The following is a 142,685-nucleotide window of genomic DNA, read 5'->3' on the forward strand; positions in this document are numbered from 1 at the left end:
AGGTAAAGAGGTTGACTCTAGGTAAAATGTGGATTTCTAGTAGTGACACGTACACGCCCGGCGTACAATAGTACACGGGCCGGCGCGGGCTCATACAGGGCTCTACGACTGCTCTACGCGCGCTCTACACCCACCTGAAATGACCATCGTGCCCCTCATTACGAACTGCCATCGACGCATCTGGACCGTCCTTGTGTTTTTCCCACTCGCGTTCAGCCCAGGGGGGAGTACCAGAGCAGAAACGAGTATATATATATCTACACAGCACACCTATCAGGACAACACAAAAGAAAGAACCTTACTGCTCATCTTATAACCTAGTAAATCATCCAAGTCATTTAATCCTATTGCTCTCAAAGTTAGGCGACCTGTTGCTGGCATCGCAGTACTTGCTCCTCCTCCTTGAGCCATTTAACCCTTCTACTTTGGATGAAATCCTCAAACTTCCTGTTGAGCTCGTCGATCTCTAGCTTCTCTAGCTCCTCCTCAGCTACTCCGCCGCCACTGGTTTGCTCTGTCTCCAAGGCGACGATGTTGGCATCGTCTTCCTCGAGCCCAGCTGACATGAACTGCGACCACACCGGCACCTCCTCTCGTTTAATCCCTTGCTCTCCCGAACTACTCGCCGATGCAGCTTTGGTGTTGCTGCTGTAGCAAAGGCTCCATTGATAAGAACCACATGCTTGAGCTTGAACGGCACATGGCGGCAGTTCAGAAGCCATGACGATTCCGTCACTAGTGGACGGGGTGGCCATGCTGGAGGCGCCGGAGAAGAAGCAGCGGCAATCGGCGGCGAGGAAGAGGAAGATGGCATTGGAGAGGACGAAGAGAGCCTTCTTGGTGGTGACAAAGCCGCACAAGGCCGCAAGGCGAGCTGATAGGGCGGCGCCGGAAGGGAGAGAGGAGGAAGAAGAAGCCCTTATAGCGGCGGCCCCGAAGGATGACGACGAGAACAGGGAGAGGAAAGCAACGGCGGAGAGCACGAAGGCGACCTGCGAGACACTGACACTGGCACTGCTGCGCGTGCTCGTGGCCATTGCGGCGTCTCTTTGGTCGCCGCATTGCTGGTGCTGGTGTAGATGCATCATGTGATCCATATGCTCGCTTCTTTCCTTGCTCTGAGAGCACGCAGGATCACTCAGTCAGAAGGGAAGACGAAGGCTGTGTGTGCGTACGTGTTTGTGAGGGGGCAGATGCTCCTGAGGGGAATCAGGTGTACGTATGGTATTTATACCAGCTCACACCGTAGTGGATCGGAGGAGTATTATTGGTACAAGTGGTGAAGCAATGATACTCCTACATACATGTTTGTTGGGTGGTTTCCTTGCTGGGATCCAAACACAAACAGAGAGCAGTTTCTCAGATGCCTTGTAGGTGTACTTTCCTTGCAGTTATTTGGATCCGGCTTGCCTGCTCCCTCCCCATGCTCTCATCCGTGCTTCTACTTCATAGCTGTCTTTTTTTCCTTTTTCTTTCTTATCTAATCATCTCCCCCAGTTGTTTAAGCAGGGGTGCCAACTAATTAATTAAAGCCTCGTCATCTCCTTACATGGAGTATATGCCAGGAAGTGACATGGAACTTGCTCAACCTTAGCTAGGCACGTAGCGGATGCCTCCTGTACGAGGCAAAGTAATGATTAGTACTAGTGCTGACCATACGTCCAGTAGATGCACAATTGACAGCGACATTGTGAAACTCAATCAGTAACTCTTTTGCTAACACGGTTACTCTTGTCAGCTCAACGCAGAACTTGCAAGCCACCCACGCAGGTCTCGCACATCTGCACAGTTGACAGTGATGTTCCTGCGATCTACTCTCCTGCCTTGAGGCTTGGAGTAATTAATGACGGGGCAGAGCCAGGAAAGTGCCGGGAACATTCGGACCAAATACTACTGTATGAATTCACTAAAAGGCATTGCACGGCCGTCCTCGCCACCGACATCATGCAGCCAATGGCGGGAACCAGCGCATGTGCAGGCAGGTAGTAGTACGTAATATATTACCTTAATTAATCCCTTTGGGTCGCCCAACAACTCACTAAAAGGCATTGCACTTCCTGAGTTCTGATGGCTTCAGGTTGCGTTGGATCTTGGCAGCGAGATCGGCGCGGCGCGTTGTGGTGGTGGTGGTGTTGGATCGGCCGCGTGTGTAGGAGGGGGACAAGCAGCGGTATCTGAAAGAAGAACAAGTTTGTATGCAGGAGGAGGATGTCTGGAATCTATCTGGGTGTGTGCAGGGGAGGGGAGGGGAGGGGAGGGAAGGCAGCACGACAACCGACGACTCGTGTCTTGTCCCGTTCATCCGCCAGCTGTTTTCAAAGGACGCAAATCTTTTCAGGGAGAGTGCGAGCATGGGTTGGTAGAGATCACATTTCACAGCTATAAACGGTTCAGGCCACGCCAAGTGGACCACTCTTGTCTTGGATTCCAAGGGCCAAACTGGTCCGGATTCCAATCAAGGTTGCATAAATCCATGTTAGAAAAGCATTTCCTAGTGGGGCAGCACGGTTTCAGTCCCTCCGTCCTATAATAATATAAGTAAGAGCTCTTATATTATGGGACGGAGGAAGTACTTGCGACTGGATCATGAGTTAACTATATATACTCCTAGCTCATTTTACTCATCAATTGCAAGAGAAGAATGAACATGTACATGAAACGTTTGTCTGTTTTTTGCGAGCTGAAGAGCACCCAAAATACCATGAAACTTGACCAATGACCGACATGATAAAAGTAGGGACATATGTTTCGATGCCGTGTGTTTCGCCCAATATCGTATAATAACCAAATTATCTTGTTTGTTTGATACACCACTGTTGGTAGCAATGATCGATACTACTCCTTGGATGATGAGAGGTGAGAAAGATGCAACAAGACGCATCCCTTCGATCCCCTTGGTTCACCTCCTATCCACGCGGCTGGCCAGCCTCGAGGGCACCCACGCGGAACGGGACGCACCGAGACAGAGCGTCGCCCCTCCTCCGCCGCCCTCTCCTCCACTTCTCCATCCCCTCCCCTGCAAACCCTAGGGCCACGGCCGTCGGCCTTCTTGCTCCTCGTCCGACACCCTGCGGCCATGGCTCCGGCCGTTCTGCAGCAGTTTGATGGGTCCATCGATGAGACAGGCTGCCTCCATGGCCATCCTTCTCCTGTCCTACATGGCAGCAGTTTGATGCGTCCATCGATGAGTCTGTCTGTCTCTTCTCATTTGCAGAACACGGCAGTTAGCTTCAGTAGCCTTCTGGCCTGGTCTGCTAGAAGCAAGCTGAGAGTGTGGATTGAATCCATCCATCTGGAGCACTCATTGTTGTTATTGTTCCATAGTGTCATGGGCATTTTGGTTCTAGTTTAATTTATGGCCTCCCACAGGCAGATTGATGTATTTTTGGACAAGAACAACAAACAATGATAACCTCTGCATCCCCACATTTTTATTCATCTTATGTTCATTTGTATGCATTAACATTATCTGTTCGCTATTCTTTTTTATCAAATACAACAGTGTAGTATCTGTAACTGAATCTTAGTTGATTTTGTTTCGTGGCATCACACCTTCTTCTTGAAGCGACTAGAGAGAAGAGATGACAGATGCACTTGCAAATTGGACGTTCCATTCTTCTAGATTCATAGCAATCCAACAATGGATACCGATTGTCGGTCCCTTCTTCAGTATGCTTCATTTTGGTCCCCATCCATAAATTTGCAACTCATGCAGCACTCATGCACACTTGTAACTTGGTTACTTTATTACTAACTTAATCCTAAAACAAAGGCAGAATGATGATACATATAACAAAGCCTTTGTATCTAGTTGCTACTATTTCTTTTTCTCTAAATAAAATTCTCTAAAATAGTTGCTACTGTTTGTTAGGTCGAGGGCCTCATTTTTTAATCGGCACCGGGCCTCCGTTTTCTCGGATACGATCCTGATCATGAAGCTAGCTAATCTTTCGATTCACAAGATTCCCACATCTCACTTTTGTGCAACTCTCATACTCTAACATATATTTGTCCTGTTTATCCATCTGTACACATGAACTGTTTTTTTTTCTTGGTGCATAATCCGGGTGAGCAACATTGGTTCTCCAATATCAGAGTATATGTGGCCATCTAGCCTAGTCTGCTAGTACTATCTTCCATGCATTCATTATTTAATTCTCCACTCTCAGATTATATAACACAGTATGATTTTTTTTTTTTTGAGGGAAGGCAATACAGTATGAAAATTTGATGAACAACTAAGCAAGGAAATTCTGTTTGTAGTTTCAAGCCATTCAAAGTTGTTGTTGTGATAAGACATTGATTTCAAGTCATGCAAAATTATGTTGCTGCTGGAAAAAAACAGCTACTAAATTATTCCCATGTAGCAACTTTGTCTCATTTTTATTAGGTGATCTTTATAATTCTGTAGCAAGGATATAAGGGGAGTTAGTTACATTGTAAATTTGGATTTTTAAATGTTCTACACCATGTTATGTCAATATGACAAAACTTGCCTACCAAACAGAAAATTTAAACAAAGAGGATTGTGGATGGAGGGGTTTTGTGAATTCAAGGGGTTTTGAGGGGATTGGGTGGAAGGAAGGGATTCACCCTATCCCCTGAAATCCCCCCCTCCCCAAACCTCCCCAATCCACTTCTACTAAACAAAGCCTTATTGATAACACAGCCAAAGGTGCAATTGCAAGTTTACAGCGAGTTTACAGGCACAGGTCTCTCGAACATATAAGGGCGACGGCTTATGGACAGTTCTATTGAGGTAAGTGTTTAGTGTCCAACACAGCAACAGGAATCCAGACATCCTAAGACACATACATCGCTCATCAAACATGGCTCAAATTATGCACATCTAAATCTTCCCAAGAGTACACGAATGCCTAATTACATACAGTGAAATTTTGCAAAACTAAAACTTTAGAGTGGGGAACTGCCCTCAAACTTCAGAATGGATTACCACATTGGCGCGGCGGAGAACTTCTGCTACCAACAGATCCTTCAGAGAGATCAGAACACGCCGAAAAGCGTGGCGGCGGCGAATAACAAAAACAATACTCCTCCCAGCAGGCCAACCTGGCGAGAAAGGCACTTTCTTGTAAGTCATATGAACCAGAGCCAAGCTATCAAAGTAATGCAAAAACATGAGCCGGAGGTTACTAGCAATACGCTCTTTGTTATCTTACCAGCTTCTCGGATAGGTAGTTGGCTAGGAATGCTCCCCCGATGATCGCAAGCAAAGTTGCAACCAAGTGTCCAGCTATGGCCCCGCTAGCAACGCCCAAAGGAGACTGCAAAAAAAAAGGCCCGGTTTACACTTACGCAAGAGCTAAACCAAATCAACAAGCAAGTGATGTTACTGCGTATTCAACAGACCTGTGCGGCACCCAAAGCAATTGTAGCCAGCATAGAGCGATCCCCCCACTCCTGCATGTACACAAAGTTTGGCAGGCGATAAACCACTTGTTCATGAATTGACAAGATTTGAGCATCCAACCTTCTACGGCAGTGATTGTTTGACAGACAGTATTTCTGAACATGAGAGGCAACTTACCGCAAAGAAAACAAGACTGAAGGATTTCCAGAGAATCGCAAGAGGACTGGTGATTTTCAGTGAAGCCTACAAACCAAAACAACCTCCAGTAAACAAAAGATGGAAGGCAGGGATGGAACTTTCATTAACTTCAATTTTTTTTTGTCTGAGACATAACATAAGGAAATCCAAAATGCGCCACGTTCTAAGGATACAAATCTTTGCTAGTAAAGCAAAAGATTACGCTATATCTCTTTGGAAATAGGTGATGCTTTAGAAAGTGTGTAGCCAAAGTCAGACCTCCCAAATTTATCTTGCACTGCATAACAAAATATTAAGATTGGAAATGTGAAAAAAGTACCATAAGATTTGTCATGAAAAATATTTTCACAATACTACAACGCTGCAATGCTTCACTAACTTATTCATATGCAAAATAACGGTCAAAGTTGGATATTGGAGAGCAAGCTAATGTCTGAAACGTCAGAATCAAAAACTCTCGACAGAATCAAAATATCTGGAAAGCACAACCTTTTCCTTAACAAGCTCCTCAGCTTCAGCCAGTTCACCAGATTCAGAGCTTTCTTGAAGATCCCCATTCACTTTATCTGGAAGTGCCCATGCATCTTTAATTGATTTGAAACCAAAAAATGCAAGGAGCGCAACCGCTGCATATTCTCCTATGGGTAATGCTGCAGAAAAAACATGTTTGTGCTTATGTCTTAGTATATCTTAGCACAAAGATAACAAATACGGAGTATATGCTACAAACTACTCCCTCCGTCCCAAAATAACTGTCTTAAGCTTAGTACAACTTTGTACTAGAGCTAGTACAAAGTTGAGACACTTATTTTGAGACGGAGGGAGTATTTTATAGACAGTAACAGAGGAAGCACTGAAAATTTAATTTTAAAGCACGAACTAACTGACTTATTTAAGGTCTGTAGCGTTACTAACTTGTTTGAAATTGTGCTGGTACAGACTGAAAGATCCGTCCAATCACGACACTCACGATAGTCATCAGGGAAAGAGCAGCCATTGACCCAAGTAAAACCTGCTCATCAATGCACACGACGATATCACTAATTCACCATTAACGTAGTTAGCTAAGGAACTTTCTCTACAAACAACAAAACTGAAAGCAATGCTATCATCATCAGGTGAAAAATATATGTATCACTATCATTAATATCTTGAACTCTAGCTAAAAAAACAGTCTTTCTGCTCTTGGATGGATCCAACATATGTCTTGTGTTTACAAGAGGTTGTTCTCTGCTAAACTTTCAACACAACATGTAAGAGCACTGACCATTAGACGCCTCAACAGAATCCAGTTAAAGGTCATATATGTCTTTTGCATACACAAAACGGCATAAATAATTAAATACACTATTCTCTCAATCAATATGAGACTGACAGGAAAGGAAAAAATAGGTAAGAGCAGAATTGGAATAACTAGGCAATAAAGTGAGGCAGATATAAAACGTCAAGGTCCACAACATACCAATGCCTTTTGATACTGCATCGCGAGTAGTGCAGCAATGAAAAATGTCTGCAATGACCAAAAGGAACAGCCTGGTCAAATTTCTTGGTTTAATTGAATGTATTAAAAATATCAAATAAGCATCAAACTAAAGCATAGGATGTTGGCTGAAGAGAGGTCTAAATGCAGAGAACATTTTAGAAGAACATATAGCTACAACTGATGGTCTAAATTACATCACAATTATTCACTGTCAATGCAATATAACCCCTATATTGCAGAATTGGCAAGCACATTCTCTGATTCGCAAAATAGCATAAGCCACAATCAGAACTGTAGATGAAGCTGCATGCTGCTAGTGCTATGTGCCATGTTTCATACAATACATTAAACACCAATGGCTCATCATGTGTCACTCCACAAGAGGGGTTGGCAACATTAAAATAAGGTCAACTCTGAACATTAATGATGGAGCATGAGAATTATAACCTCTAAAAGGGGTTTACAAGGCAAGAGTGTAGGTGAAACCTAGACTTCTGAGTGAAACAAAAGTTCAGTTTGTTTAGTGAAATCAGTAACGCCAATTGTGTCATGAAGATCTTCCTTACACCACAAGGTTACCAAAGTACAAATTTGTCTTTTAAGAAAAAGTGAAAAACTCTTACTAAAGGCGGATAAGGAACATGCCAAAATGTACATAAAGGAAATATGAAGAGAAAAAGGCGAACTGAAATGGTTTATATACCTTATCCCCGATCTCGGATACAAAAATCAGCATAAATGCTGCCGTGAAACCTGACTTTGCTAGTGCAGCTACAACTGCAGATGGCTGTCCTTTAAAGAAAACGATAAAAGCAGATGCCAGGGCACACAGAAGTAGCACGGCAGCAATAGCTTGCATGTAACGAGATCCCGAAACTGGTTTTGCTCTGCCATGCATTGTCAATGATATGAGCTCAATGTTTTCTGTATCAGGACAGGACGAAAGCTGGATGAAAACCAGTTGAGGGGCGAGAACTCACGGTTCATTTGAACTTTTGGTACCAGAACTATCCAACTGTTCCCTGCGGCCACCTGCTTCATCTCCTCCATAGCTCCCAGCTCCAAGGTCTATGTTAGATGTTTGCACTCTGACATCATACCTTATTGGCTTCAACCATGACAACAACCTACATCTTACTGTTAAAATGAAAACATGTAACTAAAGATATATTTGCCTCACCAAAACTGAACAAGAGACTTTATAAAATGAAAAGGTCTTTATTCTGGCAGATTGCAATAAAGGCGATTTTAGGTGGTGTTATGCAACTATGCAAGAGTCCTTTGCCATAAAAATAGAGAATGCAAGTGCACGCCATTTAGAAGTTGGTGTGCATATGGGCAAGTGCGCCCATCATACAGATACGATGCTTCCCGAAAACATGGGTAGGGTGGCTGATGAGTAAAATCCCCAAAGATGCAGAGTGACCCTGAGAGAGCACAAACTGAGATTATCATGACGAAAATTATACATTCCTGGCCTCCTTGGTGTTGCTACGACCACAACTGAACTTATATATTTTCTAGTCCGTTCCGTCGCGTACACCAAGGATAATGACGGCGAACAATGTGACAGATTTTGTTTGGGCATTTCACCGAGCATGTCATGGGCACCAGCAGCCACCACTCATGTACATTGAACATGGGGTCACTGGGGTTGAGTTGGGACAAATCGGCTAGGCACAGAGTAAACTAGGATCAACCTTGAGCAGCTAAACAGAGCCATGGACGAGGATGGATCATATTTGGATATGGTTAGCCGCAGCAGAGGAAGACCCAAGCAAAGCAAGCAAGCTAGTGATCCTTCCTTACCGAGGCAAGACGAGACAGCCCGAGCCCCCACGCCAGCGGTCCAGCAGTGGCGGGGAGGAGGACGGTGACCGAATTCCAGGCCGGAGGCGTGTTGGCCGGCGCCAGCGCAGGCGAGCCGAGCGTGGCTCCTCCGGCGGGCGGCGCGCTGCGAGAGGCACGGGGGAGCGGCCGGCGCCGGGAGGAGGAGGGCGTGGCGGCGAGGCGCCGCGAGGCCGGAGTGGCCGCACGCTCCGGATGCCATGCGGGTTCGGGATAGGGTGGTCAGTCAGCTGTCCGTATCGCCTGAGGCGGAAGCAGCCTGTCAGTGTGCAGAGAAGTGAGACTGAGAGCGCGTGGTCCCCGTGACAGAAAAGCGGAGGGGATAGAAGAGAGCGTCTCGGTCAGCGCCGGCCTGGCGCGCGGTGGTGCGGAAGCCGGCCGCCGCTGCCGGCCGGATCCGGGCCGGCGGTGGGGGCACGAGGAGCTGAGACGAACCGAGAGAGGCCAACTGGCCAAGCCTACCTCCGCCGAGCCACTGGCTGGGGTCGTCGCGCCACACGCTAGTGCACTGTGGAAGCCGACGGATCTGGAAGCTCTGCTCCATGAGACGACCATTGGAAGCATTAACGTACGCGGAAGGGGCGAGCGAGGAGGTAATCCACGTGTCCCTTATTACTGCGCGGAGGTGAAAAGGAAAGAAGCGTGCTTTTAGCAACGGAAAGAAGCGGTTGGGTTCAAGGGGAATTAAAGAGGAGAGAAAAGCGGTGGAGGCCGATCGAGAGAGGGGCTCGTTCTTCCCACCCCGAGTGAACTGCGCCCGCCTCGTCTCGCCTCACATAGGAGGAAGAGTTTCTCTTCCATGGCTGGCAGAGGAGCCGTCGCCCCCACCGACACCCGCTCCCTCAGCCTCGTCCTCGGCACCCACACCTCCGATGACTCCCCCAACCACCTCATGCTCGTCGACGCCGTGCTCCAGCTCCCGCCGCACCTGGCTGCGGCAACTGTCGCCGAGGGCCGCACCCCCCGGCCCCGTCCGTGACCATCGGTCACTCAGCGCCGCATCAGGGCGAGGCCAACCGCGCCGGGCGTCTCCCGGAGCTGCTCCGCCCATCTTCGCCCGCCCAGCAGCCCCTCCACGCCGGCTGTCCGGAGCTGCGCCGCACATCGCAGCAAGGTAGCCTCCCTCCTTGGCCCTTACTCATCATTTCTTCCTCATCTTCCAACCCCCTTCTCCCTTATCCCTTCTACAACGAACTGCTATGGTTAGCACAGATTAGTACTTTTGCGTGTTCTGATTTTTTTTTGGATTCCCTATGGATACACTCTTGCGTGATTAGTAAAAGTTTGTACAAATGATGTTGATTCATGAAGTACGTTACAACAAATTGCAATCATGTGTGTTCTAATTTTTGGCCACGCCGTGTCACGTCAAGGCTCATCTGCAGAAATTTAAGGATATGGATGAAATGTGCTCCATTAAGCATGGCACTTTTAAGTTGCTTTCTATAGGACGATCATTCCCAATATTTAGTCTTCACCGCTCTGTTCCAATGCAGAACGAATTTGTTTGCTTGGCACAGTGGGAAAAACGTTGCTTAGCTCAAGTTTAAATATGTTCCTCAATATAAGGAATCTAACTTCTAGATTGGGCTATATGCAGCAGTCAGTTGTCGTTCGTTGCTGGTTATGAACGATGAGTTCTTTGCCATGGGCACCCAGGGCAGGCACGCCAAGACTATTACCATCGCCACCCGCTGTCCACATCGATGCCGGTGAGGGAGAAATACACGGAGCTAGGCAACCAACTTCGATCCCCATCAACATCAGGTACAACCTTGGACTAGGCAATACCATGAACGGATCTCAGTCAAATGATTTATGAGTGACTGCTACTGTTTACTTGATGTTTGGATCAGAAAATAGGATCTAGCTTCACTTAAGTTAACCATCAATTTGTTTTAGGGTTAGTCTATTCTTATCCCATGTTAAGAGGAAACTTGTACTATAAATTAAGTGACACCATGAAATAATCTGGATCCATATAACAAAGAAGAATTACAAGTTTGACAAAGCATGGGGGATTAGAAGTACAAATGTTGTAAATGAATGATTGCTTGGTCATGTGGGTTATACTGTAATCGATTCCAGTGTGTGAGACAACAACCAGGAGCATACCTATCTTCATACTGGTTTATTCTTTGATCCCTTAACTCTAGATAACTGATGTGGATTATTGAGGAAATAAACATTTCAACAGTTTAGTTAATATTGAATTCATTTCGGTGGCTTTGTTTGTAAAGAAGCCATTACCGATTCTACTTCTGTCTAAGCTGAGTATATGCTTTAATATATTTCTTTAATGAAAAGCACCAGAATGTTTCTTAGAAGTTATCCTATTTATATTATGACATATGACATATTTTATTCTCAAGTAAACCACAAAGTCTAGATGTATATTGCAAAGGAAGTGCGCATATCTAATGTACATCAAATACTTAGGCCAGTCGGTGGCTGTTTTTTGTTGCTCTTGGTGTGTTCTATTTATGTTGATTTTGCAATCACACCAACTTGTGTGACAATCTGAAGTTCCTCTGTTTTCTTGTACTACAAGAGTTCTGACGATTTGTACTGCTTGGCTGCAAATTTATGCTGTTTGCATCACCATACGGATAGTGGTAAGAATGCAGCAGCAAATCTGACAGTATTTCACCAATGGTAATCTTGCTTTCTTTTATGGTTGCAGGTTGGGTTTGTTCTTCTGGCATCACTCATGGTTCTCATCATAGCCTTACGGAATGATGGCAAGTGGCATCTCTAAATTTATCATATGAATTATGACTTGCTTCGCTACTGACCTGTTGTGTGGGAAGGGTATCCTTTTACCAGAGATATAGATTTTAAATATGCTCCATTTCGTTCAGGTCTTTGTTCTCTCTATCCTTTTACCAGAGCTATAGATTTTAAATATGCTCCATTTCCTTAGGTCTTTGTTCTCCATCCTTGATTTATCTGAGTCCACTGGGGCTTCCCATGAATTACAGAATTTAGGCTTACAGTAGGATGAACTTCCTTCAGAATCAACAATAGAAAAGTTTTGGTTAATAGCAATTTTCAACAGTCAACACCCTATATATATTTTTTCATATGTTTGGGTTTTGGCCTGTATGCTTTGTTTGCCTATATTCTCTGTTTGGAACCTTCTATTCTCTTTTTGTCATGGTCTGAATTAATGGATAATCTTTTTGTCTCTTTAGCATGTAGTCCTCATGTTACAAGGTGTGTGGGCAAACACTGCACTGTAGGCGATCAAGTCTTTGCAAGATAGAATGTGTTCTTTTATTTTGGGCTTACAATGGCGAGTAATCAACAGTGAGGAGCATGCAAGTATGGACTTCGTATGAGAGGCTAAGATGGGCATGGCTACATGGATCATGGTAGTTGGTTTTGCTAGATTTCATGCTTCTATCTATCCATGCTATCTCCAGCAATGCGTACTTTTTTCATGTATCTTCCAATTGGCTAGAGACTTGGAATAACCAAGGGAACTTTCTCCGTTTTGTGTTTTCACTCTTCTCAGAATTTATGCTAGGTGTATAGACATGTATGCCATCAAACCCATTAACCATCGCGCAAGGGGCGGATGCTGGGCTATGCCACGTAGCGATATTTACTGTCATAGATATTGCTTGTTTACTCGAGATAACACCTCCCCTTACTGTGCAATGTTGACAGATAGAAAGAACAGGGAAAACGCGTGGATTAGCTAGGGCCCCTTCCATCTCTCACAGGCAGCCTGCTCTCCTCAGTCCCCACCTAGGGTTGCCGCCGTTGCCGCCCCATCGCTCCTCCGGTTCCCCGGTACCAAGGTGCGGCTCTGCGCCTCCCCACGACCCTGGCGGCAAGAGGTCGGCAAGAGGTAGAAGGTAGCCGGTGCCGCGAGCTCTCGTCCCGAGCAAGCCACGGGAGGACGAGGTCGATGTGGTCGTCGGTGCCTCCTCGCCACGGGAGGCCATGAGCGAGAGGAATGAGGCGTCGTCAGCTCCGCGCCCTCGCCCATGACACCTGGTCCCGCTTCGCCTCCAGTCCAGTCACACTACCCCCGCCCCACGACGCCGTTTGCGTCGATCTGAAGCCCCTCGACGGCAACGAACCTCGCACCGTCGGGCTCCACGGCCTACTCACCCTCCCCTGCCCCAGGCTCAGCCTTTGATTGTGTTTTCGCTGGATGTCGTGGAGCGCGCGTGAGGTGCTCCACTGATTGATTGTGTCCTGCAAGAGTCATGGACCACGATGGTGGGTCAGGTGACGGGGTTGTCGCTTTGCACGGGTACGCTCGGGACGGTGCTCCTGCTGTTCATGTTTCGCTCGGATTGATCTTTCCCATGGAGGTAGTACCGGAGCTGTTGCTTCTCTTTGTGTTTTTTTAGGGTAAGCTTCTCTTCGTGTTTTGATTCATGGTGCTGCCGCCTGTGTGTTTGCTGATGTGCGTTTTGTGTTGCCCAGGTTCCTGTGAGTTGAGCTGGTTGTTTGTTCTCATTCCCGGATCGAGCAATGGGTGTTCCTTTTAGTTTCATCCAAGTTGAACTTCGTCTGCCATTGAGGTGCGGTTCATTCTCTACATGTATGCATGTGCTGCTCCAGTGTTGTTTTATTAGTTATTTTTGTGGTGGGTTTGTGCTCGTCACCTATTCCTTCTTATTTCTCATGGTCGTGTGGATCTGTTCGTGATGTAGAGCAGTAGTGTAGGATTGATTCTGGCATAGCGTGTTGATTGCTCAGTGCTCTGAAATTTTGCATTTTTCTCAGGATTTCTGTGATTCGCGGCGGTGTTCATGTTCAGATTGTGGCATGATGATGACTATGGCACAGGTGGTCAAGGGCATGGTTATGTCCTGGGAGCTCATTTCGATGACGGCGACCGTTTGCTTGCCTACTATGGCGGCCAGCACGATTTGGAGGTTAGAAGGTTGTAGGTCATAACACCCAGGAGACAACAGTTATTCATCACACATTTGGTGGTCGTCAGCAATCTTGGGTCCCCTTTGTTTTCATGTTTGATTTAATATTTCAAATTATAATCAATGAGTCTGCCTTTCTGATCGCTCTATTTTTAATCAGCTCTAAATTCTTAAGGGATCTGTCTTCCAGTATGCATATGTTACAATTCATCAAATGCCTTAGTTTTGAATGGGATGTGCAGGTTCAATGTACTGCATGTGGAATGGTCTCAAATCGCTATGAGAATATGACGGATGGACTTGACTGTTGAAATTTAGTTCATTGATGTAGAGTGGCTTTATGGGGACAATAAGTCCAAATGTGATTTACCGCATCTATACACTTCTGTTACTTAGCAACAAATGTTACTGGTTCATATTTTGATATAATATTTAGAGATTATCTTTCTTTGCCATACATGTTATGCTTAAGTTCTTAGAAACAAAATAAAAAATATTTTCATAAAGCCATTAAGGAACAAAAAAAACTGAAATCCTTATTAATAGCAACATAATGACATCTAAATCTGTACATATAGTTTTGGTAATCTCTTCTAGAAACAATCTGTAGATTGTTACATCAGGTTAAAACTCTATGTACTTATTGCTGCTGTACACAAGCTGTTGACCTTGCTCTGTTTTCTTTCTTGGTTGAATTTGCAGACTAGGACACACATCCTGCTACATCCCAAAGTTTTTTTTTTCGGACATAGTGATGCTGAAAGAATCAGAAAATTCAGTGTTAATCCTAATATAGGACAATTTTTTGAATTTTTGCTGTTGTTGGTCGTCGTCACCGCTCCTTCCCTCCACGTCAAAGACCTTATGGTCGAGCTCGTCTCATGGTAGTCGCCGAGCTCATCTGGATTGAAGATCTATGTGTGCAATTTGGTTTGAATATCGCCCTTCCTTGATGTACCCTCTCTCTCCTACCCACCATGGGAATTTTTGGCACATATTCGATCCAGATGCATGAGTATTGCTGAGATCTTTCGATGATTCTGCTAGCACTTTAATATGGACCTCTGGAATATTGTTTTGATTTTGTTAGCACTACCATGCACTGATTAGGTCACTTGTTGAGTTATTCCAGAATCTATTATTCTTTTTTGCATTGAGTTTCTTTGGTTGAAACTGTCACCTGTGCCTATGTCTAATAATTCTTAAATATATCAATATATCTGCTCCGTCTACAGAGAATAGGGGGCTGCTCGGGCATGGAGCAGCCGGGCATGTCAATATAGTTTGGAGTCTGGGAAAGGGAGTGTTCTGCACCTAGGTAAATTAGCAACACAGTACACCTACTTCTCAAAATATGCATGTTTGGAGATTAGTTTTTATTTTCTTCGGATCTCTATAGAATTTTTGTCTGAATAACTAAAAGTATTTATTCACACTACTTTGATTTCTGAAAATTTCGGTCTTTAAAGATATATTCCATTTTCTTTCAGAATAGGATGCACTTTCCTTACAGGACAGACAACATGGATAAGAATGTGTACATAGCATCTTTTTATGCATAGATTCAAGCTTAAGGCTTTGGACAGGTTTGAGGATACATCTGGTCCCTTTGATTGTGGCTTCATATTTTTCAGCAAGTCTAGCATGGTGTGCACAGGTTTTTGCAGAAACATAGTACAGATGGAAATGTGACAAGAGTGAAGCTGCCAGTTAGGTTTATAACCTGCTTTTGATCTTGTGTAATTACAATCTGTCCAGTCCCACTTACAAATTAAATATATTTTTGCAGAAAATTGACTATAAGTTGGCTGCCATGGACATGCAAATTCAGACATGCTCTGACAGAACTCTGTTTCATGCAAATTCAGATATGCTTTGCATTTTTTTGTAGGAATTTTAAGCTCTAAAGAAATAATTATTCAGACTGCAAGTTTTTTGTTTTGGGTTTCACAAAACTGGACAGGCCTGTTTGCAGGACAACAACATCTATAATGTAGAAAGTCGATCCATCGTGCAAAGATTTGGTTCGTTTGCAAAGAGCAGTTAATCTGCATCAGGTAAAGAACTTTTGAAGTCGTTGCTTTGTAAACAAAATTGGTGACTAATAAAAAATGAAGCTTCAAAATCATTTAGCCAGTGTTTTTAGCAATCTATTCTAGGAAACTGACTCATTTCCATTGTAGGGACACAGAGTTTATATTGCATCATCTGTTGTTACTGCATCGTTGCTCCCTAATCCAAGCAATGAAATTATTCATCTGTCATCTCACCAGGAAGAGGTTAGTCAGATGATTCAATAACATCTTCTGATTTATCAAATATTTAAGCCTGTTCCATATACCACTTCATTTGGTTATCGACTGATTCGGTTAAAGGTTTCATTTTTCATTACATTTTTATGCTTGGAGCCTTTTTATTTTCTGTTGTTGGCATTTGAGTTAACTTGATTATTGTCCCAAACTGTGTTAGATGTTCCACGAGATGGTCCAATGATCCTGTTAGTTTTGTTTCATGTTCCTGTTTCATGTAGAAGTGTACTTTGTTAGTTATGTTCCATATTCTTGTTTACACGTATATTCATTAATTTCCCCATTTGAATCCCCTTAATTAGTAAGGTGGTCAGCTCACAAACTTGGGTCCTCCACAAGAACTCGAGAAAGGCATCATACATTCCATGTTCTTGTTTACATGTATATTCATTAATTTCCCCATTTGAATCCCCTTAATTAGTAAGGTGGTCAGTTCACAAGCTTGGGTCCTCCACAAGAACTCGAGAAAGGCATCATACATTCTGTCTGCAAGACACTCACAACTTCGGATACGAGTGCCCATGGTGGTTTCTCTGTTCTTAGGAGACATGCTGAAGAGTGTCTTCCTCTGTCAGTTAGCATTGAAAGCAGTTTTTGACTCCAGTTGATGTCTACACAATTTATGGCTTATTGAGTGGTATGGTTGCTTTGCAGGACATGTCTTAGAATCCACCATGTCAAGAACTGGTAGCCAAAGATCTCCATGGAACAGGGTGGCATTTTCGTCTCATATTTCGTGGTGATTTTATTTTACAATTAGAGCATTCAACTTGAATACCCTTTAAACTTTCCGCCGATATGCTCGTATTGTTTTGGTGTAGCACTTCATGTCACAATTGAATGTTGAATTCTTACCGCAGAAACTTGCAGCATATACTAATTCATTAGTTCATGAGTATGTGTGAGCTCTCTCTTTTTCTGGTTCTATCTCATGTCTTCCGGTGTTCCATGTTTTAGATGCCCTAATCTCTTTGTATTTGAGTGTCATTTATTTAGCTCTTTCTAAATTTGTAGTGCAACTTCTTATATTACATGTCATGTCCATGTGTTACCAAGATAGCAAGAAAGCAAGCGTAATGGGCGCTTGCCAACCTAGCACCGCCCAGCTTCCTCTCAAGAGGCGCCACCAGGTGGCGCCCCAACCCCTAGTGACCACCATTGTCAGCTGACTGGGGCCACAGGTGAGCGATGGTCTAAGATGTAAAACACCCAACAGTGTTGACACATGTATCATCATCATACCCACCTATGTTTTTTACTAGTCCTAGAAAGAGACGTGGATCCTCTGACTTATAAATCCCTGCCATACTCTGCGTTTGAGTCACTGACAGGTGAACCCCATGCTCTATGGGACCCGTGTGTCAGTGACTCAAAGGTAGGCTAGCCCACGGCAGGGGATCCCCGGTCAGCTGGTGTCTTGCATGTCCTTAGACTCCTAGTCACAGAGGACGCATCAGTTGGCATGAGGAATCTTCTTACGTGTGAGGCAGTTTGGCGTCCAACATTTGTTCTGAAGGGGTGAGCTTGATAAAAAAAACCTTATACTCATAGCGGCCCAGGATGTTCTATATGAGCCGCCAATGAGGAGGGTGTCGAGCCAAGGAGAAGCGTAGCATAACCAGGCTTGGACGAATACTTCTCGGTGGAGGTCCAACTCCACCGAAGCTCGTCCAGGGTGGTATGACGTTGTCGACGTGGAAGCTCGATGTACTGAACCATCATGGTGGGGCCAAGCATGCCCCTGAACCAAGAAGTGAAGACCTGAACCAAGAAGTGAAGATGTAAACCTTGTGAATTGTGTGGGCCTTTCGATCGACAGTGGTGTGGGAACACTGGCATAGACTAAGGGAGTCAACTTCGAGATGGACTTCCCATCGATATAGCGATCTATCCAGAAGAGGTCAGAGCTGCCATCTTCTAGAGCCTAAGAAATGGGGGTGCGGAGTATTGCCTGGATTTCAGGGTCACAGGGGAGGTGCAAACTATGGCTTGGATATCACAGTCAAAGGGGAGGTGCAGAATATGTCATGGATCTCGAGGTCGCAGGGTAGATGCAGATGCCTCGAAGGATGGACCGGGTTCGTCTTTTGGAGATAAAGCTAGTGATCTCGCAGGGTGATTCCTGAGCACTGGAGATGTCAGGTCCCGAGCCCATCAAGTAGGGCTGGGTGGCAACAATATATTGCTAGTTGATGAGACACTGGACCTCGTGTGCGTTCTTGCGACCAACCTAGAGGAAGTCCTGAATGACATGGTTCACCTGCTTTAGGATCGTGTTTTTTAAGGCGATGGGATGAGGTAGTGGACCAAGATGGCACTAAGGACATGTCGAGCAAGAGAGTGCATGTCGCCACGAGAAAGCACTAAAGCCCACAAGGTGGAGAGCTTCTTCTCGAGCTTGTGAACAAGTGGATGGAGACGGAAAGTCGACACCCTATAGATAGAGAGAAAAAGGCCAAGATATTGCAACGGAAAGGTGGAAATGGGTCACAACCTCTCCTCGAAGATGACAGTGAGATGTTCGTCAGAACACTCAACAAGCATAGGGGAGCACTAGTTGTCGGACCATCGAGATATCATGGCTATTGGGGCGAAAGATAACCACATCATCGACATAAAGGGACACGCTAGTTGTCGCATGATGGGTAGTGAGCCTTGAATAAAATGGGAATCGGTCGCACGCTGGATCATGGAATCGAGGACGTTGATGAAGAGCGTGAAGAGCATGAGCAATAGAGGGTCACCCCGTCAAAGACCCTGGGTATCAGTTCTTCAGCAAATTTGCCAATGGAGGGGTAAATAGCCTAAAACACCACAGTTCATCTCATGGTTTCCAAAAGCTACCACTTTTTTTGACAAAACACTACCACCCCGAAGGTAATACGATGCAAAGAACTACCACTTTCTGTTAGAGACTGGTTGGGCTCAAACTAAGCACACTTATGACAGTTATGGCCCACCCATCAGGGCTGATGTGGCACAAAAATCAATTCGGTTAGATTGAACCATTAAGTTGGGAGTTATGACAGAGATGCCCTACATGTCTGTTTCTATTAAAAAAATCCCAAACCCTTTTTTTCCCAAATCCCTCTTCTCCGTCTCTCCCCTAGCACCTCCACGCGTAGGATCCGACGCAGGCCCGTGTAGGGCGTAGATCGGGCCTGCTGTGCACCACCTGCGCCCCTGCGGTAGACCGTCTGCTCCGTCTTGACCTTGGGGGGGGGGGGGGGGGGGGGAGTGCGGGCACGAGGCCACGGCGGCAAACCCAAATATGTCTCGTGTTCTTGGTGACGCGGGCCGAGGAGACCATGACGACCAGACCCAGCCCTGAGGGGGGCAAGGGGCGACCGCCGCGAGCCACCAAAACCAAGGGGCCCGACATGTTCTCCTTAGTCCAACCATTCTTCTAAAGCTGAAGTAGGAGTACCAGCACATAGGCGCAAGAGACGCGCGGCTGCTAAAAGAAGGCCCGACAGTTGTGCCTATGCGTACAAAGATCGCTCTATTCTGGTGAGTGCAATGAACTTCTTATCCCCACAAAACCCTGAGATCCACCACAACTCATCACGGCGACCTCTCTCGCGTCGACAAGTTACGTGGCGACCCCATCTTTCCTTCCTTATCCTCCCTCGTCCACCCATCTATTCCTCGTACCCTCAGCTTGGCTCAAGCACACCATGGCACCGGCCCTCCACCACTCGGCTCAAGGATGGCAACCACCATGGTCCACGACTCTCCCTCCTAGGCGTGGCGACACGGTCTCGACCACAGGGGCGACAAGAGCACGTGGCAAGATCACCGTGATGCCCTGTGCTCTGGCGGCACACTCGTTGGCTCAGGAGAAGACGACAACCACCCATGATAGGGCCAATATGAGGCGATGGCGGTGCCTGGCTTTAACGAGGTGGCATCCCCGCTGCGGCGAGAGGCAGATGCGTGATCCATGGAGGAGGTGGATCCGCGTGGAGAGAGGTGGATTCCGTCCATGGGATGGGGAGGTGGATGCTGGAGTGGATGAAAGAAGAGATACCTTCCTCCCGTGCGTTGGCCTGGTGTTGTTTTCCAAAAGCAGCAGGGCCACATGTCATAACGGTTCAGTCTAATGGAGAACTCTAATCTGAATTGTGATGGTTTTATGTTCCATCCACGTCCATTTAATTACACATCACTTACTGAATCCCAATATGCACAAAACGTGCTACCTCTAGCAAGCCATTTAATTGAGCACCACTTAATTAGATCGCACATGACATCATTTTCCTTCCTTCCTATGTACTCATTCTCTTCTTCTCACGTCATCATTCTCATGCCCCGCTTATTGATTCCCAAGCCGACTTATTGAGTTGATCGATGACAGGTAACTCCAACACGTATATAAATTGATGGTTTTGATTCTAAGGAGGTGAGGTGGTACTATATTTTTGGGTGATGCGGTGATCCGTTTGGCCCTTGGAACCCAGAAACATAGTGACTTGGTCTGAACCGTGGACTGTGTGTGGTCTTGCGATTTTACCAGACCCGCACGGGGACAGGAAAGACACTGCCGGATCATGGACTGTCGGACTACCCTCCGTTGCACACACCCTAATTCCAGACATCCTCTTCCTACACCCCAACGATCATCAGACGAGACCATCGACCATAGACAAGATAAACTCGATCTTCCGAGATACTGATGCCTGCACTAAAAAAAAAGAGAAGTACTGATGCGTGTGTCGCGCGGCGATCTAACACCACGACCACGCGTCGTCTGCCAAGATCAAACACGACCTGAACCCTCGAAAAGTATAATGCCTTGTAGTGAGTCGTTGGGCGACCCAATGGATTAATCTAGTACAAACACTCCTGGCTCCTGTCCAGGGATCCGGATCGTGACGACGCACATGCGCTGGTTCCGGCCAGCGGCTGCATCCATGATTCCGATCATGATCAGACGGCGTTTGTCCCCAGCAATCTATTACTACTATTTGCTCTTCTGCTGCTGCTGCCGGTTGGTCTAACTGAATGTTCCGTGTACTTTCCTGGCCCTGCCCCTGCCTGTCATCACTCTCGCTCGGAACTCTGAAGAATGACATCACCGTCGCCGACGAAACTCTGATGGGGCCGCATTTGTGTACACATCCGGCCGTCCTGCGTGGTCTGCAATTTCTGCGTTGAGCTGAAAGAAGTAACTTCTGGTAAGTGGTAACGACTGAAGAGTTGATTGAGTCTCAGAATGTCGCTGTCAACCGTGAACTCCACTGCATCTACTGGACCTATAGTCAGCAGCAGTATTAACTAATCAGTTATTACTTTACTTCGTAATATAAGAGGCATGAGCAAGTTCCATGAGACTTCCTGGTTGGTATACTCTTTCCAAGGAGATGACAAGGCTTTAGTTAGCTATAGGTGGCAACGCTGCTTAAACAACTGCAAGGAAAGTACACCTACAATACAAGCATCCCTGTTTGTTTACACTTTAGATCCCAGCAAAGAAACCAGCCAACAAACATGTATCACTCATTGCTTCACGACTTGTACGATAATAGTCCCCGGCACGGCAGTGAAAACTGGTATAAATACCGTACATACTCCTGATTCCCCTCAGGAGCACCAACACCCTCACACACAGTCTTTCTCTTCCCTTCTGATCAGAGCAACTGAGCAAGTAAAGAAGCGAGCATATGGATCGCATGATGCATCTAGACCAGCACCAGCAATGCGGCGACCAACGAGACGCCGCAATGGCTACTACTGGCACGCGCAGCAGTGCTGGTGTCGGTGTCTCGCAGGTCGCCTTCGTGCTCGCCGCCGTTGCTTTCCTCTCATTCATCTCATCGTCCTTGGGCGGCGCCGCCGCTGCCGGGGCTTCTTCTTCCTCTCTCCTTTCCGGCGCCGCCCTATCAGCTCGCCTTGCGGCCTTGTGCGGCTTTGTCACCACCAAGAAGGCGCTGTTCGTCCTCTCCAATGCCATCTTCCTCTTCCTCGCCGCCGACTGCCGCTGCTTCTTCCCTGGCGTCTCCAGCATGGCCATCCCATCCACGAGTGATAACGATGTCGTCACGGCTTCTGAATTACCGCCATGTGCCGTTCAAGCTCGGCCGTGTGGTTCTTATTCAGGGAACCTTTACTACTGCTATAGCAACACCAAGAGTGCATCGGCGGATTGCTCGGCGGCAGAGCAAGGGATTAAACGAGAAGAGGCACCGGTGTCGTCGCGGCTCGAAACAGCTGGGCTCGACGGAGACGAAGCCAACATCGTTGCCTTGGAGACGGAGCAAACCTGCGGTGGAGTAGCTGAGGAGGAGCTAGAGAGGCTAGAGATCGACGAGCTCAACAGGAAGTTTGAAGATTTCATCCAAAGCAGAAGAATCAAATGGCTCAAGGAGGAGGAGGAGCAAGTATTGCAATCCAGCAGCAACAAGTAGTCTAACTTGTAGCACTTGTGAGAGCCATATATAGGATTAAAATGACTTGGATGATTTACGCTGAGAAGAGATGAGCAGTAATTAAGGTTCTCTCTTTCTGTACTGTCATGTTCTGAACTATAGGTGTGCTGTGTGGTGTAGATAGATATACCCAGAACCTCTATTACGGTGTGAGGCTGTTTGTGGTGTGAATGGTGTCAGCGGTTTGAATTCTATTGCAGAATCGTGTGCACATTTCGGAGCTGTATCACGCACATTTTTGCAATTGATCTCTGTCTAACTGAAAAGACTGAAGTTTACTCTGTGCAAGTGCAAAAATTCAGTTTTTGTAAGTGCAAAACCTTAAATTTGGAAACTGAATATTTAGTATTCGTAAGTGCAAAAGCTTTTTCCATCAGAACTGTGTGTGTGAGCAATGGACAATGGTTGGAATGCCAAACATTCAGGCTGAAGACGTTCTGAGATGTGATGTTCCATGGTTCTTGTGCACGAGGATTATGCATATTCGTTGCCAAGTGGTCTAGAACACGACGCATGTGGGCGTTTGTCTGTGTTCGGCATTGTCAAGGATTGAAGGAATGAAGGGGGTGGTCCAGTGGTTGCAACAACACTTCAGTACCGAGACTGGAGTTTCAGGGTGAAAACCCATGGTGTATCCTTCGCCGGTCATACCTGGCAATGGCGGTATTTTGATATCGTTACCTTATTGAAGACATTGCATGATGTTGCTCAGTTCTTCTCTCAGGGTGAAAACTCAGGATTTAATATTTGACTGAATCCGGCAATGGTGATACTTGTGTGTCCTTATCTTCTTGAAGACGTTGCTTTTGGAGAACCTACTCGCAGCCCGTGTGTTGTCACGGTAGTGCTTGGTATCGTTGTTGGTTACGGCATGCCTTAGATCTCTTTTTTGCTTTTGTTAATTTTTCTTTCTTTTGGCTGTGTGCATCCTTGATGCCTCGAGTTGCTCGTGGCATTGAGTTGTTGCAGATGCCGGGTGTACTTGATATCATCTTGATATTAATATATTACCCTTTGTCAAAAAAAAAAGTGCAAAAGCTTTACATTTGCTGCATGGAAGTACAAGAACTGAATTAGTATGCTCTGTGTATGTGCAATAAATGAATATATATGCAATGTTTATTCAGCAAGACGAACCTTTACTTTGTTTAACTAGATAAACTGAAAGTATGCTCTGTTTTAGTGTAGAAACTGATTGTTTGCTTTCTTTCAGTGCAGAAATTGAAGTGCACAAACTGAATGTTTGCTTTATTTATTTATTTATTTTGCATTGTAGGTCTGGATGACCGAGTGTTCACTATTGAGCTCCATCATAGTGGATTTTTCTGTGGTTTGGGACGTAAAAGAACATATATCGATACAGTGGCAGATCCAGGAGCTTACTTTGGGTGTTCAAATTTTTTTTTTGCACTACAGCGTTTTTTTTTCCAGTATCAGCCTAGTGTTATTCTCCAAATTTTCATTTCTTAGTTTTTTTTACTAACGAACACAAACAGATCAGGACAGTGACATGTACTACGTATATCTCTCTAAATAAAAATGATACATCTTTTTTGTTGAGAAAAGCTTGCTAGGCTTTTATTGATTAGCTAAAATGTACAAGTATTGATATGCCATATATGTACTCTAATGTACATGTATTGCATAAATATTGTGTGTACTTGATGGGAGAAGGGGGGGGGGGGGGGGGGGGGGGGGGGGCTAGTGCCCCCCTCCGCTAATGTACAAGTGTTGAATAAATGTTGGCGTAAAACACAAGAAGCAAGAACACAAGGCACCAAACACGCTCGCAACAGGAACATGTCGCTCATCATTTTATTGCTGGTTCCCAGGCCGGATCAAGTACGCTAGCGGTGGATAAACACGCACACGGACAACCTATGCGAACACATAGGCCAGAGAGGTTTTTGTGACGTGTAAAACTTGCGTCTTTTCTACCCCTTCCTTTTATTCTCTGGTGCATGATTACTTAGCTTGCGACCGATTCCTACGCCTACCGTGATCCTCTAATGTCATGCCATCCCACGACTCTGGATCACACCAGGCTTTCAACAATAAAAGGCTCTAGTAATTGTTATGAGGCTTTTATATTTAATTTAATATCAATGGGCCTTAAAAGGTCATGAGGTACTCACGGTGGCCACCAGCTGCTGAGACGGATGCCGGAGGCGCTCGTTGTCCGATCATCGGCGCATCGGTGGCTACTTTGCTGGTACGGCATGGTACGACATGTTGTACTGTTCAACGAACGAAGATTTCGATAGCCTTAGGGCATGGCCAATGGGCCACGCTAGACGGACGCCCCATGTGCCACCTCCTCATTTAGTAGTTTAGTAGTTTTATAAGTTCCATTATGTCATACCGTAGGCCTACATGGAGTACACACGCCAGAAGACCATGGCGTGGCACGAGAGCCTTTTTGCATTCCATGAGTAGAACAATAGCATGATGCAGCACGCTCTTCAGGAAATGGCGGCCAGCAGGGTTCCTCAATTGCAACCAGCACCATCTCCTCCACCACAACCAAGGCTGCTTACCTTTGAGGAGTTTCTGGCACAGAACGCTGGCCCCTCGCCGGTTAGTTCATCCCCAATCTATTCACCCAAAGCATATCGTTTATTCAACACAGTCATATATCCCATTAACATGTCTTTTCAACATCCAGGGAACTGGTAGATCCACCGTTGGTGGTGGTCTTCGCAGCACTCCCGAGTCACGGAGCCCGATCACTCTGATCTACGGAGGCGGAGGCGGTCTTGGCGGTAGCGCTGCCGCTAGCAGTGACGACTTGGGCTTCGGCGGACTTGGCGGTGACGACCTCCGCGGTGCTCGACGCACTGGCGCTTAAGCCTTTGGGTGACTTGTGGCGGTCTTGGTGGTGATGATACTTATATGCTTGTGATGTTACTTATTGTTGTTTGTGAGATTCTTATATGCTTGGTGGTGATGATACTTATATGTTTATGCTTTGCGACGCTTCTTATGTTGTGTGATGATGCATATATTGTTGTATGATTCTTATATATGCTGTATATATTCAAATGAATTGAGCTGAAAAGAAACAGAAAAAAAAACACACACACACAAACTATGCCGACGGCATAGGGCTAGCGCAAGCTACAGGTGCTTGACACGTGGCACCTATGCCAACGGTTAGGCCATCGGCATAGGTGCCACGTGTCAAGCACCTATAGCTCCTGGGGCAGGGCTATGCCGACGGTCTGGCCGTCGGCGTAGGTTTGAAACTATGCCGACGGTGGGCCGTCGGCTAGGCCGTCGGTATACATGTGTCACGTGTCAAACAGCTGTTGGGTAGCACTTGACGGCGGCCACCGTTAGGCGGGAACGTTGCCGACAGCCGAGGTACGGACAGCGTCGGGATAGGATCTATGCCGACGGCCTCCCAGGCTACGCCGACAGATATGTTGCCGGCGGCCCTATGCCGACGGGGGCCGTCGGCATAGGCCTGTCCCGGCGGGGATCAGGGCTATGCCGACAGCCAAGGCCGTCGGCATAGGGGGCGATTCTGGTTGTGCTGAAGCGCACGAACAATCAATCAATCAATCTGGCGCCTCAGTTGATCACTGTTCCTGTTCGGTCCGACTCCTTGGCCTGCAAAACAGACCAAGAAGACATGCTACTAGTTTCAGATGCACTAGAGGTCAAACCAAAACAAGATCTTCTACACGGGGACAATGCAAGACACGGATCAACGGCTGTCGGACTGCCCACATCCAGATTCCAGACACCCACCTGCATGCATGCCCACGATTAATTATCAGATAGTAGATAAACTTGTTCTTGTCAGATCCTGCCTGTCTCGGCCGATCTAACATTAACATAGCACCGCCACGCGTCCCTCGCCGCGAGGATCAAACGAGTACTGTCCTGAGGGATCCGGATCGTGATGCACATGCGCTGGCTCCGGCCAGTGGCTGCATGCCTGATTCGGATCAGGATCAGACGGTCATTTGTCCCCAGCAATCAGTACTAGTAGTACTATTTGCTCTGCCCTGCTGTCGCTTATTGGTCTAACTGAATGTTCCCTGCGCTTTCCTGCCCCATCATCACTGAACGTCACTGTCAATCGAGCAATTGTACAGACATTTATTTACTCCCTCCGTTTCAAAATATAGTGCTTCCTCTATCCCCGTGCTTCAACTTTGACCAAAAATTTAACAAACAAGACCGATTGCGGCGGAGCAAAAGTTATACCAGTGAATTCGTATTCAAAAGAAGTTTTCAATTATATAACTTTTTCTCCCGCCGCAATCTGTCTTGTTGGCTAAATTTATGGTCAAAGTTAGACCTCGGAAAGCGTGGGCGCACTATATTTTGGAATGGAGGGAGTACTAAATAGGCCTTTCGGCCCGCTACATATATAAAGCAATGATCAATACACATTTCCTGTAATTTTTAATTCACAAGTTAATCACTCGGGAAAAAATGTTGTTGCACTAAAGCGTTCCGCATACCAAGTTGTTGTATTATCATGTAGTTGCCTTGTCTAAAAAAAGAGTGCAATTGCCTTCTTATTTTCTTTTGCGAAACACAGTATAGACGTAGACGCTCAGGCCAATTCCACCGCACGACCCCAAACGGACGTCCGTTTTGTCCGGATTCTGTCCGTTTGGGATGGCAATCGGTGGCAAAACGGACATGCATGTCCGGATTAAGTTGGAGGCGCCCAACGCGCTGACCGACCCCAAAATATCCGCCTCGTCCTCGTGCCTCAACCGCACGCGAGCTTGCGCTCTAGCTCCGCCGGTGCAGCCGCCGCTGCCGAGCTCGCCCGCTCCGCCCCGCACCTGCCCGTGCCCCCGCCGTGCCCCCGCCGCGGCTTGCCAACTGCCGCGCCCGCTCGCGGCCGCCCGCACCCGCTGCTCCGCGCCCCGCACCAGCCCGTGCTCGTGCCCTCGCAGCAGCCTGCATGCCGGCGCGCGCCGCGCCGAGCCCGCCCGTCCCGTGCCACGCCGCGCCGCGCCCCGCGCCCGCCCGCACCCCACGCCCCCGCCGCGCCGCGCTCCGCCGGCAGGACCACCTCGGGGAAGAGAAAAGGAGGAGAGAGAGGGGATGGGTGGGTGGGTGGGCCCTTTGTTTCAATGACTAGCAGGCCAGGCCTCGCATGCAAAAGGACAGGGGCGGACGAGGACCACGCAAAAAACGTCCGGGCGTGTCCGTTTCAGACGCAAAACCAGACCAAGTTTGCGCCTAGGATGGGGCGAGCCGGACCAGAAACGGACGTTTTTTGCAGATGGGGTAGCGCGTTGGGACGTCTTGTATGTCCGTTTAACCCCAAACGGACAGCCCTGGACAATTTGGGGTCGTGCGGTGGAGTTGGCCTCACAAACACGTTCGTGCACTCACCCTTAGAGCATCTCCAACAGCCGCCCAACGCGCGGCGAGCGAAAAACCAGTTTGCAGCGCGCCCATCGCCTGGTTTGGCGCGGCGGGCAGCGCTGGCTCCAGCAGCCGCGGTAAAATACAGCGCGCGCAAAAATGCAGCGCGAGCGAGCAACCGGCGCATGCCATATGTTGCATTTTGGACACAAAATGAATTTCAAACATCACAAAACAAAGACATGGCATAATTTAAATCACACAAACAAGTTGATGACTAAAAGTTCATGCCCACAAGTTCAAATTCATGCCCACAACATCATCCAACCAAGTTCAAAATGCAAACCAAGTTCATGACACAAACGAAAGGCACATCAACAATCAAGCCTCGTCCTCGTCTTCATCCTCATCTTCCTCCGATTCATCTGACTCCTCCGAAGACGATTCTTCCTCCTCCTCTTCATTGCCGCGCGCCGCATCCTCATCACGTGAAGCTCTGAAGATGTTGGCAAGATGTTCAACGGCATCTTCATGCGAAGGTGTGTGAGGCACACCGGAAGACATTCTGCCCATGGCACCCGGAGGTGCACCCATGCCTCCCATGAGAGACGCAAAACTCATGCCTCCCATGCCGGCCATGCCTCCCGGAGGTGCTCCGAAGCCACCCATGCCTCCCATGGTCTCCATGGTAGCTCCAAAGCCACCCATGGCAGCCATGCCGCCCATGGTAGCTCCGAAGCCACCCATGCCTCCCATGCCGCCAAGGCCACCGCCACCCATGGCGCGAATCATTGCTCTTTTTTGGATCTAGACTTCTTCACGGGCAAGATTGACATACTCCTTTTGCGCCTCATTGAGGATAGATGTGTCCAAGAAGAACAAGTGCTTCTCTCAATCCAATAATCTAGATCGCTTCTCCATGCCCACCTTCCTCTCCTCCAATGTCACCTTCCTCTCCTCGGCCGCCACCCTCCTCTCCTCAGCCGCGGCATCTCAGCCGCGGCATCTTGGTTCCTTGCCATCTTCCTCACCTCGTTGGCTTCTTTTCTTGCCTTCACAATAGCTTCCATAGCATTTTTTAGCTCATCATCTCCTTTCTTCTTCTTCTTTTCTTTTGCGTATTTCTTGGTCCCATCCGGTCGTTTTGGCTTCGAGTATGAAACCGAGTTTGGTGTGGGGCTTCTCTTGCCATCATCACTTGATGCCTCCTCCTCATCATCATCCAAATCAATTGTTCGCTTGCGTTTGTTGCTTAAATCCAAATCATCCATATCATCACGCTTCTTCCATTTCTCATCATCCTTCAATGCTTCATAGCAATGAGGCAAGGTAAATGGCCTTCCTTTCTTGATCTTCTCCTTCTTGGTCCTCTTCTCCTCTCCTTTGAACAAGTTTTGTGCAATATTTAACTACATGAAAACAAAACAAGTTAGCACTACAAACACCAACAACAAGCATGATGAACATGGATGAAATGGCACTTACCCTATCTTCATCATTAGTGCCACTTGAGTTCAACTTGTCAACCGCCTTTTGTGCGGCCGCCCACTTTTGACAATCCTTGTTGATTGTCGACCACCGGGAGCGAAGAGATCGATCGGAGCGGTCAATTCCACTCTCATTGCGTAGATCAAAGTGTTCCTTCATCCGGTTCCAATAAGCATCTCTACTTTGATCACCTCCAACGGACGGATCCCTCGACACTTGCAACCAAGTTTTGCATAGCAAGACGTCTTCTTCGTTGGTGTAGTTGCCTCCTCTTCCTTTCGGTGCGTCGACAATGCCCTCACCATCCTCGTCCACTTCGAAATGCATGTCATTGGTTTGAGACCAATGCGAATTGTTGGAGCCAACACCCATAGTTGACATGTATGCCTCATCGTTGACACTACAAAGTATATAGAACAATGCAAATAAGCTATCTATATGTATGCATTCAAAAAATAACAAAAACAAAAAAGTTGGCGGAATTTTATACCTTTGGGGCCTTTCCTCGAACACATTGTGCTCGCCGACGCTTCGGTAGCCGCCGCGCCCGTCGCACACCCTGCAAGCTTCTTCCTCGACGTCTTCGAGGAGCCGGAGCCGTCCGCCGCCTTGTTCTTCTTCGCGGATGTCTTGCCCTTCTTCGGTCGCGCCGCATTTGGGAGCTTCGACAGGGGGCACGTGGCTTCACGGTGGGCGCCGGCGCGACGCCACCCGCCGTCGAGGTCATCCGCGGCGGCATGAAGAGGCCGCGCGCGATGCCGGTGCTCGGAGGAGCTCCGGCGGAGGTGAAGCCAAAGCTCCCCGTGCTAGGGTTTGCAGCGGCGGCGGCTGCGGCGGTGGACGGCTCGCGACTGTAGGAAGGGTGAGGGGGGGTGCCGGCGCGGGCGTCCATCGGGTCAATTTGCCGGCGGCAGCGCGTGCGGGGCGAAGGTGGCGCGGCGGAGAGAGTGCGGCGTGAGCGCTCGAGTGTGCCGCGCGCGGAAGCGGGCGCACCAAATACACAGCACGTGATGGCGATTCGGACCGCACGCCCAACTCTATATGCCGCGCGCGCTTATTGCGCGTCCGCTGGAGCCCCTCTACTGATTGCGCGCACGCTAAAAAGGGCAAATTTGCGGCGCGGCACTTATTTAGCACGGCTGTTGGACATACTCTTAGAAACGCACACCATTTTCTTATGTGGACCTTTGAGAGACTGGCCGACATGTTTTGAAATGAGTAAAATGCATCATAGGTCCTATAACTATCCAAGGTGTGTCACTTTAGTCCTATAACTATCAAAGTGCAGATTTGGGTCCCAAAACTATTTTGAGTCGTTCACTGCAGGTCCTATGGTCGCCCCAGCAGTGTTGACCGTCCGACGTGTCACCTGGACCGGTGCCACATCGACCAGAGGGGCCCACCAGGCTAAACAATGAAGCGTTTATTTGCAGGAAAGCCCTTGAAATCTCAGCTCGTCTCATTCTCAGACCCTCCACCTCTCTTCTACGAACGAACTCTCTGAGGCGGCGATATGATGGCGACCGGCGGCGTTCGCGATTGATGTCCAGCGATTGGAGGCGCAGGACGGGAGTCGGGGCTGCTAATCCGACCGCGGCGCTGGTCCGATGGCTCCATCACGGCGGCTTCCCAACACCCCTCCTCCGGAGTATGGTAAGAACCCTAACCCCAGTCCCTGCTGCACCCCCTTTTGGCTTAGAGATTTCAATAGAGTAGCAAGATTTGGCACGATTTGGGCATTACAGCTTAGATATTGTGTCGATTCAGTCTGAATGTACATATGGCTTCTCTTCCCGTACTGAAATCTTCTGTCTGTACTGAAATCTATTTCAAAAGAGTTGGGCATCTTCCTGTACGTATGGAGATTTGGGCATCTTCTTGTGCGTATGGTGATTTGGGCAATATTTTTCCTGCAGTATATAATCTCTGTTGTAACTGAAGCCTTGTTATGTACTGCTGATGTATATATGTACTAGTGGTGATGCAAAAGAAATTGTACTGCTGATGTATATATGTACTCTGTTTTTTTTCATGTAATAGGACCCAAGGAGGAGCTGTTCTCAGTAGAGATTAATCATGGTGGGGTTTTTCTCGGCTTTGGAGCAAACAAGAAATACATGGATTGCAAAACAGATTTCTTTGATCATTGTGAGGTTGAAACCTGGTCGCCGCTGTGGATTAAAGATTTTGTGCAGCAGCTTGGCTATGATCCAAGTAAAGTGCAGTGTTTCTGGTTACTTCCTGGAATGAATTTGGATAATGGACTGAGAATTATTGATAGAGATGCAGACTGTCTTAGTATGACTGCTGTTGTGCCAAAGTTCAAGCATTTCAAGTTGTACATGGATCATGGTGATATTTATAGCGAGCTGAATATGGATGACATATGCATAATTGGCTCACCTACAATGCCTGATATCATGAGTCTTGTGAAGCCACAAGAAAGAGGTACAAAGAGTTATATTAGGAGTAGTCCTAGGATCAAGAGCAAGGCACAAAAAGGGAGAACTAAAGAACAAGTGCAGAAAAACAATGACAGTGATAGTGATGATAGTGATAGTGATTGTAGTTATGAAGATTGGGCTGACTCAGACAATGACTTTAAGAATGGCGATGATAATCTGTTTGAGGAGTGGGTTGATGACTTCAATAAGGATCTCAGAGCAAAGAAAAATAAAGCAGTACAGTACGAGAGGGATAGTGACTATGACACTGATGAGCTAGAACTGCCAGCTTCAGAGAATGAGGGAAATGAATCAGAACATGAGGTTGTTATGGAAAAAGGGAAGAAAAAGAAAAAGAAGAAGGTGAAGCTCAGGTCTTTCAAGCCAGAGGACATGAAAGCACAAATATTCAAATTGGGTATGAAGTTCCCTACTGCAGCTGATCTTAGAAGGGCAATTCGAGAGTACGCTATTCAGAATAGAGTTGCAATCAAGTATGCAAAGAATGATAAACAAAGAATTAGGGCACACTGCTCGGATGACTGTCCATGGTATTTATTCGCAGCACCTGACAGCAGAACCACAAGTTTTGTGGTGAAAACTTATGTGGGGGATCACACCTGCAGTAAAGAATGGGAGGTCAATGGATTCACATCAAGATATCTAGCTGGCAAGTATTTGGAGAACTTCAGGGCAGACGAAAAGATGACATTGATGAATTTTGCAAGGTTGGTGCAGAAGGACTACAACATGATCCCTACAAGGAGCAAGCTAGCAAGAGCAAGAAGGATAGCAATAAAGAAGATTCATGGAGATGAGGAGAAACAATACTCGATGATGTGGGACTATGCACAAGAGATCAGAATGTCAAACCCTGGAAGTAGCATGTTTATCAAACTCAAAGATGGCAGATTCCACCAATGTTACATGTCATTAGATGCTTGTAAAAGAGGCTTTTTGGCTGGATGCAGGCCTGTTATTTGTGTTGATGGGTGCCATCTTAAAACAAAATATGGTGGACAATTGTTGACTGCTGTAGGGATTGATCTAAACAACTGTATTTTCCCCATTGCTATGGCTGTAGTTGAAGTGGAGGACACACCAACATGGAAGTGGTTTCTACAGACTTTGAAAGATGATCTGCACATAGTGAACACAGCACCTTGGACAGTGATGAGTGATAGGCAAAAAGGACTAATAAATGCCGTTACTGCTTTGTTCCCTCATGGACAACACAGGTTTTGTGTGAGGCACCTTTACCAAAATTTTGCAAAGAAGTGGAAGGGCGAGAACCTGAAGAACAAGTTATGGGCAATTGCAAGGTCGTACAATAAAATTGACTGGAGAAAAAACATGGATGACATGAAGGAATTAAATCTGGAAGCTTATGAGTACTTAGAAGCAATTGAACCAAGTTCCTGGTGCAGGGCCTTTTTCCAAGAATTACCAAAGTGTGACGTGCTACTAAACAATAATTGTGAGGTCTTTAATAAGTAAGTTTCCTATCGCTTTTTCCATTCTAATATATTTTGGTATATATTTTTCCATTGTAGTTCTACATAGTGCACTATCTCGCTGCTATGTCGGGGATATATCTGGTTTGAATTTACATTCTGAACTGATTTGTTTCTTCTCAATGAAGGTGGATACTTGATGCTAGAGAGCTGCCTGTCATGAGCATGTTCAAAAAAATCAAAAATCAATTGTCGACAAGGTTTTATAGCAAGAACAAGGAAAGTGAAGAGTGGTGTGGAACAATTTGTCCCAAGATCAAAAAGATACTTGATAAGAATGCAGAAATGGCTAATAATTGTCAGGCATTGCCTTCTGGCAAAGGCATCTTTACTGTCTTGGGACTCAGAGGCGAGTACAAGGTTGACATAAACAAATACACATGTTCATGCAAAGCTTGGCAGCTAACAGGCATACCATGAGACATGGCATCTCTTGTCTCAGAGGTGAAAGAATCAAACCAGAGAATGTTGTCTCTCCATGCTATAGTATTGCAGCATTCAAGAAAGTATATGGTGAAGTTATTATGCCTTGCAGAGACCCAAGAGAGTGGGAAAAGGTGAATGCTGCTCCAATCTTGCCACCCCTATACGAAAAGCATGTTGGGAGGCCTAGCAATAAAAGAAAGAAGAACCCTGTAGAGACTGATGAAGGAAAGTTGAGCAAGCATGGTGCGGTTTCTCACTGCAGTATTTGTAGGTCAGTTGATCATAATAAAAGAACTTGCCCTGAAAAAGGTAGACAGGAGCAACAAGATGAGGCAAGGCAAGGGGAGCAGCAAGAGGCAGGACAAGTGCAGCAAGGTGAGGCAGTTCAAGGACAAAACTCAATTCCAAGGCATATTGCCAAAAAGGCAAAAATACCAGTGAAGAGAAGGATTAGTTCAACTGATCAGGTAACAATTACTAGATAATTTCCTTTATGTTACTTCTAGTTAGTTAGTTGCTAACTTAAATCCAAAACTACTCTGGAATTGTAGACCACATCTTCTGCAAGTGTGGTTGGATCTAGTGTAATACAAGTGTGGGAGCAGAACATGTCTGTGTTCGACATACTGATGCAATCCGTAAGTTCTTTTCAACTTTTGTAAATCTCATGGAAACTCTCCTATTCCAAAACTGATGTAACACATGTTTTCACATTTGCAGTCACAGCCGTCCCAAGAATCCCAGGCACCAAGACCTCTTCCTGACAATCAATTTCTTGCAAGCCAAATAGAGGATCTACAAATGACAAAACAGACCACAACTATAATCCATGTAGCAGCAAAGAAGAAGAAAAGGAAGGAGAAGATCACGGAGAAGGAGAATGTTATTCCTAGGAAGAAGAAATAGAAGATGAAGTGGACATGCCTTCTATTGGACAGAACCTGGTTTCTTTTTGAACAGAGTTTGGTTTCTTTTGGATAGATAGAGATGGTTAGGGCCTTCACAAATTGTTAGGGCCTTCACAAATTGAAGGCTTTATTTTGGACGGAGGTACTACTTATGTAATGTGGTACTGCATCATGCAGAGTGCAACCCAGTACCACATTACATAGTTGCAAGCTTTAGTGTGTATCTATGTTTATGTAAGAGCACTCTTTATGTAATGACAATATGATGTGCTACTTCCTGGAATTGTGGCAATTCTCATCTATATATTTGCCTGTTAAGTTGCAACATCATTTCTCTCTTCTATGATTGTCCAGACCAAGTATCATTTATCATTTGTAATCTTAGAGAGAGGGTGTGAAATATATATTCATTTGTCATTTGCATGATCATTTGCCGCGCTGGCTTGTTCCTGCTACATCTTGCTGCCGTCGAGCTTGTTCCAAACATGGCAGAACTGATGAAAGAGAGATGAGATTGCAGAGAGGAGGGCTGCGGCTGGAGAGCAAACAGTTTGATGGACCAAATTGCAAAATGTATCAACCACCAATGGCGGGAAATCTTCCACCACGCGCCCTGGGTCGTTGTGGCACTGGTCCAGGTGACACGTCAGCCAACAATCATGGCTGGGGCGACCATATGACCTAGTTTTGGGACCCAAATCTGCACTTTGATAGTTATAGGACTAAAGTGACACACCTTGGATAGTTATAGGACCTATGATGCATTTTACTCTTTTGAAATTAACAAAGTCACCACAAACAGGTCGTTGTCGACGAGTCCCTCGCTTACCACCGAGAAAATAAAGATGTTTTATTCTGAAATAAATCCAGAAAAAATACAAGCACCATACAAAGTCTAGAACATTTCTCTTTTTTTAACTCCGCCCTCCGGCATTTTATTCATTGAGCAGAAGCATGTCTGCGTGCAAAGCGAACGTCAGAAAGCCAGGGGCTACAAAGTCATAAACTTTGAAACCGGGGTGGGCAGGTTCAATCACAAAGAACCTGCCTAACTGAGTGTACTTGGCTCTTTTTTCTCCTTCGAAAACAATGCAAATGCCTCTGTAAAATAGGGGTTAATACCACTGTACCTAGCTATAATAAAGTAGACGATTTCCTCAAGGTGATGTACGTTTATACCAAGACAAGGCATGGATGGAATCAAACCATGCTACCAACAAGGCACAACGTGGTAGACACTACATATATAATTGGCAATTCTTGTCTCCATCCTGATGAGATCGATGAGACCTCGGCCGGCATGGTGGAGAAACACGTGGTTGTGATATGCGCCGCCGTGGGCGCCCTGGCTCTCGCAGCAGCCGTGCTGGGTATCATCGGCGAGGCGACCAAGTCCAGGTCCTTCGTCAGGTACGACGGGGTGAACTGCGTCTACCGGAGGACGCCGGCGTTCGACTGCGGGATCGCGGCGGCCGCGTCGCTGCTCACCGGCCAGGCCATCCTCACGGCGGCCGCCGGCTGCTGGGACGGATGCAGGCAGAGGCGATCGTCGTCCAATCATCGGCGCGTCGGTGGCTACTTCGCTTCGATACTCTCATGGTACGGCATGTTGTACTGTTCAACGAACGGAGATTTCAAATTTTCAGTTGCATTATTTGTTCGGTGGTACTGAAAAAGGTCAGGCGCGCTGCATGCAGGTTTCTCACGATCCTGTCGACGTGCGCCTTCCTCGCCGGAGCTCTCAGGAATGATAGCACGGAACGGCGACCCAAGGAGGGCGTCGCCTCTTACTACCAGTGCACCGTCCTCGTGGCCGGGGTGTTCGCCGGCGCCTCGTTCCTGTCGCTCGCCGCAGCAGTCGTCGGGATCGCCTCCTACGTCGCCATTGAAGGAGCGGCGAGCACTGTGGTGTCACCGTCGGCGGAGCTCCGGGTAGTGCTGGGGCAGCCACAGCAGCTGTAACTTCGTTAATGATAACCCGCCGGCGACTGTCCTACGTGTGGGTAAACAACCGCACACCAGCGTACCAGGTCGATTGTTATTGATTTTGATTTGTTTGCTCTATGTATAAGAACAGTTTAGAAGTTGATCGGGTGGTTCAATTTAGGTCCACTCGTCTTTTATCTCGATTCAAGATCGACTCAGAAAACAAATATGTTGAGTATCAACTTTTTATGTAGCTCGATCAAGAAACAAATTGATCTTAAGCCAACACTGCTCACGTGATTTTAACTCGATGTAATATGGTTATACTACCTGAAAATGCTAAATGGAGGGCGAGCTTTATGGAGCCCTTTATTTTGAAAATTTTAAAAATTATAATTTGATGTTCCAAAATATTCTAAAAAACCATACACTACATCTGTGTAAAATTTGAAGATGGTATAAATTGCAGTGAGAGCTACAGGAAAAAGACAAAACAATGATTTTGAAAATTGTGAACAATAATGCACTGTTTACTACTCCCTTCATTCCATAACGTAGTGCATATAAATACGGAGTACTAAAACGTGACTTGATACATCCGTATCTAGACAAATATAAGACAAGAATTTTGGGACGGAGGGAGTACATATTAAAAGGAAATAGGACAATTTATTACCATATATGTTGTGTATGATTTTTATTCATTTTATCTACTAGCAAATATGGAAGCTTAAAGCGCGGAGAAAATTTAAACCTCAAAATGGTACATGATCAGCCGTCTTTTAAATATGTTGTTATTGATTGCCAAAGTTTTGAGAGCTGGCACACCTTTGTCTCTTCTCTTGCTAGTTGTTAATTACTCCCAATGACGCATCCAGATTGACCATGAGCTTCACTTAATTTGAGCTCGTCCAAACTTTGATATAAGTTGAGATGAGCCCAAGCCAACTTGCTCGAATTCGGTTCATTTGCAGACTCATTTGCAGCCCTAGTTTAATTAGGCGTACAATTATATAGCATTAAAACAACACAAAAGTTACATTTAGAAAGGAAAAAAAAAGAGCTGGGCTACAGGCCTACAGCCCAGGGGAGGGGAGGCCCACGAGTAGCACCAGGACGACGCCTCCACACGAACGAATCAATCTCTGCGCCACTCGTCCTCTACAGCCGCCGCCGCCGCCGCAGGCTCCCATTCCCAACACGATCAACTTCCAAGCCCTGAGACGCGATGTCTTCCGCCGCCGGACAGCCGTCGGCGAAGGCAAAGCCACCGCGGCGGCATCCCCAGGCAGCCGTTCAAGGTCGACGACGTCGCCTCATACACCTTGCACGCTGACAAGCGCAGCTTCCTGATCAGCACCAAGACGGATGCCGCCGCTGCGGCCACCTTCGCCTTCGACACGAAGGCGCTTTCGTGGAAACTACTCGGCAATTGGGCGCTGCCCTTTGCCGGCCGCGGGCACTTTGTCCCACACCTCAGGGCCTTTGTCGGGCTCTCCAGAGACCCGGACACGCTCGGCCAACTCTACTCTTGCCATGTGCCTAGCTTTGATCATGCCGGTGACGGGCGGTGCCCTGCCCCTGCGTCGAGGGTCTGCGATGAGAAGCTGCTCAGCCGGGACCCAGCCGAGAGGCATGTAAGCGCTACCCTTGTCGACATGCGATGCGATGGTGAATTCTGCCTTTGTAGAGTGCGTCTCCATTGCTGCTGATCAGGCCCTCGTTGAGGAGGGAGATGTGCGCCTACCTGGTCGTTGTTTCTATCGCGTGGCTACATTCTTTCTCACGTATGGAATGAATGGAGACCTGATGACTCGCAAGAGCCGACAAGCGCAATACTACCAAGTGCCTGAAGCAACCTCTAAGTCGTTCCTCGCTGAAGATCCCGTGGCATTTTGGATGTAAAAGGCTAAATTCATTTCATGATTATCATCAGTTCCTATGTTCAGTTTGTCACTCTGTTAGACTCATGTCATGGAGCGCCTGTGTCTATTTGGATTCTTTTTCAATATAGAAAGACATGAATCATAAATCTTAATTGAATTTGCATCTATGACTCGGTACATTTTTTAGCAACAGAAGAGAGGTGAATTTTAACCAGACACACAAACATGTACCAACAGAAGAGAAGTTGGATTGCGATCAGTTTCGCAAAGTCTAATGACCCCAGAAGGTCCTGATCCTAGCCAAACAGATTCAACTTTCCTCGGTTCTTCTTTAATTTCCTTCGGGGACCCCTTGTGGGCAACCTCTTCTTCTCCATGGTGCTCCAACAAGTTCAAGGTGGTTGGATCTCTCGGATTGGTGACCCCACAGAGCTCAGGTTGGAGGTGATAGAACATTGCGCATCTAGGCAACAACCAAGTTTTTTATGTAAACCTGCACAAGAGTTTAAGGATAAATAAAGTTGTTTTGTTCCATGGTAAGGAATTAAGGTTGTGTGTACACAGATTTCTGTTAAAAAGCTTGGCATATGCTACTCAGCCGGTTAACTACCCAAGCAACATTCCTAGACTGTATCGGATCACTTGACTCGAAGATGCTAAGAAACTACTAGAGATTATATGTGTCTAAAATCAAATGCTAGTTCTTGAGTTAATAGTCCCTAGTGCACATTCGTTGCTTTGTGTATTCTGATGCACCACCTAGTTGAACTTGCTATTTTAGTGATTTATAAGTACCAGTGCAATTTTGTTTATCACAAGTAGATCAATTTTATACTTTTTACTGCACCATTTTCTCCGAACCATTTTGATCATTGTTAGGTCTTCAAGCCTCAAGCATTGTTAAGTTCTGACCGTGAGAATACCTTTTACTCTGTAAAAGTAGGTAACCACATGCCATTCACTAGCTGAATGCCCCGTGCGTTGCCACACAATAATAAATTATGACATGAAGACATTAACAAAACATTAAACATCATTGTAATTCATAATGTGTCACATGGCTTAAGACGGAGTTGTGAGAAAATATTGCTTTATGATAAACTGTGGCAAAGCTGAATTGGGAAACTCAACAAATTTAAATGCTGCGTGACAAAATGGAAGCAGCTTCCGGATTGTAAAGCTTGAACTTGCAGGAAGACCAAGGATCGGATTAGCCATATCATATACTCCCTCCGTTTTTATGTACTCCGCGTATTCGAGTTGACTGAAGTCAAACTTTGTAAAGTTTGACCAAATTTATAAAAAAGAATATAAATATTTAGCATAACAAATCTATATGATGTGGAAGTACATTCAACGAATGAATCTAATGGTATTGATTTGTTATTGTATATGTTAATATTTTTGTCTATAAACTTTGTCAAAGTTTGTAAAGCTTGACTTTGACCAAAACTAATATGCGGAGTAAATAAAAACGGAGAGAGTATATATATTGATTTAAATAGTTGTATTGATAAGCATGACGGTCCACAGTAATTGCACATCCGCTGGTTCATCACAGCGCAACCCTCTTGAGGAGATCATCGAAGTTCAGTTCAACTAGCATCAGCTGAACATCACGGTAACCGAATGACATAACTGGCAGGTCAAGTATTTCTGAATAATCAGAGAAGCTACTTCCAGGATAATCTAATTCTGCTCTCAGACTAAGCAAAACAAGGTATGCACCCACACAGTAATTCTGTTTAGCTTCAGAAATACTTGCAAAACATTAACTGAATTTAGGATTCTGGTGTCCACGGCATGGTGTTGTTTAGTAGTTTCCTAGATACTTGCAAACCATTAACAAAATTTAGGATTCTTTTGTCAACGGCCATGGTTTATCAGCACGAAACGGCCGTTTCACTGCTGGGGGGATCACCGAGCGGCTCAAAAAGATCAGCCCAGTCAGCCTGCTTCATCTCGATTTCCTGCATTAAAAAGCAAAGATCACGACACGGTCAGAACAGTGATGGTGCTGCTTTGCTACGAGAGCACCAGTGACTCTTGTACGGTGGCTTTGGAAAAGAAGGTTTACCTGGCAGACTTCATTCCCAATCTGGAACTGCTCCTTCATGACCCCCAGCGTGGTTGCCGAAACATGCACGGTCGAGTTTCTGCACGGGTACGCCGGGGTAATGATGGGCATGACATGCGACCGGTCTTCACCGTTGAAGCGTGCATCCCAACGGGAAAACCAAGCTCCCAATCTTCATGAATGGAGCAGAGCATCACCGGGTTCGGCCAGTACCACTCGCCGAAGATGCTAAAGAACATCGTGACCAGCGTGCTCGGCGCAGCATTAGGGTAGGCCTGGCAGATACGCGCAACCATCACAGCGCAATCGACCTCTCTGAGATAACCAGGGGCCTAGCAAAGCACACAATTAGCTCAGCGTAACAGCTCAAGCAGGCGTTGCCAACATGGTGATTAAACCTGACTTACATTAACGCAAACACCTCTTCTTTTCGCCCAGTACTTCACACACCTTAAAGTTGTTCGGAAGTTCTACAGTCAAGTGCGTGTATATCATTGTGGTGCCATCTTTGAAGAAGAAATAAAGGGGGGAAATGGAGTGGAAAACAAGAGCCAACCTCGATATTTGGAACAAGATCAAGAATTTGGTCTGCCACTCTGCACTCGCTAAGACTGAGGAGATTTACTTCATCAACGCCATAAAGCACTGAATTTTGAGAGATATCCAGATCCTTCAGCAGTACATTAAGAGCAAAATTTATCGCTTGAGATATTCGATGTAAAACAGGGCAGAGGGCAGGAAGTTGGCTTCAAGATAAATAATTTTCTTTCATTATTTAAGACAGAATGGCACAAGCAGCTAAGACTGAGGGCCACAGGGGAGGTGCTGCATTGTAAATACCCAAGACTGTGTTGGAGAAGAACTGTCAGTTAGACACGTGTATCCAAATATGATGGAAGATAAGGAATGAACACTCTGTTATACGCATCTCCCTAGCACAAAACATCAGAAGGTATCCATAAACACCCAATGGCCACAACTAAATGTGATGATTCTGCCAAAAAAACGTGAAACCCGTAAATCATGATGAATGGAAGATTCAAGTTTTTCACTACTGAATGTTAAACGGCAAGAAAGTTAGATTGCCATCCAAGATACTATCAATGCTGCAATAACTGACCTACACCAAAAAAACAGGTATGTGATTGGGAAATTCTACAGCAATGTATGCATATCATTATATTGCCGTCCTAGGAAAAGAAATAAGGAAATTTTTGGGGCACAAAACAGAAGGCATGTATAGGAAACAAAGTCAGAACACCAGGACAGTGGTAACTGATAAGCATCCCCATCTAATACTCCCTCTCCCCCAAAATATAAGGCATGCTTGACTTCTTTCGGTCTTCATCACACAACTTTGACTATGATTTTTATTTATTGTATGTCTATAAAATTACTATAAAGACATGAAATAAAACTGTTTTCCAAAACAAATACGACAATACCATTTATACAAAGATAGTGCAAATTCAAGCGTACTTATATTTTGGGAAGGAGGAAGTACATCACATCATACAATGGATGGCCAGATACAACTACTCTACATACCTAACTAAGCTACAACATTAGCAGTCTAGCTCGTAACTTGGACTTCTGTTTTTACCATAAAATAAATACACGTATAATAGACAGTAATGCATAGCTATGTTTAAATTAAGATAGTAGGTGCTAGAACAAAATTTGCTTACATATTTTCTTACTAAAATATGCTTAATGGATAAAAGTTAAAAACATCACACAATCACATATACCATGACACACATAAATAAGAACTTAAGGTATGTATAGGAAAGCAAACAAGTGCATGTAAACTTATTAAAAACTTACCGATGGCACTACTGCAAGAGAAACATTGGCATAAAGAAGGTTAATTGATATTCCGTGGAGCTTAAATTTCATAGCAGGGAAATGTGCATCAGGGAGAGGTTGCAGTTCAGACACTTCTTCCATTTGTGCCAGTATTCCACATAGTATAGTAAAGAAATCCTGCTGAAGTAAGAGCAGTATGTCAGGAAATAAAAATGATTAAAGTTAGTATAAAGTTGGGTCATCTATTTTGGAACGGAGGGAGTATATCTTAAGTATAAACAACACTTATTGCACATGATGAAAGGAAAAAAGATACCTCACGGTTCACATACTTTGGTCCAACACATAAAGTATCTATGTCAGCCCCAGGTTCATCAACCTATCAATGCAGGAATACCAAATTATGCACATGTGAATAATTTCATGAGTAGGGCAAACACTCAATTCTATGCAACAACGTAGACAAAAAAAAAATAGCTGATGCATTTGAGGTCATATGCTCTTGAAGTGGTCATACAATGTGTTTGGCATTCCCATATCATGGTGTCCTTTTTTCCTTCTAAGGAACACATACTGTCTGTGGTATTGTGTGGTTATACTAACTTACTAACTCACCGGCAAGCAATCTCAAAAAAGTATCAGCAAAAAAAGGGTTACTTACTAACTCAAAGCCTGTTCTTTAACGCAGCTAAACAAACATATGCTGAGATAGGTAAAACACCCTTTAAAACAGGACTGATTCCAGAGTCTATGCTGTTCACGAATCAACGTGGTGCTCTATATCTGTGACTGAGAACTGAAAACAGAGTATACTGAAAAAGCAGAACACTCAGTTCTAAGCAGCGACATAGACGGAAAACAGGAATAGTTCAGACAGATGCAGTTGATCCTGTTGGCATACAATTGTTAAGAACCAAATTATGGGTGTGTGGCATTTCCATATCCTGGTCTCTTTATCTCTAAAGAACACTGATACTCTGTTTGGTAATATTAAGTTACTAACCGGAAGCCTCTTCTAGTGCAGCTAAACAAATATATATATGCTCAAATACGTTACTACCTATTCTCTAGAACAGTGCTGATTCCAAAATAACCAAAGCAAAGCATGTGCATTACCCCTAGATGGTATGACCCGAAGGTGAAAAGCACGGCATTTGCGTCGATTTGGCCTCTCTGAATAGCCAACTCCTTCACCCACTCTTTCACAATCTGCATTTCAAACATGGATATTGTTCACCAGACGATAAATTACCAGAGGTAACGCCAACTCGCATGTGGCAGGAGGAAACAGCTACCTTGTCAAGCTTCCCCAACACCTCTTCTTGCCTAGCGGCCTTCTAAGTAACAGAATCTTAGCGTCGGAGCGAACAAGCTGAAACAATAATCGAATCAGAGCGGCAGATCGGTTCGAACCTGCTCCAATTCCTGCGTGCTGTGGAGGTCCGTCGAAGGACCTCGCGGGCGTCACCCCCAGCTTCCTCTTGGGGAAGCTCGTTGGGGCAGAGCTCCTCATCGGGCCTCACGGGAACCGCGCGCGGAGCCCTGGGCCGATCCTCCGCCGTCGGAGGCCTAGCTAGGGTTGGCGGTCCGGCGATGCAGCAGGTGGGGAGAGACCGAGAGAGAGATGGGTGGGGATTGAGGAGGGGAGGAGGGGGTTAAGGTGATTCAGCGCGAGAATTCCCTCCGGAAGGAGGTTTTTGGCAACCCGGCCACCAAACCGGACACACTATCTGTGTGTGGATTCGTCCGGCGTCCGGACACATCCGTGAACACATCCAATTCTGTTCTAAGGGCATCTCTAACGACGACCCGTAAATTTTCTCTTCCGTCTGTCTATGGTCAAGGGATCAATCCACGTTCATGGATGCCGGAGGCCGTTGCAATCGTAGCCGCATACATTCAAACTCTTTTTCAACAAACCGGATGAAATTCATGCAAACACGATCGAATTTCATATGACGGATTTCATTACATTTACATCAACTAAGTGACGCTCATCCGGCTCTGGAGGTATGATTAACACCTAATCTAGATGATCCGTTTCCCGTGTCCGGCCATGAGCCCCGAGAACTGAAACTTTGCCTTCTTCAATTCCACCTCAGCGCTCTCCAGCTCCGCCTCCGGAGACCCAGGAAGTGAAGTTGTCCGCCTTCACGTTGCCATCAAGTGACTAATCCGCCGACGATGCTCAGCCCACCAAATTTGGCGTCGACAGGAGGGAAGGAGCGGTGGCCTTCTTGGAACCCGAGCAGCGGTGACCTACAGTGCACTACTCTTCCTTGCTGTCGGCGGCGCCCGCGGACGTGCCTGGTTCGTGGTCGTGGTGGCGGGGCGGGGCCTCGGCGGAGCCGGCGATGTCGTCCTCGTCGTCGATCTCGCCGAACACCGCCTCGCGGAAGAAAAAAAGAAAACACGTTTTTTTTCATTTCCGAGCGGCACGGTCATGCCTTTCGCGGAAGGAAAAAAAAGCAAACACATTTTTTTCCGTTTCCGAGAGGCACAACCATGCTGCTCGCGAAAGTAAATTCGTGTTTCTCGTGGAAGCAAAACAAATACGTTTTTTCGCGCAAATATTTTTTTTATTTTTTCCCCAAAAGCTAAGAAAAACCGGTGAAAAGCGAAAACCCGAAAACCCAAAAAAACCCATCTAAAAAGTCAAAAACGCATGTGAAAAAATAAAAAAAAATCCAGAGGAAGCGTCCAAAGCATGGCACATTACGACGGCTGAGAGCCCACCCCAAATGACCCATGAAGAGGCTTCCGAAGAAGCGCTCGTCAATTAGTTGCCCCTAGCTTTCCGGACGAAATACGAATCAAATGTTGGCTCGGGCTTGAGGTTTCTACCTCGGGCTTTTGTAAGCCCAACCAGAAATCTGGCCCGGCCTAAGTGATGCCCAGGTTTACACACAAGAACGGCCTTGTTATCCCAAGAGGTAGAAACAAAGTAGAGATCCAAGCACAGGAAGACGACTTCAATCAAGAATTCACAAAGGGGACTATGTAGTATATAGTGCCCAATCTTGCAGCTTAGCACATCAGCACATATCCTCCAATATCCTAACGTACAGGAACATTTCTAGCACTAAAAACATAATGAGACTTGAGCAGTGCTAAAGAAAATTCAGTTAAAAAAGTGTCAAAGAAATGGCTATGCAGAACCAACGGTCCTCCCAAAATGTCAACTTCACACCACCATTTTGCACCTTGATCGAGCTTACAGAAAAGCAGTAAAAACATCCACCCCTCCATGATCAAGGCAGGAGGCATCTTACCTCCCAAACCAATGGCCTTCCAGAGAATTTATTACTCGCCTTAGTAAATTAAGCATGACAAATCAGAATACTCGTGTTGGGAGTTGGGACACAACTTTTCAAAAGCAACAAAAGGTAGCATAGTTTACAAATACTCGCACAATCGGAAAAGCAGATTACTAAAGTGATCTGCCAATGTTGCTTCACATCATCACTATTAATCAGTAGTCTCTCTCTTTTTACTTATTACAGTTTCAGAATAACACGCTGCCCAAATGGATGGCAGAATACGAATGTGATAGTGGCCCAAAACGCCAAGACGAATGAAACAGCAGTGACCACGTAGATGATCGGATCAGAATCGCCACGCGCATTTCCTCCCGTGCCATTCCGTGCAACGGGATATGAACTGGAAGTGCATGACCTAAGGTTGCCGTTCCCTCTGTAACTGTCCACATCAAATGTGCCGAGCTGACCAGTGGCTGGTAGACATCCAGATAAGTTGTTGTACGCCACAGAGAACACTTCCAATGATGATAACCGAGTTAACTGCCATGGTATGGTTCCATCCAGCTTGTTTCCTGAAAGGTCTAAGCTTTCGATTTCACTCATGTTACCGAAGGTTGTAGGAATCAGTCCGGTCAAGAAATTGTTTGACAAATTGAGAGACTTTATATGGCTCAAATTCCCCATCTCCTTCGGAATATCACCTGATAGCATGTTCGAAGAGAAGTCAATGCCAGACATCCACATGAAGAAGTTTTGTCCATATGTGTATGAGTTCCCTTTAGTCGTGAAGGTGAAGCCTTGGGGTTCATAATGACTGCTGTACATGCCCACGGCATAATCTCCTGTAGAGTAAGTTATCCCAATTGAGGGCCAACCGTACTCGTAATCATCAGGGTCTTCAAGTGCAATGCCACCAATACATGGTGGTATGGAACCCGAAAGTATGTTGTGGGAGATGTCAATTATACTCAAGCGTTGGAGACGACACAGATTTGAAGAGATCTGTCCCACAAACTTGTTCCTGCTTAACAAAAGTACACTGATTTGAGAAAGATATTGTGCCCACTCAAGGTTGCCTGTGAACTGATTATGGCTGAGATCCAGAGCTGTAATGGACGAGCTGAAGAAAAACGCACTCGGGAAGCCTGACAGTGAATTCCCAGATACACTCAGAAACTCGAGAGGTAATACAGTGCTGCAGTTTGGAATATGCCCCGTAAAGTAGTTTTCTGACAGATCTAATATCCGAAGTTTTGTTAATGTGCAAATTCCTGGATGAATGGCACCAGTTAAACCATTACAAGAAAGGCTCAAAGCTTCCAGTGAAGGAAGAAACCATAATGAAGTGCTCAGTTCTCCTGACATCTTGTTACCATGTAAATCCATGAGGGCTATATCACCAGACAGATTTCTAGGGAGAGTTCCTTCAAATTTGTTGTTGTCGAGGTATATTGCCCACAGGTGACCAGAGAAGCTACTAACCCCATCAAGTATCTTACCCCCGAGACTATTGTTTGAGAGCTTCAATACATTCAGTGCGTAAAAATCAGTGAACAAGCAGGATGGCACTTCTCCTGTAAATCTGTTATTTGATAGGTCCATAAGTTGTATGCTGCTGTTGCAGAGCGATGGTGGTATCGTTCCAGATATAATATTGTGGGAAACATCAAGAATTGTAAGATTAGGAAACATCAAACTGATGTTGGCTGGCAGCTGTCCTTCAACTAGGTTCAGAGATATGTTAACTTGTTTAAGGTAAGTTTGGTGTTGCCATACCCGATCTAGCGATCCAACTAGTGAGTTGTTTGCAAGATTCAGGTAAACCAGTGTGGCTTCATTTGTGAACAACCAGTCAGGCATGTTTCCCGGCAAATTATTGTTGGACAAATCGAGAAAACGTAGATGATGCTGTGTGCGGAGGAAATTTGGCTCAGTAATCATGCTCTTATCAAGGTTACACCAAGAGAGCCTTAGTGTATTCAATTGAAATTTTGGTACCCAACCATGCAGTTCCACTTGAACGACCAAATCAGTATTCCGGGACAGATCTATCTGTTTGAGCTTCACACAGTTTCTTAACCAGAAAAAAGAAAATTTACCGCTTAGCTTGTTTTTGGATAACCTGATAGTTTGAAGCAATGAGGAACACTTTGAAGATAAGTTTATGGGTACATATCCTTGCAAGAGGTTGTCTGAAAGATCCAAGTACTCCAGGCATGGAAGTGCAAACACTGATGCTGGGATGCTACCACTCAATTTATTGGATCTCAGACGCAATTCTCGCAGGTTCCAAGATGAATTTATAGGTATATGTCCATGCAAGAGGTTGTCTGAAAGATCCAAGTACTCAAGGCGTGGAAGTGCAAATAAGGATGCTGGGAGGCTACCACTCAATTCATTGGATCCCAAATGCAATTCACGCAGGTTATGGAGATTTCTGAGACCTGAGACGAATACATGACTTATAGCAAGTAAAAAGTAACTGTACCAACTGAAAGAGAATGTTAAATTTATTTGTTTCAGTACCTGTACTATGAAGAGTCCCACCCATGACGTTTCCATTGAGATTTATGACTTCTAGAGAAACCAGCTTACCAACAGATCCTGGGATGCCCCCTAGTAAACTGTTGAAACTGAGGTCGAGATACTTGAGCTTACTCAATCCTTGGAGACCTGATGAATCATTTGCTTCAGAATGATGAATCGTAATCAAAAAATTTGGATGAATAAAAGTGGAGTTTCATGGATGCAACAGGAGTTACATACCCTCAAAATTATGTAAACAAGCGAACAGTCCTGAGATATTTAGTAGCTGAAGCTCTGGAAATAAAGAAAAGATCGTCAAGCTAAGGTGCCAGATGCATTCACCTTCCATTTCTTCCATATGGTCCATATCTTGGTCGATTGGGGAAAGGTCGAGATGCGATATTAGCCCTGTGCTATTGTCGCATGTGATCCCTTTCCACGAACAGCAGTCATCACCGACTCCCCAAGAACTGTGCATCTGATTCTCATAGTCATGCCCAAAGATTATGAGGCGAGAGCTAATATCCATGAGGGACGCTCTCTGCTCCAAGAAGCAGCCCGAACAACTCAGAAACATGGAGTTCAGAGTGCAGAGGACCAGCAATAGACATCTCCATGACAAGTAGTAGTCCATTTGGAAGAAAAATGTTTCTACATTATCATGTGAATTCTACGCTGTAGGTTTGGGAGCAGGATGCGTGCCTCTATTTCTTCTTCTCCTTGCTTGTTGTGGTATTTATGTTTAGCCATCCCTAGGCTATAAAGTAGCTTAGTAAACACAGTTTAGTCCATGGTCAAGGAGAAATGCTTGATCAGCAAAGCAACTTTACTATTGGCACTATTGACTTGTTGACGAACATTTTGTTCAAGTCCTCTTTGGAGAATTGACCACAACATTCACTGATGGCCAAACATGGACTATGACTTCACGGCTAAGCACTAATCTTGAGGATAGATAATATATTGATCTTGGGTCCAAGCACCTTGTGGACTTGACTACCGAAGCTCCTGCACTGGATATCGAGGCCAAGAATGGCAGAAATACACATGAATTTGGAGTTGCCCTTTTTTTCAGTTTGAGCATCTTATAAGTTTCAGCACATATAATAATTGAGTGCCTGGGTTTGAACAGATTTAAACAAAGAACCATATTATGTTTTGATTTTAATGTAGTTTAATGTATCTTCCTCCCTTTTGGTCTGAATCGACCAAAGGGTTTCCTTCATCATGACATGCTCTTCCATGTTGGGCTTATTTAGGGTCTGATTCTTGGATTTTCTTTTATCATAAGTAATGCTATCAGCTCTGCATGGTCTAATCCAGTTGGTTCATTTGATTGCTTGATCTCTTCATTGCTGTAGAAATATTAATTTGCAGGCAATATTTCCTCACTACTGAAGCAGACGATTTCAAGGAAAGGGTCGCATGAGTTCTGGGATGTAATTTGAGAACATGCTGCCTGCTTATTTGTTCTGCTCCTTGTGGTGTTCATAACTGACTATCCCCAAGATTATAAACAAAGTTTAGTCCATGGTCATGGAACGTATGCTTGGGTTTGACAACAAGTTTAGCTAATGGAACTGTTATATTAGCTTATTGAGCAACATTTTGTTCATTCAAGTCTCTGCAAAAAGACATCGCACTACTGATCAGGACCGAACTTGGAGCATGACTGCACCATTAAGCACTAATCTTGGGCATATATAATATTATCTTCCAGACACTTTGTGGACTTGACTGCCAAAGCTCTTGCACTAGATATGGAGGCCAAAAAGGCCAGAAATTTTGGTGATTTTGGAGTTAACCATAAAGCAGAACGCCTGTCTTACTACAGTCTTAGTTCTGGGTGCAGAACCACTAGTCAATGCTACAGACTTCAGATTGCATTTGAGTGTAGGGACAAAAAAGCTTCAAGACAAGCATACGGTTTGCTAAAGGGTTACAGTTGCCTTCCAGGTTTCAGGGTAGCTTTTTCACATGCCCAGCTTTTGGGCCTGGTATATCAAAACCAAACTGTGTAATGTAAATCGTAGTGAAGCCCCGGGTCATCCAGAATATGATGGCAGTGCCAAATTGCCAATAAAAATTAGGGGGTAAGGTAAAGGTAAATCACAGATTCAGACTCGGTAGGAAATATACTAGTAGAAGTACTGAAGAACACTACTTATGCTTGCACATGTTTTCTGAAAGGAATGCGTGAATTCAGATCAGAGTTAACCTTAAGGAACGTCGTAAGCCATTCACTTATATATTCCGCCCCGCTCCGCGCTTGCCCTTGCCCTGAGTCTGAGTGGGTGCGTGGCAGCCGGCGCCTCCCCGGCTCGGCCGCACATCCAGTCCCCCACGGCGCCGTTGGCGAGTGCGGCATCCATCTCCCTCCCACTCTCCGGTCGCCGGCGATGCTCACCTCCTTCCTCTCCTTCTTCGAACTAGTCATCCACTCAGCGGTGGTGCGGTCCGGATGGAGGGTGATTCCGGCCGGCGTGGCCCGGCGTGGGGAAGGGAAGACGAGGAGGAGGCCTCTGTTCGTCCTCTTTTTTTTTTAGGGTCTTTTTTTTGTTTGAGCGGACCCTCTCTGTCCGTCCGTCCGAAGGGCCATTTCCGTGGCTCGGCCTTGTGCGTGAAAATTTATTTATTTAAATCGGCCCACCAGCCAGGCGCATTCACGAGGGCCCGATTTACAAAGGCCGACCAGACGCCCATGCGAGCTGCAACCGGCCACCGGTACTCCTACGACCATGCCCAGCGACGCTACGACAACCACCAGACACCCACCGGAGATGCTACGACGGGCACGACGGGATGCTACAACCAGTGGCGGAGCTTCAAAGAAAAAGTTGGGCGGGCCGATGTAAACAATAGCACAATTTTTTTTAGGCATTATTGAGTATTCGGTACATTTTGTTCTCATTGATTTTCACCTTACAAGAAGGGTTGGGCGCGCTTTGCTGCGCCAAGGTAAAGAAAAAGTTATTGGCAAGATACTAAAATTTTTGTCTTAGATTTGTCAAAATACGAATGTATTTAGTCACATTATAATGTTAGATGCATCCGTATGTAGGTAAATTTAAGATAAATATTTTGAGACGGAGGTGTACATTGTTATGCCTTGTTTCAGTTATCTTCTTAAACTAAAATGCATTGGCACAGTCGTCGCGAGCTGAACATGGAGCTCTACTCAGTGTCGGCAGCAGACTAGCAGTCCTGGTTGGTAGTGCAGCGGATTGCTGCGGTAGTCAGTAGAGGCAGAGGTCGGAGGCATATAGGCGGCACCATGACAGGATCCCAACGGCCGGGGTCAGGACTGGCCAGTGAGGAGGCCGGAGCTAGGGGAGGGAGGATGGCGCCACGGCGAGGTTGCGTGGAAGCGGGCGGGCGGAGCCGTGGAGCAGGCAGCAGGAAGTAGGAAGCATGCGTTTAGCAGCGAGGAAGTTGTGTGATCTGTGCGCGCGAGATCTGCCCAGCGTGAGATGCATGCGGCAGTGGCGTCGTCCTGGCCGGCTGGTGGCCCGCTGCTCCTGCTGTGTCCGCTCGTGCGAAACCTTGAATTGCATCGATTTGTAACGGTGCCTTTGTCTCTTCGGCTGAGTGGGCTATGAAGCATAGTATACGTACAAAAAAATGCAAAAAACCTGGGCGGGCCATGGCCCGGTCCGGCCCCAACGGAGCTCCGCCTCTGGCTACAACCAGCGACGCTGGAAGTTTCGACCAGTCACGACGGAAACTACGAATGGCGACTGCCAACCGGAGAAAGCAGCGTCCGATGTTGGGGAAAGCTGCAACCGACAACGACGAAAGTTATGACTGGAGACGACATAAGCTGCAACCGGTTAGGGTCAAAGTTACCGAGTTACGTCGCTAGTACGAGCGGGGCGAGCCACCGATGCTGTGAGGCTGGGCGACGATGAACTGGCGGTGCTGCGAGGGCCGCACCGGCGAGCAATGCTCCGGCGAGGGAGGCGGCTTCGTGAGGGATCCGGCGAGGCGGGTGTTGCGACGTCAGTCTACCTCGAAGGCGACCGGCAGAGCACGGTGGAGCACAGCCGATGACTGGAGAAGCAGGGCTAAGACGACGAGCTCGAGTGCTGCCTCGCGGCAGAGTTTCTCTCTACGTTCACCCACCCATCCATATCCCCTCCCGTACGCGTCGATGGGTGCAGGGGATATATAAGACGTGTGGGGATTTTTTTTCTGTTTCCGGGAGGATGACGCGGCGGAAGAGAACCAACGGCTATGCTTTCCTTCCATCGTACGGTGTGCGTAGGGTCCCCAATCGGGACGGGGTGCAAGTGATAAATGTTTGGCCACTCATTGAGGAAGGAAAATCGATCAGTCGACTCGTGGGATGTCAAATCTGACAGAGTGAAATCTATTTTTAACCTTGAACTTGTAGAGGTCGTTGGAATTGAAGCTTAAACTTTTAATCCCTGAAAATTGGCAACATATACTAACTAATCCTGATCAATTACAACCTGATCCTAGATGGGTTTGGATGACAATCATGTCGTTGTTTCTCTCGCTTACCAGTTACCACGCGGGGCTATATGCCATGTCCATCTTCTTCACCGATCTCTCTTCTCCTTTCTCTGTTGGCCTCTGGCCTACCACACATTCACATCTTAAGTTGCGCAGGCTCCACCTTCGGCCGCATGCATCCCGACAACATGACGCCGATGGGTTACATGATGCAGCTCCATGCCAAGTAATTCTGGCAACAACGACGAGGAAGCTTGGTTTGGCATGGAGTTGTTTCCCTAAGATGAGAAAAGGGATTTATACATTGCTAAAATAGAAATAAGTTGTTGCAGGATGAGAAATTATGCTGAGATGATTAGCTAAGAACGCAAAAGAAAAGAGCGCGAAGTAAGCAATGCAGCACACGTGAACTTTCTTGAATAAAAAAACATAGACAAGGGATTTACATGAAACATGATACAGACAGGAAACGAAGTGAAAAGGGTAAAACGGGATAAGTACTCACGGTCAAGGGCTTGGAAAGAAGAGAAAAAATATGTGAAAGGGCTTGGATAGAAGAGAACAAAATAGCTAAAGGACCTGATCACAAACAAAAAGGACACAGAGGTACAAGGAGCCCTAGGGGCATATCTGTAAAATATTTAGGGACCAGCGCGCAAAATCTTAAAAAATTTGGACCATTTCTTGATTTGTGTGTGTCATCCTTGCGCAGGGGCCATGCTAATCTTCTCTGTATCGTTCCAATTTTATCGGATGTCCCCGAAGGGACGTCATGGCTGCAAGGACGACGCTTATAAACCGGTGCAAAGCTCTATCGCCAAGCAAAGTGGGACTAAACTAGGTGCGTTGTTGTGTCCACAAGCCACAGCAACCGTTGGATGGTACAAATGGGCCAGTGGGCCGCATCTGCGTGCAGTGTGGCTCTTCCTCCGGTGGCCCAACCTGGGCCCTATCCAGCAGCCGCAGATAGATTGTGGCTCTTTCTCTATCTTGAGTTGATCTGAGATGCATGATAGTTCTAAAAAAACCTGAGGCCCTGTTTGATAGCAAAGTAATATAAAAACCAAAGTATCCAAAACTACAGTAATTTAATCTCTAGGTAGAAAATACCATGGTTTTAATATAACAACGATTTTTGAAGTATTCACGATATAGAGGACCTGTTTGGTTACCCCACAAAACGCAGTAAAGTCTCCTTCACCGCACGCACAGGCAGGCAGCAATGAGTTCGACAGCGAGAACAGCAGTAGATGATAGGCTACGGCTGTGAACGTGTAGTAGCTTGATGAAAAATATAGTGGATGGAAGTAGCACCGTGATGTAGTACTAGAATATATGGACCGGCCAGACTAATGATGATTAGCGGCAGCGACGACGGCCGAGTCAGTAGCAGATGGATAGTAAGAACTAGTATAAGTAGGAGGAAATAAAGATGCGTGCTTTGCAGATAGCAAGAACCGAGTTGTTGAGCACAACGGCGAAGATGATAACAACGCCAGTCCCTTCTTTTCAGCTCCTCAGTTTTTTAAAAAGAGGTCCGAAGTTCTTTTTTTTATGCAGAGAAAAAACTACAGTTTGATCAATACTGTAGTATTAAAACTATAGTTTTTAGGGGCAACCAAACAACTCATTGTAAATAAAACTATGATAATCTCAAATACTGTAGTATTCTCAAAAAACTTAGAAAATACTCTGCTATCAAACAGGGCCAGAGATGCATGATGTTATTTTATTATCGAGTTGGAGAGAAGCATGATGTTACCTTGCAGTTGTGATGCAAACCCTTCATCTTAATTAACTGTGCACCATACATGATGAGAGCGCCCAGGAGCAGCTGATCAACGTGACGGACATAGTTCTTCGCTTATTTTGCTGGCATTTTTTCTGTCCAATTTGCCTCATATATTAAATAAGAAGGAAAATAGTTTTACAAGCGCCCACATAAGCGGCATGGCAATTACTCTGCGACATAATAATCCCTATTTTCTTAGCACCCGCGGTGATCCAAAGTTTCACCTCATCCATGTAAAGAAGAATCAGTGGTGGCGCACTCTTATGGCGAAAAACGCGGGAGTTTCTCTCGTTCCAGATCGTCCAATAGACGAATATGACGAGGAAGGCCATCGCACGTCTGTTGGGTTTTTGCATGTCGTTTCGCTTATCCCACCACTCAAAAACGTATACCAAGAGGTGGCCACGGGCTTGCTACGGCCTACGGAGCAGGACCACGCCGCTGAACGTCTCATCGGCCTGTGCTGCACCTAGTCCTCCTCCTCCTCCATCACGGACAACAACTTCTCCAACTCCAACGGGCAACGCCCCCGGGACGACGAGCCCTAGATACATCCATTTCTGTGACAAGTAATTTGGAACGGAGGGAGTACTACCAGCGCTGCCGAGCTGACAAGGGGAAGAGCAAGGCACCACGCGGGTGAATCATGTCATGTCATGTCATTAAATTCGTGTACATATCCAACGCCGGTGAAAAACCTTGCATAGGCAAGCAGCTGTCTTGCGAGGAAGCATCCAACGCAGGCAGCATCACGTGCACCAATTCAAAGCGAATTTGAACTTTCTTCCTCCCCGCCTCCAAAGATAACATTTTTCTTTTCTTTCTTTCTTTCCCGTCAGCCAACCACACTCCCAAGCGGAAGAACTTGCGCGCCACTTCACCGCATCACTTTTTACTTACTTAATTCCTTCGTCCCGGCGAGAAGAGCCGAACGTGCTCAGGCACCTCACCATGGACACCGCAGACGCCACCGTCCAAGGCACCGGCGCCGGCGGCCGTGTCCTGCTCCTGCCGTTCCCGGGCATGCAGGGCCACGCCAACCCCATGCTCCAGCTCGGCCGCCGCCTCGCCCACCACGGCCTCCGCCCCACCCTCGTCCTCACCCGCCACGTCCTCTCCACCACCCCCGCCCCCACCCAATGCCCCTTCCCCGTGGCCGCCATCTCCGACGGCTTCGACGCGGGCGGCATCGCCTCGTGCGCCGACACCGCAGAGTACCTGCGCCGCATGGAGGCCGCCGGCTCCGACACGCTCGCGTCGCTCCTCCTCGCCGACGACGTCCGGGTGCTCGTGTACGACTCGCACCTGCCGTGGGCGCGGCGGGTGGCGCGGGAGGCCGGCGTGGCCGCGGCCGCGTTCTTCACGCAGATGTGCGCGGTGGACGTGGTGTACGGCGAGGTCTCCGCGGGGCGGGCCGCGCTGCCGCTCGCGGACGGGCGCGCGCTCCGGGGGAGGCTCTCCGTGGAGCTCGGGCCGGACGACGTGCCGCCGTTCGTCGCCGCGCCGGCGTGGTACCCTGCGTTCACCGAGTCGGCGCTGTCGCAGTTCGACGGGCTGGACCAGGCCGACCACGTGCTCGTCAACTCCTTCCGCGACCTCGAGCCATTGGTGAGCACCAGCGACCACCACCTGTTTGTTGTTTTGACCAGCTGAAATCATGCCGCAGGAACAGAGCCATATGCTTTGAAATTCAAACATTGGGCCTCCAACAGCAAACCATTTTTTATCTGTATTTGAATGTATCACTAGATTCGGAATTGCACAGCAAAGGATGTCCTAATTTTCAAATGCCAAATTCATTGCTTTGTCTAGAGTCTAGACAAACCATTAATTGTACACGAATTCAGACTGCTGTTTTCTGATTGAGCAGGAGGCAGATTACATGGAATCGAAATGGGGCGCAAAGACCGTCGGCCCGACATTGCCATCGTTCTACCTAGACGATGATCGTCTGCCATTGAACAAGACCTACGGCTTCAACCTCGTCTCAAACATGGCTCCATGCATGACAATGGCATGGCTCGACAAGCAGGCTCCTTGCTCTGTGCTTCTTGCATCCTACGGTACAGTCGCCAACCTCGAGACGACCCAACTAGAGGAGCTAGGCCATGGATTGTGCAATTCTGGACAGCCTTTCCTTTGGGTGCTGAGGTCCAACGAGGCAGATAAGTTGCCCCAGGAACTCCATGAAAAATGCAACAACAAAGGCCTAATTGTTCCATTTTGCCCTCAGCTGGAGGTATTGGCTCATAGAGCAACAGGTATTAATTGATCCAAAATTCTGCGCATACAGCAACAAGCCTGACGATGATAGGTTGAATTTGACGATGAATACAAATTAAGCTTGCAATTGTCCTGCTTTCAGGTTGCTTCTTGACACATTGTGGATGGAACTCCACAACGGAAGCAATTGTCACTGGTGTGCCCATGATTGCAATACCGCAATGGGCGGACCAACCGACCGCTGCAAAGTATGTGGAGAGCGCGTGGGGAATCGGCCTGCGTGCGCGTCGAGACCAGAAAGGGTTGGTGAGAAGGGAAGAGATGGAGAGGTGCATCAAGGAGGTGATGAGTGGAGAAGAGTATAAGAGAAATTCTTCTAAGTGGATGCAGAAGGCCAAAGAGGCTATGCAGGAAGGAGGGAGCTCTGACAATAACATTGCAGATTTTGCAGCCAAGTACTCCCTCCGTCCCATAATATAAGAACGTTTTTGACACTAGTGTAGTGTTAAAAACGTTCTTATATTTTGGGACAGAGGGAGTATTTATCAAATTAAGACCATTTTCCACTGAGAGATAATCCTAAGTTACTAAGCCTGCACTGAACGTTTTGAGTCTCTTTTGTTGTAAAACCGACCGGTTGCTAATAAACCGCTACTTATTGAGATATGGAACAATGAAAATAAGATATCTGATTAGTAATGCTCATGTAAGATCCAGAGAATTAGTGACAGAATATATAGAACATTGCAGGTTGTGTATCCATATATATACACACCACATAGGCGAAAATGTGAGCATGCAGATGTTTCATACGACGTGTATCTGATCTTCACCAAGGTTGCCTGGTGAAACACACCATGGATGGGAGCTGATACTTCTTGGCAGTAATCAACAAGGCCCAAGCCGATACTTGATTTCTTCTTTGTCTCCAACAAAAAATATCGAGTATACCAAAAACTACTCCCTCCATTCCTAAATACTCCCTCCGTCCGGAAATACTTGTCATCAAAATGAACAAAAAGGGATGTATCTAGATGTATTTTAGTTCTAGTTACATCCCCTTTTATTCATTTTGATGACAAGTATTTTCGGACGGAGGGAGTATAAGTCTTCCTAGAAATTCCACTACGGACTACATACGAAGCAAAATGAGTCAATCTACACTCTAAAGTACGTCTATATACATCCATATGTAGTCCGCATTCTTATATTTAGGAACTGAGGTAGTATAATGGTAAACATTTTCTTTTCAGAATGTAAGTGTATGGAACAGAAGTTCAGATCTTTTGAATTGACAGTTTGGAAGACTGAGAAGGACCCGCCCAAAACAAATTGCATATGAAAGAAAATCACAATAACCTACATAGTGGAAAACAAAATGGACGATCTCCACCGCCCCCAAGAGAGGCCGGCACCACCTCACCCTCGGCTCCTCCCAACCGGCCGCAACATCGTGCGCCCTTTGCCAACAGAATGGCATGGCAGGTGGAACATGTTGCCATGATATGGTTCAAGGAGCTTATATAGACAGGGAAACTGATAACCCAGGTTACACAGGCGAGCGAAATATCAGTTGATAGTCTTCTTACATTATCTTACCCACCAGGCACCAAGCCACCAACTTGACAAGCCAACGCAAGGGCACGGCTAGCGCAACACACTTCATGGTTTCCATCGAGAACCGGTCCAGTACACTGTGGAAAAGGGGTCGAGGACAGAAAAATCTGCACCATCTTCGAACCTCCAAACCTCACCTTTTAAGGGACCGTTGCACCCAAAGACAGTGATTTTGCAGGATTTACTTGCCCTGTTTCTGGAGCTATATCTCACTTTGGCAAACGCCTCGTCTTTCAAAAATGGTATGAAGCTTGGACTGGCCAGATAAACAGACGCGGTCTTCAGCGCCCCTGCCCTCCGGCAGAAGAACTCGAGGAAGCCAACCTTAGCCGGGTCCCCTGTGAAGTCTTTGAAACTCATCATGCTGATGCGCGAGTGGATGTTCTCGATGGGACCAGACTCCTCCCAGAACACGAGGGTGAGGTAGTCATCAGTGGGTTTATCACATTTCTCACTCTGCAAAAAATTGGTGGAATCAGTCAACAGGTGTACAGTTCCCCAGAAGTATTCTTCCAGATGTGAGCCATGAAAATCAGTTAATAATTAATTACCTAACTGGAGACAAGTGCCACATATTGTGCAATTAGTGTAGTAGCATCAATTTGGAACTGAGTGGTATGCTATACACTACAGACCTCCAGAAAACTGTAGGCAGCAAATGTGCTAGTTTATTATGTGTAGTTTAATCCGCTTGAAATAAGCATTACATGCCATTTGCATCATCCACATTCCACAGCACAAAATAGTGCTAGCTAGTATCAACACAATGGGGAAAAAACTAAAACAAGAAAATCTAAACAAACCAGAAAATCAAGAAGCAAAGTAATAGAAATCAAAATAATGGCACTATAAACTGTGGCGCAACAAAACTTTGGTAACAAAGGTCTTAACATAAACAGGCGAACATGCAACCGCAATAATTCCAATTGCATACTCTAGTCTGCATGCGTAGAGATAGCCTGATGGTTGAGAACAAATGCCAATGCTTGGCCTTTTAGATATATTGGTCAAGAATGCATAAATGGCAATGCTAATTGCATAATCATACTGATGAAGTTATCATCATCTTATTCTGATATTCGTGGGGAGATTACTTAGCCTAGCACGCATAACTGCATACATGGTTCACATTTCACAATAGAAGAAATTAAAAAGACCATAAAGAACTCTTATTATAATTGACTCGACAGATCTATGCAAATAAGTGAGAACGATGCAAGAAACAAAATCTGATGCAAGATGGTAACAAAAATTCAAGTGGCATGTACAGGAAATTATTAAGAATATTTGCAGAGCAAAGAATAAGCTGAGATAAATCTGTCCACATGTAGTTTCCATTAGCTGCTGGAAAGAAAAGGTTTGGAAAGGCAATGGTATTACGTAAATATATTTTTTGTGAGCAAATGGAGCATTTTTGCAGCTAAGATTCAGAATCTACCACATGCAGTGCTAACTGCTCAACAGTAAATACTGCAAATTATACTGGTCCGTAGCCAAATAGTGCAAATTATACTGGCCCATAACTAAATATTGGATCCAGTTTAAAGGAGAAGTAAAAACTAGGACAACTCCATACTCCAATGGATGTAAATAGCCTAGTAGTGCAACGGAAAAAAAAAGAATGATGTATGCCCTGAAGAATTCATGGAGAGCAAATTAAGATATATGTGAGGCTGCAAGCTCCAGTCCACAATGGACGACTTTAGTCTTAACAACATTTTGCCAGATAAATTCTTTGATACAAATTTCCGGGTGTGAGGTACAACAGCTGCTTTCTGTAATAAATTAGTTGGGATAAGTTCTACAGTACTAATATGATCAAACAAGTGTACTAGCACAAATATGGCAATTATGGTATACCAATACCGGAACAGCCTCAAGAACTGTAGATATGAATGTGTTAGTTTACTTTGTGTAACTTTCACAAGTTTGATATAAAGCATCGTATCTGTTACATTACCATAGCACAAATATACTAGTAGCTCGTATGAACACAGTGAAAAACACTAGAACAAGAAGATCTGTACATTTGCAAAGAAGCAAAGCACTATAAATAAAGATATCTGAACAATAATCATTGGCCTCAAGAAAAAATTCTTACCAAATGCCATAACATAAACAGATCAGCATGAAACCCTTCATAATTCCAAATGTGTATTCTAGTCTATAGATGGTCGAGAAGACATGATGGTGGCTGAGAATAAATGGCGAGGCATGGAATGTAACCTATAACTGGTCACACATGTACATGTTACGCATCATACATAACAGTGCACAAAACCCAAAAGACGATATAAAGAGATATCACGATGATGGACTTGAAGTATGCAATCAATCATATCCCCTTCGTCTCAAAATTCTTGTCTTAGATTTGTCTAAATATGGATGTATCAAGTCACGTTTTAGTATTAGATACATCTGTATCTAGACTAATCTAAGACAAGAATTTTGGGATGTAGGGAGTATTATGCAATCTCTCCACAACCACATACAAAGAGCTTTTACTTTGTGTTTCATTTTCAGTGAAAACTGAACCGGCCGTGAGCCCGTTGATCGAAACAACATATAAAGTGCTATCAGCCTGTCACAACCGGCAATAATATGAAGAGAACATGAATTTGTGACAAATGCCATAATATACAATGTTTCCACGTTAGGGAAGCATCTCAGGAAGGCGGGCAGCAGCTTGACCTCCTTGCGAACTCCGAAACGTACACTCAAGCTCAGAATCTTCACGCTTGTGACCATGGTACTTGCGCTGCTTGTTATCCCAGGCTGAAATTTGCCCAATCCAAGAAGGAACATCACACAACCGAATCATGGACGTCCACCAATTTAACATAAGTATTTGCAACCTCAACAAATGGAGACTAGGGATTTACCATGATGATGGTGTCTCGGATCTGTAGGACCTTTGTTGGCTCCAAGAACCCAAGCACGTGCAGCTTGGGGGCATCACCAATCTCGATTCTGGTGGGCAAGCGACGAGCCACTCCGCAAGGTGATGAATGGATGAGCCGCTCGAGGCGTGGAGCCTTGACCACGGCGATGGTCTCCATTATCGAGCTGCACGCACCGTAGGCTCTTGCTGACGATGCGGAGACGCAGCCCGTCGACGCATTCCAGGATGTTGAGGATCTCCAGGACGGGGCTGCTGGCGACGAGGGAGTCGAGGACGCCGTGCTTCATTCCGACGCAACATACGCCGAGCTCGCGGAGGTGGGGGAAGGAGGCGCCGCACGCGGCCGTGTCCGGCAACTTCCACATGCCGACGTAGAGGCGGGTGAGGGTGGTGATGGTGAAGAGCGTGGGCGGGAGGGTCACGTCGCGCGGCCACGGGCGGTTGACGAGGACGAGGTCCTGGACGCCCTTGGCGGCGAGGAGCTGGAGCCAGCGCGCGAGCTGGGCGCGGTGCGCGGCCATGTTGTTGCAGACGAGGTGGACGCAGCGGAAGGGGCCCGGGTGAGCCTCGAGGATGCGGGAGACGGCGGGGGCGGCGGACGAGGAGTAGCCGGGCGTGGGCGACCAGCGCTGGCGCTCGGGGAGGAGGTGGCCGTCGGCGAGGACGAGGGGCGTGGAGGGCCAGAGCGCGCGCCAGGAGGAGGAGAGCACGGTGGTGCGCGCGGCGTCCTTGACGGGGAGGCGGGCGACGATGTTGCGGAGGAGCTCGTCGGGGAGGCCGCTGATGCGGTCGTGGAGGGGGGGGGGGGGGGGGGGGGGGGGGGGGGTTGTACCTTTGTGGATTTGGAGTGGACTGTGGGGCGAATGGTCGGTCAGTGCTCGGTTGGTTCTAGGCTTCCATGTTTTGTTGGACCGAATTCCTACACGGGATTGGTAACGGGCCAGTGCGTATGGATCCACGGGCGAATGGTCTGATCCTTCGTAAGGGCCCACCCCAACTTCTTTTTTTGTGAAATTTGCCTAAAAACTCACCTTTTGAAATTATTAAACTTTTGTCCATCTAGCCTATCTCTTAAAACAGTTGGGCGAGTTTAACCTGCGGGAAGACAGTCTCGAAGGGCGGCAAGGGGACGGTGTCACCCAAGACCACGCGAATGGTGTCGAGGCCGTGCAGGAACTGTGTGGTGAGGTTAACCTCGGTGACGGCATGGTCAATGTCCACGAGACCGGCGGTGAGGAGCTTCATGTGGCAGGCGTACTCGTCGACGGAGAGGTCGTCCTGCTTGAGGTTTCTATACTGCCGGTTGAGCATCATGTAGCAAGCTGCATGATTGGCAACTCTTTTTAAACGAGTCGAAGTCCAGTCTTGTCACTTTCCAAAATAATCTCGCATCCGTGTCCAGAGAGCATAGGCGGTGGTGGCTCCGATCACGTCGTCGATGGTTTGATCTGTAAGAGTGGCATACACAGCGAGGGCGACATGGGCATCGAGCTCTATATACTAGCTGTCGACATTGGGAGGGGGTGGATGCTCGACACCGGATGTGATGGACAACTTCCTCAGCCTCAACCACCGTGGGCAGTGGAGACAGGCTGAGCCGAGATTTTGAGACAAGTCCCCGTGGGCAGTGGAGACATGTAAGCCCAGCCCACCCAATCAGTCAAAAAAGAGCCCATGGCTTTTCTGAGTCGTCCATCAAAAGCCCATGTATCATCTCAACAACCTTTTGCAAGAAATCAGAACAGAGGAGCAGCAGCTGTTTGTAGAGATGAAGATGGCTATTTCTTGGGAAGTTCTGCCTTGGTGATCCTTGGAGTTACAGATCCTGCAATAATGGAAGTAATTGCATGTCGTGAAGCCCTTTCGTTTGATTTGTTGATACAAAGCTTTGTAGTAGCCTCGGACTCGAAGCAAGTAGTGGACGATGTCCAGAAAGGAACCAAGGGTGTTTATGGCACTATAATTGCTGAGATCAGGTATAGGGCTTCAATGTGTAATTGCAAGTTTACTTTTGAAGGCCGAGCTGTTAACAACGACGCCGATAGGTTAGTCAAGTTCTCCAATTCTCTTGATCAGGGGAGGCACATTTGGATGATTCAACCCCATGATCCCTTTGTAATACCACTTCCTGTTGACTTTGAGCAATAAAACTTGGCTATACCCCTAAAAAAAACTTTGCTCAAAAACAAAAATGTCAACAACCTTACTGCGTGTGATTTATTCTCAAAGAAAAAACAATATACTACCTTCCGCTCCAAAAAAGGGGGGAAATTGGTACGTGCTATTTGGTTTCATATAAAGAATCCATAAATTTCATTTATCTAATCATAATTTTCAACATTTATAAAACAGTATACCGTCACTTTATAAATTTTATGAACATATGAACACAATATATAATTCAAATATTTACACTCTGTGATAGCGTTAAGTCGAACTTGAACCGACTATGTCAGTAGGGTTTCCAAAGACCTTACATGAATGGGAGCAGGAAAAGCGTCAATGAAAAGAACGCAATGGTTGAGGTAATGAGGTTGATCTTGTGATCGCCATTTGCATAGGCTTGTTATATACTCAATGTGCTCCAGCCCTCCATTTATCAAGGCTTTCCAATTATACTTTGTAGCAGCTTGATAAATTAACACCTTACCAATTGTCGAAATTCAAAAGAAAAAAAACGTACGTTAGAGCATCTACAGTCGGACTTGGCAAATCCGACCTCTATACGTCTGTGGACGCGCCTAGGCACGCCCGTGGGCTCATCCGGACGGGCCCTCATATTTTCATCCCCACATCCATATATTTCAAATCCGGACTCTCAAATCCATGCAAAAACATGCACGTTGATCATACAAGCCAATGTCACACGTAAATAGCAAATGTTGGTACGAAGCATAGATAGTGTTTACATAAAATATATTTGAAGTGCCAAACTCAAGCATTGGCTTCTTGTTTGCCATTGTGGTTCCACATGTGCTCCACAAGACCATTGAGTAGTTTGTGTGCACTTGCTGATCTCGAAGATTCTAATGCATCTGAAGAAAGTTCATCAGCTGAGCCGCATCTTGATCTTCTGGGATTTCAACTTGTTCTCCAGGTGCTTCAAATTCATGGGTTTGGGCTACACCGTCACTCTCATCCTCGACAATCATATTGTGTAGAATAACACAACATGTCATCAGCTGTCACAAAGTTTCTGATTCCCACATCATTGCAGCACTCCGCATAATTTCCCAACGTGCTTGAAGCACACCTAATGCCCTCTCCACATCCTTCCTAGCCGCTTCCTGCATTGTTGCAAAGTGGCTCTGTTTCTTGCCACGCGGCTCGGATATGGTCTTCACAAACGCCGCCCACTGAGGATAGATACCATCAGCAAGATAGTATCCCATGTTGTAGTCTCGGCCGTTGACGGTGTAGTTGCATGGCGGTGATTCCCCATTGCAACCACCTGAACGCCGGAGATCGTTGAAGCACATTGATGTCGTTGTGAGAACCTGACATTTCAAAGAAAGCATGTCAAATCCATAAGTCATGTGATGCCACCGCTAGTATGATGGTGTTCTCTCTGGTGTGACCTTGATACATTCCCGGCAAACCTTTGGGGCAGTTCTTCCATTGCCAATGCATGCAATCAATTGATCTGAGCATTCCTGGAAACCCCTTGCCTGTCCAATAGCCAACAACTTCTTCGTGCCCTGCACATTTGGTTCTCTGAGATACTCAGGTCCAAACACCTCCACCATGGCGCGGGTAAACTTGACTGTAGTCTTCAAGCACGTGCTCTCCCCCATCCGACCATCTCACCAACGACATCTGCAGCAGTACCAAGTGCAAGCATCCTCAGAGCAGCCGTGCACTTCTGCTTTGGGAGAGAAAAAGAGTTGTCCGCAACAATCCCTTGTGAGCTTGAACTAGTCGTCGTGTGCCTCCACTCCCTCCACAATGCGCAAGCACAATGGTTTCCTCATGCGAAAACGGCGATGAAACCATGGATCATCCGGGAAAGCAGGCTTGGGAGCAAAGTAGTCTCTGTACAGTAGCTTTGCTCCGGACACCCTATCCCGATTTATCACTCTTCTTCCTTTGATTGAGCCCTTGAAGTTGAGAATATTTTCCACTTGGCGGTCCAATTCCTCTTGCATGCCCATGAGCATAATCATGTCCACTTCTTCGTCCGAATCTGAGGAATCGAAGAACTAGCCTTGAATGACTTGGTCAAGCTCCGTCGGTCCATACTCCTCGTCTGTCGTAGCATCGGAATCCATCGTTTTCCCTAACAAATTTACCGGTCAGACAATGTGTTGAACACATCAGGCGCAAAGCGGAGCCAGAGAGTTGTCGGACGTACCGCGGTGGCGTCCGGGCCGAAGACGAAGTCCCCCGCGGCGAGGAAGGGAGAGAGGACTGCTCTGTCGGAGCTGCCGACGCAGAGGCCACGAACGGCTGTGGAGCGCGCGCGGCGGCGGAGCTGCGAGCCAGACGATGTGGAGGAGGAAGACGAGAGGAGAGAGTAAATGGATCCGGTAGCTCGGGGTGGGGGGGGGGATTTGGTGCAATTTGGGGTGGGAGGGGGTGGGGGGTTGTTGGGTCCGACGTGGCGGACGTACCCGGGCGCCCCCATATCCGCCCCTATTTGGGCCGGATATATAAGGGGTGTCAGTCAGTCCGGGCGTTTGAGGGGGTTGTCTGAGTCAAAAAAAGTGTCCGGGCGGCCCGCCCGGGCGTATGAGGCCGGTTTGAGGCGCCCGGCGCTCTTACCAGCTGTATTTGTAAGAGGTAAGCACACGACCATAGGATCTAGTACTAGGAGATAAGCACACAATTACATGCAAAACCTCTCGTGCAAACGAAGAATATCTTATTCTAACATAACGCTACAAGATAAAAGGGACAGGCATGTGAATATGCGACCCATAGGTAAAATTCTACTTGTGATTCACAGTAACATGCAAAGCAGCAAAAGCCCTTTCAGATATGTGGAAGGCCTGAAAGGAATGGCAAGGCTCTAATTCTACTTGTGATTCATCGGAGCACTCTATGATCATACATGCATATATCTTTGAACTGATTGTCAACTCAACCGGGGTGAGAAGATGCAAATCTGCATGTCCTGGAACATGCTGCCAGGTGGAACACACATTTGAAGGAGGGAACTTAGGGAAACTGATGGCACAGATTAGACAGCAAGCAAAATACCAATTCCAGTATCAATCAGGCCACAAATCGACGCAAAGTTTGCGATGTAAGGCCACCAAAGTCAGGGGCGGCTACCAAAAGAAGCAGATACCATGCCCAGTTCATAGTTCAGCACATCCAAAGATCTTCCACTCCTCACAGGCATTGTGCAGCAGGCGTCATGCCTGTTTCCTACTTCATCAAATCCAATAAACTTCGACTGCTCCGGAGTGAACAAGCTGCTCTCCACTGTTGAGAAAGGGTCCTCGCATGAAAAATCACTTCCTTCTTTAAAGCTCCATGCTTTGCCTCCTTCGGGCCCTGTACTCTTAAGAAGCAGCACTTGGCAGCACCTTATGACCTCAGAAGCCTCCTTCAGTTTGGAGAACGCCACGGCTACTGAAAATGGCGTGAAGCTTGGATTTGCCATTATAATCACCGCGGTCTCCAGCACCTTTGGGAAGATCGACTTGAGGAAGGCAACCTCGCCTTGCTCCCCTCGGAACTCACGAAAATACATCTCTTTGATGTGCAACATAGCACTTTCAGTGGGACCCTCCTGGAAATTGAGGCTGGGCTTACCAGTAGACCCATTACATTTTCTGGACTGGAAAAAAGAGATCAAATCAGTTAATAATTGGAGAGAAACTGAGGGAGGTGCACACATTTGGTGAATTAAGAAAGCCTTAACATGTGTTGCTTGAATAACTACATACGGGATTCACTTTTCACAGCAGAAGAAAACATAGACAGTAAATAGCTCTGATGGTAATTCACTTGACAGGTCTGTGCAAATCAATCAGAACAAATAATCTACAAGTGATAAAATCTGCTGCATGAAAGAACAATTATTACATGTAATATCTAGAGGAAATTGGTAGGAATGTAAGTAAAACATGAATTAGCTCCTCAGATACATTGGTCCACAGTTGCTATTAGCTGTTTCAGAAGAAGAAGAAATTATAATTATAAGGTAACAGTATTACGAAAGTGCGTCTTTTCGTGAACAAGGGAGATTTACTTTTGGCAGCTCAGGTTCATAAATTACATGAGAATGCTCAACTCTAAAAACAGTATGTCACATACATAACTAAATGCTTTCATGTGCATGATGAAACCAGCAGAAAGTGCCAACAACCAAGTAGCAGCTAGCAGTGCCGAGATAAAAAAAATACAAAAACTAAGATGGTGCGTGCGTTATTCGGCCTCTCATGATTATCGTCCATGCATAAAAGAAGAAAGAAATGAGGCTGCAAACTTTCAATATTAAAAAATCGGATATACATTCCTGAACTGATGCAACTAGTATTATGCACAGATTAAAATCACCCGCGAAAGTGCAGCTATTGCGGCGCAATCGCTGCCTGGGATGCTTCCCGCGATGCTATGGCCAAAATTACCTGATCTGCCGCGAGGCCCGTGATCACGTTTAAGTTTTCATTTGGAACCAGAACATGGCAGGCTCTTGGTTCCCATGTTTGTGAACTAGTGATGCTTGTTTGTAAGTTGTAGTTGGTGATGCTTGTTTCAGTTTATGTCTAAGTATATACTGCAATCCTCTGTTTTCCTGCTGAAAATACCCTGTTTTCCTGCTGAAAATATCCATGTACTAGCTGCCGCTAAATGGCTTAGCGGCCACTATTGCGTAGCGTTTCGGACAAGCTGCCACGAAATGGAATTGCCAGTGATTTAAAACTTTGGTATTGTGTTATATCATACAGACCACTAAGAAACTGTAGACAGCAATGTGCAAGATTACCATATGTATCTGTCATCAGTGTGAAATAAGCTTAGCAGGATTGCCATGTTGCTACTAGCTTGCAACAGCTCAAATGCATCAGTGTGAAATAAGCAAACGAACATTTAGATGCTGAGTTCCAGAAAAAGATCTGGACATGCCAGAATTCAAGAAGCAAAGCAATAGAAACAAAAACTGGTAAAATAGCATAAGAAGATGAGCATGCAATCCCCAGAATTATATAGTCAACGTATAAAGAAGACATAATCGCTGACAATGAATGGCACCTTAACATGTGGTAAAATTGCATAATCATCAGCATTCACCATAAAGAGCTGTGATGCATAAATGACTTGAAAGACCTATGCATTCAATCAGAACACACACCATTTACAAGTAATAACACGTAAAACTAAAACTTGAATTGGTGGAAATTACCATGATATGTAGTCGCACGACATTGGGAAAGCATTTAAGGAACATGGGCACCATCCTTGCCTCATTGGGGAGTCCAAAACGCACATTTAAGCTCAGGATCTTAACGCTTGCGACAATGGTGGCCGCACTCTCCTTTATCCCAGCCTGAAATTCACCCAATTTAAGAACAAAGATGGCACATTTAACTCATGGAGCTCCCACAGTGACAACTGCACAAATGGATACTCACCATTATGACGGTGCCTCCGATCCCCAGGACATGATTGCCTGGCCCCAAGAATCCAAAGAAATGTAGCTTGGGGGCATCAAGAATGCTGACCATGGTACACATGCCACTAGCAGCATGCCGACCTCCCTGCAGGATGAGCCGCTCGAGGCATGGAGCCTTCACCACCGTGACATTTTCCACAACAGAGCTGCAGATTTGCACGCACCGAAGGCTCTGGCTGACGAGGCGGAGGCGCAGCCCCTTGTGGCTTCCCTGGATGCTCAGGACCTCCAGGACGGGGCTGCTGGCTACGATGGTTTCGACGTCCCCCTGCTCCATCACGACGGTGCAGATGCCGAGCTCGCGGAGGTTGGGGAAGGAGGCGCCACGCAGGCCGGCCGTGTCCGGGAGCTTCCAGAGGCCGATGTAGAGGCGGACGAGGGAGCTGATGGTGAAGAGCGTGTCAGGGAGGGGCACATCGCACGGCCACGGGCGGTTGACGAGGACGAGCTCGCGGACGCCCTTGGCGGCGAGGAGCTGGAGCCAGCGCGCGAGCTGGGCCTGGTGCGCGCCCATGCGGCAGCGGGTGAGGTGCACGCGGCGGAAGGGCCCGGGGTGCGCTTCGAGGATGCCGGAGACGGCGGCGGCGATGGCCGGCGAGTTGGCGTGGTCGTCGGGCCGGAGGAATGCGTCGATGAGGACGGGCTCGGTCGACAGCCAGAGCCGGCGCCAGCGGGAGGCGAGGACGGCGGTGCGCGCGGCGTCCGCGATGGGGAGGCGGGAGACGATTCTGCGGAGGAGGGCGTCGGGGAGGACGCCGATGCGGTCGACGCTGGTGGGGATGGCGGGGTCGTGCGCGGCCTCCGTGATGAGGAGGCGGGAGAAGATGCGGCGCGGGGGGCGTCGGAGACGGGCGGGGCGATGGGGAGGAGCTCGGTGCAGATGTAGGTGAGCAGCTGCTCCGTGGCGCGGTCCAGCTCGTGGGGGTCGAAGCCCAGGTGCCGCAGGTCGGCCGCCGTCGCCGGGTCCAAGTTGGTGAACGGCGTACGGCCGGCCATGGTGGTCGGCGGCGAGGGTTTGGGGCTTTCCCAGCGAGCTGTGAGTGAAATGGGAGACTGGTCCGTGACTCTCTGGAGGCTCGTAAGCTTAGTTGGGCCAAATTCAGCGCCCACGAGTTTGTGACTGCTACTAATTTGTTTTTTGTCTAAAAAAACTAATTTGTTTCTTTTTTAACTCTCCATAATTAGTTAATCATTGCTCCAAGTTCTCAAAAAAAAACTCCTCCACCAGATCATTTCTTTCTAAAAAAGTTTGAGAAAATTTCAAGTCTATTCATCTTCAATCATAGCAGTAAAACGAACACCATAAATTATAAAATTTACATTCAGATCCGTAGACTACCTAGCGACGACTATAAACACTGGAAACTAGGACGTGTCGTCATCATCCCTCCCTCCCTCGCCAGAGCAGGGCAAAACTTCTTGTGGAAGACAGTCGAGAAGTCATCATGCTAAACCCAACACACCAGTGCAGCAACCGGTGCCGATGAAAAGGATCCGACCTGAAGACACATGAACGTAGACAAACGAAGACCGGATCCGAGTAAATCCACCAAAAACGACCACCGATCAAACCCTGTGAGATCAGCCAGAGACACACCTCCACGTCCCGTATGAACATGCACTAATAGAAAACAGGGCTTTGGTTCGGCCAGAAAAGAGCATTAATCCCGGTTGCATTACAAACCGGGACTAATGTGAGCATTAGTCCCGGTTCGAGCAGCTAGGGCACCGTACAGGCATTAGTCCCGGTTCAAATGGGACCTTTAGTCCCGGTTGGTGCCACGAACCGGGACTAAAGGGTGCGATGCCCATTAGTACCGGTTCATGGCACGAACCGGTACTAAAGGTCCCATTTTCAAACTCTACCCCCCTGTGGATCGCCTTTTCAGTTTTGTAAAAAGCAAAAGAAAATGATAAAAACTTCAAAAATTGAAATCCTTCCAGATGTAGTTATGTTACTACATGTACTAGTTAGGAAAATTTAAAAACTTAAATTTGGACATGTTTTGCAAAAAGTGTAGGGAAAATGTAAAACGGCTATAACTTTTGCATAAGATGTCAGAAAAAAAACGTATAATATATCAAAATGTTCAGCACGAAAATCCGCATCCGATTTTGACCACCTACGGCCTGTTTGCAAATTTTTAGAATCCTCAAATTCTAAAAGGAAAAAAAGTTATGCTCACATTTTAGTTTTTTTTTGAATTTTTGTTAAATCTGGTCAAACTATGGTCAAACTACTTATTCAAGAAGTATTAGTGTTACTAAATAATTATTCAAGAATATTAGTGTTACTAAATAATTATTTCAGTTTTTTTGAATTTTGGTCAAATTGTGGTCAAACTGTGGTCAAACAATGGTCAAACTAATTATTCAAGAAATATTAGCGTTACGAAATAATTATTTCAGTTTTTTTGAATTTTGGTCAAATCTGATCAAACTGTGGTCAAACTATGGTCAAACTAGTTATTCAAAAAATATTAGTGTTACTAAATAATTATTTTGTTTTAGAACAATGGTTTCAAACTCAAACAGAGAAATGTGTGACTTCATGCTCAAGCTAAATTCCTGAGGGTTAATAGGATTGACATCTTACTATTGTCAGGAAAACAACAAGTGCACACTTGGAAACGAGGGAGAATACAACCCAGAAGTTAAGCGTGCTCAGGCTGGAGTAGTGAGAGGATGGGTGACCGTCCGGAAAGTTAGATGATTTGGAATGATGAGGGGTGATTAGAGATTAGAGGTTAAATTGAGTAGTGATGAGGGGTGATTAGAGATTAGAGGTTAAAATAATTCAGAAATTTGAAAATAAAAAATAAAAAAAACTTTTCAAAAAAATTCAAAAAAAAAAATCATAAAAATTTATTTTAGTACCGGTTCGTGCTACCAACCGGGACTAAAGGTGGACCTCCAGGCAGAGGCCACGTGGAGGGCCTTTAGTCCCGGTTCGTGTAAGAACCAGAACTAAAGGGGGAGGCTTTAGTAACGACCCTTTAGTCCCGGTTTCCAGAACCGGAACTAAAGGCCCTTATGAACCGGGACTAAAGGCCCTTTTTCTACTAGTGATGGTTCCACGCGCACCCATGTGAATAGTAAATTTGAAAAAATACTAGGAAAAAATTAAACAAATCTGAAATTTCGGAGTATGAAACTTAGTCGACCATTCTACCCACGTGTGAAGTTTCGTGATGTACTGACACCCATGGTATTCTTAGTGAAGAAAATACAATTGGGATCATACTATTCATCAAACAGTGTTTTCTAATATAGTTTCGATTTTGTCATTTTTGCCCCGATTACCATGAAACTTCATATGCGAGTAAATCAGCGTACAAGTTTCGATTTTGATGACTATGTATATTAAAAAAAATATTAAGATTTTTTATTTTATTTCTAGTATTTTTTTTTGAATTTACTATTCACAAGGGTTGCGCATGGAACCATGTTCACCAAATCCGTGTCCTAAGAATATGTTTTTTTTTACATTTCAAATTTATGAGCATTGATTTCATACATTTATTGATAAAATCAGCATACAAGTTTCTAAAGCTCTCGTATTAAACCTTTTAATGCTCCATTTGAAGTTCTCGCGCCGCCGCCGCCGCCCACTCCTCGCCCCGAGAATGTTGGCCTCCGCCCATATGCATCGCCCCCCTTCCCCTCGATCAAGAGCAATACTTAGCGTCACAGAGCTTAGTTTTAAAAACCGGACCAGTGATTGAACCCGTGACACCACCGGTTCAGTTTTTTACTAGTCGGACCGCCGGTTCACGGGTTAATTTTATGGTTTTGCAAGCCATGAAAATATGTAAAAGTATGTCACATATATTATTAAGTTTCTATCCTTTGACAACTTAGTTGGATGGGCAATTTGGTTGTTTGACCCCCAGGGGACACAATTATTCTTCGTCATTCGTAATGATTCTAGCGCGAACTACCAGTTTTAGTTTTTCTTCCGGTTCAAGCAAAAAACGGCCGGTTCAATCGGTTATGTCCGGTCCGTTTTGCAAAACGGTCTGATTAGCTTATAAAACTGTTGGCATTGCTTGTCTCGGTTCTTCCCGGTCCGGTTTTTTAAATTGGGAGCTGGGGTGTTTCAGAACATGCCTTTAGTTTCCTCTTCCCGCCTAAAAAAAAGAAACAAGTTAATGTTTGAAGCAGAACATTTGAAGCACAAGATCCCAAACGGGCAAAACAAGGAGTTTACAGTAACTAGTAAGATGTTACATTGTCGATAGGTACATCTCAAACACAAGATTAAATGAATTTATTTCATAGTCAGAAACCCGTATTGCCATGGACAATAAAAAGAAAATATACCGAGAGATAATAAGGATATGTACCTTGCTACAGAAAACAAAAAATATACCAAGACATTGACTGAAGTGATGTTACATTGTCGATAGGTAAGATGTTACATTGTCGATAGGTACATCTCAAACACAACCAAACAAATGGTAGAGCCATTTTTGCCTACTAAGCCAAACATGTTCTTCTCCATTTTTGCCTTGTAGAAAGAATTCTTGTTCTCCCTACTCACCTTTCACATTGCTTGCTCTATCCTATATTGAGGGGATATATAACATGCATCAAATAGAATCCGTCCACGCACACGTGGAAACTTGCGACAACTATTGACTTCATCCTTCAGCCTTGGGCTTAACCTGTTAGCCATACCCTGATATGCCACCCATTTCGTGCATATGTAATCTCTCCATGGATGAGAGCATTATACAATGCAACATTCCACCAATGGGCAAAATATAATGATAAATGGCACATATGTTTTGAGCAAAGGGCATACTATGCTTGACAAATTATTCCATGGCCTCATAGATGCCTAAGGTATGTAAATATGTGCCATTTATCATTATATTTTGCCTATCTGTTCACCTAAAAGAACATCAGATAATCACTACTGCATACATAACTATCTGGGTTATATTCAGACAAAGGGGAAAAAATGAGCCTGTAGAGGGTCTGTAGTATATTTAAACAAAGCAAAAGAACAGGGAACAATACTTGCAACACATTTTGTACCAAGCAAAGAAAGAAAATGTACAGTAAAACATGCTTTGAAATCATGCGTATATAGATGGGGCGAGTGCACATGTACATACACATACAAAAAATTAGTACTGGACCTCTTATAACTTTATTATACAACAACCGGGTTTCTTGAAAAAAAAAGATGCCGAGAACACACAACAAGGAAACAAATGTTGGGATGTGACCTAAAAATTTAGATGTGGAGCTACCAAGCAGAGAAGGGGCGTCGATGAAAAAGAGGCCTTGTATAGGTGTCATCCAAAAGTTTTGAACAGAGAAAGTAACAAAAAGAACTACCAAAAAATAATCAAAACAAGCATATGATTTTTTTAAAATATCATGAGCAATAAAACAAGTATCTAAGTTATATTTTTCTGAAAGTCCTTTGCACAAACTTCAGAACAATATATGGGTAGCAATTTTAGATGACTCGCCCTAGTTAGATAGATTGAATATTTACAGCCACCAAATTGTACTTGATTCACACCTTGGACTACATGTTGAGAACTTCTTTGTCGACTATTTATATTAGATTCGCCGTATCAAAATACCGGTTCAGGAAGGCATACACAAACATTTCCAATACTCAAAATTTCATTCCACAAGAAGATTCTGGATAATAAATTGGAACCAAACACTGTCGTAGTGGACATCGCTTATGGATACAATTGAAGACAGTTCCATTACATATATGAAATTGCACAAGTAAAGATTGGGTAACAAAGATGAAGCAAGGGTTGACGAGAAATAAAGAAGATTTTACTATTCGTCCATAGCCATACCTTTGTCGTTCACGAAGCAGCGAATGGCAATGAATCATACCTCCTCACACTTCATTCTTTCTGAATATTGTGTGGCTTCTTGGGGTCTAGTTTCAGCAAACGTGAGTCCCATATCCCTGCCCACTTTATATTGGGCTACATAGTCGTTTCTATATGGTTTGAGATGGGCACGTGGATTTGAACTTTGGGTGATGCAAAAACTGAAATTAGAATTGGGAATGGGAAGCAATTGCAACGCATATTACCTCCATGGCAACCATCACACCGGATCGGCATCTCCTAGACGGATTCCACTGAAGGAGGACACGGGTGTGGAGCTCGTGTGTGGCGTTTCAATTGCAGGTGGGGTAGTGGCCCTCGGGGAGTAGCTCGTACTCGAATTGGATGGACGCGAAGCGCATCAGGAGGGAGGAAGAGGTGGTGGTTGTGGGCGGCTAGGCCACTGCATGAGAGGCGTTGCAGAATTGGGGGCGGACGACGCCGGGGGCATACTTGTCAACGTCGCCCCAGAGGAGATGGGGTAGGCGAGGTTGTGGGCGAAGGCGCTGCTGCATCAGCGAAGGAGGCGGAAGAGGGGTCACGAACTTGGGGGGTGGACGACGCATGCGGCGTACTTGCCGACATCGGCGTAGAAGGAGATGGGGTAGGCGGAAGAAGAGACGACGGGGAGGAGGGGAAGAGGAGGTGGAGGTGGTAGTGAGTGGTGGGGCTGTTGCGGCGGAGAGTCAGGCGAGGCCTCCGGTGCAGCCGGCGCCGGCGGCGGGTCAGAGGCAGCGGCCACCAACGACCAACTCGGTTCCATTGTTTCTCCTCTTTTCTGGAAGGATCTGCCTCTGGTGGGATGTGGTGGAGATAGATACAGCAGGATGTAAAGAAGAAGGGTGTTTGTGCAAATGTGGGGTGGGATTGTCTCCCATGCGTCGGATTCAGATCTGATGGACAAATTTGGGATTGCAAACACAGCATCACCACCAACTCAGATTTTTATAGGAGTAGAGATTAAGACGGCTTAACAAAAGAGACCAAATGAGTGGCTGACTGGTGGGTCCATGCTCATGGGCCCGTTAGCAACCCTGTGTCGGAATTCGGCCCAACCAAACAACCAAACCTTAGGGCCACCATCCAGCCCAGCCGAGCACTATATATAAGCAAGTTCACACCCGCACTCCTTTTGCTTCCACACTCCTTTTCAGCTCGCCAGTCGCCACTCCGAAGCTCCAGATCCGCAAACCCTCGCCGGCGGCCATGGCCGAGCAGGCACGGTTCTTCAACATGGACCGAGCGACGGCGGCCGATGCACGGCGCAAGGGCTGCGACCCGCACAGGCTGGACCAAGCTGCGGAGAGCATGCTGTGCTACATCTACGCCAACCTCCCCAGCCTCCCCGTCTACGAGGGCACGCGGCTCGCCGCCCTCGCCTCCTCCGCCTCCCCCGACGGCGTCGACCGCATCAGCCGCCTCCTGCCCGAGCTCCTGAGCAAGATCGTCTCCCGCCTCCCGTCCGTCAAGGACGCCGTGCGCGCGCTGCCGTCCTCTCCTCCCACTGGCGCCGGGTCTGGCTCTCCACACCCCTCGTGCTAGCCGACGCCCACCTCCACCCCGAAGCCTGGGGCTGGCCGCCCAAGCCCGCCAGCTCGTCGGCCGTCACCGCCGCCGTCTCCCGCATCCTCGACGCGCACCCGGGGCCCTTCCGCTGCGTCCACCTCGTCTGCAGCTACATGAACGCGCACCGTGCCGAGCTCGCGCGCTGGCTCCAGCTCCTCGCCGCCAAGGGCGTCCAGGACCTGGCCCTCGTAAACTGCCCGTGGCCGCGCGACGTGCCCCTCCTGGCCACGCTCTTCGCCGTCACCACCCTCACCCGCCTCTACCTCGGCATGTGGAAGTTGCCGGGCACGGCCGCCCTGCGTAGCGCCTCCTTTCCCCACCTCCGCGAGCTCGGCCTGGGTTCCTTCGAAATGGAGCAGGGCGTGGTCGACTCCCTCGTCGCCAGGAGCCCCGCGCTGGAGATGCTCAACATCCTGGGATGCAAGGGGCTGCGCCTCCGCCTCGTCAGCCAGAGCCTGCGGTGCATGCAGATTAGCTGCTCGAGAATGGAGGACGTCGCCGTAGTAAAGGCTCCATGCCTCGCGCTCGAGCGGCTCATCCTTTTTGGATCTGGCCAGAACAGTATTTTTTAACCTCTTTATTCAATAGATAATAATGTTACATCATTCACCATGAGAGGTACAATAGAGGGGGGACGATCATCCAACCAAACCCTACTGGTCTGGAATTTAGCTAACGGGGCTAGTTCATGAGCTACATAATTTGTTTCCCTATTCGCATGCTCATACTTAACCCTAACAAAGTCTGACTCCATAGAAAAACAATCATGATAAATCGTTGCAGCAATACCTATAGGGGCCTCTCGTTTTTCATAATTTCTATTAATTCACTATTATCAGAACTCACAACAACTCTATTACAACCAATGGATTCAGCTAAGAACAAGCCGTGCTTGAGCGCCAAAGCTTCCGCCGACAAAACATCTTGAACCATATCCAAACGTGCATTACACGCGACGATGAACCATATCCAGAACAGTATGCTTCCGTGTGGTCAGACAAAGATGTAACCAACTCAGTATCAAACTATCAATGCATGGCATCGGATCTTCAAGCAAAATCAACGGCTCATGGAGAATTGCTTTTCTCTTACAAATGATCAATTTTTTTTGTGGCCGACCACAGCTAAAAAAAAAAATTGAAAAAAGAAAGGTGGCTGACCAGTGGGTTCCCTACTCATGGCCCGTTAATTTTGGCCCAACCAACATCGAAGCACAGAACCGAGAGCGTCGCCTCCACACACACACACACGACACTCAGAAACCCCAAATCCACAAACCCTCGCCGGCGCCGCCGCCGACGACGGCCATGGCCGAGCAGGAGCAGCCGCCATTCGCCAACGTCGACCCAGCGACGGCGGCCGATGCGCGGCGCCAGGGTCGCGACCCCCGCAAGCTCGACCAGGCCGCAGAAAACGTCCTATCGTACATCTACGCCACCCTCCCCAGCTTCCCCGTCTACCCCGGCACGCGGCTCCCCGCCCTCGCCGCCTCCTCCGACGGCGTCGACCGCATCAGCCGCCTCCCCGACGAGCCCCTGCGCAACATCGTCGCCCGCCTCCCCGTCAAGGACGCCGCGCGCACCACCGTGCTCTCCTCCCGCTGGCGCGCGCTCTGGCCCTCCACGCCCCTCGTCCTCATCGACTCCTTCCTCCTCCCCAAAGGCCAGGGCTTCCGCCCCACCCCGGCCAACTCGCCGGCCGTCACGACCGCCATCTCCGACATCCTCGAAGCGCACCCGGGGCCCTTCCGCTGCATCCACCTAATCTGCACTCAGAGCGCGTACCGGAACCAGCTCGCGCGCTGGCCAGCTTCTCGCCGCCAAGGGCGTCCAGGACCTCGTCCTCGTCAACCGCCCGTGGCCGCGCGACGTGCCCCTCCGGCCCACGCTCTTCACCATCACCGCCCTCACCCGCCTCTACCTCGGCCTGTGGAAGTTGCCGGACACGGCTGCCCTGCGTGGCGCCTCCTTCCCCCACCTCCGCGAGCTCGGCCTCTGCAGCGTCGAAATGGAGCACGGTGTGGTTGACTCCCTCGTCGTCAGGAGCCCCGTCCTGGAGGTCCTCAACATCCTGGGATCCATCAATGGGTTGCGCCTCCGCCTCCTCAGCCAGAGCCTACGCTGCCTGCAGATCAGCTGCTCGAAAATGGAGCACATCGCCGTGGTAAAGGCTCCATGCCTCGAGCGGCTCATCCTTTTTGGATCTGGCAATATCGCTGGTGGCTTGTGCAGCAGACTCAAGATTGGCGATGTCCCCAAGCTGCACGTGTTTGGATACTTGGATCCAGGTCAGGTCATGCAGGTCCGAGACACCATCATCATGGTACATCTCTCATCTCTGGTTTCTCCATTTGTTCAGTTACTAGCAATTATGCCCATGACTCAATTGTGTCATATTCCTTCTTGAATTGAGGGAGTCTCAGCCCGGGATAGCAAGCACGAGCACCATGGTGAGAAGCGTCAAGATTTTGAGCTTGAATGTCCGTTTCGGAGTTCGCAATGAGGTCAAGATGGTGCCCAAGATGCTTTCCTAACGCGGAGAGACTACATATTTTGGTATTTATCTCCAATTCATGTTCTGCTTGCATTTGTATGGATTTTTCACTTCTTTCAAATACTTATTCACCAAGATGGCATGTGGAATGTGGATGATGCAAATGGCATGCAATGCTTATTTCAAACTGTTTAAACTACACATATAAATGTCTTGGCACTCGTACCTACGTGGTACGAGTAACACATTTGCTGCTCGTACCAAATGTGCTACTCATACCATGTAATGCTTATTTGGCACGAGTGGTATACGGTACAGACCTACTGGAATGCACATTTGCTGTCTTCAGTTTCTTGGGAGGTCTGTACATTATACTGCTCATTTCAAATTGGTGCTACTACACTGATGCCACAATAAGTGGCACTTATCTCCGATTAAGTGATAGATTATTAACTGGTCATCATGGCTCACATATGGAAGTTTGTGTTGGAGAATACTTCTGCCATACTTTCACCTGTTTAAGGCCTCGACGGTAGACTGAAACACTGCTGCCTCACTTTCTAATTTGTTATAGATTATGTTTTGTTACTTTTCTGTTCGACTAGGCTATGTTGTGTTACTGTTCTCCAACAACATATAATTTGAGGCTTCCTTTATTCACCATGTCGTCAGCCTACCTTCCTTGAATGCTTTCCCAACTCCTTACTTATTTAATCTATTCTTTGCAGAGTGAGAAATGTGATAAACCCGCTGGTAACCACCTGAGCCTCAAGTTCTGGGAAGAGTCCGGTCCCATTGAGAATGTTCTCTCGCGCATCAACATGATGAGTATCCGTGAGTTCAGAGGGGACCCAGGTGAGGTTGGCTTCCTGGAGTTCTTCTTCCGGAACGCGCGGGCGCTGAAGACCGCATCTGTTTCCATGGCCAATCCAAGCTTCACACCGTTCTCGGCGGAGGAGGCGCACGCCAAAGTGAAATACAGCTACAGGAACAAGGCGAGTAAATCCTGCCAAACGGTTGTCCGTGGGAGTACCGGCCCTTCAGGAGGTGAAGTTTGGAGGTTCAAAGATGGGGCAGATTTTTCTTTCCATGACCCCTTTTCCCAATTGTTGGTCAGGTGAGCTTAGTTTCTATTGGGAAGTGGGCTGGCTGTTTTCTGATGCAAACTGTGAAGTAAGTATGGTGTCTGTCTCTTGCTAGCCGTGCCCAGTGCCCTTGTGATGGTCCGTCGAATTTGACGCTTGATGAGCTGATATTTTGCTTGCCCTGCATGTAACCTGTGTTTACCGGTTTCCCGGTCTATCTATGTATGCTCCATGAACCATTTCATTTGTGGCGACATGTTCAATTCCTTGCAGTTGCTGGGTTTCCCTGTCAGAAACTGAACTCTGAACCCAAGTGTCGCTTAAATTCAGTTAACTGTAGCGTATCGGTTCGGCTACAGTTAACTGACATCTGGTGGCTGAGACAACGCGGATGCTGATCAACGGCTGGGGTGAAGACACTGCACGTTTAACTGCTAATAGTTAGTTTTTCCGTTGTGATTCACTATTTACCTTCACCCGCCCGCGACTGCCAACCATTGTATCAAAAGCTAAACCCTCGCTCTTATCTGTAGACTCTACTGTAGCAAATTCCCCAATTGATAGAAGGGTCTTGATATCGGGAGCTTATCGTTATCGTTGTCCTGTGTGATCTGTGATTTGGTTGTTTGATCCGTAGCGGAATCTGACATTCCCCCTCTTAGATCAACTGAAAGCCGCCATTTCTGGGTTTCTGATGTAGTTTGTTTGAGAGCCATTTCTGGTTGTAAAAAGTCGTATCAGTTCTGAAAAAAGAGGTTTAAATTGACAACATAAGATTTGTTTTTTTTTCTATGACGTGTGGACAGCTGTGGTCATCAATCTTTCTTATCTATTCCTCCTCTGTTCCAAAATAATTGGTCAAACTTAAACAAGTTTGACGTAAGGACAAACCCAGAACTTCAGTTATTTTGGAAGTTCAGAAAAAGATATTAAAATGAGAACATGAAATTGGTACTACTGAATATACCATGAAATGCCCTTTCAATATTTTATAACAATTTTTTGCCAAAGCAACTTACTTTTGTAGAAATTAATGTTCAAAGCATCATATTGAAGACCGCATCAATGTCCTGAAGGACAATAATTTGAAACTTCACAAAAGATGTTAACAAAATGATATATTATAAAACATCAATAACTAAGTCAGATGCATCAAGATAACTGCCCATCAATTTGAGTTTTGTAGTACAATTGTTTCATAAAAGCGTTAGTTAACATTGGTTGTCGATAGCAATTTTATTATCTTTTAGAAACTTCTCTGAATTTTAAAGTTAACTTTACTGGGCTTTTTATTTATATATATTTTTCTACCACCCATTGCAGAATGTAAAGTGCATTTGAGTGCATAGTTGTGAAGCTGAGCTTGAGGATGATTGCTTCACTCCCCCTAGAGTGGATATCGTGAATAATCTCATGGAGGGTTAGGATCCCATCAAAAATAAAGCGACCTTTAATGAAGGCGGTTTGAGTATTACTAATCGCACGGTGGGCCACTAGGGAAAGCTGAGTGGCGAAGCATTTCACTGGGAACTTAGAGAAAAATATTAATTAAGACAATAAGTCTAAATAAACGAATATTATCAGCTGCCTTGACCTTAGGAATAAGGGATTAATTCAGACGTTCGATGTCAGACCGTGCCAAGACAGAAACCTATAACATCTTTGTAGACGAGGGGTTTGAGGATGTTCCAAAATTTCCTGAGGAATGTAATCGAAAACCTGTTTGGGCCAGGAGCCGAATTGGATTTTGATGAGGAAACCGCCTTATCAATTTCTTTCTTGGAAGGAGCCAAATTTCTTCTTTCTCAAAAAATGGCAATAATTGCCTAGTAGTATACAACACTCCCCCCTTGGTAATTGTTATACCATGACCAAGAAGCTTGATGATCACCAGACTTTGCAAACGCCGTGTCTATTCCTATGCCTGATCTAAGTCGAAGTAAGTTCTAGTAAGTAGAAACAGCAAAACCTGGGCTAGCTAGAACCAAAGAGGAAAACCCTGGCCTGGTGGTCTCCTGTTTGAAGTTCTATCTAAGCTGCCGTAGGAGCTCTGCGACTGCTGCGGTTGTGAATTAGGTCTTGCAGGAAGCGCCCGGCCTCCAGAACAGGAACCATGAGGTTGTTGTTGCTGCTGCCACTGTCGGGCTCCTGCATACGGCGCAGGCTGGTAGCTCCCAGCATACGATGGCGGTTGCCCGTATCATCCAAAACCCGATGACGGAGGAGCATGATATGATGAATATGCGTTGCTGCTACTATTCTGATGGTATCGAGATGGATGCCGGCCCGCTCCTCTTGAATCGCTGTGGCTGTCTCTTGCATATGGTTGGTGCCTTCCGCGATTATCCCTTGTATACTGGTGACCTGATCCTGATGGCAGCACATAGGCCGGTGCCTGACCATAGGGTAGATTATCACTAGGAACATGCCAACCAGGGTGTCCGGCAGGCTGCTCCATCCATGGTGGCATTCCATTTGGATAATGCAGACCACTCATTATAGTTTGATATGGCCTAGCCGAGGTGTATTGCCCGCTGCTGCGAATATTCAAGCTGTTTGCAACTAATCGGTGTGCAGCCTCCCCTAGTTGGCGGCCCTGCTGTATTGATCCTGCAGGGTTTTGCCTGAACCATTTCAAAAGTTGGTTACGATTTGCAATGTGGAAGCAATGATTGACTAAATAGGGCCCAAAACTCATACACTACCTGCTGCTGTTATCACAATGCCTCCTGGTATCATCATGAGGCCTCCTGCCATTGTCTTCATGCCACAGCACAGGTGGTGGTTTCAGATCACCAGCTTCAACAATCTTCAGAGCAGATTAAACAACGCTTGTTAACCGTGAACACTTTAGGAGTGGAATGGTAATACTCATGTCGATGTTACATGAAAATAAACAACAGTTCTGTACCTTCTTGGGCATGATAACACCAGCAGGTGGACGCGCTATGTGCTTGTGAGGATCCGGAAGCTTGTAAATTGAGCATCTAGAGAAGGCAAATGTCATAATCTTGAATTCAAGTGCCACTAGATCATATCAATAATACAAGGGGGAAATAAGCTTACATCACTTGATTGTCCATAATATCCTCCAGTCCATCCACAGGAGATCTGAAGACAGGCGGACTTGGATCCCCACCACAAAGTGAGATGTAACCACTCATTCCTCCACTGCACAAGATAAGCAAGAGCAGCTAATTAAGTGATATTGTAGTTATAGCAGCTCATATAAGAGGTGCTTATTTATTACTCCTATACTATAATATGGTGGAACTACTACAGTTAAACAAGAAAATACTATCTGCAGTGAATCAAGAATCCTAGTAGGGTTAGCTAACCTGGCAGAAGGCTCGAGTGGCTCTTTAATTTCATTTCGCTCATTATCGGGCAGATGTCCGAATTTGTTGCCGAGAGAGTAGATATAAGGCGCAATTGGGTGCAAGCTATTCACAAAAAGCATGTTGTACATTGTACTGTTTCGTCTTGCTTCTTCAGGCTACACAAAAGATGAGGAAAATATGGAAATCTTAGAAGTTAAAACAAGATCTTCTAATACATGTATGCCATAAAAACAAGAACACACGAGACACTGTTCCATACCGTCAAAGTATGCTCGACCTTTTCAATCTCAGACAGCAACCTAGCTTCATCAATGAAGGGCAGTTTGGCTATCCCCTGTAAAGTAAATTTTTTAGTTAAACTAAACATGAAAGAAGTATGATATACATGATTATGCTTACTAAGATAAATGCACCTGCCAAGAAAATCTCTTTCCATTCATATCTACTTCAAAATCTGCAGCATACGTACAAAGGTTCAACCGGATTAGAATTGGCTTAAGGTTGTAGCTAGGAGAATCTGATACTATTTGTGATTATATCTTTGAAAAATAAGCATACCAATGGGATAAAAATCAATTATCGACGAACTTTGATCAGTCATCAACTGCCGATACCGTAGAGGGAGTGCATGTGAGCTGAAATGTAATGAAACAAACTGTCAAATAATCCACCACATGAAGGTACTATGATTGAAGAAAAATAATATTAGCATATTCACCTCGCCGCTGGGAATACTCCCATAAGCTGATCGAAAGGTTTGAATGGTGACCCAAGTTCAAAAGATATATTAAGCTGGCCTAAACCTTTTAAATCCGAAGCAAAAGGGGCATAGTGATAAGGGTAAAACCTACACATAGTGAGAATAAATTAGAATGAAACAGGTATTGGTGGGATGAGTAGAGGAATTAATTAAAAATATCAGCAATTGTGCCACAAATATAAGTGTGTGGCATATAATTGGCCAATTAAAACATGCTAAATTACCATTGCCATGAGCAGACACCTTCATAATAGTAGTGCATTACCCAACACAGACCTTCAGTATATTTGAGAACCTGAAGGAGCATAGAGCACATCATATAAGAAGATAATAGAGAATTAGGGAAAATGTATTTTTTAAATAATGATCAAGTGAAAATTTCTATCATGAATTCAGAAATAATGGCAACGAGGTATGTTGTCGATAATGAATCAAGAATGTAGTTTGCTTTTATTCATGAATGCAATATATTAAAGACACTTCCACGATACTTACAACATCTCTACGTATTTCTTCAATTTGCTCAGGTGTTCTTGCCCCAAACTTGTCTTCATAATACCTTTCCCTCCATCCTGGTTCTCCAAGCTTTATCTGAATATTAACAAATAATGTCATCACTTGAGTAAAATATAAAAAATAGTTTCAGAAGATCCAAAAAATTAGTGGTGTACTTCCAATTCCCAAAGCCCCAAATATCTTTGATAACTTAGTGTTGTGTGCAACATATTAGAAGTTCCAAAGACAAGGGATGGGGCACTAGCTCCCACAGCAGGGAGTAGTCTGTGAGAACTTATATTAGGACAAACTTGAACTTACAACTGCAACCAACTGATACAGCAGCAGAAGAAGACTTGTGCACAGATGACCAAAGACATACCTTGTCCTCCTCTGCATTTTCAGAATTAAAAAGATCTGATTTATCACGAAGTGCGACTTTAAGCATTGACTTCAGTTCTTCTTTGTTTTCATGTGCCTGTAAGAGACGCAGCAAGATTCAGATGAAACCATAAAAATATCTTCAAAACAAATATAATACCTTCTCAAACAAGATCAAATTAAGTACCTGTGCCTCGACGCTAATTTCAGCTTCAACAACAGCAGCAGAAAGGCTGGAATCTGAAGATGATACACGTGCTTTCTGAGCTCGACCGCCCTTTTCCGTGCTATCTTTATGAGGTCCATTATGTTCATATGGTGAAGCCACAGCCCCAGAGGCAAGGCGAGACCCTTGGAACCGCGCAACAGGTACAATAAGATCACCACTGACATGGGGATCCAGATCATCGCCTCGCTTTGCTTGGGCTTTATCACGTTTTATTCTTTCAGCTTGACGCTGCAAAGGACAGCATCGTTGTAAACGTAAAGTGTCAGTGAAAGCACACACTACTAGTAACAGCTGAGCATCAAGTGCATATAGCTAAGAAATGTCATATAGGCATATTGCTCTTCACAATATACGCCAGGTATAGCTGAAGTTAAGCAAGATTGACAAGCAAAATCAAGATAGTCATCATTTTTATACCTGGTGCAAACGAGCTCTTTTCTGAAATATTTTATCCTCGTATGAACCAACTGCTTGAATGAAGTGTTCAACTCTATTCAGATCCGGCTACAACAATGAAGATAAAATGTGTTATTGCAGATGAAATGTCCATGAGGTTCATTTCAAATAAAACAAATTTCTGACGAAGAAACCACATGGGTCAGATGATGTACAATACCGTGCAAGTGTCAGTTAAATAGCCACCCATATTAGGAAATTCCTTCTTGTATACAGCAATTAGCAAATTAATAGCTCCCTGCAGACAGATATGAGAGTAACCATTGTGTCAGTGTGACAACAATCTAAGAAAGGAACTAAAACAGAGGAATGTTTCAAACTTTGAAAGAAAAAAAAAGTAACACTACATAAACTAACCTCACGAATCTCTAGTGTCGGCATGTGTGGAAGAAAATCATTGCCAACAAAAAAGCACATGAAGATGAAATCATCAATGATGTGTTCAAGATCAATCTTGAAAGGTGGATTTGGCATGCTGAACTCGTATTCTAGGTACTCTCGTAGGGTCCATATATTCAAGAACTGTGAAAGCATGAAAGTGGAGCAGTACAAATGAGAATAAGTCCGTCGGTAAGTCCACTGAATAGCGCCACACCACAAGCTGCAAGTAAAGAAATTGATCATTATTACCTGGTAAGGTTTCTTCGGTACTATTTCATCACCCTTCTCATCAAACTCCCCAGCTTTCCGTTTTGCCTTTCCTTCACACTTTGCTGCTAGATGTCCAACTTGACCACACAGGAAGCATTTGTCCTGCTGTCCAGGTGTAAACACCACCTGCAAACACAAAGTGTATGCAAATAAGATTTCATGGCATAACATCGAACAAAATGTTCAAGGAAAAAGAGTGCTCTAAAAAAAAAAGGGCAGCCCGGTGCATGTAGCTCCCGCTTGCGCAGGGTCCGGGGAAGGGTCCGACCACTTTGGGTCTATAGTACGCAACCTTTTCCTACATTTCTGTAAGAGGCTGTTTCCAGGACTTGAACCCGTGACCTCATGGTCACAAAGGCAACAGCTTTACCACTGCGCCAAGGCTCCCCTTCAAGGAAAAAGAGTGCTCTAAAAGAAAGAAAAAACTTTAAAATAAAATAAAGTAGAGTAGCAACATAGACAACAGTAAAATTCAAAAAGGCGGCTGTGACATGTATAATATGGTCAAAAAGTGTAAATTCTGTATCTTGAGAAGAGAACCTCTCTCAGTATGGAGAAGTGTACTTCGTGTGTTGCTAGAGCTAACATGATTAGATCTGCATCCTGCATTCATGAGATTAATTTATATGAGACTAATACAGATAAAACAGCCAACAAGAAATAGAACATTAAGCATACAAAAACAGAACTTACCAGGCCATACAGGCAATATGTCGGGTATTTGCGTTAAGTTCATTACAGAGGTTCCTATTGCCACGAATGTAGGACATGATTTTGTGTTCCCCTTCACCAGGAACATTGGCATCAGAAAGAATAACCTTCAAAAGATTGTAAATCAGGACACATATTATTTTTACATAATTCTAATAACAATCCATAGAGTTTCTGAACCCCAAGTAAATATGACTAATTAAGCATATTAACAAATGTATTTAAAAGCCAAATTAGTAAAGAAAAGTCATGCTTACTTTAATTTTTTTCCATCCAAGATCATAATTCAACCTGAGGTGGATGTAGTACTGCAAAGCAACTGATAGAACAGCCATGAACTCTGTTCCGGGAGTAATAACATTAGAGTCACAGGTTTGTGATTCCTGCTTTGGAGGAAGCTTTCTTCCTTCCCTCTCAAACTCTTGACGCAGTTTTTCTTCTTCTTCGGCCTGAACATAGGAGGCAATTGACCAGTGAGTGCAATCATAATGTTGCAACTGTCCAGGAATAACAATAGATACGGCTGTACAATTGTACACAGAATATGAGAAGATGATTCCATTAGAATACTGACCGCATCAGCAGCATCTTTTGCAGCTCTGAATCGTCTAGAGGGTTGCTGGTTCATCTTAGCACGAGGAGCCACACCATCTGTAAGCAATTGTAGTATAATACAAAATGGAGAAGAAATTGTTTAATGTAGGTACATAGATACAATAGTAACTAGTAAGTTGTTCAAAGGAAAGCTTAACAAGTGAAGGAATATGTCGCCATTGTTCAGAGAAGAGGATGCCTATTCATTCTAAAGGAATAGTAGTATGACTGTCATGTGAGCGTATACACATATATAGTTGCATTAATTATGGCAAGGTGTTGTGCATAATAATAGTAACAGAGTCTAAGTATACTGAGCACTCCCAATTATTTCTACCACTGATCAGTATACGAACGAAATCAGTTCAAGCAACATTAGAGCATGCAGCAAGCCAAACAGAAAAAATGAGCGAGAGAATTCCCTCCATATATGACAAACAGATGAAACACATACCAATGGCCATGTAGAGAAGCTTGCGAGGGCGAACCATGACAAAGAGCCTGTCTATGTAATCGAACATGCACTGGAAGACCTCAGCAAATGTCGTTGGCGAGGGCTGTGGCAGAAAATGCAATAGAAGTGAGAAGCACGGTCAACGTAGTGGTTGAATATCGGGTGTGGCTAGCTCTCATCCAGATGTGGGAACTAACTAAGATCCACAATTAATCTGCAGGACTGTTGGTGAGTAAACCGGGAAATAAAATGTTTCCGGTAGGACTGTTGCTGATACAGTAGCAGTGTGCAATCCACAATTAATCTGCAGGGTGTACTAACTAACTAAAATAAAATTGAATCTTGTTGGCAGATGCACTTGTCCAGAAATTAGTTTTGCAGTGTAGATAGTTTGATGAAAAACAGAAGAACCGGATTGAATCCTGGAACTGCATCATCAAATTTGTGTAGTTGAACTATAGTAACATCCTCCTGCAACCTCAAGATGATTTGGGGACAGCATTGAATTGCAAAAAAAAAAACTATATATGATTCTATAAGTAATTAAGTAAGACCCAGGTGCGAATCGAACAGCTAGCTAGCCCAATCAAGTAGGAGTAGGTAGGTACCCTGTCGTCGGGGTGGAAGCAGGGGTGTATAATCCCGTTCATGTCGAGGTAGAGGTTGTCGAACTCGAGGCCGTTGGCCGGTTGGGCTTGGAGGTGTCGATGGGCGCCTTCACGCCGTCGATCTCGACGGCCTCCTCCTCCACCACGTCCACCACCACCATCGGGTACTTCTCCGCCAGCCACCGGTAGAACGCCGGGACGCCCATCCTGTCTCCCTCCGCCGCCGGCGAGAGGCAGGTCGAGCGAGCTCGCTCTTTCGCGGTCTGGTCTGGACCTCGTACCTCGTGCGACTTCCTGAGGCGGTGGGGGCGGGCCGGGCCGGGCCGGGCCAGCCGTATCAAATAGAGAGGGAGTCCGTCGCAACCCAGGAACCGGTTTTGGGACCTTTCAGTGCTTCTTTTTTTTACTTTCTCTTTCCCATCGGTTTTGGGATGATCCAAAGTTTCATACAGCTTCATGGAACTGGCATTTTTCTGGGTTTCCTTTTGCCAGTTTTTTTTTCATTTTTTCATTTTTTTCATTTTTTTTGTTTGTTTTTCCTTCTTCGTTTTTTTTCACTTTTTATATACTCATCAACAGTTTTTGAAATTTGTGAAAAATGGTTACATTTTGTGCAATTTGTTAATTTAATTCCTAAATTTTTTTGAATTCAAAACATCTTTTAACACTCGAGGACATTTTTTAGATTGATGAACATCTTTTCGAATCCAGGACACATTTCAAATTCATGGATATTTTGAAAATTTGTGAATGTTTTTTTGAAATTATGTAAACAATTTCAAATTCATAAATACTTTTTGAAATATCAAGAACTTTTAAAATTCATGAATATTTTTTCAAAGTTGTGAATTTTTTTATTTCGCAAACATTTTCAATATCATTCACATTTTAAAATATTTTTAAATTCACGAATGTTTGAAAAAATTCTTTCAACTTTATGTTTTATTAAAGTGCAAACATTCTTTAAAATTCATGAACATTTTTTCGACTTTACAAACAATTTTTCAATTTTCTGAATATATTTTTAAGAAATTGCAAACATTTTTCGAATTTGCATGAACATTTTTTTGAGCTTACACACATTATTGAAATTAAAATCATTTTTGTATAGTCATAAGTCTTGGCATCAATGCCAAAGATAGGGCCTCCACACACACAGATCGGGCCAATGACGAAGCGCTAGTCAAGGAGCTCCTGGCCGGCATACTCCCCAACACATAGTATACTCGTTGGTGCACGTGGAGTGTTTCCTTGCCCGATAGAAAGTCGTCAAGGACAAACCGAAAGCCTCACCACCCTCATGCTATGTGTACTGAGCTGGTGATCTGCCATTACCATATGTGTCAATAGTGTGTTTCTCAGCAACCTTTGACATGCCAAGATCCTCAAATTGAAGGTGGCAAGCATCGAGGACATTGCGGTAGACGAGGACGTGCAACATGAGTACTTGGTTCCCTTTACTCAGTCTGGGACGATTGGAGCTTGAAGGTCCATTTGACCCAGGCCGCAAAAACGAAGTAGCTAGTGACATTGCCAATTTGCTCCAGTGTTGCCCTGTCATCCATGATTTGCAGATTTGGATTATTAACGAAAATTCTAATGGAATTTTTAAAGAGGATGTGGCACTACACGCCTTTTGATGCGTCTCTCGACTTGTTCATGAGAAGGTACACCAAGGATACCACGATCATGATCGATGGTGACGATGGTTCCTAAGATACCACAAAGCTCCTAGAGTTGAGTGCGCTCAAGCAAAGGAAACAAATGGAGCAATATTCAGCCTTTTTTTGGACAAGGAGCAATATTCAGCTAAAGTGTCAAAACAGACATTAAAATGAAACATCATGCCGGTGGGCAAGAAAAGGTAAGATTTGTTTTAAAAAAATGTGCTCGATTTTTTTCCTTGTTGAGAAACGGGGTTCTTAAATTTCATGTAGAAGAAAGAAAGTGTGTTTTGTTTATGCTCTCGTTTGTGCCATGAACCTGAATAGTTCATTTCTTGGATCGACAATCGTGTTGGAAAGTTCGAATTCAATTCTCAGTTTTTTTTTGAACCGAAAAAAAAAATTCTCAGTTTTTTTAGGGAACACTTCTCAGTTTTGTTTGATATATTCAATTTAGATGTCTTTGCATCGATCGGACGCAACGTCTGCATGCACACGCTCTTTCTTCTTCTTTTTCTCTCGACGGAAACGAGCGAGCGCAACCTGGCGGTCTCATGGGCGCACTTCCTTTAGGCCCACTCCCTCATTCGGCCCGATGTGATGTGGACTGCCGCCGTCCCGTCCCTACCGAGCAGTCACGCACGGGAAAGACGGACGGACTTGCCGCTCCATTTGTTGTCCACCTCCGGAAACCCTAGCCAGGCTCGTCATCCACCGTTATCCTTCGCCATAGGCAGCTTCCATGCTCGCCCGTGCCGCCCGCTCCGCTGCGGCGGCCGCATGTCGCTTCGCCCGCTTCCGTGAACCAGCAGCCCTCTCCCTCTCCACCAAGGCCGAATCTCACGATGCTACTAGTTCAGATTGTGCCGCCGTCGCCGTGCCTCCACCCGCACCCGCCTCCCCGACGTTCAGTCCCTTGAAAGGTACGTACTACGCCTAGATCCAATGCCTCCCTTTGAGGGCATCCATCTTAGTTTAGCATTTTCTAGCCTGCAAGAATCCACGCTCTTATTAAACACAACTACCTTTGCCTAGATGAACCATCTGATAAATTCCATGGGTACAACGGCCGCATGCATGCGGATGTAGGTCAATAGGGACTCAATATATTATGGGTGTACTGCTCGTATAGTTTTACTAGTACTACACCAGGCTCTGCATGCCTATTAAATTCAAATCCATTCGATATAAGACTGCCATTTCTTTTTCGTGTAGGACAACATATCGTGGGTGTTCTACTCATAGTTTTTTCCCTTACATCCGACGCCGCGGATTATTTTGCAATTCCACACAAGACTACTTTTCTTGGTTATTACAGATCAAAAGCCGGAAGGCAGGGTGAAGTTTATGGCGGAGGAGAAGGACCTCGAGTCAGACCAAGCCCTCTGGGCCCTGTACGAGCGCTGGTGCAAGGCTTTCGACCAAAGAGCGTGACCGCGAGGAGATGGCTCGCCGGTTCGACACATTCAAGAAGACCGTCCTGGATGTCCAGCATACAAACAAGGCTTACCCGTCCCACAAACCGAGGACGATAACCAAATTCGCTGATGGAAAGCTGATGAGGCCTTGCGGTTGCTCTCACGCCCCGCTTCTGAAAAGGATGGCAGAGGAGCTTGACGACAATCCATGTGAGCTCATACTAGGTGACGACGACAAACTTTACAAGCGAGTCTTTGCGGACTATAAAGTGGTTGATGACAGATTGTATGTTCATTTGCCTAAGGGGGTTGATGTGAAAACCATAACCACAAACCCTGAATGGCCTACTTCAGAGTCCTGAGCTGGAACCCATCACCAGTTCACCACCACCCCTGAATATATACCCTATTTAATTAGGAGTATGGTGCTATAGATGCTACTATTATGCTTGCGTGTACTAATATTTACCCAATGTGTACTAAGTTGTCCTTGCGGCAAAGAAAGAAATGCATTTGGACTAAGGGCATGTACCAAGGAGGCATCACCTTCCTAATGCCTCACCTCTTCCACCTAAGTAAAGATAGATGAGGCACCATTTAGTTTCTCAAACACTCAGCGCATAGAGCTGCCTTATCAGGGCCATGTATGACGTATACATCCTTATTTTGCCTTACTTTACATGCACAAGGAGACGCTGGCTTACCCATCTCTCGCTTTTGCCCTCTCTCTCTTGCTTTTGTCAGCCAGGACGTTGCTTCCTCCGTAGGATCACGTTTTGATCTGCAAGCTACTGGTTGTGCCTACGTGGACAAGCTAGAGTGACATCAAGCGCCGAGGCAGCCGTCCACAGTGGCGCGCTGGCCATGCCCTTAGTTGTGCTAATTTGCCAATGGGTGCTTAGGGCATCTCCAAGGCTGACCCACAAATCTCTTTAGTATATGTCCGTTTTTATGTCCGGACGTGGTCCGCAAATATGATGCGGGAGTGAGTCATCCAATGCTAATCATAAAGTATCCGGTTGGAAGGAGAAAAAGTAGGTGGGGATCATGCATGTGGTGGGATATTTGTGGTTTTGTGTCCGACTGGGAGGAGAGAGAGGAGAGGAGACCATGCATGTGCGATTGGAAGGAGAGAGAGAGAAGAGGGGGGACCATGCATGTGATTGGTCAAGTGCATGTCCGGACTCCATAAAGCCCCCCACGTTTGCCTCTTGGATACTAGAATTCTACATTCAGACTGCTAAGCGGACATATGCAGGTCCGGTCCCCGTTGAATAACAAAAATGATCCGGATATATAGCGAAGGTTTGAGGGTCCGTCTTGGAGATGCCCTTAGGTGCATGTGTGCAATAAGTTGTATATGATTTTGTTCAAGTCATGAGAGCTCCATGGCATTGTGTAGATTCTCCTGCGTCCGGCTATGTGTACTGAGCTGGTGATCCATAGAAGGTGACCAGCAGGAGCAACAATGAAATTACATGCGGGGCTGACCATTGATGATGAGGAACATGAGAGACAGTGCAAGACCTCGTTGTTAAGATGTGGAGAGGATCAGGCAGGCAATGATAAGATAGGGTGGACGACGATAGGAATGGGCCGACAATGATCGATGTGGTCATGTCGGTCATATCTGATAATTATTAAAAAAGGCAGTAGTTCATGCAATGAAAATACTGTTGGGGAACGCAGTATTTCAAAAAATTTCCTACGATCACGCAAGATCTATCTAGGAGATGCATAGTAACGAGAGGGGAGAGTGTGTCTACATACCCTCGTAGACCGAAAGCGGAAGCGTTTAGTAACGCGGTTGATGTAGTCGAACGTCTTCGCGATCCAACCGATCCAAGTACCGAACGTACGGCACCTCCGCGTTCAGCACACGTTCAGCTCGATGACGTCCCTCGGGCTCTTGATCCAGTTGAGGCCGAAGGAGAGTTCCATCAGCACGACGGCGTGACGACGGTGATGATGAAGTTACCGGCGCAAGGCTTCGCCTAAGCACTACGACGATATGACCGAGGTGTGTAACTGTGGAAGGGGGCACCGCACACGGCTAAGACAAATCTTGGAGTGCCTTTGGGGTGCCCCCTGCCCACGTATATAAAGGAGGGAGGAGGAGGAGGCCGGCCTAGGAGGGGTGCGCCCATAGGGGGAGTCCAACTAGGGGGAGTCCAATCCTAGTTGGAGTCCCCTTTCTTTTCCAAGAGGGGAGAGAGGGAAGGAGTAGGAGAGGGAGAAGGAAAGAGAGGGGGCGCCGCCCCCTCCCTAGTCCAATTTGGACTTGCCCTTCTCTCCTTTCCCGTATGGCCATTAAGACCCACTACTTCCCCCGACGAATTCCCGTAACTCTCCGGTACTTCAAAAAAAATACCCGAATCACTCGGAACCTTTCCGATGTCCGATTATAGCCTTCCAATATATCGATCTTTACATCTCGACCATTTCGAGACTCCTCGTCATGTCCGTGATATCATCCGGGACAACGAACAACCTTCGGTACATCAAATCACATAACTCATAATACAAATCGTCACCGAACGTTAAGCGTGCGGAACCTACGGGTTCGAGAACTATGTAGACATGACCAAGACACATCTCCGGTCAATAACCAATAGCGGAACCTGGATGCTCATATTGGTTCCTACATATTCTACGAAGATCTTTATCGGTCAAACCGCATAACAATATACGTTGTTCCCTTTGTCATCGGTATGTTACTTGCCCGAGGTTCGATCGTCGGTATCATTATACCTAGTTCAATCTCGTTACCGGCAAGTCTGTTTACTCGTTCCGTAATGCAACATCCCGCAACTAACTCATTAGTCACATTGCTTGCAAGGCTTATAGTGATGTGCATTACCGAGAGGGCCCAGAGATACCTCTCCGACAATCGGAGTGACAAATCGTAATCTCGATCTATGCCAACTCAACAAACACCATCGAAGACACCTGTAGAGCATTTTTATAATCACCCGGTTACGTTGGGACGTTTGATAGCACACAATGTGTTCCTCTGGCGTTAGGGAGTTGCATAATCTCATAGTCATAGGAACATGTATAAGTCATGATGAAAGCAATAGCAATAAAACTAAACGATCATTTATGCTAAGCTAACGGTTGGGTCTTGTCCATCACATCATTCTCTAATGATGTGATCCCGTTCATCAAATGACAACACATGTCTATGATCAGGAAACTTAACCATCTTTGATTAACGAGCTAGTCAAGTAGAGGCAGTTCGAAATATGCCCTAGAGGCAATAATAAAATGGTTATTATTATATTTCCTTTCATGATAATTGTCTATTGTTCATGCTATAATTGTGTTATCCGAAAATCGTAATACATGTGTGAATACATAGACCACAACATGTCCCTAGTGAGCCTCTAGTTGACTAGCTCGTTGATCAACAGATAGTCATGGTTTCCTGACTATGGACATTGGATGTCATTGATAACGGGATCACATCATTAGGAGAATGATGTGATGGACAAGACCCAATCCTAAGCATAGCACAAGATTGTGTAGTTTGTTTGCTAGAGCTTTTCCAAATGTCAAGTATCATTTCCTTAGACCATGAGATTGTGCAACTCCCGGATACCATAGGAGTGCTTTGGGTGTGCCAAACGTCACAACGTAACTGGGTGGCTATAAAGGTGCACTACGGGTATCTCCGAAAGTGTCTGTTGGGTTGGCACGAATCGAGACTGGGATTTGTCACTCCGTATGACGGAGAGGTATCTCTAGGCCCACTCGGTAATGCATCATCATAATGAGCTCAATGTGACCAAGTGTTTGGTCACGGGATCATGCATTACGGTACGAGTAAAGTGACTTGCCAGTAACGAGATTGAACAAGGTATTGGGATACCGAGGATCGAATCTCGGGCAAGTAACGTACCGATTGACAAAGGGAATTGTATACGGGATTGATTGAATCCTCGACATCGTGGTTCATCCGATGAGATCATCGTGGAACATGTGGGAGCCAACATGGGTATCCAGATCCCGCTGTTGGTTATTGACCGGAGAGTCGTCTCGGTCATGTCTGCATGTCTCCCGAACCCGTAGGGTCTACACACTTAAGGTTCGGTGACGCTAGAGTTGTAGAGATATTAGTATGCGGTTAACCAAAAGTTGTTCGGAGTCCCGGATGAGATCCCGGACGTCACGAGGAGTTCCGGAATGGTCCGGAGGTAAAGATTTATATATGGGAAGTCCTATTTTGGCCACCGGAAAATGTTCGGGATTTTTCGGTATTGTACCGGGAAGGTTCTAGAAGGTTCCGAAGTGGGGCCCACCTGCATGGGGGGACCCACATGAACGTGGGTAGTGGGGGCAAGGCCCCACACCCCTGGTCAAGGCGCACCAAGATCCCACCTTAGAAGGAATAAGATCATATCCCGAAGGGATAAGATCAAGATCCCTAAAAAAGGGGGATAACAATCGGTGGGGAAGGGAAATGATGGGATTTCTTTTCCCCACCTTTGCCAACGCCCCAATGGACTTGGAGGGCTAGAAACTAGCCCCCTCCACCCCTATATATAGTGGGGAGGCGCATGGGAGCAGCACCCCAAGCCCTGGCGCCTCCCTCCCTCCCGTGACACCTCTTCCTCCCCGCTTGCGCTTGGCGAAGCCCTGCCGGGATCCCACTACTTCCACCACCACGCCGTCGTGCTGCTGGATCTCCAACAACTTCTCCTTCCCCCTTGCTGGATCAAGAAGGAGGAGACGTCCCCGCTCCGTACGTGTGTTGAACGCGGAGGTGCCGTCCGTTCGGCGCTAGGATCATCGGTGATTTGGATCACGACGAGTACGACTCCATCAACCCCGTTCTCTTGAACGCTTCCGCTCGCGATCTACAAGGGTATGTAGATGCACTCTTTTCCCTCTCGTTGCTAGAAGACTCCATAGATCCTTCTTGGTGATGCATAGAATTTTTTTAATTTCTACAACGATCTCCAACAGTGGCATCATGAGCTAGGTCTATGTGTAGTTTCTATGCACGAGTAGAACACAAACTTGTTGTGGGCGTAGATGTTGTCGATTTTCTTGCCACTACTAGTCTTATCTTGTTTCGGCGGCATCGTGGGATGAAGCGGCCCGGACCGACCTTACACGTACGCTTACGTGAGACAGGTTCCACCGACTGACATGCACTAGTTGCATAAGGTGGCTAGCGGGTGTCTGTCTCTCCCACTTTAGTCGAATCGGATTTGATGAAAAGGGTCCTTATGAAGGGTAAATAGAAGTTGGCATATCACGTTGTGGTTTTACGTAGGTAAGAAACGTTCTTGCTAGAAACCTATAGAAGCCACGTAAAAACATGCAACAACAATTAGAGGACGTCTAACTTGTTTTTGCAGCATGTGCTATGTGATGTGATATGGCCAGAAGATGTGATGAATGAAATATATGTGACTTATGAGATTGATCATGTTCTTGTAATAGGAATCACGACTTGCATGTCGATGAGTATGACAACCGGCAGGAGCCATAGGAGTTGTCTTTATTTTTTGTATGACCTGCGTGTCATTGAATAACGCCATGTAAATTACTTTACTTCATTGCTAAACACGTTAGCCATAGAAGTAGAAGTAATCGTTGGCGTGACAACTTCATGAAGACACGATGATGGAGATCATGATGATGGAGATCATGGTGTCATGCCGGTGATGAAGATGATCATGGCGCCCCGAAGATGGAGATCAAAGGAGCAATATGATACTGGCCATATCATGTCACTATTTGATTGCATGTGATGTTTATCATGTTTTACATCTTATTTGCTTAGAACGACGGTAGCTTAAATAAGATGATCCCTCGCAATAATTTCAAGAAAGTGTTCCCCCTAACTGTGCACCGTTGCGAAGGTTCGTTGTTTTGAAGCACCATGTGATGATCGGGTGTGATAGATTCTAACGTTCGAATACAACGGGTGTAAGCCAGATTTACACACGCAATACACTTAGGTTGACTTGACGAGCCTAGCATGTACAGACATGGCCTCGGAACACGAAAGACCGAAAGGTCGAGCATGAGTCGTATAGAAGATACGATCAACATGAAGATGTTCACCGATGTTGACTAGTCCGTCTCACGTGATGATCGGACACGGCCTAGTTGACTCGGATCATGTTTCACTTAGATGACTAGAGGGATGTCTATCTGAGTGGGAGTTCATTGAATAATTTGATTAGATGAACTTAATTATCATGAACTTAGTCTAAAATCTTTACAATATGTCTTGTAGATCAAATGGCCCACGCTAATGTTGCCCTCAACTTCAACGCGTTCCTAGAGAAAACCAAGCTGAAAGATGATGGCAGCAACTATACAGACTGGGTCCGGAACCTGAGGATCATCCTCATAGCTGCCAAGAAAGATTATGTCCTAGAAGCACCGCTAGGTGACGCACCCATCCCAGAGAACCAAGACGTTATGAACGCTTGGCAGCAGCGTGCTGATGATTACTCCCTCGTTCAGTGCGGCATGCTTTACAGCTTAGAACCAGGGCTCCAAAAGCGTTTGAGCAACACGGAGCATATGAGATGTTCGAAGAGCTGAAAATGGTTTTCCAAGCTCATGCCCGGGTCGAGAGATATGAAGTCTCCGACAAGTTCTTCAGTTGTAAGATGGAGGAAAATAGTTCTGTCAGGGAGCACATACTCAAAATGTCTGGGTTACACAACCGCTTGACCCAGCTGGGAGTTAATCTCCCGGAAGACGCGGTCATTGACAGAATCCTTCAGTCGCTTCCACCGAGCTACAAGAGCTTTGTGATGAACTTCAATATGCAGGGGATGGAAAGGACCATTCCTGAGGTATATTCAATGCTGAAATTAGCGGAGGTGGAGATCAAAAAGGAACATCAAGTGTTGATGGTGAATAAAACCACTAAGTTCAAGAAAGGCAAGGGTAAGAAGAACTTCAAGAAGGACGGCAAGGGAGTTGCTGTTGGGGATCGTAGCAGAATTTTAAAATTTTCCTATGCTCACCAAGATCCATCTATGGAGTATACTAGCAACGAGGGGAAAGGAGTGCATCTACATACCCTTGTAGATCGCGAGCGGAAGTGTTCCAATGAACGTGGTTGATGGAGTCGTACTCGCCGTGATCCAAATCACCGATGACCGAGTGCCGAACGGACGGCACCTCCGCGTTCAACACACGTACGGTGCAACGACGTCTCCTCCTTCTTGATCCAGCAAGGGGAAGGAGAGGTTGATGGAGATCCAGCAGCACTACGGCGTGGTGGTGGAAGTAGCGGGATCTCGGCAGGGCTTCGCCGAGCTTCTGCGAGAGGGAGAGGTGTTGCAGGGGAGGAGGGAGGCGCCCAAGGCTGTAATGCTACTGCCCTCCCTCCCCCCTTTATATAGGCCCCCTGGGAGAGGGGGGAGCCGGCCAAGACCCATCTAGAGGGGGGGGGGCGGCGGCCAAGGGGGGTAACTTATCCCCCAAGTCAAGTGGGGCGCCCCCCCACCCTAGGGTTTCCAACCCTAGGCGCAGGGGGGAGGCCCATGGGGGGCGCCCCAGCCCACTAAGGGCTGGTTCCCTTCCCACTTCAGCCCATGGGGCCCTCCGGGATAGGTGGCCCCACCCGGTGGACCCCCGGGACCCTTCCGGTGGTCCCGGTACAATACCGATAACCCCCGAAACTTTCCCGGTGGCCGAAACTGGACTTCCTATATATAATTCTTCACCTCCGAACCATTCCGGAACTCCTCGTGACGTCCGGGATCTCATCCGGGACTCCGAACAACTTTCGGGTTTCCGCATACTCATATCTCAACAACCCTAGCGTCACCGAACCTTAAGTGTGTAGACCCTACGGGTTCGGGAGACATGCAGACATGACCGAGACGCCTCTCCGGTCAATAACCAACAGCGGGATCTGGATACCCATGTTGGCTCCCACATGTTCCACGATGATCTCATCGGATGAACCACGATGTCGGGGATTCAATCAATCCCGTATACAATTCCCTTTGTCAATCGGTATGTTACTTGCCCGAGATTCGATCGTCGGTATCCCAATACCTTGTTCAATCTCGTTACCGGCAAGTCTCTTTACTCGTACCGCAATGCATGATCCCATGACTAACGCCTTAGTCACATTGAGCTCATTATGATGATGCATTACCGAGTGGGCCCAGAGATACCTCTCCGTCATACGGAGTGACAAATCCCAGTCTCGATCCGTGCCAACCCAACAGACACTTTCGGAGATACCCGCAGTGTACCTTTATAGTCACCCAGTTACGTTGTGACGTTTGGCACACCCAAAGTACTCCTACGGTATCCGGGAGTTGCACGATCTCATGGTCTAAGGAGAAGATACTTGACATTGGAAAAGCTCTAGCAAACGAACTACACGATCTTTGAGCTATGCTTAGGATTGGGTCTTGTCCATCACATCATTCTCCTAATGATGTGATCCCGTTATCAATGACATCCAATGTCCATAGTCAGGAAACCATGACTATATGTTGATCAACGAGCTAGTCAACTAGATGCTTACTAGGGACACGTTGTGGTCTATGTATTCACACATGTATTACGATTTCCGGATAACACAATTATAGCATGAACAATAGACAATTATCATGAACAAAGAAATATAATAATAACCATTTATTGTTGCCTCTAGGGCATATTTCCAACAGTCTCCCACTTGCACTAGAGTTAATAATCTAGTTACATTGTGATGAATCGAACACCCATTGCGTCCTGGTGTTGATCATGTTTTGCCCTAGGGAGAGGTTTAGTCAACGGGTCTGCTACATTCAGGTCCGTATGTACTTTACAAATTTCTATGTCTCCATTTTGAACACTTTCACGAATGGAGTTGAAGCGACGCTTGATATGCCTGGTCTTCCTGTGAAACCTGGGCTCCTTTGCAAGGGCAATAGCTCCAGTGTTGTCACAGAAGAGAGTCATCGGGCCCGACGCATTGGGAATCACCCCTAGGTCGGTAATGAACTCCTTCATCCAGACTGCTTCCTGTGCTGCCTCCGAGGCTGCCATGTACTCCGCTTCACATGTAGATCCCGCCACGACGCTTTGCTTGCAACTGCACCAGCTTACTGCTCCTCCATTCAAAATATACACGTATCCGGTTTGTGACTTCGAGTCATCCAGATATGTGTCGAAGCTAGCGTCGACGTAACCCTTTACGACGAGCTCTTCGTCACCTCCATAAACGAGAAACATATCCTTAGTCCTCTTCAGGTACTTCAGGATATTCTTGACCGATGTCCAGTGTTCCATGCCGGGATTACTTTGGTACCTTCCTACCAAACTTACGGCAAGGTTTACATCAGGTCTGGTACACAGCATGGCATACATAATAGACCCTATGGCCGAGGCATAGGGGATGACACTCATCTTTTCTATATCTTCTGCCGTGGTCGGGCATTGAGCCGTGCTCAATTGCACACCTTGCAATACAGGCAAGAACCCCTTCTTGGACTGATCCATATTGAACTTCTTCAATATCTTGTCAAGGTATGTACTCTGTGAAAGACCAATGAGGCGTCTTGATCTATCTCTATAGATCTTGATGCCTAATATATAAGCAGCTTCTCCAAGGTCCTTCATTGAAAAACACTTATTCAAATAGGCCTTTATACTTTCCAAGAATTCTATATCATTTCCCATCAATAGTATGTCATCCACATATAATATGAGAAATGCTACAGAGCTCCCACTCACTTTCTTGTAAACACAGGCTTCTCCATAAGTCTGTGTAAACCCAAACGCTTTGATCATCTCATCAAAGCGAATGTTCCAACTCCGAGATGCTTGCACCAGCCCATAGATTGAGCGCTGGAGCTTGCATACTTTGTTAGCATTCTTAGGATCGACAAAACCTTTCGGCTGCATCATATACAACTCTTCCTTAAGGAAGCCGTTAAGGAATGCCGTTTTGACGTCCATCTACCATATCTCATAATCATAGTATGCGGCAATTGCTAGCATGATTCGGACGGACTTCAGCTTCGCTACGGGTGAGAAAGTCTCATCGTAGTCAACCCCTTGAACTTGTCGATAACCCTTAGCGACGAGTCGAGCCTTATAGATGGTCACATTACCATCCGCGTCCGTCTTCTTCTTGAAGATCCATTTGTTTTCTATGGCTCGCCAATCATCGGGCAAGTCATTCAAAGTCCATACTTCGTTTTCATACATGGATCCTATCTCGGATTTCATGGCTTCTAGCCATTTGTCGGAATCCGGGCCCGCCATCGCTTCTTCATAGTTTGAAGGTTCACCGTTGTCTAACAACATGATTTCCAGGACAGGGTTGCCGTACCACTCTGGTGCGGAACGTGTCCTTGTGTACCTACGAAGTTCAGTAGTAACTTGATCTGAAGTTTCATGATCATCATCATTAACTTCCTCCCCAGTCGGTGTAGGCACCACAGGAACATTTTCCCGCGCTGCGCTACTTTCCGGTTCGGAAGGGGTGACTATCACCTCATCAAGTTCCACTTTCCTCCCACTCAATTCTTTCGAGAGAAACTCCTTCTCTAGAAAGGACCCGTTCTTGGCAACGAAGATCTTGCCTTCGGATCTGAGGTAGAAGGTATACCCAATAGTTTCCTTAGGGTATCCTATGAAGACGCATTTTTTCGATTTGGGTTCGAGCTTTTCAGGTTGAAGTTTCTTGACATAAGCATCGCATCCCCAAACTTTTAGAAACGACAGCTTAGGTTTCTTCCCAAACCATAATTCATACGGTGTCGTCTCAACGGATTTCGACGAAGCCCTATTTAAAGTGAATGCGGCAGTCTCTAAAGCATAGCCCCAAAATGAGAGCGGTAAATCGGTAAGAGACATCATAGATCGCACCATATCTAATAGAGTGCGATTACGACGTTCGGACACACCATTTCTCTGAGGTGTTCCAGGCGGCGTGAGTTGTGAAACTATTCCACATTTCCTTAAGTGTGTACCAAACTCGTGACTTAAATATTCTCCACCACGATCTGATCGTAAGAATTTTATTTTCCTGTCACGTTGATTCTCAACCTCACTCTGAAATTCCTTGAACTTTTCAAAGGTTTCAGACTTGTGTTTCATTAGGTAGACATACCCATATCTACTTAAATCATCAGTGAGAGTGAGAACATAACGATATCCTCCGCGAGCCTCAACACTCATTGGACCGCACACATCGGTATGTATGATTTCCAATAAGTTGGTTGCTCGCTCCATTGTTCCGGAGAACGGAGTCTTGGTCATCTTACCCATGAGGCATGGTTCGCACGTGTCAAATGATTCGTAATCAAGAGACTCCAAAAGTCCATCTGCATGGAGCTTCTTCATGCTCTTGACACCAATGTGACCAAGGCGGCAGTGCCACAAGTATGTGGGACTATCGTTATCAACTTTACATTTTTTGGTATTCACACTATGAATATGTGTAACATCACGTTCGAGATTCATCAAGAATAAACCATTGACCAGCGGGGCATGACCATAAAACATATCTCTCAAATAAATAGAACAACCATTATTCTCGGATTTAAATGAGTAGCCATCTCGAATTAAACGAGATCCAGATACAATGTTCATGCTCCAAGCTGGCACTAAATAACAATTATTGAGGTTTAAAACTAATCCCGTAGGTAGATGCAGAGGTAGCGTGCCGACGGCGATCACATCGACCTTGGAACCATTCCCGACGCGCATCGTCACCTCGTCCTTTGCCAGTCTCCGTTTATTCCGCAGTTCCTGTTTTGAGTTACAAATATGAGCAACCGCACCTGTATCAAATACCCAGGAGCTACTACGAGTACTGGTAAGTGAAGGAAATATGCCCTAGAGGCAATAATAAAGTATTATTTATTTCCTTGTATCATGATAAATGTTTATTATTCATGCTAGAATTGTATTAACCGGAAACATAATACATGTGTGAATATATAGACAAACAGAGTGTCACTAGTATGCCTCTACTTGACTAGCTCGTTAATCAAAGATGGTTATGTTTCCTAGCCATAGACATAAGTTGTCATTTGATTAACGAGATCACCTCATTAGGAGAATGACGTGATTGACTTGACCCATTCCGTTAGCTTAGCACTCGATCGTTTAGTATGTTGCTATTGCTTTCTTCATGACTTATACATGTTCCTATGACTATGAGATTATGCAATTCCCGTTTACCGGAGGAACACTTTGTGTGATACCAAACGTCACAACGTAAATGGGTGATTATAAAGGTGCTCTACAGGTGTGTCCAAAAGTACTTGTTGGGTTGGCGTATTTCGAGATTAGGATTTGTCACTCCAATTGTCGGAGAGGTATCTCTGGGCCCACTCGGTAATGCACATCACTATAAGCCTTGCAAGCATTGTGACTAATGAGTTAGTTGCGGGATGATGTGTTACGGAACGAGTAAAGAGACTTGCCGGTAACGAGATTGAACTAGGTATCGAGATACCGACGATCAAATCTCGGGCAAGTAACATACCGGTGACAAAGGGAACAACGCATGTTGTTATGCGGTCTGACCGATAAAGATCTTCGTAGAATATGTGGGAGCCAATATGGGCATCCAGGTCCCGCTATTGGTTATTGACCGGAGACGTGTCTCGGTCATGTCTACATAGTTCTCGAACCCGTAGGGTCCGCACGCTTAACGTTACGATGACCGTTTTATTGAGTTTTGATGTACCGAAGGAGTTCGGAGTCCCGGATGAGATCGGGGATATGACGAGGATTCTCGAAATGGTCGAGACGTAAAGATCGATATATTGGACGACTATATTCGGACTTCGGAAAGGTTCCGAGTGATTCGGGTATTTTTCGGAGTACCGGAGAGTTACGGAATTCGTATTGGGCCTTAACGGGCCATACTGGAAAGGAGAGAAAGGCCTCAAAAGGTGGCCGCACCCCTCCCCATGGTCTGGTCCGAATTGGACTAGGGAAGGGGGGCGCACCCTTCCTTCTTTCTCCTTCCCCCTTCCCTTCTCCTACTCCCACAAGGAAAGGAGGAGTCCTACTCCCGGTGGGAGTAGGACTCCCCCCTATGGCGCGCCTCTCCCCTTGGCCGGCTGCCTCCCCCTTGCTCCTTTATATACGGGGGCAGGGGGGCACCCCAGAGACACAACAATTGATCCTTGAGATCGCTTAGCCGTGTGCGGTGCCCCCCTCCACCATATTACACCTCGATAATACCGTTGCGGAGCTTAGGCGAAGCCCTGCGTCGGTGGAACATCATCATCGTCACCACGCCGTCATGCTGACGAAACTCTCCCTCAACACTCGGCTGGATCGGAGTTCGAGGGACGTCATCGAGCTGACCGTGTGTAGAACTCGGAGGTGCCGTACGTTCGGTACTTGATCGGTCGGATCGTGAAGACGTATGACTACATCAACCGCGTTGTGATAACGCTTCCGCTGTCGGTCTATGAGGGTACGTGGACAACACTCTCCCCTCTCGTTGCTATGCATCACCATGATCTTGCGTGTGCGTAGGAATATTTTTGAAATTACCACGTTCCCCAACAGTGGTATCAGAGCCAGGTTTTATGCGTTGATGCTATGCACGAGTAGAACACAAGTGAGTTGTGGGCGATATAAGTCATACTGCTTACCAGCATGTCATACTTTGGTTCAGCGATATTGTGAGATGAAGCGGCCCGGACCGACATTACGCGTACGCTTACGCGAGACTGGTTTCACCGTTGCGAGCACTCGTTGCTTAAAGGTGACCGGCGGGTGTCTGTCTCTCTCACTTTAGTTGAACCGAGTGTGGCTACGCCCGGTCCTTGCGAAGGTTAAAACAGCACCAACTTGACAAACTATCGTTGTGGTTTTGATGCGTAGGTAAGAACGGTTCTTGCTAAGCCCGTAGCAGCCACGTAAAATATGCAACAACAAAGTAGAGGACGTCTAACTTGTTTTTACAGGGCATGTTGTGATGTGATATGGTCAAGCATGATGTGATATAATGTGTTGTATGAGATGATCATGTTTTGTAACCGAGTTATCGGCAACTGGCAGGAGCCATATGGTTGTCGCTTTATTGTATGAGATGCAATCGCCATGTAATAGTTTTACTTTATCACTAAGCGGTAGCGATAGTCGTAAAAGCAATAAGTTGGCGAGACGACAACGATACTACGATGGAGATCAAGGTGTCGCGCCGGTGACGATGGTGATCATGACGGTGCTTCGGAGATGGAGATCACAAGCACGGTGCTTCGGAGATGGAGATCACAAGCACAAGATGATGATGGCCATATCATATCACTTATATTGATTGCATGTGCTGTTAATCCTTTATGCATCTTATCTTGCTTTGTTTGACGGTAGCATTATAAGATGATCCTTCACTAAATTATCAAAGTATAAGTGTTCTCCCTGAGTATGCACCGTTGCGAAAGTTCTTCGTGCTGAGACACCACGTGATGATCGGGTGTGATAGGCTCTACGTTCAAATACAACGGGTGCAAAACAGTTGCACACGCGGAATACTCAGGTTAAACTTGACGAGCCTAGCATATAACAGATATGGCCTCGGAACATGGAGACCGAAAGGTCGAGCGTGAATCATATAGTAGATATGATCAACATAGTGATGTTCACCATTGAAACTACTCCATCTCACGTGATGATCGGACATGGTTTAGTTGATATGGATCACGTGATCACTTAGAGGATTAGAGGGATGTCTATCTAAGTGGGAGTTCTTAAGTAATATGATTAATTGAACTTAAATTTATCATGAACTTAGTCCTGATAGTATTTTGCAAATTATGTTGTAGATCAATAGCTCGCGTTGTTGCTTCCCTGTGTTTATTTTTTGATATGTTCCTAGAGAAAAATTATGTTGAAAGATGTTAGTAGCAAAGATGCGGATTGGATCCGTGATCTGAGGATTATCCTCATTGCTGCACAGAAGAATTATGTCCTTAATGCACCGCTAGGTGACAGACCTATTGCAGGAGCAGATGCAGACGTTATGAACGTTTGGCAAGCTCAATATGATGACTACTTGATAGTTTAGTGCACCATGCTTAACGGCTTAGAATCGGGACTTCAAAGACGTTTTGAACATCATGGACCATATGAGATGTTCCAGGAGTTGAAGTTAATATTTCAAGCAAATACCCGAGTTGTGAGATATGAAGTCTCCAACAAGTTCTATAGCTAAAAGATGGAGGAGAATAGCTCAACTAGTGAGCATGTGCTCAGATTGTCTGGGTACTACAATCGCTTGAATCAAGTGGGAGTTTATCTTCCAGATAAAATAGTGATTGACAGAATTCTCTAGTCACCATCACCAAGTTAGTAGAACTTCATGATGAACTATAGTATGCAAGGGATGACGAAAGTAATTCCCGAGCTCTTCGTGATGCTAAAATCGACGAAGGTAGAAATCAAGAAAAACATCAAGTTTTGATGGTTGACGAGACCACTAGTTTCAAGAAAAGGGCAAAGGGAAGAAGGGGAAATTCGAAAAGAATGGCAAGCAAGTTGCTACTCAAGTGAAGAAGCCCAAGTCTGTACCTAAGCCTGAGACTAAGTGCTTCTACTGCAAAGGGACTGGTCACTGGAAGTGGAACTGCCCCAAGTATTTGGTGGATAAGAAGGATTGCAAAGTGAACAAAAGTATATTGGATATACAGATTATTGATGTGTATTTTACTAGTGTTCGTAGCAACCCCTCGGTATTTGATACTGGTTTAGTTGCTAAAGAGTAGTAACTCGAAATGGGAGTTGCATAATGAACAGAAACTAGTTAAGGATGAAGTGACGATGTGTATTGGAAGTGGTTCCAAGATTGATATGATCATCATCGCACACTCCCTATGCTTTCGGGATTAGTGTTGAACCTAAATAAGTGTTATTTGGTGTTTGCGTTGAGCATGAATATGATTTGATCATGTTTGTTGCAATACAGTTATTCATTTAAATAAGAGAATAATTGTTGTTCTGTTTACATGAATAAAACCTTCTATGGTCATACACCCAATAAAATGGTTTGTTGGATCTCGATCGTAGTGATACACATATTCATAATAATGAAGCCAAAAGATGCAAAGTTAATAATGATAGTGCAACTTATTTGTGGCACTGCCGTTTAGGTCATATTGGTGTAAAGCGCATGAAGAAACTCCATACTGATGGGATTTTGGAATCACTTGATTATGAATCACTTGATGCTTGCGAACCGTGCCTCATGGGCAAGATGACTAAAACGCCGTCCTCCGGAACTATGGAGAGAGCAACTGATTTGTTGGAAATCATACATACAGATGTATGTGGTCCGATGAATATTGAGGCTCGTAGCAGGTATCATTATTTTCTGACCTTGACAGATGGTTTGAGCAGATATGGGTATATCTACTTGATGAAACACAAGTCTGAAACATTTGAAAAGTTCAAAGAATTTCAGAGTGAAGTGGAGAATCATCGTAACAAGAAAATAAAAGTTTCTACGATATGATCGCAGAGGTAAAATATTTGAGTTACGAGTTTGGCCTTCAGTTAAAACAATGTGAAATAGTTTCACTACTCACGCCACTTGGAACACCACAGTGTAATGGTGTGTCAAAACATCGTAAACGTACTTTATTAGATATGGTGCGATATATGATGTCTCTTACCGATCTACCACTATCGTTTTGGGGTTATGCATTAGAGACAACTGCATTCACGTTAAATAGGGTACCATCTAAATCCGTTGAGACGACATCTTATGAACTGTGGTTTGGTAAGAAACCAAAGTTGTCGTTTCTTAAAGTTTGGGGTTGCGATGCTTATGTGAAAAAGTTTCAGCCTGATAAGCTCAAACCCAAATCGGAGAAATGTGTCTTCATAGGATACCCAAAGGAGACAGTTGGGTACACCTTCTATCACAGATCCGAAGGCAAGACATTTGTTGCTAAGAATGGATCCTTTCTAGAGAAGGAGTTTCTCTCGAAAGAAGTGAGTGGGAGGAAAGTAGAACTTGATGAGGTAACTGTACCTGCTCCCTTATTGGAAAGTAGTTCATCACAGAAATCTGTTCCTGTGAATCCTACACCAGTTAGTGAGGAAGTTAATGATGATGATCATGTAACTTCAGATCAAGTTACTACCAAACCTCGTAGGTAAACCAGAGTAAGATCCGCGCCAGAGTGGTACGGTAATCCTGTTCTGGAGGTTATGTTACTAGACCATGACGAACCTACGAACTATGAAGAAGCGATGGTGAGCCCAGATTCCGCAAAATGGCTTGAAGCCATGAAATCTGAGACGAGATCCATGTATGAGAACAAAGTATGGACTTTGATTGACTTGCCCAATGATTGGCGAGCCATTGAGATTAAATGGATCTTCAAGAGGAAGACGGACGCTGATAGTAGTGTTACTATCTACAAAGCTAGAATTATCGCAAAAAGGTTTTTCGACAAGTTCAAAGTGTTGACTACGATGAGAGTTTCTCACTCGTATCTATGCTTAAGTCTGTCCGAATCATGTTAGCAATTGCCGCATTTTATGAAATATGGCAAATGGATAAACAAAACTGCATTCCTTAATGGATTTATTAAAGAAGAGTTGTATATGATGCAACCAGAAGGTTTTGTCAATCCTAAAGGTGCTAAAAAAAATTGCAAGCTCCAGCGATCCATCTATGGACTGGTGCAAGCATCTCGGAGTTGGAATATACGCTTTGATAAGTTGATCAAAGCATATAGTTGTATACAGACTTGCGGTGAAGCCTGTATTTACAAGAAAGTGAGTGGGAGCACTACAACATTTCTGATAAGTATATGTGAATGACATATTGTTGATCGGAAATAATGTAGAATTATTCTGCAAAGTATAAAGGAGTGTTTGAAAGGAGTTTTTCAAAGAAAGACCTCGGTGAAGCTGCTTACATATTGAGCATCAAGATCTATAGAGATAGATCAAGACGCTTGATAAGTTTTTTCAATGAGTACATACCTTAACAAGATTTTGAAGTAGTTCAAAATGGAACAGTCAAAGAAAGAGTTTCTTGCCTGTGTTACAAGGTGTGAAAATGAGTAAGACTCAAAGCCCGACCACGGCAGAAGATAGAAAGAGAATGAAAGTCATTCCCTATGCCTTGGCCATAGGTTCTCTAAAGTATGCCATGCTGTGTACCAGATCTATTGTATACCCTACACTAATTTTGGCAAGGGAGTACAATAGTGATCTAGGAGTAGATCACTGGACAGCGGTCAAAATTATCCTTAGTGGAATAAGGATATGTTTCTCGATTATGGAAGTGACAAAAGGTTCGTCGTAAAGGGTTACGTCGATGCAAGTTTTGACACTAATCTAGATGACTTTAAGTCTCGGTCTAGATACATATTGAAAGTGGGAGCAATTAGCTAGAGTAGCTCCGTGCAGAGCATTGTAGACATAGAAATTTGCAAAAATACTTACGGGTCTGAATGTGACCCGTTGACTAAAATTATCTCACAATCAAAACATGATCACACCTTAGTACTCTTTGGGTGTTAATCACATAGCGATGTGAACTAGATTATAGACTCTAGTAAACCCTTTGAGTGTTGGTCACATAGAGATGTGAACAATGGGTGTAAGAATCATTACTGTGTAATCTAGATTATTGACTCTAGTGCAAGTGGGAGACTGTAGGAAATATGCCCTAGAGGCAATAATAAAGTATTATTTATTTCCTTGTATCATGATAAATGTTTATTATTCATGCTAGAATTGTATTAACCGGAAACATAATACATGTGTGAATATATAGACAAACAGAGTGTCACTAGTATGCCTCTACTTGACTAGCTCGTTAATCAAAGATGGTTATGTTTCCTAGCCATAGACATAAGTTGTCATTTGATTAACGAGATCACCTCATTAGGAGAATGACGTGATTGACTTGACCCATTCCGTTAGCTTAGCACTCGATCGTTTAGTATGTTGCTATTGCTTTCTTCATGACTTATACATGTTCCTATGACTATGAGATTATGCAACTCCCGTTTACCGGAGGAACACTTTGTGTGCTACCAAACGTCACAACGTAAATGGGTGATTATAAAGGTGCTCTACAGGTGTGTCCAAAGGTACTTGTTGGGTTGGCGTATTTCGAGATTAGGATTTGTCACTCCAATTGTCGGAGAGGTATCTCTAGGCCCACTCGGTAATGCACATCACTATAAGCCTTGCAAGCATTGTGACTAATGAGTTAGTTGCGGGATGATCTGTTACGGAACGAGTAAAGAGACTTGCCGGTAACGAGATTGAACTAGGTATCGAGATACCGATGATCAAATCTCGGGCAAGTAACATACCGGTGACAAATGGAACAATGTATGTTGTTATGCGGTCTGACCGATAAAGATATTCGTAGAATATGTGGGAGCCAATATGGGCATCCAGGTCCCGCTATTGGTTATTGACCGGAGACGTGTCTCGGTCATGTCTACATAGTTCTCGAACGCGTAGGGTCCGCACGCTTAACGTTACGATGACAGTTTTATTGAGTTTTGATGTACCGAAGGAGTTCGGAGTCCCGGATGAGATCGGGGATATGACGAGGAGTTTCGAAATCGTCGAGACGTAAAGATCGATATATTGGACGATTATATTCGGACTTCGGAAAGGTTCCGAGTGATTCGGGTATTTTTCGGAGTACCGAGAGTTACGGGAATTCGTATTGGGCCTTAATGGGCCATACGGGAAAGGAGAGAAAGGCCTCAAAAGGTGGCCGCACCCCTCCCCATGGTCTGGTCCGAATTGGACTAGGGAAGGGGGGCGCACCCTTCCTTCTTTCTCCTTCCCCCTTCCCTTCTCCTACTCCCACAAGGAAGGGAGGAGTCCTACTCCCGGTGGGAGTAGGACTCCCCCCTATGGCGCGCCTCTCCCCTTGGCCGGCTGCCTCCCCCTTGCTCCTTTATATACGGGGGCAGGGGGGCACCCCAGAGACACAACAATTGATCCTTGAGATCTCTTAGCCGTGTGCGGTGCCCCCCTCCACCATATTACACCTCGATAATACCGTTGCGGAGCTTAGGCGAAGCCCTGCGTCGGTGGAACATCATCATCGTCACCACGCCGTCGTGCTGACGAAACTCTCCCTCAACACTCGGCTGGATCGGAGTTCGAGGGACGTCATCGAGCTGAACGTGTGTAGAACTCGGAGGTGCCGTACGTTCGGTACTTGATCGGTCGGATCGTGAAGACGTACGACTACATCAACCGCGTTGTGATAACGCTTCCGCTGTCGGTCTACGAGGGTATGTGGACAACACTCTCCCCTCTCGTTGCTATGCATCACCATGATCTTGCGTGTGCGTAGGAATTTTTTTGAAATTACTACGTTCCCCAACAGTAAGGTACACATCAATTACATGTATATCACATATACCTTTGGTGTTTCCGCCCTTCTTGTCCGCTAAGTATTTGGGGCAGTTCCGCTTCCAGTGACCACTTCCCTTGCAATAAAAGCACTCAGTTTCAGGCTTGGGTCCATTCTTTGACTTCTTCCGGCAACTGGCTTACCGGGCGCGGCAACTCCCTTGCCGTCCTTCTTGAAGTTCTTCTTACCCTTGCCCTTCTTGAACTTAGTGGTTTTATTCACCATCAACACTTGATGTTCTTTTCTGATCTCCACCTTCGCTGATTTCAGCATTGAATATACCTCAGGAATGGTCTTTTCCATCCCTTGCATATTGAAGTTCATTACAAAGCTCTTGTAGCTTGGTGGAAGCGACTGAAGGATTCTGTCAATGACCGCGTCATCCGGGAGATTAACTCCCAGCTGAGACAAGCGGTTGTGCAACCCAGACATTCTGAGTATGTGCTCACTAACAGAACTATTCTCCTCCATTTTACAGCTGAAGAACTTGTCGGAGACTTCATATCTCTCGACCCGGGCATCAGCTTGGAAAACCATTTTCAGCTCCTCGAACATCTCATATGCTCCATGTTTCTCAAAACGCTTTTGGAGACCCGGTTCTAAGCTGTAAAGCATGCCGCACTGAACGAGGGAGTAATCATCAGCACGCTGCTGCCAAGCGTTCATAACGTCTTGGTTCTCTGGGATTGGCGCTTCACCTAGCGGTGCCTCTAAGACATAATCTTTCTTGGCAGCTATGAGGATGATCCTCAGGTTCCGGACCCAGTCCGTATAGTTACTGCCATCATCTTTCAGCTTGGTTTTCTCTAGGAACGCGTTGAAGTTGAGGACAACGTGGGCCATTTGATCTACAAGACATAGTGTAAAGATTTTAGACTAAGTTCATGATAATTAAGTTCATATAATCAAATTATTTAATGAACTCCCACTCAGATAGACATCCCTCTAGTCATCTAAGTGAAACATGATCCGAGTTAACTAGGCCGTGTCCGATCATCACGTGAGACGGACTAGTCAAGATCGGTGAACATCTCCATGTTGATCGTATCTTCTATACGACTCATGCTCGACCTTTCGGTCCTCCCTGTTCCGAGGCCATGTTTGTACATGCTAGGCTCGTCAAGTTAACCTAAGTGTATTGCGTGTGTTCCGAGGCCATGTCTGTACATGCTAGGCTCGTCAACACCCGTTGTATGCGAACGTTAGAATCTATCACACCCGATCATCACGTGGTGCTTCGAAACAACGAACCTTCGCAACGGTGCACAGTTAGGGGGAACACTTTCTTGAAATTATCATAAGGGATCATCTTACTTAGTACTGTCGTTCTAAGCAAATAAGATGCAAAAACATGATAAACATCACATGCAATCAAATAGTGACATGATATGGCCAATATCATTTTGCTCCTTTGATCTCCATCTTCGGGGCACCATGATCATCTTCGTCACCGGCATGACACCATGATCTCCATCATCATGATCTCCATCATTGTGTCTTCATGAAGTCGTCACGCCAACGATTACTTCTACTTCTATGGCTAACGCGTTTAGCAACAAAGTAAAGTAATTTACATGGCGTTATTCAATGACACGCAGGTCATACAAAATAATAAAGACAACTCCTATGGCTCCTGCCGGTTGTCATACTCATCGACATGCAAGTCGTGATTCCTATTACAAGAATATGATCAATCTCATACATCACATATATCATTCATCACATCTTCTGGCCATATCACATCACATAGCACATGCTGCAAAAACAAGTTAGACGTCCTCTAATTGTTGTTGCAAGTTTTTACGTGGCTTGTAGGTTTCTAGCAAGAACGTTTCTTACCTACGTATGACCACAACGTGATTTGCCAATTTCTATTTACCCTTCATAAGGACCCTTTTCATCGAATCCGTTCCGACTAAAGTAGGAGAGACAGACACCCGCTAGCCACCTTATGCAACTAGTGCATGTCAGTCGGTGGAACCTGTCTCACGTAAGCGTACGTGTAAGGTCGGTCCGGGCCGCTTCATCCCACAATACCGCCGAAACAAGATAAGACTAGTAGCGGCAAGAAGAATTGGCAACATCAACGCCCACAACTACTTTGTGTTCTACTCGTGCATAGTAACTACGCATAGGCCTGGCTCATGATGCCACTGTTGGGGATCGTAGCAGAATTTTAAAATTTTCCTACGCTCACCAAGATCCATCTATGGAGTATACTAGCAACGAGGGGAAAGGAGTGCATCTACATACCCTTGTAGATCGCGAGCGGAAGCGTTCCAATGAACGTGGTTGATGGAGTCGTACTCGCCGTGATCCAAATCACCGATGACCGAGTGCCGAACGGACGGCACCTCCGCGTTCAACACACGTACGGTGCAGCGACGTCTCCTCCTTCTTGATCCAGCAAGGGGAAGGAGAGGTTGATGGAGATCCAGCAGCACGACGGCGTGGTGGTGGAAGTAGAGGGATCTCGGCAGGGCTTCGCCGAGCTTCTGCGAGAGGGAGAGGTGTTGCAGGGGAGGAGGGAGGCGCCCAAGGCTGTAATGCTACTGCCCTCCCTCCCCCCCTTTATATAGGCCCCCTGGGAGGGGGGGAGCCAGCCAAGATCCATCTAGAGGGGGGGCGGCGGGCAAGGGGGGTAACTTACCCCCCAAGTCAAGTGGGGCGCCCCCCCACCCTAGGGTTTCCAACCCTAGGCGCAGGGGGGAGGCCCATGGGGGGGCGCCCCAGCCCACTAAGGGCTGGTTCCCTTCCCACTTCAGCCCATGGGGACCTCCGGGATAGGTGGCCCCACCCGGTGGACCCCCGGGACCCTTCCGGTGGTCCCGGTACAATACCGATAACCCCCAAAACTTTCCCGGTGGCCGAAACTGGACTTCCTATATATAATTCTTCACCTCCGGACCATTCCGGAACTCCTCGTGACGTCCGGGATCTCATCCGGGTCTCCGAACAACTTTCGGGTTTCCGCATACTCATATCTCAACAACCCTAGCGTCACCGAACCTTAAGTGTGTAGACCCTACGGGTTCGGGAGACATGCAGACATGACCGAGACGCCTCTCCGGTCAATAACCAACAGCGGGATCTGGATACCCATGTTGGCTCCCACATGTTCCACGATGATCTCATCGGATGAACCACGATGTCGGGGATTCAATCAATCCCGTATACAATTCCCTTTGTCAATCGGTATGTTACTTGCCCGAGATTCGATCGTCGGTATCCCAATACCTTGTTCAATCTCGTTACCGGCAAGTCTCTTTACTCGTACCGCAATGCATGATCCCGTGACTAACGCCTTAGTCACATTGAGCTCATTATGATGATGCATTACCGAGTGGGCCCAGAGATACCTCTCCGTCATACGGAGTGACAAATCCCAGTCTCGATCCGTGCCAACCCAACAGACACTTTCGGAGATACCCGCAGTGTACCTTTATAGTCACCCAGTTACGTTGTGACGTTTGGCACACCCAAAGTACCCCTACGGTATCCGGGAGTTGCACGATCTCATGGTCTAAGGAGAAGATACTTGACATTGGAAAAGCTCTAGCAAACGAACTACACGATCTTTGAGCTATGCTTAGGATTGGGTCTTGTCCATCACATCATTCTCCTAATGATGTGATCCCATTATTAATGACATCCAATGTCCATAGTCAGGAAACCATGACTATCTGTTGATCAACGAGCTAGTCAACTAGAGGCTTACTAGGGACACGTTGTGGTCTATGTATTCACACATGTATTATGATTTCCGGATAACACAATTATAGCATGAACAATAGACAATGATCATGAACAAAGAAATATAATAATAACCATTTATTATTGCCTCTAGGGCATATTTCCAACAGTTGCCGCGCCCGGTAAGCCAGTTGCCGGGAAGAAGCCAAAGAATGGACCCAAGCCTGATAGTGAGTGCTTTTATTGCAAGGGAAGTGGTCACTGGAAGCGGAACTGCCCCAAGTACTTAGTGGACAAGAAGGCCGGCAACACCAAAGGTATATGTGATATACATGTTATTGATGTGTACCTTACCAGCACTCGTAGTAGCTCCTGGGTATTTGATACCGGTGCGGTTGCTCATATTTGTAACTCAAAGCAGGAGCTGCGGAATAAACGGAGACTGGCAAAGGACGAGGTGACGATGCGCGTCGGGAATGGTTCCAAGGTCGATGTGATCGCCGTCGGCACACTACCTCTACATTTACCTACGGGATTAGTTTTAAACCTCAATAATTGTTATTTAGTGCCAGCTTTGAGCATGAACATTGTATCAGGATCTCGTTTAATTCGAGATGGCTACTCAATTAAATCCGAGAATAATGGTTGTTCTATTTATATGAGAGATATGTTTTATGGTCATGCCCCGCTGGTTAATGGTTTATTCTTAATGAATCTCGAACGTAGTGTTACACATATTCATAGTGTGAGTACCAAAAGATGTAAGGTTGATAATGTTAGTCCCACATACTTGTGGCACTGCCGTCTTGATCACATTGGTGTCAAGCGCATGAAGAAGCTCCATGCTGATGGACTCTTAGAGTCTCTTGATTACGAATCATTTGACACGTGCGAACCATGCCTCATGGGTAAGATGACCAAGACTCCGTTCTCTGGAACAATGGAGTGAGCAACCAACTTATTGGAAATCATACATACTGATGCGTGCGGTCCAATGAGTGTTGAGGCTCGCGGTGGCTATCGTTATGTTCTCACTCTCACTGATGACTTGAGTAGATATGGGTATGTCTACCTAATGAAACACAAGTCTGAGACCTTTGAAAAGTTCAAGGAATTTCAGAGTGAGGTTGAGAATCAACGTGACAGGAAAATAAAATTCTTACGATCAGATCGTGGAGGGGAATATTTGAGTCACGAATTTGGCACACACTTAAGGAAATGTGGAATAGTTTCACAACTCACGCCGCCTGGAACACCTCAGCGAAATGGTGTGTCCGAACGTCGTAATCGCACTCTATTGGATATGGTGCGATCTATGATGTCTCTTACCGATTTACCGCTCTCATTTTGGGGCTATGCTTTAGAGACTGCCGCATCCACTTTAAATAGGGCTCAGTAAAAATCCGTTGAGACCACACCGTATGAATTATGGTTTGGGAAGAAACCTAAGCTGTCGTTTCTAAAAGTTTGGGGATGCGATGCTTATGTCAGGAAACTTCAACCTGAAAAGCTCGAACCCAAGTCGGAAAAATGCGTCTTCATAGGATACCCTAAGGAAACCATTGGGTATACCTTCTACCTCAGATCCGAAGGCAAGATCTTTGTTGCCAAGAACGGGTCCTTTCTGGAGAAAGAGTTTCTCTCAAAAGAAGTAAGTGGGAGGAAAGTGGAACTTGATGAAGTACTACCTCTTGAACCGGAAAGTAGCGCAGCTCAGGAAGATGTTCCTGTGGTTCCTGCACTGACTAGAGAGGAAGCTAATGATGATGATCAAGGTACTTCGGATCAAGTTACTACTGAACTTCGTAGGTCCACGAGGACACACCGGAGTGGTATGGCAACCCTGTCCTGGAAATCATGTTGTTAGACAACGGTGAACCTTCGAACTATGAAGAAGCAATGGCGGGCCCAGATTCAGACAAATGGCTAGAAGCCATGAAATCTGAGATAGGATCCATGTATGAAAACGAAGTATGGACTTTGACTGACTTGCCCGATGATCGGCGAGCCATAGAAAATAAATGGATCTTTAAGAAGAAGACAGACGCGGATGGTAATGTGACCATCTATAAGGCTCGACTTGTCGCTAAGGGTTATCGACAAGTTCAAGGGTTGACTACGATGAGACTTTCTCACCCGTAGCGAAGCTGAAGTCCGTCCGAATCATGTTAGCAATTGCCGCATTCTATGATTATGAGATATGGCAAATGGACGTCAAAACGGCATTCCTTAACGGCTTTCTTAAGGAAGAATTGTGTATGATGTAGCCGGAAGGTTTTGTCGAACCTAAGAATGCTAACAAGGTATGCAAGCTCCAGCGCTCCATCTATGGGCTGGTGCAAGCATCTCGGAGTTGGAACATTCGATTTGATGAGATGATCAAAGCGTTTGGGTTTACACAGACTTATGGAGAAGCCTGTGTTTACAAGAAAGTGAGTGGGAGCTCTGTAGCATTTCTCATATTATATGTGGATGACATACTGTTGATGGGAAATGATATAGAATTCTTGGGAAGCATAAAGGCCTACTTGAACAAGTGTTTTCCAATGAAGGACCTTGGAGAAGCTGCTTATATATTAGGCATCAAGATCTATAGAGATAGATCAATACGCCTCATTGGTCTTTCACAAAGTACGTACCTTGACAAGATATTGAAGAAGTTCAATATGGATCAGTCCAAGAAGGGGTTCTTGCCTGTATTGCAAGGTGTGCATTTGAGCACGACTCAATGCCCGACCACGGCAGAAGATAGAGAAAAGATGAGTGTCGTCCCCTATGCCTCGGCCATAGGGTCTATTATGTATGCCATGCTGTGTACCAGACCTGATGTAAACCTTGCCGTAAGTTTGGTAGGAAGGTACCAAAGTAATCCCGGCATGGAACACTGGACAGCGGTCAAGAATGTCCTGAAGTACCTGAAGAGGACTAAGGATATGTTTCTCGTTTATGGAGGTGACGAAGAGCTCGTCGTAAAGGGTTACGTCGATGCTAGCTTCGACACAGATCTGGATGACTCTAAGTCACAAACCGGATACGTGTATATTTTGAATGGTGGGGCAGTAAGTTGGTGCAGTTGCAAGCAAAGCGTTGTGGCGGGATCTACATGTGAAGCGGAATACATGGCGGCCTCAAAGGCAGCACAAGAAGCAATCTGGGTGAAGGAGTTCATTACCGACCTAGGGGTGATTCCCAATGTGTCGGGCCCGATGACTCTCTTCTGTGACAACACTGGAGCTATTGCCCTTGCCAAGGAGCCCAGGTTTCACAGGAAGACCAGGCATATCAAGCGTCACTTCAACTCCATTCGTGAAAATGTTCAAAATGGAGACATAGATATTTGTAAAGTACATACGGACCTGAATGTAGCAGATCCGTTGACTAAACCTCTCCCTAGAGCAAAACATGATCAACACCAGAACTCTATGGGTGTTTGATTCATCACAATGTAACTAGATTATTGACTCTAGTGCAAGTGGGAGACTGTTGGAAATATGCCCTAGAGGCAATAATAAAATGGTTATTATTATATTTCCTTGTTCATGATAATTGTCTATTGTTCATGCTATAATTGTGTTGTCTGGAAATCGTAATACATGTGTGAATACATAGACCACAACATGTCCCTAGTGAGCCTCTAGTTGACTAGCTCGTTGATCAACAGATAGTCATGGTTTCCTGACTATGGACATTGGATGTCACTGATAACGGGATCACATCATTAGGAGAATGATGTGATGGACAAGACCCAATCCTAAGCATAGCACAAGATCGTGTAGTTCGTTTGCTAGAGCTTTTCCAAATGTCAAGTATCATTTCCTTAGACCATGAGATTGTGCAACTCCCGGATACCATAGGAGTGCTTTGGGTGTGCCAAACGTCACAACGTAACTGGGTGGCTATAAAGGTGCACTACGGGTATCTCCGAAAGTGTCTGTTGGGTTGGCACGAATCGAGACTGGGATTTGTCACTCCGTATGACGGAGAGGTATCTCTGGGCCCACTCGGTAATGCATCATCATAATGAGCTCAATGTGACCAAGTGTTTGGTCACGGGATCATGCATTACGGTACGTGTAAGGTGACTTGACGGTAACGAGATTGAACAAGGTATTGGGATACCGACGATCGAATCTCGGGCAAGTAACGTACCGATTGACAAAGGGAATTGTATACGGGATTGATTGAATCCTCGACATCGTGGTTCATCCGATGAGATCATCGTGGAACATGTGGGAGCCAACTTGGGTATCCAGATCCCGCTGTTGGTTATTGACCGGAGAGTCGTCTCGGTCATGTCTGCATGTCTCCCGAACCCGTAGGGTCTACACACTTAAGGTTCGGTGACGCTAGAGTTGTAGAGATATTAGTATGCGGTTAACCAAAAGTTGTTCGGAGTCCCGGATGAGATCCCGGATGTCACGAGGAGTTCCGGAATGGTCCGGAGGTAAAGATTTATATATGGGAAGTCCTATTTTGGCCACCGGAAAATGTTCGGGATTTTTCGGTATTGTACCGGGAAGGTTCTAGAAGGTTCCGAAGTGGGGCCCACCTGCATGGGGGGACCCACATGAACGTGGGTAGTGGGGGCAAGGCCCCACACCCCTGGTCAAGGTGCACCAAGATCCCACCTAAGAAGGAATAAGATCATATCCCGAAGGGATAAGATCAAGATCCCTAAAAAAGGGGATAACAATCGGTGGGGAAGGGAAATGATGGGATTTCTTTTCCTCACCTTTGCCAACGCCCCAATGGACTTGGAGGGCTAGAAACCAGCCCCCTCCACCCCTATATATAGTGGGGAGGCGCATGGGAGCAGCACCCCAAGCCCTGGCGCCTCCCTCCCTCCCATGACACCTCTTCCTCCCCGCTTGCGCTTGGCGAAGCCCTGCCGGGATCCCGCTACTTCCACCACCACGCCGTCGTGCTGCTGGATCTTCATCAACTTATCCTTCCCCCTTGCTGGATCAAGAAGGAGGAGACGTCCCCGCTCCATACGTGTGTTGAACGCGGAGGTGCCATCCGTTCGGCGCTAGGATCATCGGTGATTTGGATCACGACGAGTACGACTCCATCAACCCTGTTCTCTTGAACGCTTCCGCTCGCGATCTACAAGGGTATGTAGATGCACTCTTTTCCCTCTCATTGCTAGAAGACTCCATAAATCGTTCTTGGTGATGCGTAGAAATTTTTTAATTTCTGCAACGATCTCCAACAGAGGCATACTAGGGACACTTTGTTTTGTCTATCTATTCACACATGTACTAAGTTTCCAGGTAATACAATCATAGCATGAATAATAAACATTTATCATGATATAAGGAAATATAAATAACAACTTATGTCTATGGCTAGGAAACATAACCATCTTTGATTAACGAGCTAGTCAAGTAGAGGCGTACTAGTGACACTCTGTTTGTCTATGTATTCACACATGTATTATGTTTCCGGTTAATACAATTCTAGCATGAATAATAAACATTTATCATGATATAAGGAAATAAATAATAACTTTATTATTGCCTCTAGGGCATATTTCCTTCAGTCTCCCACTTGCACTAGAGTCAATAATCTAGTTCACATCGCCATGTGATTTAACACCAATAGTTCACATCTTTATGTGATTAGTTCACATCTCCATGTGACTAATACCCAAAGGGTTTACTAGAGTCAATAATCTAGTTCACATCGCTATGTTATTAACATCCAAAGAGTGATCATGTTTTGCTTGTGAGAGAAGTTTAGTCAACGGGTCTGCCACATTCAGAGCCGTATGTATTTTGCATTTTTTTATGTCTACAATGCTCTGCATGGAGCTACTCTAGCTAATCGCTCCCACTTTCAATATGTATCTAGATCGAGACTTAGAGTCATCTAGATCGGTGTCAAAGCTTGCATCGACATAACTCCTTACGACGAACTCTTTGTCACCTCCATAACCGAGAAACATTTTCTTATTCCACTAAGGATAATTTTGACCGTTGTTCAGTGATCCACTCCTGGATCACTATTGTACCCTCTTGCCAAACTCATGGCGAGGTACACAATAGATCTGGTACACAGCATAACATACTTTATAGAACCTATGTCTGAGGCATAGGGAATGACTTTTCATTCAATTTCTATTTTCTGCCGTGGTCGGGTTTTGAGTCTTTACTAAACTTCACACCTTGCAACACAGGCAAGAACTCCTTCTTTGACTGTTCCATTTTGAACTACTTCAAAAACTTGTCGAGGTATGTACTTATTGAAAAAAAATATCAAGCGTCTTGTTTTATCTCTATAGATCTTGATGCTTAATATGTAAGCAGCTTGACCAAGGTCTTTCTTTGAAAAACTCCTTTCAAATACTCCTTTATGCTTTCCAGAAAATTCTACATTATTTCCGATCAACAATATGTCATTCACATATACTTATCAGAAATGCTGTAGTGCTCCCACACACTTTCTTGTAAATACAGGCTTCACCGCAAGTCTGTATAAAGCTATATGCTTTGATCAACTCATCAAAGCGTATATTCCAACGCCGAGATGTTTGCACCAGTCCATGGATGGATCACTATAGCTTGCACAATTTGTTAGCACCTTTAGGATTGACAAAACATTCTTGTTGTATCATATACAACTCTTCTTTAAGAAATCCATTAAGGAATGCAGTTTTGACATCCATTTGCCAGATTTCATAGAATGTGGCAATGGCTAACATGATCCGGACAGACTTAAGCATCGCTATGAGTGAGAAAATCTCACCGTAGTCAACACCTTGAACTTATCGAAAACCTTTTTGCGACAATTAGAGCTTTGTAGATAGTAACACTACTATCAGCGTCCGTCTTCCTCTTGAAGATCTATTGATTCTCAATGGCTTGCCGATCAATGGGCAAGTCCACCAAAGTCCACACTCTGTTCTCATACCTGGATTCTATCTCAAATTTCATGGCCTCAAGCCATTTTGCGGAATCAGGGCTCATCATCGCTTCCTCATATTTCGTAGGTTCGTCATGGTCAAGTAACATGACCTCCAGAACAGGATTACCGTACCACTCTGGTGCGGATCTTACTCTGCTTGACCTACGAGGTTCGGTAGTAACTTGATCAGAAGTTTTCATGATCATCATCATTAGCTTCCCCACTAATTGGTGTAGGAATCACTGGAACTGATTTCTGTGATGAACTACTTTCCAATAAGGGAGCAGGTACAATTACCTCATCAAGTTCTACTTTCCTCCCACTCACTTCTTTCGAGAGAAACTCCTTTTCTAGAAAGGATCCACTCTTAGCAACAAAGATCTTGCCTTCGGATCTGTGATAGAAGGTATACCCAATAGTTTCTTTTGGGTATCCTATGAAGACGCACTTCTTCGATTTGGGTTTGAGATTATCAGGCTGAAACTTTTCATATAAGCATCGCAACCCCAAACTTTAAGAAACGACGGCTTAAGTTTCTTGCTAAACCATAGTTCATACGGTGTCATCTCAACGGATTTTTAGATGGTGCCCTATTTAACGTGAATATAGCTGTCTCTAATGCATAACCCCAAGACGATAGTGGTAAATCGGTAAGAGACATCATAGATCGCACCATATCTAATAAAGTACGGTTACGACATTCGGACACACCATTACACTGTGGTGTTCCAGGTGGCGTGAGTTGCGAAACTATTCCACATTGTTTCAAATGAAGGCCAAACTCGTAACTCAAATATTTCGTCTCCGTGATCAGATCGTAGAAATTTTATTTTCTTGTTACGATGATTCTCCACTTCACTCTGAAATTCTTTGAACTTTTCAAGTGTTTCAGACTTATGTTTCATTAAGTAGATATACTCATATCTGCTCAAATCATCTGTGAAGGTCAGAAAATAACGATACCCGCCGCGAGCCTCAACACTCATTGGATTGCATACATTAGTATGTATTATTTCCAATAAGTCTGTTGCTCGCTGCATTGTTCCAGAGAACGGAGTCTTATTCATCTTGCCCATGAGGCATGGTTCGCAAGCATCAAGTGATTCCAAAAGCCCATCAGCATAGAGTTTCTTCATGCGCTTTACACCAATATGACCTAAACGGCAGTGCCACAAATAAGTTGCACTATCATTATTAACTTTGCATCTTTTGGCATCAATATTATGTGTATCACTGTGATCAAGATTCAGTAAACCATTTACATTGGATGTAAGACCATAGAAGGTTTTATTCATGTAAACAGAACAACAATTATTCTCTGACTTAAATGAATAACTGTATCGCAATAAACATGATCCAATCATATTTATGCTCAACGCAAACACCAAATAACATTTATTTAGTTCCAATACTAACCCCGAAGGTAGAAGGAGTATGCGATATCGATGGTGATCTTATCAACCTTGGAATCACTTCCAACACATATCGTCACCTCGCCCTTAACTAGTCTCTGTTCATTTTGTAACTCATGTTTCAAGTTACTAATCATAGCAACTGGATCAGTATCAAGTACCCAGGGGCTACTATGAACACTAGTAAAGTACACATCAATAATATTTATATCATTTATACTTTTTGTTCACTGTGCCATCCTTCTTATCCGCCAAGTATTTGGGGCAGTTCCGCTTCGAGTGACCATTTCCTTTGCAGTAGAACCACTCAGTTTCAGGATTGGGTATAGCTTTGGGTTTCTTCATGGGAGTGGCAAGTTGCTTGCCATTCTTCTTGAAGTTCCCTTTCTTTCCTTTTCCCTTTTATTTGAAACTAGTGGTCTTGTCAACCATCAACACTTGATGCTTTTCTTGATTTCTACCTTCGCTGATTTCAACATCGCGAAGAGCTCGAGAATCGTTTTCGTTATCCCTTGCATATTATAGTTCATCACAATGTTCCAGTAACTTGGTGATAGTGACTAGAGAACTCTGTCAATCACTATTTTATCTGGAAGATTAACTCCCACTTGATTCAAGTGATTGTAGTACCCAAACATTCTGAGTACATGCTCACTAGCTGAGCTATTCTCCTCCATCTTGTAGGCAAAGTACTTTGTCAGAGGTCTCATACCTCTCAACTCGGGCATGAGTCTGAAATACTAATTTCAGCTCTTGGAACATCTCATATGCTCCGTGGTGTTCAAAACGTTTTTGAAATCCCAGTTCTAAGCCGTAAAGCATGGTGCACTAAACTATCAAGTATTCATCATACCGAGCTTTGTCAAACGTTCATAACGTCTGCATCTGCTCCTGCAATAGGTCCGTCACCTAGTAGTGCATCAAGGACATAATTCTTCTGTGCAGCAATGAGGATAATCCTCAGATCATGGAACTAGTCCGCATCATTGCTACTAACATCTTTCAACATAGTTTTCTCTAGGAACATATCATAAATAAAACGGGGAAGCTATACGCGAGCAATTGATATACAACATAGATATGCAAATACTATCAGGACTAAGTTCATGATAAATTTAAGTTTAATTAATCATATTACTTCAGAACTCCCACTTAGATAGACATCTCTCTAATCATCTAAGTGATCACGTGATCCATATAAACTAAACCATGTCCGATCATCACATGAGATGGAGTAGTTTTCAATCACTATGTTGATCATATCTACTATATGATTCACGCTCAACCTTTCGGTCTCAGTGTTCTGAGGCCATATCTGCATATGCTAGGCTCGTCAAGTTTAACCCGAGTATTCTGCTTGTGCAAAACTGGCTTGCACCTGTTGTATGTGAACGTAGAGCTTATCACACCCGATCATCACGTGGTGTCTCGGCACGACGAACTGTAGCAACGGTGCATACTCAGGGAGAACACTTATACCTTGAAATTTAGTGAGAGATCATCTTATAATGCTACCACCTTACTAAGCAAAATAAGATGCATAAAATATAAACATCACATGCAATCAAAATATGTGACATGATATGGCCATCATCATCTTGTGCCTTTGATCTCCATCTCCAAAGTACCGTCATGATCTTCATCGTCACCGACATGACACATGATCTCCATCATCTTTATCTTTATCAGTGTGTCGTCACATGGTCGTCTCGCCAACTATTGCTTTTGCAACTATTGCTATCGCATAGCGATAAAGTAAAGCAATTATATGGCGCTTGCATCTGATGCAATAAAGAGACAACCATAAGGCTCCTGCCAGTTGCCGATAACTTTAACAAAACATGATCATATTATACAAAAATTTATATCTCATCACGTCTTGACCATATCACATCACAACATGCCCTGCAAAAACATGTTAGACGTCCTCTACTTTGTTGTTGCAAGTTTTACGTGGCTGCTACGGGCTTAGCAAGAACCGTTCTTACCTACGGCATAAAAACCACAACGTGGTATAGTGATTGCTTTTTGATCTTCAGAAAGAATCATGTTCATTGAATCCGATTCAACTAAATTTGGAGAAATTGACACTCGCCAGCCACCTGTGTGCAAAGCACGTCGGTAGAACCAGTCTCATGAACGCGGTCATGTAATGTGGGTCCGGGCCGCTTCATCCAACAATACCGCCGAATCAAGAAACAACTAGTGACGGCAAGCAATATGTATATACCCACACCCACAACTCCTTTGTGTTCTACTCGTGCATATAACATCTACGCATAGACCTAGTTCTGATACCACTGTTGGGGAACGCAGTATTTCAAAAAAATTCCTACGATCACGCAAGATCTATCTAGGAGATGCATAGCAACGAGAGGGGAGAGTGTGTCTATGTACCCTCGTAGACCGAAAGTGGAAGAGTTTAGTAACCCGGTTGATGTAGTCGAACGTCTTCGCGATCCAACCGATCCAAGTACCGAACGCACGGCACCTCCGCATTCAGCACACGTTCAACTTGATGACGTCCCTCGAGCTCTTGATCTAGTTGAGGCCCAAGGAGAGTTCCGTCAGCAGGACGACGTGGCGACGGTAATGATGAAGTTACCGGTGCAGGGCTTCACCTAAGCACTACGACGATATGACCGAGGTGTGTAACTGTGGGAGGGGGCACCGCATGATGAAGCTATGTACCTAGGGTAGGGTCATAGGCCTGACCCAAACACCTTCCCCTAGGACATCACCCTAAAGTCAGAAGTATTCATAGGATGGCATCATCCACTCGACCAGAAGCATTCCACTCGGGAGACTCCAGTTCATTCGACCAGAAAGTACTCACTCGACCGTAACAAGAATCACTCGACGGATAGAAGATCTAAAGCCACTCTGTATGGCAACGGTCACGCGTTACCCATAGACTTAATGATCATTTATGTCACTTTACTACTAGCGTTACCAGTAATGCTAGCTCTTTATGTACCTTAAACCCCTTGGAACGTGGGCTGGCTGGGGCTCGGCGCACTCTATATGAGCCACCCCCTCCACTGGCACAAGGGTTCGCACCCCCTGTAATATTCACACACATAATCCAGTCGACCGCCTTCGGGCTCCGAGACGTAAGGCTGTTACTTCCTCCGAAAAGGGCCTGAACTCGTAAAACTCGTGTGTACAACTTCGCCATAGCTAGGATCTTGCCTCCTCATACCTACCCCCCATTCTACTGTCAGTCATAGAACCACGACAGTTGGTGCCCACCATGGGGTAGGTGTCTTAGCGACTCTTTGGTGAAGTTGCATTCTTCTCGATTCCCATCATCATAGTTTCTGGCGGTGAATTGGCTGAGGGCCGCGAGATCTGTCTCGGCGCGCTCGTCTTCGTCGCCGACAACTCCGCCTGGCTTCAGGAAGCTCCACTCGACGTCGAGGCGCTCCCCATCCGTGGGGCAACACATTTCCATGCGTGCATCCGCGGCGTCCTTCTCCGGCAGCCCTCGACCCAGTATCGGTCGGCTCCCGTGGTGTCCTCGCTCCCCGCTGTACGCCAGCGCAAGCGATCCGGTCGGTCGCGGCTTCAGCGGTGGGTGAGACACGCAGTGGCCCGTCAGTCGGCCGCCCCACAAGTCGCGGCAATCGAGCCCGATGAAACTCTCTACGGCCTGTTCGACTGGCTCCGTAGAGACCGCATCCGAGTGCGACAGCAGCGATCCCGCGGCTGAAGTCTTGATGGTCAACGGATCACGCAGTCCTCCTGGCTTCCCCCGCGACGACGGCGGTGGTGGCGGCGGCGATCCGTCACGTGTTCACGAGGAGTACCGCCCCGAACCCCTTTCTTCGCAACAGAGGGAAGAGCTTCGCCGCCGCAATATGGATGCACTTCACACTCCCAACGTGGGATAAACCGCCGAGGCCCGGGCCTTGGAGGAGGTGCGCCTGGCCAACTTGACTGAGCGCACTCGACCGGAGAACCTCCAGCGTGCGCTCGACGAGCGTGCTCGGCAGTGGATTCCTGAATCCAGTCGACGGCAACTTTTTCCACCTCAACCACAGGTATATCGCACTCCGATTCAAAATCTCACTGCTGCTGCCCGTATAGCAGAGTTAATCCAGCTGTCCCAGTCGGAAGCTGGCCGAGGTTTGATGCAGATCCGGGCCTTACTCCGGGTAGCAGGAGAGCAGAACACAACGGTATCCCAGTCGCAGGATAGGATTCATAGTAGGTCTGTGATGGCAGATACGGTTCACTCGGCCCACAACCCGAGATCGCCTCAGAGGCGTGAGGGACGTGGGCACCGGCAAGATCAGTACAGAAACCATGAGCAGTATGATCCCCGACTCGGTCGTGATGACCGTCGTCGAGTGCCCACACCTCCTCCGAGGAGTGGATCGTATATGCCTCGGCAATATGATGACAGACGCCCTCACAGTGGCGAGCGCAGAGGACCAGTCGACCCAAGGGAGCTAGGCTTTGATGCGAGATCAATTCTTGTTCAAGGTCTGGTTGACAGGAACAGGGCACGCAGAGAGGGCCGTGATAGAGACCAGCCGACTGGCAGCAGGGTACATGTTTCAGGTCCTGAGTGTTTCAGCAGAGCCATCAGAGCCGCAATGATTCCTCCCAACTTCAGGTTGGCGACTAGAGTCAGCAAGTTCACTGGAGAGTCCAAGCCTGACACTTGGCTTGAGGATTACCGAGTGGCAGTTCAGATCGATGGCGGTAATGATGAAGTGGCTATGAAACACCTTCCTCTCATGTTGGAAGGCTCGGCTAGGGCATGGTTGAATCAGTTAGCACCTGGCAGTATATTCAGTTGGGAGGAACTCGCCCGAGTGTTTGTCAGAACTTTTGAGGGTACTTGCAAACGACCAGCAGGGTTAACAGAATTGCAACATTGTGTGCAAAAACTGGGTGAAACTCTGAGGGATTTCATTCAGAGATGGACCACTTTGCATCACACAGTGGAAAATGTGTCTGAGCATCAAGCGGTTTGTGCCTTCAAGGAAGGTGTAAAGTATCGAGAGCTGGTCCTGAAATTCAGTCGGACAGGAGATATGTCTCCGACTCGGATGATGGAAATAGCCACTCGGTACGCTAACGGAGAAGAAGAGGATCGACTCTGCAGCGGGAAGGGCAAACCGGTCGGTCAAGACACCGGTGGGGGTACTTCCAATCGGAAACAGAAGCGTAAGGCCGAGCCAGTTGCTCCTGGTGAAGCTTTGGTTGTGGCTCAAGGGAAGTTCAAGGGGAAGACCAAAGGACCCTGGACCCCCAAGAAAGTGAAAGATCAAGCCGGAAATGATGTGTTGGATTTACCATGTCACATTCACACCAAGAAGGATGAAGAGGGTAATCTGATTTATCCTAAGCACACCACTCGACAGTGTCGACTCCTGATCCAGCAGTTCCGAGAGAAACAGCCCAATGAAAAGGAAAAGGAGTCAGACAAGGATGAGGACAAGGGTGAGGATGATGATGGTTTCCCTCACGTCAACTCCACTCTGGTGATTTTTGCTGATGTTGAAAGCAAAAGTCAACTGAAAGTTATAAACAGAGAAGTGAACATGGTTGCTCTGGCAACACCCAGTTATTTGAAGTGGTCTCAGACTGCCATCACGTTCGACCAGTCTGATCACCCAGCATGTGTAGCCACCCCTGCGAGGCAAGCGTTGGTGGTCGATCCAGTTGTTGGAGGCACCCGACTGACCAAAGTACTCATGGATGACGGTAGCGGCCTGAACATCCTGTATGCGGAAACCTTGAAGGGGATGGGCATTCCGATGTCCAAACTTAGTGAAAGTAATATGAGTTTCCATGGCGTTATACCTAGAAAGAAAGCCGAATCACTTGGCCAGATCGCCCTTGACGTGGTTTTCGGTGATTCCAAGAATTATCGTAAGGAAAAGTTGACATTTGAAGTAGTGGATTTCCAGAGTGCTTATCACACTATTCTGGGAAGGCCCGCCTATGCTCGTTTTATGGCTCGACCATGTTACGTGTACCTCAAGATGAAGATGCCTGGTCCCAGAGGAGTGATTACAGTCACTGGCAATCGGCAGAAGGCAGAAGAGTGCCTCCAGAAGGGCTCAAAAATCGCCGATGCACAAATGGCAGCAGTCGAATTGCAAGAATATCAGAAGAATGCAGATCCGAGTGATTTGCTGTGAGCCAAGAAGCCTGCCACAGATTCTGCATTTCAGTCGTCCGGTGAAACCAAGACAGTTCATATTCACCCGACCGATCCCAATGCTGCTCCTACTCATATTTCAACTACACTCGACAGCAAATAGGAAGAAGCGCTCATCCAGTTCCTCTGTGAGAACTGGGACATCTTTGCATGGAAACCTTCTGACATGCCAGGTGTACCCAGGGGACTGACTGAGCACCGTTTGCGAGTCGATCCAAAGGCAAAACCTGTCAAAGAACATCTCCGTCGGTTCACCATGGAGAAGAGAAAGGCAATCGGTGAGGAAGTGGCTCGACTCCTGGCAGCTGAGTTCATCCGAGAGATTTACCACTCCGAGTGGCTCGCCAATGTTGTCATGGTCCCCAAGAAGGATGACTCACTTCGCATGTGCATTGACTTCAAGCATATCAACCGGGCCTGCCCGAAAGATCATTTCCCTCTCCCCTGCATCGACCAAATCGTCGACTCAACTGCGGGGTGTGAGCGTTTGTCCTTTCTGGACGCATATTCCGGGTATCATCATATCCGACTGTATGGACCCGATGAGATTAAAACGGCTTTTATCACCCCGTTCGGGTGCTTTTGCTATGTCACCATGCCGTTCGGCCTCAAGAACGCCGGTGCCACATTCATGAGGATGATTCATAAGTGCCTGCTCACTCAAATCAGTCGGAATGTGGAAGCATATATGGATGACATCGTGGTCAAGTCGCGTAAAGGTTCCGACCTGCTGACTGACCTCGCTGAAACCTTTGCCAACCTAAGAAGGTACGATATCAAGATTAATCCATCAAAGTGCACATTCGGAGTTCCCGGTGGAAAATTACTCGGTTTCCTCGTTTCTGAACGAGGGATCGACGCAAACCCAGAAAAAGTTGGTGTCATACTCCGGATGAAGCGCCCTGTGCGTGTGCATCATGTCCAAAAGCTTACTGGTTGTTTGGCCGCCTTGAGTCGATTCATCTCTCGCCTCGGTAAAAAGGCCTTGCCTCTTTACCAACTAATGAAGAAATCTGACAAATTCGAGTGGACTGATGAAGCTGATGCAGCGTTTGCAGAGCTCAAAGCCCTGCTTTCCACCCAGCTGGTGCTTGCTGCCCCAATCAGCAAAGAACCTTTACTGCTTTATATTGCAGCCACTGGACAAGTTGTCAGTACAGTGCTCACGGTCGAGCGGGAAGAAGAAGGAAAATCCTATAAAGTCCAGCGCCCAGTTTACTATGTTTCTAAAGTCTTGACTCCGTCCAAGCAGAGATATCCACATTATCAGAAGCTTGTTTACGGAATTTACATGACCACGAAGAAGGTTGCTCACTATTTCTCAGATCACTCCATTACAGTCGTCAGCGATGCAGCATTGTCTGAGATTCTGAACAACAGAGATGCAACTGGTCGAGTGGCCAAATGGGCGATTGAGCTCCTTCCATTGGATATCAAGTTTGAGGCAAAGAAAGCTATCAAGTCCCAAGGAATAGCAGATTTCCTCGCCGAGTGGATTGAGCAGCAACAACCGACTCAGATTCTCTCGGAACATTGGACTATGTTCTTCGATGGATCCAAGATGCTGAATGGTTCTGGTGCTGGAGTCGTACTGGTATCCCCCCGAGGAGACAAGCTCAGATATGTCCTCCAGATTAACTTTGATTCCTCCAACAACGAAGCTGAATACGAAGCACTCCTTTATGGGTTGCGTATGGCCATTTCACTTGGCGTCCATCGCCTAATGGTCTACGGCGACGCAGATTTGGTGGTTAATCAAGTGATGAAAGAGTGGGACGTCAGGAGCCCGGCTATGACTGGTTATTGCAACGCAGTAAGGAAGTTGGAAAAGAAGTTTGAGGGGTTAGAGCTCCATCATATACCCCGACTGAAAAATCAAGCAGCTGATGACTTGGCAAAGATAGGTTCCAAGAGGGAGGCCATTCCCAGCAATGTGTTTTTGGAACATATTCATACTCCTTCAGTTCAGGAAGATCCTTTCACTGAGGAGCCAGGACAGCCTAAGAGTGCCACTGATCCGACTGAAGTTGAAGTCCCAGCTGTGGTCGACTTGATCATGGAGGCTTTGGTCATCACTCCCGACTGGACAGTGCCATACATTCTCAGGAAGGAACTCCCAGAGGACGAAGAAGAGGCTCGACAAATCGTCCGTCAATCCAAAGCCTTCACTGTGATAAGAGGACAGTTGTTCAGAGAAAGTGTAACAGGAGTCAGCTAGAAGTGCATAACACCGGAAGAAGGTCGAGTGATCCTCAACGACATCCACTCGGGGACCTGTGGTCACCATGCGTCCTCTCGGACCATTGTAGCCAAAGCATACCGAGCAGGATTTTATTGGCCACGGGCAAATGAAATGGCAAAAGACATAGTCGACAAATGCGAAGGTTGCCAGTTCTACTCCAACATGTCTCACAAGCCTGCCTCTGCTCTGAAGACCATTCCACTCGTCTGGCCTTTTGCTGTGTGGGGATTAGATATGATTGGACCCCTGAGGACTGGCAGGAGTGGTTTCACTATGTGCTCGTGGCAGTCGACAAGTTTACCAAAGGGATCGAAGCCAAGCCCATTAAAAATCTTGAAGCCAGTACTGCTGTTAGCTTCATTAGAGAGTTGACATTCAGATATGGTGTACCGCACAGCATCATTACTGACAATGGGTCGAACTTTGATTCTGATGAGTTCAGAGCTTTCCGCGCTTCCCAAGGCACTCGAGTCGACTATGCTTCAGTCGCTCATCCCCAGTCGAATGGACAAGCTGAAAGGGCAAACGGATTGATCCTCAAAGGACTGAAACCCCGATTGATGCGTGATCTTAAGCATGCAGTGGGCACCTGGGTCGATGAACTTCCATCAGTGCTTTGGGGATTGAGGACAACTCCCAATCGTTCGACTGGCCAGACTCCATTCTTCTTGGTTTATAGAGCTGAAGCAGTACTTCCGAGTGACTTGCTTCACAATGCACCCCGAGTCGAACTCTTCTCAAAAGGTGAGGCAGAGCAAGCACGGCAAGATGCAGTGGATCTCCTGGAAGAAGAAAGAGAGATGGCCCTGATCCGGTCGACCATTTATCAGCAAGACCTGCGTCGATTCCACGCCAGAAACATGAGAGGTCGAGCCTTTCAGGAGGGAGATTTGGTTCTTCGAGTGGATCAGCAGAAACCACACAAGCTTGCCCCAGCTTGGGAGGGCCCCTTCATCGTCACCAAAGTGCTCCACAACGGAGCATACCACCTCTACAACGTCGAGCACAATAAAGACGAGCCACGTGCTTGGAATGCGGAGCTTCTCCGCCCCTTTTATACTTAAGCACTCAGTCTGTTGAGATGTAATAAGAAATACCTGTTTAGTTTGTTTACCAAAGACAGAGTTATACAGTTGTCTAAAAATGATTGTCGTTGCGTATTCTTGTGTCTAAAATCCCCCAGTGGGTGACTTAGCTGCGAATCCGTTTCACCTAAGTTTCAAAAAATCCTACCGAGTGTAGAGCTAGCCTCTCACTCGGGGGCTTAGCTACGAATCTGTTTCGCCTAAGTTTCAAAGAATCCTACCGAGTGGTGAGCAACCCTCTCACTCGGGGGCTTAGCTGCAGTCCAGTACTCGCCTAAGTTTGTAAAATCCTACCGAGTGGCGAGCAACCCTCCCACTCGGGGGCTTAGCTGCAGTCCAGTACTCGCCTAAGTTTGAAAAATCCTACCGAGTGTAGAGCCAGCCTCTCACTCGGGGACTTAGTTGTAGTCCAGTACTCGCCTAAGTTTGTAAAATCCTACCGAGTGTAGAGCCAGCCTCTCACTCGAGGGCTCAGGTGCAGTCCAGTACTCGCCTAAGTTTGTAAAATCCTACCGAGTGGCGAGCAACCCTCCCACTCGGAGGCTTAGCTGCAGTCCAGTACTCGCCTAAGTTTGAAAAATCCTACCGAGTGTAGAACCAGCCTCTCACTCGGGGGCTTAGCTGCAGTCCAGTACTCGCCTAAGTTTGAAAAATCCTACCGAGTATAGAGCCAGCCTCTCACTCGGGGGCTTAGCTGCAGTCCAGTACTCGCCTAAGTTTGAAAAATCCTACCGAGTGGTGAGCAACCCTCCCACTCGGGGGCTTAGCTACAGTCCAACACTCGCCTAAGTATAAAATGCGTTCCGAGTGAGAACCGGCCGGCTCGCTCGGGGACTTGGCCACGCGCTCCATCCCGATCCACAAGGACGGTGAGGTGTAGGTCGACTGCGACCTTCTCCTCAGAGCTGCGCCATAAATACAATGTGCGCTCCATCCTGATCCGTAAGGATGACGAGGTGTAGGTCGACTGCGACCTTCTCCTCAGACCTGCGCCATAAATACAATGTACGCTCCATCCTGATTCGCAAGGACGACGAGGTGCGGGTCGACTGCGGCTTTCCCTCGGAGTTGCACCAAAGGCAAAGACCATTCCGAGTGAAGGGCAAGTCTCACTCGAAGACGAACACAAACATATTCAAAGATGAAACAAGTTCGGATAAATCCTAAGGTTCCAGACAACGGATTAAAGTGCTCGGGCGTCAGGCCCGAAGGAGTTTAACGATTACAAAATCACTCGGCATTCCGAGGCAAATTTAAGGTGGGACGTAAAGTTTGTTCACTCCGCAGGAGGAGGGCTAGCAGGCTCGACGAACTAGTCCAGGTCAATTCCGTCGGCAATCCGAGTGGCAGCAGTAATGAAAGTTTCCATGAAGGATTGGAAGTCGTGCTTTTTGGTGTTGGCAACCTTGATCGCCGCCACCTTCTCTTCTCGAGCTTCCTTGCAGTGGACACGAACAAGCGACGGAGCCACGTCAGCACCGCATCGGGCAGAAGATTTCTTCCATTCTTGGACTTGACCAGGGATCTCATTGAGTCGAGTCATCAGAGACTGGAGGTCATTTTGAAGCGTCATCCCTGGCCAGAGCGCTGTGTCGATGCGCGACACCGCGACCTTCAGATGAGCAAGGTAGTCAACAACGCCAGCAACACGAGATACCAGTCGGAGCACGTTCATGGCAGCTTCATCCTTCACGGGAGAGCGAATGGGGTCCAAGCTTGTTTCAACTCGCCCAGTTTCTTCATCGAAGTTTTGGCAAAACTCTGCACACACAATGCAACAATGAGTCGGTGATTATATGTTGAGTCGACTGCAATAGGCCAGTCGGGCAAAGGAAGGCACCTTCAAGCATGGTGAACAACTTCTTAGCAAGCCCTCCCAGATAATTTTCCAAGTCGTCCCTCTTGCGGGCAATGTCTTCAATCTTGTCGGTCAGAGCCCTCTTTTCCTTCTTCAGACGAGTCGCCTCCTTGTTGGCCTCATCCAGGGCAGTCTTCAGCTTGGCGTTCTCTTCCTCCAATTTGCCGACTGAAGCCAGCTTCTGGTCGGCGAGTGCAGTTTTCTCTTTGGCTGCCTTCCATGCGACTGCAAGATCTAGATCCTTCTGTGCAAGAGCCTGGTTCATCGTCTCTGAAAGAAATAGTGCTTGGTTCAGATAAAAACAAATGACACTCGGTTCAGGAACAAATCAGTCAACAAGTTCCTCGTACCAACGGCTTCATCCTTGGCCTTCTGCAAATTTGTCTTGGCCAGCTCCAGATCGAGGTTGAGCTGAATCTGCTTCTGCTCTAGGTCAGCAAAACGAGCTCCAAGTTCGCAGGATTTCTGTAATCAAAGGACAGTCAGTCGACAGATGAAAAGACTACAAATTATAAGACTACTGCCGGATCAAACATCCAACAGTAGTCTCGGGGACTACACGCAGTGGGTGCACTTAGCGTGCCCCCACTGGTCCGGTTTCCACTCGACATGGTCCGTCCAGGCCGAGTGTGTAAAAAAAGTCATTCTCAGACCATAGTCGACTGCCCGTAGTCGACCATGGTCTCGGGGACTACACCCAGTGGGTGCACTTAGCGTGCCCCCACTGGTTCAGACTCCACTCGACCTGGTCTGTCGAGGCCGAGTGAGGAAATTTCAGTTCTCAGACCACAGTCGACTGCCCGCAGTCAACTATGGTCTCGGGGACTACACCCAGTGGGTGCACTCAGCGTGCCCCCACTAGTTCAAAGACTCAATCGACACAACCTAGTCGACTCTAAGATACAAACTCGCTCAGTGGCAAGTCAAAACACCCAGTGGGTGTGCAAATGCGAAACGCAGACGGATGAAAAGATTCTTCAAGAAAAGTTTTCAGGTACCATATCCTAACAGAACAAGCGACAAGCTAAGGAGTCAGTCGGCGATCAGCTAACCTGGACGTTGCTCTGGAGAGCCGAGCTGGCGTCGTAAGCAGCTTGGCTGGCATCCCGGACCACCTTCATCTGCTCCATCATGATGCCCGCCTGGCGTATAGCCTCTTTGGCAGTGCCCACTTCATCCTCTGGGACGTGATGTACAGTAAAGAGTGAAGAAGGGTCAGCTGGAGTCTTCGCAGTCGACGCTGAGGGCTGAGCACTCATCAATGGTACGGCGAAAGTCACAGAAGTCCGATTGACATCGCCACCCTACGGAGTTGCCGTTGCCGTTGCCGACGTCGACTAAGGCGTTTTACCAGCTGACGCCTTCCTGTTTCTCCTTCCCTGAGGCCTCAGTGGCACATCCTCGTCGTCGTCCAGAAGATCAATGACATTGGGAAGAGCTGCAAAAGGGATCAATCGACAAAAATTTAATCGACCAACCAAACAGTCGAGTAAACGAAGAAAGGATTACAAGATTTGTACCTGGGTTGGAGGTGACTGCATCTTCCATTTCCTCGTCTTCATTCTTGTGAGCAGAGGTCTCGGAGGTAGCAGCACTACAAATTTCAAGATTCTGTCGGCTGTATCTGTCGCAGTGAGTTGACCTAAATTCGGATTCAAATTAAGCCAAGAAAACAAGTCCAACTATTACCCGGAAGCAATGGGAATGGCCACTCTGATCTTGGGCAAGGCCTTTTGCGGTTTTGACGGTGCAGCTTTCGGTTGCTTGGGTGCTTTCTCAGACGGCGCTGGAGAGGAAGTCCGAGGACGCTTTGTCGATTGCCCAGTCTGTGCAGTCGCTTTGCCACAGATACTTGCCGGATCATGAGTGAGCTTGGAACGCCTTTCCCTACGAGGAGGGGAGTTGACCTCTTCTTCATCACTCGGGTCGTCGCTCTCCTCGTCCTCTTCTCCATCAGAGTGCCACTCGCCACTCTCGCCTCCCCCTCCGGATCTTGCTCCTGCTCCCCGTTGGGCATCGAGTACATCTCAGTAAGGGCCTGAAAGACAGCAAGTGAAACAAAAATCAGTCAGTTGACAGTGAACAGTTACATGATAAATCAAGAAAACACTCGGCGATTTAGAGTCGGACCTGGTCTGGTTCGTACGAGTTGTCGAGTGGAGCGATCCTCCGGGACCCCCTGGGGTTGTCCTTGTTGCCAGTGATACCCCTCAGCCATTGCTCCACCGTTTCCTCGTCGACTTCCTCTGGATGAATCCGAGTGGTATCATCGATACCCGAATACATCCACATCGGATGGTCACGAGCTTGAAGCGGCTGAATGCGTCGCCTGAGGAAGACCTCCAACAGATCCATGCCAGTCATGCCGTCACGGACGAGCTGGACCACTCGCTCGAGCAACACCTACACCTCCGCTTTCTCCTCCGGGGTCACTTTCAGAGCAGAGGCTTCTCGACTCGAGCCATGGAAAAGGGAGGAAGTCCAGTCGACTGACCTGAAGTCGGCTGGTCTTTGCAGTAGAACCAGGTCGACTGCCATCCTCTGACTGACTCGGGAAGGATCATGGTTGGAAAAGTGCTTTTACCTCTCATCTGAATCCCAAGACCCCCACACATCTGGATCACATGCGTCCTCTTGTCACTCGGGTTGGCCTTCTTGACCGACTGAGAACGGCACGTGAAAATGTCCTTGAAGAGACCCCAGTGTGGTCGACAGCCCAGGAAATTCTCGCACATGGACACGAAGGAAGCAAGGTACACGATGGTGTTGGGGGAAAAGTGATGAAGTTGTGCTCCAAAGAAGTTCAAGAAACCTCGGAAGAAAGGATGGGGAGGCAAAGAAAACCCGCGGTCGACATGAGTTGCGAGGAGAACGCACTCACCCTCCTGTGGCCGCGGCTCGGTCTCATCCTCCGGGAGACGCGCCGATCCATGGGGAATCAGTCCACCCTCGGCCAGATCGTCGATGTCGTCCTACTGGATCGTCGACCGAATCCAATCACCCTGGATCCAGCCACGCGGCAAGCTGGACCTCGACGAAGATCCGCCCCGGTTGGACTTCTTCCCCTTCGCCTTCGCCGTCGCCTTCTTCGCGCGCTCCAAGGCCACCGTCCTCTCCTTCCCCATTGCAGCGGGCGGAGCTCAAGCAGAGCAGTGGTGCCGAGAGCAGAGGTGGTTGCGGTGGAGAAATCGGTGGAGAAAGAAGGAGAATGGGAACGCACTGTGCAAAAAAACCCCAATTCGGCGCCTTATAAGAGATCGTCTCCGAGTGGCTGACCCGTGGGCCCAGGCGATCCTATCAAATCCCACAACAGTCGCGCGCGCAGTACGTGGCGCGGAAATCAAGGCGGCCCTACCTAATCCGTCCCGATTACTGCGGCCTCCTCCGCCCCGTGCGCTTCCCAAAATTCAAATCCTGCGATATCCGCGGACGGCAGAGCAGCCTGTCAGACTGGAGCTTCTTTCCATATCAACGCTCGAAGTCTAGCAACAAAAGTTCACTCGGCAAAACCAAGAATGGATCAAGGCGACTGAAAATGAAGTCAAAGTTGTCACATGGTTCATCAGTTCAAGGAGAACGCTTCTGTAACATAAAACTGAGTCAGAACCAACTTCAACTCCTTTTTCCACTCGAACCCTGAACCATTCGGGGGCTAATGATGAAGCTATGTACCTAGGGTAGGGTCATAGGCCTAACCCAAACACCTTCCCCTAGGAGATCACCCTAAAGTCAGAAGTATTCATAGGATGGCATCATCCACTCGACCAGAAGCATTCCACTCAGAAGACTCCAGTTCATTCGACCAGAAAGTACTCACTCGACCGTAACAAGAATCACTCGACGGATAGAAGATCTAAAGCCACTCTGTATGGCAACGGTCAGGCGTTACCCATAGACTTAATGATCATTTATGTCACTTTACTACTAGCGTTACCAGTAACGCTAGCTCTTTATGTACCTTAAACCCCTTGTAACGTGGGCTGGCTGGGGCTCGGCGCACTCTATATAAGCCACCCCCCTCCACTGGCACAAGGGTTCGCACCCCCTGTAATATTCACACACATAATCCAGTCGACCGCCTCCGGGCTCCGAGACATAAGGCTGTTACTTCCTCTGCGAAGGGCCTGAACTCGTAAAACTCGTATGTACAACTTCGTCATAGCTAGGATCTTGCCTCCTCATACCTACCCCCCATTCTACTGTCAGTCATAGAACCACGACACCGTACACGACAAATCTTGGAGTGCCTTTGGGGTGCCCCCTGCCCATGTATATAAAGGAGGGAGGAGGAGGAGGCCGGCATAGGAGGAGGCCGGCCTAGGAGGAGTGCGCCCATAGGGGGAGTCCAACTAGAATTCCCAATCCTAGTTGGAGTCCCCTTCCTTTTCCAAGAGGGGAGAGAGGGAAGGAGTAGCAGAGGGAGAAGTAAAGAGAGGGGGGTGCCGCCCCCTCCCTAGTACAATTCGGACTTGCCATGGGGGGGGGCCAACCCTTGAGGCCCTTCTCTCCTTTCCCGTATGGCCCATTAAGACCCACTACTTCCCCCGGCGAATTCCCGTAACTCTCTGGTACTCCGAAGAATACCCGAATCACTCGGAACCTTTCCGATGTCCGAATATAGCCTTCAATATATCGATCTTTACATCTCGACCATTTCAAGACTCCTTGTTATGTCCTTGATCTCATCCGAGACTCCAAACAACCTTCGGTACATCAAATCACATAACTCATAATACAAATCGTCATCGAACGTTAAGCGTGCGGACCCTACGGGTTCGAGAACTATGTAGACATGACCGAGACACATCTCTCGTCAATAACCAATAGCGGAACCTGGATGCTCATATTGGCTCCTACATATTCTACGAAGATCTTTATCGGTCAAACCGTATGACAACGTACGTTGTTCCCTTTGTCATCGGTATGTTACTTGCCCGAGATTCGATCGTCGGTATCATTATACCTAGTTCAATCTCGTTACCGGCAAGTCTCTTTACTCGTTCCGTAATGCAACATCCTACAACTAACTCATTAGTCACATTGCTTGCAAGGCTTATAGTGATGTGCATTACCGAGAGGGCCCAGAGATACCTCTCCGACAATCGGAGTGACAAATCCTAATCTCGATCTATGCCAACTCAACAAACACCATCGGAGACACCTGTAGAGCATCTTTACAATCACCCGGTTACGTTGTGACGTTTGATAGCACACAATGTGTTCCTCCGGTATTAGGGAGTTGCATAATCTCATAGTCATAGGAACATGTATAAGTCATGATGAAAGCAATAGTAATAAAACTAAACGATCATTTATGTTAAGCTAACGGATGGGTCTTGTCCATCACATCATTCTCTAATGATGTGATCCCGTTCATCAAATGATAACACATGTCTATGATCAGGAAACTTAACCATCTTTGATTAACGAGCTAGTCAAGTAGAGGCATACTAGGGACACTCTGTTTTGTCTATGTATCCACACATGTACTAAGTTTCTGGTTAATACAGTTCTAGCATGAATAATAAAAATTTATCATGATATAAGGAAATATAAATAACAACTTTATTATTGCCTCTAGGGCATATTTCCTTCAAATACAGCAAGACATGAAATGATGAGGAAAAAATAAAATTTACAACCAAAACCATACATGTTGTCTTCCTACTTTAATTGCACACCCCCCTCTCCCCTTGCGCTTGTCTAAACCAGGTTTTTAAGACTGCAACTCACCGCTAGAAACAAATATCCAGTAAACTTTAAAGGAACATCAGTTGGGGCATCGTCCCACGTAATGCAGGCTTATAATGCTTCACCACCAGTTTAGAGGGGTGGAGAAACCGAACCGTGCTGCAAAATAAAATTGAAAGAAAAGGTCGAAATCATCACACCAAGAGCTAGCCCACTGCTTCGCTTGATTGATACACCAACTACTAAGATCCAAAGAGAGTTAACAAATCTAGCAACCTGTACCCTCATAGCCCTACGATGCTGCCAGATCGAACGTCGTCGAAGTACTAACATGGCGGCGTGAAGGAGAAAGCTTGAGTGGCGGCTAGGGTTTGTCCTAATACACTCTACTAAGGGTGAAGTGGTTAGATAATTTTCGTCCGAAACCGTTTGTGAATTCGTTTATCTATACTCCTATATAGTGTATCAATATGAAGGGATATAGACCGTTGGATCTTTGTAATCCGACAGCTCACACTCAATTGGTTTAGATAGATAGATAGAGGACTATGTGGCACTAGTGCAGAACCAGGCTTTAGCGCCGGTTCGTAAGGGCCTTTAGTGCCGGTTCTGCAACCGGCACTAAAGAGTGGAGACTAAAGCCCCCCCCCCTTTAGTACTGGTTCGGCACGAACCGGCGCTAACGTGCCACCACGTGGCACGAGCTAGGCCCGGGTGCGTGTAGGACATTAGTGCCGGTTGGTAACACCAACCGGTACTAAATGTTTGGGAGTGTTTTGGTTTTAATTTTTATTTTTCTTTTAATTTTGTGTTTTCAATTTAATTTAGTGATTGTTTTACATTATAATGAGTTGTTAAATCATTAGGTGAAAGTACCACAGATTAGTTTCGACTGGATGCATGTGGATCCAGGTAAGTGATCAAGTAATATGGATATGGCATATACTTGATCACCTAGTTAGGATCCATCCAGTTGAAACTAATATGCGGTTTCATTCATAAATGATATAATAACTCATCATCATCATCATCATCATATTAATATAAAAACTCTTGCATCATATCATCACCAACAACAGTATATACTAGCTAGCAAAGATATCATCGAGTTCAACATGGTCATGATATTATAAGCGTTCATAACACCACAAAAGCAAATCACTCTTTGAGATTAAGTTCAGGACGAAGAACACGGACACGCATGAGAGGACAACAAGTACTAAGAGCATGATAACTAGCTAAATCACTCCTGCTGCTCTTTCTCAGGTAAAATAGCATAGAACATGTATAGCTCTCCTGATTCATCATATTGGAGCATGCAGATGAACCTGTCTCCTAATCGTGGGTTGCGCTTCTGATTGCTACCCCCTAGTACTTATCTGCGATCGTTAACAATTTTGCTCCAATCTTTCACTATTAAGCATTCATCGCTTTTAGAAATCATGAATGCACTCATGTGTACTGTAGGATATCTTGGCCGTAAGCTAACAATTGACATGCGACCTTTAGTCTCGATCCACTGAGGGACAACTGTCATCGGGAGTCCCTGTTGAAGAACATCGTATAGTAATTAATTTACTTAGCAATGAAAGTTTAGCTTGAAAAATAATGTATGCAAAAGATGCACTGAGGACTAATAGTAAAAATCTTACCATCTTTCCTAAATACATGTGACCGTAGTTCAATACGATCACTATTGGTCGCAC

The 142,685-nt window shown here is 46.2% G+C and overlaps 8 protein-coding genes, 1 long non-coding RNA gene, 1 other non-coding gene and 4 pseudogenes across 13 annotated transcripts; 6 read left to right on the plus strand and 8 right to left on the minus strand.

The window, feature by feature from the left end:
• Positions 1–4,643: 4,643 nt before the first annotated feature.
• Positions 4,644–9,553, minus strand: LOC109737097 (GDT1-like protein 2, chloroplastic). 2 transcript variants are annotated; one of them, XM_020296320.4, is made up of 11 exons: positions 9,363–9,553; positions 8,862–9,159; positions 8,033–8,189; positions 7,756–7,939; positions 7,032–7,079; positions 6,485–6,581; positions 6,059–6,219; positions 5,549–5,614; positions 5,371–5,421; positions 5,181–5,285; positions 4,644–5,070 (listed from the first exon to the last, which is right to left on the minus strand). In XM_020296320.4, exons 2-11 carry the CDS (start codon positions 9,100–9,102, stop codon positions 5,005–5,007), a joined length of 1,176 nt encoding a protein of 391 aa, XP_020151909.1. In that variant the 5' UTR covers positions 9,103–9,159; positions 9,363–9,553; the 3' UTR covers positions 4,644–5,004. The 2 variants fall into 2 exon arrangements, with proteins under 2 accessions (XP_020151909.1, XP_073363899.1); XM_073507798.1 differs by having other exon boundaries at positions 8,862–9,366.
• A 1,877-nt stretch (positions 9,554–11,430) lies between these two features.
• Positions 11,431–17,005, plus strand: LOC120974904 (uncharacterized). Of its 3 annotated transcripts, XR_005770378.3 has the most exons (7): positions 11,453–13,268; positions 13,344–13,441; positions 13,647–15,116; positions 15,289–15,507; positions 15,588–15,855; positions 15,982–16,077; positions 16,762–17,005. It is a non-coding gene; the product is annotated as an uncharacterized lncRNA (long non-coding RNA). The 3 variants fall into 3 exon arrangements; XR_005770379.3 differs by having other exon boundaries at positions 11,431–13,268; positions 13,647–15,512; XR_005770377.3 differs by having other exon boundaries at positions 11,436–13,268; positions 13,647–15,507.
• A 13,857-nt stretch (positions 17,006–30,862) lies between these two features.
• LOC120974905 (uncharacterized) lies at positions 30,863–35,260 on the plus strand. The gene is made up of 5 exons (XM_040401484.3): positions 30,863–31,016; positions 31,404–33,300; positions 33,450–34,214; positions 34,299–34,385; positions 34,468–35,260. Exons 1-3 carry the CDS (start codon positions 30,971–30,973, stop codon positions 33,739–33,741), a joined length of 2,235 nt encoding a protein of 744 aa, XP_040257418.1. The 5' UTR covers positions 30,863–30,970; the 3' UTR covers positions 33,742–34,214; positions 34,299–34,385; positions 34,468–35,260.
• A 695-nt stretch (positions 35,261–35,955) lies between these two features.
• LOC109737111 (uncharacterized) lies at positions 35,956–36,617 on the plus strand. The gene is made up of 2 exons (XM_040398970.1): positions 35,956–36,254; positions 36,302–36,617. The coding sequence occupies exons 1-2, from the start codon at positions 35,956–35,958 to the stop codon at positions 36,615–36,617; spliced, it is 615 nt and encodes a 204-aa protein (XP_040254904.1).
• Positions 36,618–39,955: 3,338 nt separating this feature from the next.
• Positions 39,956–44,087, minus strand: LOC109737119 (nuclear poly(A) polymerase 4-like; annotated as a pseudogene).
• Positions 44,088–45,703: 1,616 nt separating this feature from the next.
• LOC109737110 (cuscuta receptor 1-like) lies at positions 45,704–50,699 on the minus strand. Its single transcript, XM_045232540.2, has 2 exons — positions 48,140–50,699; positions 45,704–48,057 (listed from the first exon to the last, which is right to left on the minus strand). The coding sequence occupies exons 1-2, from the start codon at positions 48,162–48,164 to the stop codon at positions 45,851–45,853; spliced, it is 2,232 nt and encodes a 743-aa protein (XP_045088475.1). The 5' UTR covers positions 48,165–50,699; the 3' UTR covers positions 45,704–45,850.
• A 2,582-nt stretch (positions 50,700–53,281) lies between these two features.
• LOC120975049 (U6 spliceosomal RNA) lies at positions 53,282–53,384 on the minus strand. Its single transcript, XR_005770894.1, has one exon. It is a non-coding gene; the product is annotated as a U6 spliceosomal RNA (small nuclear RNA).
• A 1,880-nt stretch (positions 53,385–55,264) lies between these two features.
• Positions 55,265–57,333, plus strand: LOC109737096 (UDP-glucosyltransferase UGT13248). Its single transcript, XM_020296319.4, has 3 exons — positions 55,265–56,015; positions 56,278–56,668; positions 56,773–57,333. The coding sequence occupies exons 1-3, from the start codon at positions 55,359–55,361 to the stop codon at positions 57,108–57,110; spliced, it is 1,386 nt and encodes a 461-aa protein (XP_020151908.1). The 5' UTR covers positions 55,265–55,358; the 3' UTR covers positions 57,111–57,333.
• A 959-nt stretch (positions 57,334–58,292) lies between these two features.
• LOC109737109 (FBD-associated F-box protein At4g10400-like) lies at positions 58,293–62,636 on the minus strand (annotated as a pseudogene).
• A 1,698-nt stretch (positions 62,637–64,334) lies between these two features.
• LOC120961854 (uncharacterized) lies at positions 64,335–64,943 on the minus strand. Its single transcript, XM_040398972.1, has 2 exons — positions 64,749–64,943; positions 64,335–64,646 (listed from the first exon to the last, which is right to left on the minus strand). The coding sequence occupies exons 1-2, from the start codon at positions 64,941–64,943 to the stop codon at positions 64,335–64,337; spliced, it is 507 nt and encodes a 168-aa protein (XP_040254906.1).
• Positions 64,944–65,995: 1,052 nt separating this feature from the next.
• LOC109737108 (F-box protein At1g80960-like) lies at positions 65,996–69,983 on the minus strand. The gene is made up of 4 exons (XM_020296329.3): positions 69,582–69,983; positions 68,733–69,546; positions 68,504–68,647; positions 65,996–66,934 (listed from the first exon to the last, which is right to left on the minus strand). The coding sequence occupies exons 1-4, from the start codon at positions 69,767–69,769 to the stop codon at positions 66,410–66,412; spliced, it is 1,671 nt and encodes a 556-aa protein (XP_020151918.1). The 5' UTR covers positions 69,770–69,983; the 3' UTR covers positions 65,996–66,409.
• A 5,869-nt stretch (positions 69,984–75,852) lies between these two features.
• LOC109737107 (uncharacterized) lies at positions 75,853–77,091 on the plus strand (annotated as a pseudogene).
• Positions 77,092–77,459: 368 nt separating this feature from the next.
• Positions 77,460–80,034, plus strand: LOC109737118 (putative FBD-associated F-box protein At3g50710; annotated as a pseudogene).
• Positions 80,035–81,567: 1,533 nt separating this feature from the next.
• On the minus strand, positions 81,568–88,708 carry LOC109737106 (5'-3' exoribonuclease 3-like). The gene is given in 25 exon segments (XM_045232541.1): positions 81,568–82,414; positions 82,496–82,599; positions 82,702–82,777; positions 82,857–82,961; positions 83,129–83,286; positions 83,391–83,465; positions 83,545–83,585; positions 83,690–83,766; positions 83,850–83,978; positions 84,116–84,186; positions 84,387–84,482; positions 84,769–84,864; positions 84,955–85,224; positions 85,414–85,500; positions 85,613–85,690; positions 85,810–85,974; positions 86,083–86,229; positions 86,644–86,706; positions 86,797–86,811; positions 86,814–86,921; positions 87,072–87,263; positions 87,389–87,465; positions 87,863–87,965; positions 88,471–88,548; positions 88,551–88,708. Coding segments are annotated over 25 exon segments (2,961 nt in total). The 5' UTR covers positions 88,677–88,708; the 3' UTR covers positions 81,568–81,990.
• Positions 88,709–142,685: the final 53,977 nt, after the last annotated feature.

The sequence above is a fragment of the Aegilops tauschii genome, chromosome 2 (assembly GCF_002575655.3).
Source record: "Aegilops tauschii subsp. strangulata cultivar AL8/78 chromosome 2, Aet v6.0, whole genome shotgun sequence".
Lineage (NCBI taxonomy): Eukaryota > Viridiplantae > Streptophyta > Magnoliopsida > Poales > Poaceae > Aegilops > Aegilops tauschii.

What these genes read in the sequence shown, in the direction of transcription:
- LOC120974905 (XM_040401484.3), top strand. Translation starts at nt 30,971, where the DNA reads ATGGCTCCATCACGGCGGCTTCCCAACACCCCTCCTCCGGAGTATG. An exon ending in CACCCCTCCTCCGGAGTATG is followed by an intron (nt 31,017 to 31,403) that starts GTAAGAACCCTA and finishes TTCATGTAATAG; the next exon opens with GACCCAAGGAGGAGCTGTTC. An exon ending in AATTGTGAGGTCTTTAATAA is followed by an intron (nt 33,301 to 33,449) that starts GTAAGTTTCCTA and finishes TTCTCAATGAAG; the next exon opens with GTGGATACTTGATGCTAGAG.
- LOC120961854 (XM_040398972.1), bottom strand. Translation starts at nt 64,943, where the DNA reads ATGGGGGAGAGCACGTGCTTGAAGACTACAGTCAAGTTTACCCGCGCC. An exon ending in ATGGAAGAACTGCCCCAAAG is followed by an intron (nt 64,647 to 64,748) that starts GTTTGCCGGGAA and finishes TTGAAATGTCAG; the next exon opens with GTTCTCACAACGACATCAAT.
- LOC109737111 (XM_040398970.1), top strand. Translation starts at nt 35,956, where the DNA reads ATGGTGGAGAAACACGTGGTTGTGATATGCGCCGCCGTGGGCGCCCTG. An exon ending in TTCGCTTCGATACTCTCATG is followed by an intron (nt 36,255 to 36,301) that starts GTACGGCATGTT and finishes TCAAATTTTCAG; the next exon opens with TTGCATTATTTGTTCGGTGG.
- LOC109737097 (XM_020296320.4), bottom strand. Translation starts at nt 9,102, where the DNA reads ATGGCATCCGGAGCGTGCGGCCACTCCGGCCTCGCGGCGCCTCGCCGC. An exon ending in ACCAGCACAATTTCAAACAA is followed by an intron (nt 6,220 to 6,484) that starts GTTAGTAACGCT and finishes TTTTTTCTGCAG; the next exon opens with CATTACCCATAGGAGAATAT. An exon ending in TCAGTCTTGTTTTCTTTGCG is followed by an intron (nt 5,422 to 5,548) that starts GTAAGTTGCCTC and finishes GTGTACATGCAG; the next exon opens with GAGTGGGGGGATCGCTCTAT.
- LOC109737096 (XM_020296319.4), top strand. Translation starts at nt 55,359, where the DNA reads ATGGACACCGCAGACGCCACCGTCCAAGGCACCGGCGCCGGCGGCCGT. An exon ending in TCCGCGACCTCGAGCCATTG is followed by an intron (nt 56,016 to 56,277) that starts GTGAGCACCAGC and finishes CTGATTGAGCAG; the next exon opens with GAGGCAGATTACATGGAATC. An exon ending in ATTGGCTCATAGAGCAACAG is followed by an intron (nt 56,669 to 56,772) that starts GTATTAATTGAT and finishes TCCTGCTTTCAG; the next exon opens with GTTGCTTCTTGACACATTGT.
- LOC109737110 (XM_045232540.2), bottom strand. Translation starts at nt 48,164, where the DNA reads ATGGGTGGGACTCTTCATAGTACAG. An exon ending in TGGGACTCTTCATAGTACAG is followed by an intron (nt 48,058 to 48,139) that starts GTACTGAAACAA and finishes TATTCGTCTCAG; the next exon opens with GTCTCAGAAATCTCCATAAC.
- LOC109737108 (XM_020296329.3), bottom strand. Translation starts at nt 69,769, where the DNA reads ATGGCCGGCCGTACGCCGTTCACCAACTTGGACCCGGCGACGGCGGCC. An exon ending in GCATCTTCTCCCGCCTCCTC is followed by an intron (nt 69,547 to 69,581) that starts ATCACGGAGGCC and finishes CGCCATCCCCAC; the next exon opens with CAGCGTCGACCGCATCGGCG. An exon ending in TCGTGCGACTACATATCATG is followed by an intron (nt 66,935 to 68,503) that starts GTAATTTCCACC and finishes TCTTTTTTCCAG; the next exon opens with TCCAGAAAATGTAATGGGTC.